The following is a 121,896-nucleotide window of genomic DNA, read 5'->3' as shown; positions in this document are numbered from 1 at the left end:
AGAACAAAGAAAAAGAGGAATATCTCTGCAATGTCTTTTGGTTAATAATACTGTATTTCAAGACCTCTATGTGGAAGTATCAAAGCAAGATGGACTGCTGGGCTTTGGGATTTTAGTGGCGATTATATGTTAAGGACTCACAATACAGCCTTTTTCAGACAGCAAGGGAGAATTGTTTAAATCCAATTTCACAAGAACTGCTTTCCAACATTGCAACATCTAAACAATTTCTGTTTGGAATCAAAAGCAATCTCAATGGATCCACAAAGATAAAGATGGAGAGAATATTTAGTGTCTATCTGAATAAGGGCAAAGGCTCTGCTTTCCATCTTCTCAAAATTTAAGTAATGGGAAAGATTTCCAGATGTTTCTAATTTTAAAATTTTGGTACTAGCTTGACTAAACACTCTATATTTGAGACAGTCCATGAATTTGGACTACCTTTGTTATCCTTACTGAACAAATCAGCCAGCGGGTTTCTTGAGCTTTGATTGTGAATCAAGTTATTCACAAAGAAATGTAATAGCAGATGTAAGGGGGCGAAGGTTTGGAGTCTAAGACAAGGATATTCCCCTGCCTACAAAGGAACAATAAATGATACTCCCATTTAGTCTAGGCCAAGTAGCCAAAGTTCTGGTATTTTGATACAAGAAAAAAAATTCACAAGCACCTTTCTTTATCTAATAAAAATAAAGGTAAAGGTTAACCCGCACATGCGTGCTAGTTGTTTCCAACTCTAGGGGGCGGTGCTCATCTCAGTTTCAAAGCTGAAGAGCCAGCGCTTGTCCGAGGACGTCTCCGTGGTCATGTTGCCGGCATGACTAGACGCCAAAGGTGCACGGAACGCTGTTACCTTCCCACCGTAGTGGTCCCTATTTTTCTACTTGCATTTTTGACATGCTTTCGAACTGCTAGGTTGGCAGAAGCTGGGACAAGTAACAGGTGCTCACTCTGCTACGCAGCACTTGGGATTCGACCCGCCAAATTGCCGACCATCTGATCGACAACCTCAGCGTCCTAACCCACTGAGCATAATGTGAATAATCACTTCACCATTTTGCCACTTAATGATAGGATTTGGATTTATTAAAAAAGGGGGGAACATCACTTTCAAAGAAGTGACATACTGTTAGCATTTTTTATTTCCTTATTTATTTTAAATAGGATTTTTTTAAAAAAAAAAATATGGGTTTCAAAATCAAACAGCCTCAAATGTCTCTGACATCCTGAAATTTGGCTTGATGGCATACATTTTACATTTTCTTTCCTTACCAAAAAATAACCTCTGAGTGGATGATATCTGAAGTGGCCTTAATATAGTCATAAGTATGCCATAGTTAAAATAGGGATTAAAAAGGTAAAGGTAAAGGTTTCCCTGCACATGCGTGCTAGTCGTTTCCAACTCTAAGGGCCGGTGCTCATCTCCATTTCAAAGCCGAAGAGCCAGCGCTTGTCCGAGGATGTCTCCGTGGTCATGTGGCCGGCATGACTAGACGCCAAAGGCGCACGGAACGCTGTTACCTTCCCACCGTAGTGGTCCCTATTTTTCTACTTGCATTTTTACGTGCTTTCGAACTGCTAGGTTGGCAGAAGCTGGGACGAGTAACAGGCGCTCACTCTGCTATGCGGCACTCGGGATTCGACCCGCCAAACTGCCGACCTTCTGATCGACAAGCTCAGCGTCCTAACCCACTGAGCCACCGTGTCCCAATTCCCCCTGCCCAATTCCAACACTTTCAAAGACATCCTCAAAGTGTGTAAAATCCATTCAACTTTGTCATCTTTGCCTTGGAGGGAATTCAGGTGACAAAGGCAAGAGAAGCAGAGAAGGGATCAACAAAGGGGACAACAAACCTTTGGGAAGAAGGGCTGATAAACAGAACCAGGAACAAGGATAGAAGCCACTGATAATCTAGCTGAATAGCAAAACTGAGAAGGTAACAGAATAATAGAGTTGGACGAGACTTTGGAGGTCTTCTAGTTCAAGCCCCTGCTCAAGCAGGAGACCCTATACCAGGGGTCTTCAAACTTGGCCCTTTGATGACTTGTGGACTTCGACTCCCAGAATTCATCAGCCAGGCACACTGGCTGAGGAATTCTGGGAGTCGAAGTCCACAAGTCATAAAAGGGTCAAGTTTGAAGACCCCTGTCCTATACCATTTCAGGCAAATAGCTATCCAATCTCTTCTTAAAACTCTCTAATGATGAAGCACTCACAACTTCTGAAGATGTATTGTTTAGTGGCAATCATTACTACATATGTGTCCTGTATTGCTCTCAAAATTACCTCTGTAGAAAAGCAGCAGATGCAAATTTTGAATCCATGTCCTTTTGGTGTTTTTTTTTAACGTATCAACCCAGCAGTTGCAAATTTTGGTAGAGATGTCTGTCACCTTTTGTCCTTCCTCTTTTGGGTGACCTAGATCCTATTTTTATTTTTCAGTGCAGGAGTCAAACTGCACTTTTCTTTTCAAGTGGCACCTAGGAGGGAAAGAGGGATATCCATTCTGCAATTTGCCATTCAACAAGCAGCAGCAACTACCCCTCCTGACGGATCTACTACACCCTACAAATAACTAAGAGGAAACTGCCCCTGATCCCCACCCCGTCTCCCACCCACTCCGTCCCACTTTTCTACAATCACGAACATTTTTTAAAAAAAAAATCTCTTGTGATCATAGAAGGATATCCATACTGCATTCAAAAATATCCCCCTTTTGATAAGGGTCTGGAAAGCTCTCCAGCTGCTCTTCCACAGGCGGACATTTGCTCGGCATTGTATTTAATACGCTGCTGTTATTGCCTCGCCGTTGAATAAGAGACTCTTATATTCCCTCCCACTCCTCCATCTTTCTCGGTCCCACCCCCCCGCCCGCTTTCTGCGTTTCCTTGCTGGGCTGGAAAAGCAGGAGAAAAAAAGCGGCAGAGTCCGTTCGCCACGAAACAACAGGAAAGGTCGCGCCGTGACCCTCTTACTAATTTTATTATTTTTTTTTGAGCTCCAACCCGACGCCACTTGAGACCCGCGATCTCCGCGCAATAGCTGAGATGATATTTTGCTCGGTTACGAATTTATCTTTGGGAAACCGGGAAAGCAGCAAAAAAAAAAGAAGAGGAGAAATAATAAATAATAAAGGCACACCGTAGGAAACAAATGTCGAAGAATGCAAACGGAGAGAGACGCGGGTTGGGGGGGGGGGAAGTATCTGAAGGAGAGACAGTCGGATCCTGTCTTTGATTGAGGTCGCTAACAAAACGCCCAGAAACGCGCAGAACGTACCCGTGTGCGTGAAAGTGATGCTTATTAAAACGACACTGCGGGGCACCTCGTTATATTGTGCGCTGCTTGCAGAGGGATGGGACTATTTTGAGAGCGTCTCCTTTTTTTTTCCCCCGGTGTAGCGTGAACAATTTAAATGCCTTCATTCGGCGTCTGCATCTTTACCTGGGAACCCTAGTAGCCATCGGGATGAAGACATTCTAACGCTGAAAAAATCATCCTTCTCTAAAGAACAGGCCGGTTGTGAGCGCTTGTAAATGGGCTTTTAAGCTCACATTTTCCAGCACTTTTTCCTCCTGTGAATTTCTTTAAAAGCTTTGAAATACCCTCTCTGCTTTCCTATCCGAGGCTCTTTCTTTCTTTCTTTCTTTCTTTCTTTCTTTCTTTCTTTCTTTCTTTCTTTTCCTTCCTTTTTTCATTCTTTCTCCTTCCTTCCTTCTTTCCTTCCTTCTTTCCTTCCTTCCTCTCAACTCTCCCTTTCCTCTTCTTTCTCTTTCTTTCTTTCTTTTCCTTCCTTTTTTCATTCTTTCTCCTTCCTTCCTCCCTTTCTTCCTTCCTTCCTCTCACCTCTCCCTTTCCTCTTCTTTTTTTCTTTCTTTCTTTCTTTCTTTCTTTCTTTCTTTCTTTCTTTCTTTTCCTTCCTTTTTTCATTCTTTCTCCTTCCTTCCTTCTTTCCTTCCTTCTTTCCTTCCTTCCTCTCAACTCTCCCTTTCCTCTTCTTTCTCTTTCTTTCTTTCTTTTCCTTCCTTTTTTCATTCTTTCTCCTTCCTTCCTCCCTTTCTTCCTTCCTTCCTCTCACCTCTCCCTTTCCTCTTCTTTTTTTTCTTTCTTTCTTTCTTTCTTTCTTTCTTTCTTTCTTTCTTTCTTTCTTTTTCTTTCTCTTGCTTTTCCTTCCTTTTTGCATTCTTTCTCCTTCCTTCCTTCCTTCCTTCCTTCCTTCCTTCCTTCCTTCCTTCCTTCCTTCCTTCCTTCCTTCCTTTCTTCCGAGTCACATTCATATCACAGACGTGGCATTATGCTGTATTGTACTGATCGGGCATGATCTGACGCGGTCGCACCTCTGCTCTTCATTGGACCAGGGAAAGCTTCTCTTCACGAGAGTTTGGGACTGGCTCGCCAGGACTGTCTTAATAGCGGCGAGGGAGCCTTTGATTCGTGCCTTAATCGCGGGTCGCGCGAGTATCCCTGCGGATCGAGGAGGCAGAGGGCACCGGTTGATCACACAACCGCGCCTTCCCCTGTGTACGCGTAGGAGTGTGCGTGTGTGTGTGTGCGCGCGCGCGCGCGTTTGTATGGTGTGTGGGTGTGTGGGTGTGTTGGGGCCGTGGGAGGTGCCGGCAAAGATTGGCTAAGCAAGTAACAATAGGGGGGGGGAGGCAGGGAGAGACGAGGGGGAGTGCATGTGGTACTTCCTGTGGTATATTTATGGCCAGGGCTTCGATTTCCGGTAGCTGATACGGGCTCTCTCCCCGGTGTCTTACCCAGCCTTTAATAATATCGCCGAGAAAGGAGGCGGGGATCTGTTGGCGAACACGCACACAAACACACGCGGGAGGGAGGGAGGGAGGGGGAGGAAGGCGGAGGAGCTGCCGGTGAGCGGGGCTGAAATCCGCGCTCGTCCGGCTACAAAGGCTCTTTTCCTCCCAGCCTAAACAAACTCCGATTTAGAAGAAGCTGGCCATTCAATATCGCCAATAGAGCACGGTCTCCTCTTTCCTCCTCCTCCTCCTCCTCCCCCCCTCCCCCGTCCCCGTCCCTCCCTCAAATATCACGCGGGGACCCGTGCACCACATTCCCATGGACGGGCACGTGCAGGTAGGTGGATCTCAGCCCTGCGGGGAGCGGCGAGGTGGCCAAGGTCTCGGGGAGCCCTGGCGGAAGAGGGGGGAGCAGCTTCTGGGGAACTTAGGGCACCTGACTGGGGATAAGAAAGAAAGTCTGGCTCTCTGGGTGGGAAGGCAGCTCTTGCAAGACGGGGTGAATCGCTCGCGAGTGGAGGCAACGGCTTGTCCTCTCCTTTGGGGGGCGGTGAAAGGAAGAGAAATGGGGCTGTTGTAGAATAGGTGGAGGGGATATAGGTAAGAGGCTTTCCCCCCTTTTTTTCCGATAAAAGAAACCCCAACTCTTTCACCTAGAGAAGGGCCAATGGAAGAAGCTGGCAGAGCTGCACCCCGCACTTACTGAATACTTTTTTAAAATAATAATAATAATCAGAGTTTGTTTTGCTTGCGTGTGTCTCCTCTGTGTGCGCTGGCATATGTAAGTTTATTAGAGCATGAAAGGAATGAACTGCAGCCCTTTTTTTTCTCCTCCTTTTCTTCCTTCTCTGGCTGGATTGAAGACAGCTGATTGAAGAAAGGGAGGCATCTTTTGTGGTGGTGATTTTGTGGAGTCTGGAGAAGGGTAGGGCTGGATTTGGACCTGCCTGTCCGCTTGTGGTGGGGTGGGCGAGGAAATGGGAGGAAGGATGCTTTGGATGATGAAAAAAGTAGGTCTTTGGTACAAAAATGACGATTTGGTGGAATGGAGAGGTTGGTGTATGTCCAAGAAGGAAGCGTAGGGTAGTTGCTTCATGCGGGAAGTGAGAAAAAGACTGAGGCTATCTAGGGACAGGTGTACCTGTAACAAGGTAAGTATACACCTAATATAGCCAACGGTGTGTGTTTGTAGCCAAGGCACAGGCATACTGCATATGCACATAATGGAGCTGGTAAATGTGGCAGGGCAGGCATTTTAACACTAGTTCCAAAGAGCCTGATCCCACCTACGGTTGCCCAACAGAAAATCCCATTGGGTTTATTGAAATTCTCAGCCAGGTAAACGATCTTAGGGTTAAATTTTCTGGATGCATTTGTTTGGTTAAGGCCAGGTGATATGATAGGGGAAAGTTTTATATTGTATACTGGGACAGCAAGCTGGAAGATACTTGGATAGAGATTCCCTTCTTTCTTTCTATGACAATTTTTGCAATGAAACACAAGACCCCGGTGTCTGATTCTACTCCGCAGAAAGTTTTTCTTTAGTTTGACTTTAAAAGGAAAGACGGTGAGAGGAAGAAAAAGAAATGGGAGAGGGTGGATAAAAGAGTTACAAGGAAAAGCTTTCTGCTTTGTTAAGTGAAGGATCTAGGTCATCAGAGTTTAAAAGGAGGGCGAATTTCTCTAGTCTAGCTGCTGTAAATTCTGACACACAAATTCAACAATTATTGTTTTTAATAGTAGAAAAAAAGGAGAAGGTGGAAGTATTTGTTGTTTGGTAATCTTGTGCACAGGAACTGATGTCTGGTGGCATATTCATTCATTACAGCCCTCCAAATTATTTAAACTGATATTCTATTCATGCTTATTTCAACCCAGTTGATCACACTGAATTCAGTACCCTTATTTCTGGATATTCATATATAGACAGAGATCCAGAAACTTGAAAAGAAGTTTATTTTTTTGTCCTTGCCTGCTTTTCTGGCAACAAAAATGAAAAGTGCACAGTATGTGTATTCATCCCTCAAGAATGCAGAAATGCCAATTGTTTTTTCAGAATGAATTAAAGGTGAGATTCAAGTCATGGTAAGCATGGAAACCTTTGTTACACAGAGGTGACTCCAAAATAGGATTCTTTATCCCAACATTTTTGTTCTTTTTTCCTCCCTACTGTTAATAAAAATTTTTTTTAAAATCAGAACAGTAGTTTGTATAATGGCAATTGCTAACGATGCATGGTTTTCAGTATGATAGTTTAGATTCTCTTACGGTTTATTAAGAGAGCCTATGAGCAGAATTTTCATATTTCATATTCAGGACCTGCGTATTCCAGTCACATTCATTAACTCTGAAGTCATCCTTTTTCTCCCACACTGCATTCAGCACCTATCATCCATCCTATTAAGTGAACCTATTATTGTGTTGATGAATTAATTATAATGTGTGTGAATTAATGTTTCATGTTTTTATTGATATTTGTATAAATTATACTGTCTGAGTTAAATATTGCTGTCAATATAGTACCTTATCAGAAAGAGAGAAAAAAAGATTCTTATTTACTTCTTGGTAGTTCTATTGAGTCTATTGGATTAAAATCCTAGGTGCTATTTAATGCTTGTTCATAGGTTTCCCATAAACCTATATTAATATAAGATTCATGCTGAATCAAACCAATACTTATGTACAACAATGGTCTGTTCTTAGCAATCATCCACATACCTATAGAAAGCCCAAAAGCTGGACAAGAGTTTAGTTACAACTTCCAGCCCATACAGGTAGTCCTTGACTTGCAACCACAATTGAGCCCAAAATTTATCTTGCTAAGTGAGGCAGTTGTTAAGTGAATCACTTTCAGTTCTTAAGGTAGTAACAAGAGCCTTGGTGGAGCAGTGGGCTAATGCCTCCTTAAGTAACACCAGCTGCACCAGGCTCAAGGTTGACTCAGCCTTCCATCCTTCCGAGGTAGGTAAAATGAGGACCCAGATTGTTGGGGGCAATAAGCTGACATTAATAAGTCAGGCATATACATAGAATGAAGGCTATTGCTAAGCATATTGATTTGTGCTTTAGATTGTAAGCCGCCCTGAGTCTTCAGAGAAGGGCAGGATATAAATGGGATTAAAAAAAACAGTTGTTAAGTGAATCTGGCTTCCCCATTGGCTTTGCTTGTCAGAAGGTTGCAAAGGGGATCACATGATTCCAAGACACTTGAAATGTCATAAATATGAACCAGTTGCCAAGGATCCAAATCTTAATCACATGACCATGGAGATGTTGCAACGGTCATAAGTGTGGAAAAATAGTGATAAGTCAATTTTTTCAGTGACATTGTAACTTGGAAAGGTCACTCAATGAACTGTTGTAAATTGAAGTCTACTTGTATTGCTCAACAACTGATACGGAGAGGCACCAAGAGGCATACTAAATGTAGCTATTGTGAATAGCGGTCTTTAATAGCCCATAAATCAGTCTATTTTCCAGTCTATTTATGGACATTAGCAAATATTTTGATCTGAATTTCACATTCAGCTTTACCATGTGACGCCAGATGTTCCTATTATAGAAATAGTCTATTTACTTTCTTCCATACCATGTTTAATTTTAAACATCTTTCCCCTTCCTATTTATTATATTTTGTGTTAAACCACTCAACAAATATTTCATTTTTTCTTACAGAACATTGAACTATCATTGTATTTTAGGGTTATCAGTTTTCTATGCGCTTTTTCTCAGGTCTTCACTTGTATACAGTATTTTGTGTGTGCCCATACCTAGTTTACACTCTATCTGTTCATAGGGTGCTTGCATTACATTCTCATGCCATTTTAGTGGTTCTTTCCCAATATAGGAAAGTTAAATTAAAGCTCTTGTTATAGTTTTTATTTCATCCACTCTAAAAAATTTGATATCATCAGCATACTTGGTTCTGATGCCAACTTTGATGAATGGCAGAAGGGTATTAATAAATTTATCTGGGCGGGGAAGAAACCAAGAGTTAAATTTAAGATTCTGCAAGATGCTAGGGAAAGAGGGGGACTCAAGGTGCCTAACTTGAAATTGTATTATGATGCGGTGGTCATGACATGGGTTAGCGATTGGCTTAATTTAACTAATAAAAGAATACTCCACCTTGAGGGTTGGGATTTGGTATATGGATGGCATGCATATTTGCTTTATGATAAAAAGGTAGACAGGGCTTTTAAATCTCATATTCTTAGAAGTGCTTTGCTGCGTGTCTGGAAAAAGTATTATTATAAGTTAAATTATAAAATACCGATTTGGGGAATTCCTGGACACGCGATAAGAAGGTGTATCTATGGGAGTGAGTTTGGATATGTTTTCCTATAAGGAATTACTTAGATTGGAAGGGAATAATTGGCAACTTAAATCATTAGATGAGTTAAAACAAGAAAACATAAATTACTCTTGGTTCCAATATGTTTTGTAAAAAATTTTTTTGTAAAACTCTTTAATAAAAAAAAACATGCTTGGTTCTGTCAGTGTTTACCTCTTACTTCAGATCATTTGAGAAGACTTTTCCTGATACAGGTCCTTGGGAGACCCCATTGTTTATGCCCTTTCATTGTAACAGTTTATCATTTATTTTTAAAATGAATCCCTGCTTCCTGTTCTAAAACTCACCAGTAACGAGATTACTTCTCTTACCCAAAGATTGCTAACTTTGCTGAAAAAAGGGTGTTTCTCAAAATCTTCTAAAAGTTGGCATGTCAACCAGCTTTGTCTTATTCACTTGTTTGTTGACACTGAAATACTTACTTACTTGGATTATTTACATCTTGCTTTTCATTGACTGACAAAATAAAATACCCCAAACATTACAAAAAGTTAGAAACATATATTAACATAATATATTATTAATTAATTATTAATTATTGTTGTTGTTGTTAGTTGCAAAGTCATGTCCGACCCATCGCGACCCTATGGACAACATTCCTCCAGGCCTTCCTGTCCTCTACCATCTTCTGGAGTCCATTTAAGCTCATGCCTATAGTGACTCCATCCAGCCACCTCATTCTCTGTTGTCCCTTTCTTCTCTTGCCCTCAACCTTTCCCAGCATTAGGCTCTTCTCCAGTGAGTCCTTCCTTCTCATTAGGTGGCCAAAGTATTTGAGTTTCAGCTTCAGGATCTGGCCTTCTAAAGAGCAGTCAGGGTTGATCTCCTCTAGGACTGACCGGTTTGATTGCCTTGCAGTCCAAGGGACTCGCAGGAGTCTTCTCCAGCACCATAGTTCAAAGGCCTCAATTCTCAATAATTAAAATGAATTAGCTAATCAACTGACCAATTCAGTTGCCAACTAAATTTAGCCTATATGCAGATTTTACAAATATTAGGAAAGTGGAGGCTAAAGGAGGTCCAAAAGGACCGTTGCATAGTCTGGAAGCAACATGCAAGATAAGACTTTTCCACAGGCCAGAAAGACAAGGTTTTGAAAGCAGTAGGCACCATGAAAAGGGTCTTGCTTACAAATATTAAGAGGTTCATTCAGGAAAGACAATATTTTTGATAGCTAAATCCTACGTTGTTTGAGATTTTAAAAGTTTTCGTACCAACAGCTTGAATTATGGCTGGTTGTCAGTTAGCAACCCAGTGAAGATCTGAAGACTGGGTTCAGAAATTTCAGTAAATGATTTGTTTTCACTTGTGATACTATTTTGATGTAGAAACTTTTAGAAATTTTTCACAGAAACAATTCTTAGCATAATTCAGATCTTACTGTGGCAATAGTAAGACTGCTGGCATCAACATCATTGTTCAGACTGTCTTTACTATTTTATGAGAAGCTAATGTTTCTCAGCATGGATAACAGAAGGATAAAATTGCATGAATTATGGCCTGGGGTTGAAACAAAGCCAAGAAGATGAAGACAAGGAGTAAATTATCAGGCCTTTCTAGTGATGCTTAAAAACCCCAAAACCTGAATAAGCCTCAAGGTAAAAGAAGAGTTGGCCTTAATGAATCTGTTGGCTCTTTTTTAATAAGATCTGCCCTTCTATATGTTTAATGATGTTAACTTTTATATTGCTTTATAGTGATTTACCCGGAAAAGATGCTATAGTAACTAGTCTGTTAAGTTCCTGAATATCTCTGCATCTTTATTGGCCAGTTTCCAAGTCTTTAATATAGGGGTTTGTCTTAATAAAATCTGCAAAACTATTCCTCATTTGAATGTTAGATTACAACAAAAAGGTCTATGTTCCAATTTTCATAAAATTAATTGGATGACCTTTGACAGTTACTATTTCTCAGACTTACCAACCTTAGACAATTTTTTGTATTAAACATGGCCTTCTATTGACCCATGATGATTACAATGCAATATTGCAGGCTAACTCTGCCCACAGCCAGGAGTTTGATCCTGACTGGCTCAAGATTGACTCAGCCTTCTACCATTCGGAGGTCGGTAAAAGGAGCACCCAGATTTTGGGGGGCAATATGCTGACTCTGTAAACCCCTCAGAGAATGCTGTGAAACACTGCTCACATGAGTCAAAATGCACAGGTTGCAAATAGTTGGCTGCAGCCCACAGGTTGGGGACCCCTGGTTTATAGGACTTTCACTTTATAAATTATAGTTAAGATTTAAAAATAAGTAGAACATGCATTAATTCTCACTTAATTGGGGTGGCTGTCTTACATCCTTTAAATTACAATTTGGGTTTTTGTTGTAAGTGCATATTTGCTAGTAAAAGCAGTTTGGGTCATTTTAACATCATTATGTATACAATATTGCTTTTAAATATATTGTCATGTGTTATTGAAAGGATTATTTGGCTTTGCTCCCATTTGTGGTGACTATCAAACGTACTTTGTTAAGGTTTGCTATAAAATTCCTCTTGATGTTACTTTAATTGGATTCTTCAAAGGAGTAATGCAATGAATCTTAATTAAGTGATAGAAATCTGATGCCTTAGCATATCTTTTCTAACCATAGTAGTTTAAGACAGGATACAGTTTTTGACAGTTGTTTTATTCATCATACAGCAATAAAACTGAATTTATTACATGAAGGCTCTCTTATTATTGGGCTAAATCTGTCCTACTTTCCTCCCTAAAGTATTCCTGTAGTATCTATGTTTGCAAATTTGCATCAATATATTCACATTTGGTTTTATTTGTTCAGTTTACTGCAAAAATAGTGAGCATAATGGTACCAGTAATACGATTATGAAGGTAGTACAGTGATTAGAATGCAGTATTGCAGGCTAACTCTGCCCACTGCCAGAAGTTCGATCCTAACCAGCTCAAGGTTGACTTAGCTTTCCGTCCTTCCAAGGTCGGTAAAAGGAGGACCTAGATTGTTGGGGGCAATATGCTGATTCTGTAAACCCTTTTAAAGATGGCTGTTAAGCACTATGAAGCAGTATATACATCTAAGTGCTATTGCTATTGCTAAATAGAATAGCATTTCTGCTACAAATATTTTTACTTTAATGCTTGCAATAGTTTAATTGCTGCAGATAATTGGGCCCCATCTACAATGTTGCCTGTGTTCCTTGTGTACATGTTGAAAGGTTGCCTAGCTAATCTCCACTGATATTAGCCTTATTACTGTTAGCACTACCACTGTTTGTCTAAATCCCTTTCCTTTAAAAACATTACCTATTATTCCAACAAATGAGTCGCAGGGACAGCTTAAAGGAACAAGTAATATCACCAACTTTACTAGATTTCAGATTCTATGCTTAAAAAGGTAAAAGGTAAAGGTTCCCCCGCACATGCGTGCTAGTCGTTTCCGACTCTAGGGGCCGGTGCTCATCTCCGTTTCATAGCCGAAGAGCCAGCGTTTGTCTGAGGACGTCTCCGTGGTCATGTGGCCGGCATGACTAGACGCCAAAGGCGCACGGAACGCTGTTACCTTCCCACCGGAGTGGTCCCTATTTTTCTACTTGCATTTTTTACGTGCTTTCGAACTGCTAGGTGGGCAGAAGCTGGGACGAGTAACAGGCGTATTTTACTCTTTTATTCTTTTAAAATCTTTTTTTTCATTTTCAAATTAGTTAATAACTTTAAAGTCACAGCCGAATAATTATTAAGCAAAATGTTTCACTTTGAGGGCTGCAGTTCAGTTATTCCCAAGATCTGTGCTAACCTTTGGACCATTTTGCTCATTCTCTTTTGTTTTTTGAAATATATTTTTGAAACATATTCTCTAATGTCTATAGTTCATTATATTCATTTTGGTCTTCTGGGGAAGGCACCAGGCGAGAAGGTGGGAGACCATGAGTTCAATTCCCACCTTACCCATGAAAGCCTTATGAATGACTTTGGGCCAGCCACTCTCTCTCAGCCCAACTCACTTCACGGAGTTGTTGTTGTGGGGAAAATTGTAGGAGGAAGGTGTGTTGGGTACATTTGCCTCCTTGCGTTATTTGTAAAAACAATAAAGGCAGGATACAAATAAATAAAATAAAAATACCGTATATACTTGAGTATAAGCCAAATTTTTCAGCCCACTTTTCGGGCTGAAAAAATCCACTTCGGCTTATACTCCAGTGAACAAAAAAAAAAGAACTGTCCCTTCGTTCGGAGGGCTGCTGAGAGAAGGGAGCGGCAGAGCCTTGCAGAGCTGGCGGCAGTCCAGCGTTGTTTCTCCCCCTCGTGCGTGCGTGTGTGTGTCAGACCCACGGGAATGGCTGGTAGGGAAGCGGCATTCCGGCATTCCCCCCCTTCCTGTGTGTCGAGCCCATGGGGAGAAACGCAAATGCCGGACTGCCGCCACCTTTACTAGCCATTCCTGCGGGTCTGACACACACACACACACACACACACACACACACACGAGGGGGAGAAACAACGCTGGACTGCCGCCACCTCTGCCAGCCCTGCAAGCCTCTGCCGCCCCGGCGTTGGTGGTTGAGCTCTTCAGAGCCGGCAGAGAATCTCCCGCAGGAGGAGGTCGCGGCTTTCTCTCTTGCTTCGGACTGCAAGGATTTAAACTCCAGGAACAAATCCCGATGGAAGTTTTTTTTAAAAAAAATACTCCTCCGGGTCGGACAGGGGACCCAGGCTGAGGTCTAGGGGTAGTGGGGGGGGGGCTCGCGGACATAGATGGGCTCAAGTGGAAGCCAAGCAGCCCTCCCGAATCTGGGCTTCTGGACGGAGCAGCCGGTGGTGCGTTTCAAAAAGCAGAAAAGTTGGATTTTGAACATTTCAGCAGCGCATCTGCACCTGCTGCTTTTAGAAAGTACGAGGACCGGCAACTCCACTTCTCGGCTGATGCAGCGGGAGGCCGTGGGTCAAGCAGGCTATGCTTCCCTGGGCGCTGCAACGGCACCCGTTTTCCCCGGTGAGTTTTCACTACCTGGCCCCTGCAGAATCGTGGCGGTGCCCCCGGAGAAGCCTACCCCGAGGCTGCACGAGGAGGGAAACAATGCTTGACTGCCGCCTCCCTAGCAGACCTTCCCTGCGGGATGTGCTGCCAGGAAGCCTGGCAGCCTGATGAGCGGACCCTGCGAACCACAGCCGAGCCAGCTCCGGGATGCTGCCAGAGTCAACGAGCGGCTCGTCGTGGCACAGAATATAGATATGTTGCTAAGAAGGGGCCAAGCTTATACTTATACTCGGCTTATACTCGAGTCAATAACTTTTTCCAGTTTTTGGGGGTGAAATTAGGGGGTCTCGGCTTATACTCGAGTCGGCTTATACTCAAGTATATACGGTAAATAAAAATTGCCTTTGAAGTGTATTGCCTATTTTCAGAGAAAATCTGAACATTTTTATACTTTTAGTTAGGCCTAATAAAGATATTGCCTACTGTATATCTGGTTACTGAAATTAGTGGGACTTAAAAGGAGCTTAATTTTATTGAACTGGGTCTATTGATTTTACATTAAATGGAAAGCTCTACAAAATTGACGATGGTAGCTATCCAATTTGTTGTATGATTTCCTTGTCTGGGAATTGTAGTCCTAACACATCTGTAAGATATCACGTTGGTAAAGCTGCTAATTAGGTAGACTACCCTCAGTTGTTTCTTTAAAATACTTTTTTAGTGTCAAATGTTTTAAATTACTTCGGAGCAACAACTGCTTATAACTGCCTTGACCTTTTTTAAAAAAATATATATGCATCTGTGTATGTAGGAGGCTAGTATAAGAAAATCAGCATTACTTAATAAACTCATTTGTATGTCAACAATCATACTGTATTTGTTACCTTGGTAACAAATATACTACGCAGATTCCTTAACAAGATTCTTAATCTGCTAGCAACTTTGTATATTGTCTTGCTTAATAATTATATCTTGAACGGCATATTAGGCCTGCTTGTATGATCGTTCATCCGTATGCTATTAAAGGTAAATCAAAGATAAATTGTCTTTGAAAGATGGGAACGTTTGACTGATGAGAATACTTTGATACTGAGGGGCACATTGAATGAGAGTATCATATGGAATACTTTCCACTGAAAGGCCGCTGCCCCACATCCTTCTACATTTCCAGAAGGACACTAAGAGCTGACTGTTCCCCCAAACATTGGCTAAAGTGAGACTGGAACCTGGTCAATGTAAATGTTCAGGTGCAGGGAAGTCTTCTTTTGAATCGCTAAGAACTCTTTTTTAATGTTATGCTTTATTGTCCCTTGCAAGCCCCCCGGGCTTATTGTATATTATTAGATAGGTGACCGTACAACTCTTTTGAAATGAAAAAAATAAACACTGAAGTAAAGTTATAATAAAATGTGTCATCTCCTTTAGTATCGGTAGGTGAGTGGGCTGAGCTGCACAAGGTGAAGTGTGTCATCAGTTTGGAATCATTGTGCAGCCAGAAGACACCCAACTCTGATGAATTTCATTGACCCAAGCTTTGACCGATAGTTGACCAAATTCTTGGGAAGAGATTACTGTCGCAAGTATCTAGCGATAGTAAACTCTTCTCTGCTTTGAACTCAACAAATGCTTCTGGTGATTTGCACCTGACAATATTTCATATAAAGGTATGAACGTATCTACTACATTTTGTCCATTCGTGTACGATAATCCTATGCTACTAGAACTAAACACCATCGAGCCTTATACTGCTGCTGCATGTGGCACCACAGTTTGTCATAGAGATTAGGAACCTGATTATAACCTGAACAATTCTTCTGGAAAGTAAGACATAAAATGGAAATAATGAAATAATATTTATAATGCAATCACCTAGCTCAGGGGTAGGCAACCTTGGCTCTTTTATGACTCATGGACTTCAACTCCCAGAATTCTTGAGCCAGCCATGCTGAGGGGAAAGGGAGAGTTTCCAAGCTGAGCTATGCTGGCTCAGGAATTCTGGGAGTTGAAGTCCATGAGTCATAAAAGAGCCAAGGTTGCCTACCCCTGACCTAGCCTTACAGGATAAAGGCATTTGAATGATGGTTCCTCTTCTCTTCCTTTTGGAAGAGAAATCAATCTCATAAGCAGTAAATAAAATCAAATTGTAATAAACAGAAATACATGGAATAGTTTTTTTAGACCATATGATGGTGGAGATCTGCTGTAAATGAACGTATTAATTTCTTGATATTAAAACAAATGAATTATTGTGGACAAGCCCATATCATCTACCTAAGTAACCGGTCCTTTTACAAATGATTGACAGCCAAATTAATAAAATCTCGGAGCTGTCCAATAAACATGAAAATATATTTTGTAAAATCACTTATTTTAAAATAATGAGAATATTGATCAACCTTAACCATTGATTTATTAGTGTAAGATGTGATAGCTGTAATTTGATTGAAGAAAACCTAAATGATTGTCCTTACTATAAATATTTCCTTAATTACTTATCAGTAAATAATGGGCAATTTCAGAGTCAGGAGTAAAACTCTTCTAATTAAAAACCAGTAAAGTGGGAAAACTCTGGATTGACTAAAAAAAAAAAAAGCAAATGGGGAAAGCTGCCAACTTCAGAAAGAATCCAAAAGATACATTCTTGCTGGGCTTCAGTCCGGCAACCCTTTTCTCTGCTAAGCAAATACATTTTTTGTTAACTTATTGCTGTTTATTCATTTATAAAAATAATTTAATAAATAAGTAAATTATTGTTCTCTGGGGAGATAAAGTCATTCTTTTAAAAAGCTGCATATAAACCCCTGGTCCATAAAGCGGCACTGGGCTGCAGCATGCCGGAAACCAAGCTGCTCAAACAATCGAAGCCCCATCCATGGGATACAGGCAGCATGCAAAACCACGTCTCCTCTGCTCTGCGGAAAAACCTCTCTCTGCGGAACTAGTCCCTGGTGCCCAAAAGGTTGGGGAATCTGAACTACTAACAGTGAAGAGAAATTAACAGGAGATAAGAGTAGAAGGAATTCAAGGTGGGCTGGACTTAGATCTTTTGTGGGCCTGCAGGGACTCATGACTGATGATGCGTTTGACTCTCGGGCTTAGCCTGGTCATCTCCTACATCTATATGTGTATATATGTATGTATGTGTGCATGTGCATACATATCTGTGTATATAGGTCCAGAAAGACTCGTCCATAGGGAGAAAAGTGATTGGTGGTACAGAAAGATAGAGGGCACAATAGCAGAGAAATCGTCCAACAGGAAGTCATGGTAGCTTGTACTTTGGACTGAATAAACAGTTTAAAATACTTACTTAAATGGAATCCACCTAGGCGTTTCTCTCAATCTATTGTCTCTCTTGCAATATTCATTTTTACCACATTGATGTCTCCCCACAAATTAGATTGTCTTGGTAAAGTAATATAAAGGAAGTGTTCTCATTGAATAGTCAGGATATTTTCCTCAGGATAATAATTACTAGGAATTAATAAGTTTTGAACAATAAAAAATTCTTATTTATTTCATTTGGATCCTTCTTACTAAAAGGTATAATATTAGAGTTATTCCAACATATTGTTTACCAAGAATGTTTCCTATATAACACTATAATTTCTACAAATTTGACTAGAGATCTTGGATAGTAACTGAAGAATCCAAATGTGTTGCGTTTGTACAGCAGCAACTTATATTCAAATTTGTCTGCATACAACGAAATGGTAACACTAACCATTCATTCCCTAAAGACTCTCCTTAACCCAGGGGTAGGCAACCTTGGCTCTTTCGTGACTCATGGACTTCAACTCCCAGAATTCCTGAGCCAGCATGGCTCAGCTTGGAAACCTCTCCCTTTTCCCTCAGCATGGCTGGCTCAGGAATTCTGGGAATTGAAGTCCAAGAGTCATAAAAGAGCCAAGGTTGCCTTCCCCTGCCTTAACCCCTCTGTATTTAACAATTTTGGAAAGCCAAAAATGAGGGTGCTGATTTTCCACAAATAGGGGGTGCAACAGAGAAACATTGCTTGTGATGCTCCACAGACCCGTAGTTTTCTGTATCTTCCTTATTCCCCTTTTTGAAGATAGGGATGATGACATATGCTCTCCTCTAGTCTATTAGGACTTTAGTCCTCTAGGAGTTGTGGGGGGTCCTTAGTGCCCTCTGAGCTTGGTTGTTTTACAGGTGTTTCATTACTAAACTACGGTAGGCAACATCAGCAGTGCAGCATAATAATCACCAGTTAGGGCTTATTTTCCTTCAGAGAGACAACCTAGCAAAATAGAAGTTTGGAAATTCTGCTTCATTACTTTCTCCTTATACTGCACCCTACTCTGGCTTGCCTTTTATTTCTAATGTACCTAAAGAACAGTTTTTCATTGCTTTTGGTATCTCACATACTTTAATTCAGCCTCTTTATCACAGTTCTTTCAATTTCCGAAGACTATCCCCAGTTTTTCTTTCATTATGTTCTCTTTCTTTTATTTTCTGTGCATATCTTTTCTCTTCAGTACTCTAGACTTCTCACATTTTCAATTCTGCTAGAATGTATTGAGATATTGGAGGCAAAATATCTCATTTCGTTGGATTTCTCCTCCTTCTCAAATATTTTTCTCCCTTGGATCTGATCTGTCTTTCCCTCCCTCAAAATTAGCTCCTCTGATATCCAGTATGCAGGACTAATTCTCTGGTGTTGCTCCTCCTTTGTATATTATGGATTCAATCATAACATCATCAGTTACTTTCAATTCTGCAACTGATTATTCTCTCTGGTGAGGTTAGCACCAAAATAACAAGCCCCCTCGGGGTTTTCCCCCCCACACACACCTTCTGTCAGATGAAGTTGTCAGCCACAGAGAGAAGGATTTGTTGGACCTGTGACTCTTGGCAGAGTTAGATTCCCAGCAGATGTCAGAATAATTGAAATCTCCTATTGTTGGCTCAGTGGGTTAGGACGCTGAGCTTGTCGATCAGAAGGTCGGCAGTTTGTTGGGTCGAATCCCGAGTGCCGGGTAACAGAGTAAGCACCTGTTACTCGTCCCAGCTTCTGCCAACCTAGCAGTTCGAAAGCACGTAAAAATGCAAGTAGAAAAATAGGGATCACTCCGGTGGGAAGGTAACAGTGTTCCGTGCGCCTTTGGCGTCTAGTCATGCCGGCCACATGACCACGGAGACGTCCTCGGACAAGCGCTGGCTCTTTGGCTTTGAAACGGAGATGAGCACTGGCCCTTAGAGTCAGAAACAACTAGCACACATGTGCGGGGGAATCTTTACCTTTTACCTATTATCACTAGGATAATGCAGAAAGTCCCATCTGTATTGTTGGCTCTCCAAGTGATGTACAATAAACTCCAACAACTGTATCCCTTCTGTCCCCATTTGTTCTTAAACACATATTTTCAACAGGATTTCCATGTTTCTTCAGTCTCCTGAGCTTACATTGTTCCTTTGAAATCTGTAATTACTCAATATTCGGTTGATTTTGATGTTTCATTTTTGTTTGTGTGTGTTTTTGCCTTAGGAACTCTTCTTTAGCCAATAGCAGCTTCTCAACCTGGTTTCTTTCTTTCTGTATCAAGTTTTTTTTCTCTTCAAAACTCAGATTGGGTGAACCAGTCGCCAGCAGTACTTTAAGGCAGGACTTCTTTTCTTTTTTGTTTTTTATAGCAACAGTTGTTGACTTCCAGATTCCCCTTGTTCTGTTTGGAGGGCAGAAGTTACTTCAGCATTAGGGTAAATTGCTAACAACCATAAAATTAAAGCACTCCCAGTATGGTAGAGTGAGCAATTTAATGTTACCATGTAATTAAATGATATGTTACTAACGATTCAGTAGAGATGGATAGTAATCAGAGCTGAAGTGGTCGAGAGTGCTTCATATTCAGTATGATCACCCTCCCGCTATATGTCCATTGCTCCTTCCAGGAGCTAAATTCTTCCAGGTCTTACATAGTAGCTGAGCAGGGTCAGGAAGAGGTATGTTTGAGTTAAGGAGGCATTGTGGAGATCTGCCAAATGTGGTTTGCTTGAAGCTTAGTGTATTTTGCAAACCTAGATCAACCAAATACATCTTACTTTGGTTTATTATTATTATTATTATCATTATTATTATTATTATTAATAATAATAATAATAATAATAATAATAATAATAATAATAATAATAATAATAATAATAATAATAATTTAATTTTTATACCGAAGGACTCAGGGCGGTGTACAGGGCAATACAATAAAATACAATATATAAAAATTAAAAGAAATATTAAATACAATAGCCCATTTAAATAGATCAGGGGTGTCAAACACAATTTCATTGAGGGCCGCATCAGCATTGCGGTTGCCCTCAAGGGGCCGGGTGGGTATGGCCTGGGTGGGCGTGGCCTACTGGGTGGACGTGGCTAGAGTGCATATGGCCTACTGGGTGGGCATGGCCAGCTCTATATCATTCGCATCAAGGGTGCCTATGGAGGCCTGGGCAGGAGTGGGACAGATCTGAGGGTCTCTGGCAGAAGGAGGGTCTCTGGGCCAGGGCCAAGGCAGTGGGGGCCATTCCCTCACTGTTTCCAGGATGGCTTCACGGGCCGCATGAAACCACTTCGCGGGCCGGATCCGGCCCCCGGGCCTTGTGTTTGACATGTCTGAAATAGATTAATACAAAATGTTAAAATACCCCTAAACCCATCAGACCAGGCCGGCTTGTTCAAATAAATATGTTTTTAGGTCACGTCGGAAGGAGCGAAGGTCGGGAGCCGTCTGGAGCTCCACCGGTAAACGGTTCCAAAGGTCTGGCTTATATAATGTATATAAACCATAGCATAATATGATGCTTCAGCAGGTACAGTAACAGAAGTAGCAAAATCTCTGGAATGTTTCTGGTTCCAAATACTTTCTACAAACATTTACTATTGATTATATTCTGAAACGCTTGGCAAGGGTGATAGTATTGTTGCAGATCTATGTACTGTCACATTTTGTACAGTGTAGTTTAGACTGACTTGATTCTGAATTGGACATGGAATGGAATTAGGTTAACCAAACGCCTTCCAATCTCCAGGCAGGATTCATACATGCTAGATCTATAGCTTGTCCTGAATCAAACTGAGTAACAAATATCTTGTTTGGCAAGAGTTAACTCTATATAGCTCTTAGCAAATGAAGCTGGTGGAAACCCTATTTGTTCACGTACCCATATCGATTCAGAAAAAAGTGTGGCTTCTGAACAGCAATACACTTGGTACCCTCTTCGAACCAGAAACACAGTTTGTTGTATCTTGTGCATGAAATGTGCTCCTGTTTCTAATTTTAAACTGATTAAAAGCTATCCATGAGTCATGTTGCATTTCCTTCCTGTCAAAAATCTGTAAGCAATTTCCATCTCATCCAAATATTTTTCAACCGAGTATCTTATTAAGTAAGCAATTGAAGCATCCTCATATGCTAATCTGCTGAAAATTAAGATTGGCCACCTTCTGGATATAATCAGAAAGAACTGTCTGGCATAGAAGTATATGAAAATGAAATTCCACTGGCATGAAAAATAATCCACCATGCCAAATGTGAGGTTTTTGAATTACTTATGTATGGAAGAAGTAGAGTGTTAACTGTGTACAGAAATAGATAATTTGTAGACAAGGTTGTTATTAAACATAACCTTAATTTACATAAAATGTGTTACTCTTTAATTGGTCCTTTTAAGCAAGATGCACCTGCTTTAATAAGTGCATCATGTTGTATGCATATATTGTATGTAGTTTTTTTAAAAGAATGTTTAAAATCTGTTTCCTTGGTTTCTGATTAAAATAAACAAAAGCTTTATATAATCATATAAAGATTGTGTGTGATTATCCTTTATTAAGCAGGTGGGATACAGTGACATCCCTTCTAGCCCTGTGATTCCATAATTCTGTATTCCTAGCTAGCCAGCAGCCACTCACTGAAAATGTTTACTGGGTTACTAACTCATTTTGGATGGAGGACTTTGGTGAAAACTTTCTCCATTGGCTGTAATTTATTGTACAATAATAGGTTCTGTTTGCTGGAGTTTGGAATTAGCTTTTAAAAACAGTATTGATTATGGCATTCTTGAATTTGTTGCTAACAGTTTCAAGTCAGCCTTTCCCAGTTTAAAGTGATACAGGGCTACAATTTCTAGCCGGCATGGCTATTGCCAAAAGCATTTAATTTGGGAAGACTAGTTCGTGTGTTTGTGGGTGTTTGTGGGTGCTGCTTTCTGTCATTTTATATTCTTCCTTATGGCTAAAATGAGACTTTCAGAAATTTTAATGTTCACGTAATTTGGGGCAAAATATCTCCTTTGGAACCCACAATTAAAATTTGAGTATCTGAGTTTTTAGATTGCAGGTATTAGTTTCCACATTTCTACTACAGGTGGTCTTTGATTTTGACCATTTATTTAACAAATAGATCATAGTTACAGTGATGGTGAAAACTGGCAAACTGACTCTCGCTTATGACGATTGCAGCATCTTGCAGTCAATTGATCATAATTTGCGACTTTCCCAGCTGGCTTTAAACAAGGAAAGTCAAAGAGGAAAGCCAAATTTGCTTAGGTGCCATGCGATCCACTTAATGATCGTGGGAAAAATGGTTGTAAAATGGGATCTGGTCACAGGACAACTCATTTCGCAACTGCACTGCTTAGCAACTGAAGTTCCGATCCCAACTGTGGTTGTAAATGGAAGACTATCAGTATATATTTTGGGCTTTCACCATACCTTATTATAAGGCTTCAACTTGATCTTTCTGTCAATTTGTACTCTAAAATGGGAATCCCTTTTTGGAAGAGGGCTACCAAACAGAAAATATGGGCGTTTAAAACTAACTCTGCAGCATCTTCTCCTCCACCATCACATGTTTCACCTTTATGTGCATATCTGTGGGTATCCTGGAAGCTTCTTCTATTTTAGAGCACTTAATTTGGGAAAAGATGATGCTAGTAAGACTCTTCTGATGTACAATGGCTTTACTTCACAAGGAGAGAGGCACTCCAAATAATTACAATGATGTACAGTTTGGCCTTCAGTTTAGCAAAAAAGATGAATGGCAGAAGGGAATAAAAGGCACGTATGTGTTATATGTGTGATGGAAGAAACATAAATAAAAAAGCTTTTGTTACCTCTGCTTTAATACTGGAACTGAGATCATATAATGAAGGTAAATGTTGGGAGATTAAGGATAGAAAAAATGCATTATGCATAACTCAGCTATGGAATTCCCTGCCAGAAGATATAATAGCTTCTAATTTATAAGGCTTTAAAAGGAAATTAGATGAACTTTGGAAATATATGCTATCCCCAGAATTCAAAGCAGCGTTGTCTTTGAATACTAATTGCTGGAAACAGCAGAGGAGAGTTGCTGCCATTATGTCTTATTTGTGAGACTCTCTTTGGCTTCTGTTGAAATAATCTCAGAGAAGAAAAGAGTTGTAATCCAACATATCTCAGCAAGCTCTTCTTATGTCCATAAGATTGTAAGATTTATATGCTAGGCCGGGCAATAGGCTTTATGCTTGGATAATTGACCTTACATTTTCAAACTGTACTGAATTATCATTAACACAATACTCAACTTGTTCCAGAAATAGGATGTCTGTTACCTCGTCGTGAGGCATTTATTCAAGGGTGGCTCTACTCTGTCCTTAATTACGCATTCAAGCCGTGAAAATGTACAGTAAATTCTGAAAGCAATTGCAACAATATCATTTCCTCCACACTCATAATTGCACTGCACGGAGTTTCATATGGTGTCAAAGCAGCATAAATCCCGTTATGATATATACAGTATTAATAGAGAAATAGGCTTTGGATAGGATTTTCAGGAGATTTGAAAAGATAAACACTGGGCTAATTTCCACATACAGTTTGTCTGAGCCAACCCCCTTTGTTTACTGGAAGATATTTGAATAGATGGCATATTCTATTGTTTTTACATTGTCCAGACATTTAGGGGAAAGGAAACTAAAAAGGCTGTACCAGATAAACAGTCATCACATTTAATTGCATTAGTCCTGATAAATTTAATTTACTCTTCAGTTATGTTTGGGTAAATCAGTTGCATGCAGCTTGAGGTACAGTGTTGCATGTGGTTTAATCTCAGGTAAACAGCTATAGAAATGGCTATTTTCATAGATCGATTATTATTTATTGTTGTACATAATGATGTCTTGAAACACTATGATCTGCATGCAACCAGATGCTCTGTATCTGTCTCAGTAGCAGAAAAGATGTTACAGGTAGTCCTCACAACCTTAATTGAGAGCAGCAAGCACTAAGAGACATGACTGTGAAACATCACATGACTGTGCTGGACTTACGACATAATTCTGCAGCAGTCATTAAGCAAATCAAGTGCAATACTGTGCGATCATGGCTTTCCAACTGATGTTGCTTGTTGGATGTTGTGATGGAGATCACATGTCTGTGGGATTCTGTGGCCATCACAAATGTACACCGGTTTTGAAGCACCCAAATCATGATTCCATGACTGTGGAGATGCTGCGATGGCCACAGGTTCGAGGACTGACCATAAGCCTATTTTTTCTCAGCACTGTTGCAACTTTGAATGCTTGCTGAGCAAGGCAAGTGGGTAAGTGAGGACTGTTTTCTAAATTGTATGCCAGGCCTGCACAACATGTTGAGGAGAAAGGCCCATATTGATAATATTTTTTTTGTGGGCCCCAAATATGAGAAGTGTCAATCACTTGTTCTTTAAATACTGTAGGGGTGGAAGCAGTGGCACTGCTGACTCTTAAATTTACTACTTTTTTTAAAAATGGTGGGCTATACAAGGCTGCCTGGCTGTCCACATGTTGTGAAGATCTGTACAAAGGCAGAATTTAAGTTCCTATTGCTTTATTCTATTTCTTAAACCTGAATTGATTATTATGGATACAATTAAACTTTTCAGTCAATGTATCAAAATGTATTAAGTGCTGCTTAGGGAATTCTGGGAATTGTAGTCTACAAGTCTTAACTTGCCAAGGTTGGACACCTCTTTCTTTTGACCCAAAAAAAGTGGGGGGGGGGGGCAGTAATTCAACAACTGTAAAAGGAAATCTAAAAAAATATGAGAATATCTAACTCATTTAATAACTAACAATAATATCAGCAAGGGACCAGACAGCTTTTAATAGCTATAATTATTAATAAAAAAACGTTGTAACCTTCTCTAGAGGTTTCTGAAGAGGTGTTATCCAGGAGAAGAGTAATAGCCTCGTGATCACAGTGACAATTCAGAATGATTAGCAACTGGAAGTATTTTATTTGATCACCACTGGGTGCTCAGTGGACATTAATAGTATATGTGAGACAGATCTCTAAGTCTGAAAAAATATTTAAGTAGTATGTTATAATTGGGGGGGGGGGGAAAAAACCAAAGTAAAATGAGCTTTTTTGTCCAGGATAGAAATATAAACACAGCATTTGGTGATAAATATATAATGGAAGCTTACACATATATGCTCAGAAATAAGTTCCCCTAGCTTTGTTTCCACAGTGCACTTGCTTGTATAAAATGGAAGGTCAGTGTGTTGTAGGAACACACAAAAACAAATTACTGTAGTTAACAGTAAGATTAATTTTAGCTCAAAGCTGAAAGGTTTGGAAGATTAAGTTTAGCTCATGGCAGACGAGTCACACACTGGACTACTGTAAAGCAAACTCATTCAGCCATTTTTTGGCGGGAACACTTGTTACTAAGCTCTTCCCATGAAACAAAAGAGTGGGAACCTTTGACTCAGTTAACCATATGTGTTGCTAGAAACATTTCTAAAGAGATCTTACTCAGTTCCTGGCTGATAGGGACAGATGTTCCTGAAACAGGGCCTTAATTTTCTTGTAGCCTGTTTTAAAGGAGGAAGTGTTCATATTATATTGTTGTTGTTAGCTGCGAAGTCGTGTCCGACCCATCACGACCCTATGGACAACATTCCTCCAGGCCTTCCTGTCCTCTACCATCTTCTGGAGTCCATTTAAGCCAGGCATGTCCAAAGTCCGGCCCGCGGGCCATTTGCGGCCCGCGGGGCGGTTTAATACGGCCCGCAACAGCCCTCCCTGCTGTATGTAAATGCGGCCCTCCCACGGCCCTCCCTTCTGATTGAGGGCCGCCCCTTCGGGAGCTGCTCCCACCTCCCCCGCCGAGGGGCCGCCCCAGGAAGCGCAGGCCGGCCCAGCTGCCGCCCCCACCCCGCCAGCCAGGCTCCGGGGCTCCACGCGGCTTCCTCCGCCTCCTCCTCCTCCTCCACCAGGCCTGCTCGGGGCCCAGGGTGGCTCCAGTGCGCAGGGGAAGCGCGCGGAGAGCGGATCGCGCCCTCATCCCGGCCGGAGCGCAGCCCAGAGGAGGAGCCGCTGGGCCGGGCATGCCCTGAGCGGCCGGGGGTCTCTGGTCGGGCCATGTGGCACTGTGGGTGAGGCGGGGGTGGCCAGCGGGGGTCTCGGCCTGCCCGCCCATCCCGCTGAGCACCTTCCCTGCACGCCGCAGCTGCCCATGGCGGCGGCTCCGGCCCCGGCGGCGCTGGGGCTCCCGGGCGCGGGGGCTCCGGCGGTGCTGGGCTGGCCGCTCTGGTACCACAAGGACCTGAGCCGGGCGGCGGCCGAGGAGCTGCTGGCGTGGGCCGGGCGGGCCGGCAGCTTCCTGGTGCGCGACAGCGAGAGCGTGGCCGGCGCCTTCGCCCTCTGCATGCTGTGAGTCCGGGGACCCGCGGGCGCCGCCTTGGGGACGGGCCGCAGGAGGGAGGGAGGGGAGGGGAGGGGGCCAGGGCACGCCTGCAGAAGACTCCCCCCCGAGGCTGGGCATTCCGTGGTGGCGGCCCCGGAGCCTGGAGCGGGGTCTGTCCAAGCCTCCGATTTCTTTCTTTCTTTTCTCTTTCTTTCTTTCTTTCTTTCTTTCTTTCTTTCTTTCTTTCTTTCTTTCTTTTTCTCTCTCTCTCTCTCTCTTTTCTTCTTCCTCTCTCCTGCCTCCATTCTCTCTTCTTCCTTCCTTCCTTCCTTCCTTCACTCTTTCTCCTTCCCTCCCTTTCTCCCCCCCTCCCTCTCTCAGCCCTGCCTGGCGCTGGACTCCCGGGGGTGACCTTCCGCCATGGAATCCGAGACGACTTTTTCAGCTGCAGAAATGTCAGCCTCCCGGGACGGGCTGGGCGACCCCCCGGCGGGGAGAGGTGACTCCCCTCCCCCTTCTAGTGGCTTTCCCGACTCCGGCCGCGCCGATCTGCCGCTCCTCCGGTGGGTTGAAGGGCAGGCTGCCTGGCCAAACCGCCATGATCCTTCCCCTCGCCCCGGGCTTGGCGCGGCGTCTGTGCCGGTGCAGCGAGGCTGACGGTGCGGACCTGGCCTGGCTGAGCGCGTGGCGGTTCGGCCAGGCAGGAAAAGGTGCAGGAAGTGGCCACCGCCTGGTAACGGCGCCCCGGCTCACAACGTGGAGGCGGTGAGCAAGCGCGCGCTCAGGGCGAGGCGGCCGCGGTCCAGTGAGGGAAGAGCGCCGAGGGAATGGCCGGCCGGGATGCGCTGCTGCCGAGCGAAGCTCGGCCGGGGCGCACGCTTTGCTCTGCCTGGTGCCAGCTCAGAGACTCCGCCCGCCAGGCCCTTCTCCCGCTCAGCCAGGCCAGGCGCGCACCGTCAGCCTCACTACACCGCCTCCACGTTGTGAGCCCGGGCGCCATTACCAGGCAGCGGTCGCTTCCCGCACCTTTTTCTGCCTGGCTGAACCGCTGCGCTCCTCCCCCCCCGCCCCAGCCTTGGCGCAGCGTCTGTGCCGGTGCAGCGAGGCTGACGGTGCGCGCCTGGCCTGGTTGAGCGGGAGAAGGGCCTGGCGGGTGGAGTCTCTGAGTTGGCGCCAGGCAGAGCAGAGTGGGCACCCCGGCCGAGCTTCGCTCGGCAGCAGCGCAGCCCGGCCAGCCACTCCCTCGGCGGTCTTCCCTCACCGGACCGCGGCTGCCTCGCCCTGAGTGCGTGCTTGCTCGCCGCCTCCACGTTGTGAGCCCGGGCGCCATTACCAGGCGGCGGCCGCTTCCCGCACCTTTTCCTGTCTGGCCGAACCGCCACGCTCCTCCCCCCGCCGCGGGCTTGGCACGGCGTCTGTGCCGGTGCAGCGAGGGCGCGCCTTCTCTGCCACCGGAGCTGCCCCGGCTTCGAAGCCCTCTGGCTCCCCTGGGCCTTGGTGACATCCAGGGAAGGGCGGGTGTGTGTGTGTGTGTGTGCACGTGCGCGCATTCTGTGTTTCACAGCCATTTTATGGGCTGGGATGTGGGGAGCTGGACAGGGGTAGGTAGGGCCCTGGCCTAGCAGAATTTGTGAAGTGGTGGAAGTGTGTGAGCTGTTACCAGACAGTCAAAGTAAGTTTGACAAGGTCAGACTCTCTGGTAACAGCTCACACAGTAAGTTTTTTTTTAAATTTATTTAAAATACATTGTGAAAAATCAGCTGTCAGTTGATCTTATGTTATAAAATGAAAAGTATGCCATTTGCAATTAACTTGGCATAAAATAATTCATTTGCATTTAATTGTAATTGTTCAAAGAATGTTCGGAAAAATGTTCGGCCCTCCAGCATGTTCACTTCATCCAATCTGGCCCTCTTTGAAAAAAGTTTGGACACCCCTGATTTAAGCTCACGCCTACTGCTTCAGTGACTCCATCCAGCCACCTCATTCTCTGTCGTCCCCTTCTTCTATTGCCCTCAATCTTTCCCAGCATTAGGTTCTTCTCCAGTGAGTCCTTCCTTCTCATTAGGTGGCCAAAGTATTTGAGTTTTAGCTTCAGGATCTGGCCTTCTAAAGAGCAGTCAGGGTTGATCTCCTCTAGGACTGACCGGTTTGATCGCCTTGCAGTCCAAGGAACTCGCAGGAGTCTTCTCCAGCACCACAGTTCAAAGGCTTCAATTCTTTGGCGCTCAGCCTTTCTTATGGTCCAACTTTCACTGCCATACATTGCAACTGGGAAAACCATAGCCTTGACTATACGCACTTTTGTTGACAGGGTGATGTCTCTGCTTTTTAGTGTGCTGTCTAGATTTGCCATGGCTTTCCTCCCCAGGAGCAAGCGTCTTTTAATTTCTTGGCTACAGTCCCCATCAGCAGTGATCTTGGAGCCCAGGAAAATAAAATCTGTCACTACCTCCATTTCTTCCCCATCTATTTGCCAGGAATTGAGAGGGTCATATTACATACACTCACCTTATAGCTACACTCAAGGTAGCCTCTGTAGATAACTGTATAATTATTGGAAACTTGTAAAACCTGTGCGATGGAAAGAAAACTGAAGTGAGAGAAGTGAATGCAGTTTCTTTGAAACCAAATAATTTCAGATTGCCAATCTTAGATTGCTTTCATGTATTTAATTTAGCTAGACCTAAATAAAACTCTTACTTTGGTCAACTTTTTTTTTGCATTCCCTTAACATCGTATATGCATCCTCACTACATATGGTTGCAGATGCAATCTGTGGGACTACATTACCATTCTGTTCAGCTTCTACAACTACACAAATTCCCAAGTAAGGTTTTTTTCCCTACCGTACACTATTTATTACCAGTGAGCATGATGGCATCTCTTGTCAGTATGTTTTCTTCTATTTTTGACTTTTTGTTCTGTTTCATATGAATTAAAAGCACCTACTTGAACTTTAGTTTTAGTTTTGTCCCCAACCACTGAAGTACAGAGAGACATCACCTTGCTAACAAGGGTCTGCATAGTCAACAGCTGTAGTTTTCCCAGTAGTAATGTATGGCTGTGAGACAGTGGCACAGTGGCCTAGAGGTGAAGACTCTCGCCTCCTACATGGAAGGTTGAGAGTTCAATCCTAGGCAGCAGCAGATGTTTTTCTTATCAGGGTGCAAAGAGAAAATACCTGTTGCAAACTCTACATAGGTAACAGGAAGGTAAACAGTAAACGCTCAGCTCCATTCAGTCACCACACTCTACCCCGAATAAAGGCATTAAAGGGTGTAAAAAAAAAGTATGGTTCTGAGAGTTGGACCATAAGGAATGCTGAGATCCTTTCAAATTGTGGTGTTGGAGAAGACTCTTAAGAGTTTATTGGCCACCAAATGAGAAGACTCGTTGGAAAAGACCTTGGTATTGGAAAAGGTAGAATGGGATGGCAAAGGATGATATGCCATGAACATGAATTAGGGCAAACTCTGTGAGATGGTTTTGGATAGGGAGGCCTGGCATACTGTGGTCCATGGGGGTCGTGAAGTCAAACACAACTTAGTGACTGAACAACAACTGAAGTATGGTCTGTAGCTTGCCTCGTTAAGGCCAACTGTCCCTTAGCCTGAAAAATCTGTGCACTCCAGTCTTGGTATGCTAAGAAATATGAACGAAAAAAAAATATAAGTGAAGACAGTACAGATATTCTCGGCTTCATCAGTATGAATTGAGTGTTTTGCCGCTTCTAGGTTGCAAAGATTCAGATTTCTAATCTGATTTAATACTAGTGACCTCTGTTGTCTTTTATCAGGTTCAACTAATGTATTAGTTAGCTTGTTCATTTGGATGGAGTCACCTGGCTGAAATTACCGACACCCTGATAACATATTGGGATTATTATAATCATATGTTTGCAGAATATCTAATATCAGTTTGCTATTGATTCAGACTATGGCCAACAGATTACAAACGTTGGCTCCCTGGGTGTAACTGAGCCCAGCTTAAAATGTTGGTTTTTTTAATCTTAAAAGTTCTAAATAGCTTGGCACAAGTTTATCTGTAAAGTTTTCTTATTTGTATATTTTATTTATTTATTGCTTTTACTGCCTGATCCAATAAAAAGGTTTCCTGGAAGTTTTAGCATAAAAATAGTAAAATACATGAAAAGCAATAAACAAAGAACCGGAGCATAATAGTGCCCATTCATATTTATCTATCTGAACATTATAGGCCTTTTTCCAGAGGTCCCACCTCATGATTACTGTCAGAATCCATTTATATCACATTTCATAATTGTATAGGTAGAACAACGTGCTATTACTGGGGATTCTGCCATCTCTCCGAGGGGGGGGGGAGAGGATGGTTACTAAAGCGATTTTCAAACAACAGGGGATGTTTTAACGGGGGAAGGGAGGGGGACAGACAGATCTGGTTTGTATCTTCATTTACAACTGAAAAGGGAAGCAATAACCATAAAACCAAGGAGAGTTCCCTTTCCCATGGAAGGACCTGACACCTAGCAACTGACGACAGCCTGACCAAATGGATGAGGGGAGGGACTGGAATGGGAATGGTTTATATAGGATTGAAATGTAACTTTTCTCAGATTCCGTCTTGTATTCCCACAATCGATTCCTTCCTAGTAAACATTTTCCTTTTGGACTAAACTTGCATCCAAGAGTTCTTATTTCCTAAGATGTGGATTGAGGTGGGTCCTGACAATTACTATCCAATGAAATTACATAAGGGAGAGGGCCTTTTTCATTAATTGCACCTTGTCATGGAACAGCCAACTCAGCAAGATATCTCAAATGAGATCACTGGGCAGCTGGAAATGTTCACCCAGACTTTTTAAATAAAGTACCTAATTCACTTGAGATCTCTCAGTTTTCAAGTTATTCTGCGGTTGCTGTGAGTTTTTATTTTTGTTGCATTAATCTTGTTTGTGATTCCGTACAGCCTTTTAAATTAAATTGGTTTTATGTTTACCTATTGTAATCTTTTCACAAAGCTTCATCTTACATGGTGCTATACAAATGTCATAAATATTTAAAATAAAGAACGTTTGGACAATCTTTTCTTCCTTTCCCTTTTGTAAATATTTTTTTTGAAATTGAAAATGCTAGTGATAAGCATGGTAACTTTCAGAATTAGTAATTGCGCCTTGAACTTTGAGTGTAAAACCTTCCAACAGGGATTAGATTAGCAATGAAAATCTTTTGAGCTAAAGAAAGGAATGAAAAATATGTTAAATAAATAAATGCTGCATGGGTTAATACATTGTCCCAGTGCATTTTTAAACTGTTACTGAATAAACCATTGCATTGGTTCATACAATACACTGTCATAAATCATGGCTTACAAATTACATTGGCTATGTTTGTACAATGTCCTAAGATAAAATAAAACCACATTGTGATTAATATGATGTATGATCTCAGCAGTAGCTGTGTTTGCACAATACATTTAGTTAAATACTATCAAGTAGAACTTGTCTCCTGATGACTACATCATGGGTAAATGCTTGACAGCTTGACCTATCTCAAGTAACAACCTGTAGCTCTTCTTTGAATTCACCATCCATCTCATCCATTGTCACCCCCTTAATTTCTTTCCTCAGCTTTGCCAAACATCATTCTTTTCTTCCAGTCTCTCAACTTGTCATATCACATGACCAAAGGATTGTGCTTGACTGGTCATCACCTCAAGGAAAGAGTCAGTACCTTTAATCCAGGACTGATTAATTGGGTTTTTGAAGTCCATGACCTTTTAGTGACTGTCTCCAAATCTGAAATTTGAAGGAGCCTATCTTGTTCCTCTTGTTCTTTTTAAATGTCTGGGTTTTAGAGCCAGGCATTATCACATCATTGCTTTCAACGCTGTTATAGAAATATCTCCTTTTTAAAATGAAGTTTAAATTTGTCATTCGGTCCAGTCCCTAGTAGCTCCTATAGTATTTTTTTTTCCTGTTTAGCTATTCTTAACTTCAAGGGGGGAAACTACCTCTTCAGTTCTTTCAATTGTAAATTCACTATACATATTACTTAACTCTGCCTTTGTTTTTATTCTAATGTGTTTCATTTCTACCTCATCTAACAACCAACCTGCAACACCATATTTATGCAAAGCATTCCATAATTCAATTCTATTTACTTTGTTGTGTACTAGGTAATAACTTTTCTTTGTCACATTCATTTACTTCTTAATGACCTAAAATGGGAGAAGGGGGGAAATGGCCTACAACCGCGCTTACCCCATTGCCGGCAATGGGGAAAAAGTTTTGATACATCGCACGACGTCACGAGATGTCGTGAGTCTGACATGTCTGGCCCACACGCCCAACATAAATTCACAACATCTCCAAATTTGGCTAGTTGTTATTGTTATTATTGTTGTTATTGTTACAAAGAGTGTGAAGGCGCAGTGGTTAGAATGCAGTACTGCAAGTACTACCAGCTACCAGCAGTTTAGCTGTTCAAGTCTCACTGGCTCAGGATTGATTCAGCCTTCCATCCTTCTGAGGTCGGTAAAATGAGGACCCAGATTATTGGGGGCAAAATGCTGACTCTGTAAACTGCTCAGAGAAGGCTGTAAAGCATTGTGAAGTGGTATATAAGTCTAAGTGCTATTGCTTACTATGCTTGTAACTACCTTTTTTCTCTATAAGCACTGCAGAATGTCTTTTGGGTTTTAGTGTATTTCACTGGTCGTGATAAAAATGTAGCTAAACAAAAATAGTAGCAAAATAAAAAAACAATACATGGATTAAAACAGTGTGGATAGACTTATAGACATTTTATTAAAATCAAAGGGGGTTAGAGTTTGTTATAAACAAACAATGATCTGAGAGAATTCTAAACATCTGAGGCCATAAATGTCCTCAGTTTCCTGATTGTGCAAGGAAGAATTGCTGTAATGATGATTGAATTAGCATCTCTAAAAAAACTAGTGATCCAGTGATTAAGGCACCAGTTAGAAACCAGGAGACTGTGAGTTCTAGGCTTCCCTTAGACACAAAAGCTGGCTGGGAGAGAGTGTGGGCCAGTCACACACTCTCAGCCCAACCCACCTCACTGGGTTGTTGTTGTGGGGAAAATAGAAGTAATAATGAGTATTAGGTGTATTTGCCACCTTGACCTATTTATAAAAAATAATAAAGGCAGAGTAAAAAAAAGTTCTGATTGTGCAGTACAAGTAGAAGAAATGCAGCAAGTAATATCTTTTGGCCAGTGTGTTCATCTTTTGTTTTTTCTTGTGAAAATACAGAAACCCGTTTATGGTATGAAAAGTAGATTTTTCACAAATAGAGAACAAAATGTATGGGGGATGAATAATCTTATAACATTTATTTTATTTCTTTTTTTTTCTTCAGATAGATAAATGGCTGGCCTTGTGGGTAAAACTGTTGTTTACAGCTGAAGACATCCAAGTTCAGACCCACAATCAACTTTAACTTTTCGGCTTATATTTTGGTAAGCCTTTTCCTTATGCTCATTTGTAACTTCACAGTACAACTTTTAAAATAATGTTTACCTTTAAAAACATAACATTTCATTCTCTTTCCTGGTACTACATTTGACTGTCTAGGTACACAATTCAAAATAGAAAAACCATTATAGTGATTAGTGTGGGAGTAGTAACATCAAAGGAGTGGGAAAGCAATAGGTAGTTCATACTTACTTCCCTTTCTCCTTATGTTTAGTGATGCATAGCTTTAGCTGTGAGAAGTTTCAGTTACTTTATACATACCACTATCTACTATTGTCACATAGTTCTGCAACTGAAATCTTAGGAGTTATTTATTTATTTATTTGGGAAATAGATTCCATGCCATGTGAATCCAGAGTAAATTGATAGAATTATGATAATGTTTTGAGGTCATACAGAAGATAATGTGAAATGTTCCTTTTTATATTTTAATATAAGGAACAATTTGGCCAAAGACCTGAATATAGCCATGGATAACTTGCACACAGATCCAGTATCTTGGTAGAGCTTGAGGTATATGTTTTGAACTCCAGTGGAGCTGTTCTGAGGATAAGGTAGTCAGAAGACAGGGCTTTTATCATTTTTGATCAATTCAGTAGCTTCATATTTTTACCAGTTTATCTAAGAGATGTTGGTATGTACTAAAGTTCTTCACTTGAAGGGAATTTTAAGGTTTGAACATATACATTCTCCATTGTTAAATCATGAGAATAAAAATACAAAGGCTAGGATAGAATTACTTGGAGAAATTTCTAAAACAGAATAAATCATTCAGATGTCTTTATGAAGATTAAGATAAAAATGGAAGAATTCATAAATGAAATGTAGTTGTGTTTCTGCACAATTATGTGCCACAGATTTTTATGGTTTGTCTGCTTTGCTAAAGAATATAAATAGTAGCAGTCATTCCATCTGAAACAAACTTTTGGTCCCTGCATTTCATTTCTCATGAAAAGTGTATACTACTATTTTTTAATCACATTAGATACAACTTATATATAATTTTAATGTACTGATATTATGAGATCATGGTGCTGTCATTGCTTTATTTAAGTATCTAAGTATATTCTTCCTGACTTAATGGCCAATGTATATGAAACCAGAATGAAGTTACTCCAGAAAGGTTCAACAATAATTAACCTTTGCAGTTTAAAATTACAAGTTTTTTCTATGCTTACATTGTTTCTAATTGGATATAAATGTTAAAGTTATAGATAGTCCTTGATTTATGACTGGTTGCTTAGTGACCATTTGAAGTTACCACAGAACCTCCCTTGGGGTTACTTGCAACATGGTTCTGAAGTTACAAAAGTCACTCCCCCACATGCTCACATAACCACGTATTGAGCACTTGGCAACCGGCTTGCATTTGTGTCTCACAGTCATGTGACTACATTTTCATTATAGTGTTGCAGAAAAACCAGCATTTATTTTCAGTTGTCAGTAAAACTGTCCCATAGTGAACCATCGGTTCAGTCAACAACCGTGATATTTGCCTAATGACTGTTGCAAAAAAGATAAAATTGGGTCAGTCATGTGACCTGATTTACTATCATCATGACTTATGACTGTGTTGGGCTGGTTCCATTACAGTTTTAAGTCAAAGTCTACCGTGCCAACTACTCACTATAAGTATTCTGGGCTTAAAAATATATCTGCCTATTAGTTCTAGCGTAACCCAATTCTGTATCTGTATAAATAGCTTCTTTTATTTGTTAGTTGGTAAAAGAATCTCAGAAACATGTGGCCTATCATTTTCTCACCTAGAGACAAATGTGTCTGCAACACAGATGGTTGTGATATAGGGGATTTTATGATATGCTGTTGACTTGTCCTTTTGAGGCACTACAACAGGTGAAGAGACCTCTTGCTACTACAAGCAATTGCCTTTGTGCTTGATTCAAGAAATCCTAGGAGATCAAACAATGGAATTCGTTTTTTTTTTAAAATTCAGCCACTAGCTAACACATTTATTTTATCATGAAATTGTTAATGTGCACCAACAGCTAATCTGTCTGAGTACGTGGGAGGTGGAAGATGATCCTAACAGAATTGTAAAGCAGCTGTAGTTGTATCTGTCCATGGTCCAGCACTGAACTAATACACTTTCAGGGAATACCTGTTTTGTGTTGCCCCAGATAGCGGAAGATGTTTAATCAGCCAATCTGTTTGCAGTCTGTTCAGCACCTGTTCAATAGGCAATCGCAATTGAAATTATGCCATTTCATACTTGGCAAAGCAGCTTTCTTCTACTGAACATTTGCCAGCTGTAGCAGAACGATAGTAGAGGAAATAAAATGTGGCACCATGCTAAGGATTAAGCAAATGAAAACTCTGGTCCTTAATTAAAAATAATAGTCAAGAAAGGAAACATTGTATACTATTTATTAGATTAACTGCTGGAGAACCTATGTTTCTAAAGACTTTCTTGGTAAGTTTCTTTCTGAGAATGCATTTGCATTTTAATGCAACTTTGAAAAAGGCATTGTTTTTTAAAACACTGATCTGCAATGAGACGGGTTGTACAGGTAGTCCCTGACTTACAACAGTTCCTTTAAGGACAGTTCATAGTTACAGCAGCACTGTAAAAAGTGACTTATGGCTGTTTTTCACACTTAGGACTGTTTCAGCATCCCCGTGGGTCACGTGATCAAAATTGAGATGCTGGCCACCTGACTCATGTTTATGACGGTTGCAGTGTCCTCAGGTCAGGTGATCGCTTTTTGTGACCTTCCGACAAGCAAAGTCCAGGGCGGAACCATGTTAGTTAGTAACCGTGTTACTAACTTAAAAACTGCAGTGATTCACTTAACATCTGTGGCAAGAAAGGTTGGAAAATAAGGCAAAATTCAGTTAACCAGTGTGTCTCTTAGCAATAGAAATTTTGGGCTCAATTTTGGTCGAAAGTCGAGGACGACCTGTATAAATACAAATAAAGCAGATACAGGTAAAGCAAATAGTTCTTACTCTGTGTGCAACAGTAAGTATAGATGAGCTGGAAGAGGAATGAATTTTCACAGGAGCAGAGTATATTAAATAAGATGCAGCCAGGAGGCTGGCAAATGGTAAAAGGGGAGTTTTAAAAGAGATTATTTCAGCAAGCTAATAATGATAAATGTCTGAAGCTGCATTATAATAAATCTGATTATTAATCCATCTAGCTCCAGTATATGAATAATGACCAGTAGAAATAGCTCTTAGGAGTTTTTCATTAGGGGAGAGAGAAGAAATTGATCCCACAGACTTCTAGACACTGTTGTGCTAATGGACTATGACATTCCTACAAACCAAAGTGATTATCTTTTTTTTAATGAGCTTATCTTATTATGATGGGTGTATGTGAAAAAAAGGAGATTTGTGTATAGTTAAGATTCCTGTGGAGGTCACAAAGTTCACTCTACAGCCATCTGGAAAATTTCTTTCAGTTGAGGTTGGATCATTTAGTCTTTGAGACATGTTTTATGTGTCTATATTTGCTAACAATAGTTAAAACAATCTAAAACATACTCTAATGCAAATAATATTTTTAAAAAGGATTATATATATATATATATATATATATATATATATATATATGTGTGTGTGTGTGTGTGTGTGTGTGTACACACACAGTAGTTTGGCATATATTAGGGTGCTCTTTCTACATTCTCCCTCCATATAAGGGATTATTATTTTGATTCTTCATTCATTCTGTTCTTTTCAGTCATGCATAAACAAAAAGAAGCTAAGTTCCTAAACATACAATAGTTCCCCCCAAAAAAGAACTAATTATAGCATTCTTATGTGACAAAAATTAAGAAAGTTATACATTTGTTACTTCAAAATGTTTACACTCTAAAACTGATCTTTTATAACCTCTGCGAACTAGGTTGAAATGATTGGTCATTTATTTATCATTTTGCCTTTGCTTATGGTATGCAGGGATTGTAGGGAAATATCTTCAATTGAAAGGGACGCGGTGGCTCAGTGGGTTAGGACGCTGAGCTTGTCGATCAGAAGATCGGCAGTTTGGCGGGTCGAATCCCGAATGCTGCGTAGCAGAGTGAGCGCCTGTTACTCGTCCCAGCTTCTGCCAACCTAGCAGTTTGAAAGCACGTAAAAATGCAAGTAGAAAAATAGGGACCACTACGGTGGGAAGGTAACAGCGTTCCGTGCGCCTTTGGCTTCTAGTCATGCCAGCCACATGACCACGGAGACGTCCTCGGACAAGCGCTGGCTCTTCAGCTTTGAAACGGAGATGAGCACCAGCCCCTAGAGTTGGAAACAACTAGCACATAAAGGGGGAACCTTTACCTTTACCTATCTTCCATTGATTAAATTATTCATACAGGTAGTCCTTGACTTAACAACCACAACTGAGCTCAAAATTTCTGTTGCGAAGTGAAACATTTGTTGAGGGAGTGTTGCCCCATTTTATGACCTTTCTTGCCACAGTTGTTAACTGAATCACTAGAGCTGTTAATTTAGTAACATTGTCAAGTGAATCTGGCTTCTCCATTGACTCTACTTGTCAGAAGGTTACAAAAGGTGATCACATGACCCCGGGACGCTGCAATGAGTCAGTCCCCAAGCATCTGGATTTTGATCACGTGACCACGGGGATGCTGCAATGATTGTAAGTGTGAAAAATGGTCACAAATCGCTTTTCCGTTCCATTGTAACTTTGAATGGACTGTTGTAAGTCAAGAACTGTCTGTTTTTTGTGGAATATGTATTCTAGTTCAAGTGCCAACTTTGGTTCTAACACACTTCTTTTTCTTTTCTTTCAAGGGACAAAGTTATTGAGTGATGCATCATGGAAGACTGCCTCCATACATCTTCTGAAAACCTTTCCAAGCTGGTCAGTTGGGCCCACAGTCACGGTACCATTTGCAGCCTCATTCCAAATTTGAAACACCTACTTTCAGAGGGTTCCCATGGCAACCTGACAGCTATGTGGGGCTGTAGTGCAGGCCATGCCTATCACTGGCCATTGACAGCTACTTGTAGGGCTGGCTCACAGGAAAGGGTTTGTTTCCAGGATAACCGAAGTTTCAACTCGGATAGTCCCAGCATAATAGGCGTGCCTTCAGACCCCCAAGCCAGCCCAGTGGAACGCTATCCAGGGAGGTCAGGAAAAGCAAAGTTGGACTGTAACAGAACCAGAGATTCCTGCAATTTCTCCTACTGCAGTGAGCCTTCTGAATTAGACGACACAGTGGAGGAATACGAAGATGAGTCTAATCTTTTTGACATGGTCTGTGAGTCCTCGGTGACCGATGAAGATAGCGATTTTGAATCTCATGGTCAAAGATCTCAGATAAATTCCCTTAAGAGGCCTGGCCCATCTTCTTCACTACATTTGGACTCTCAGTCTCAGGTCATTGATGGAAGCAGCCGTGATGTTTTAGCCAAAAAAATAAAGCAAGAACTCCCTGAGGATTACTATATCGTGGCTAATGCAGAAATCACCGGTGGCGTTGATGGCCCTGCGTTGTCCTTGACACACATGTCAAAACCTAAAGGTGGGGCCTCCTATCCTGTGGCCTCTAAGCTAATGTCTCATGCATCTCCTTCCCTCAGTGCTGACTTTGATTTACAGAATGTTTCAGCCTCTTCACAAGTTACATCAAGGCCAATGACCCAGAAACCTCCCAAACTCAATCTGCCTTCCTCAAGCAGAAGGTCCGGTAACGTCCCAACAGTAAATCCTCAGGTGGCCCTCCAGGTGCCTGCCAGCACTTCTAATTCTGGGAAACCTATCAGCATTCCTTTATCAGCCTTGCAGCTCCCTGGCCAAGACGAACTGTCAGCCTCAGAAGATCTCCTCCAGCCTGGCCCAAACCAAGTTTCCAACGATGTAGCATTGTCTCCTTCTGTTAGCACAGAGCCGGAGGTTAGCTCTAGCCAGCAGCAGCCAAGCAGTGCTCCTTGCACAGTCACTGAGCCGGTGGCACAGACAATACCAGGTATCAACATTTGGAACGTTTCTAATGATGATTTGCTTGATGCATTTTTTTAAAAAAAAATCGTAGTATTTTTTTTATTTTAATTCCATTTATATCCCGCCCTTCTCCGAAGACTCAGGGCGGCTTACAAGCTTAGCAGTAGCCTTCATTCTATGTATATGCCTGCTTATTAGGTGTTATGATTCAGGGTCAGCTTGTGGGTTCGGCAGTTGGGTCGGACGACTCAGAGGAGGAGGAGGGGGGTGTTGAAGACCTTGCTGAGTGGGTTGAAGATCTTGCTGATGAGAGCCCTCAGCCAGGCCCCTCCCACTTGGTCACCACGGAGACCCAGCTGTGTGAGCCTGACAGCGTGGATGAAGATGACCCACAGCTGGCCCTGTTCAAGGACGCCCGACGCAGGAGGCAGTCAATTAGGAGTAAACAGAGGAAGGCAATGGGGCTCCTCGGAAGGAGGCAGAGAGAAGCCACGCCCTGAACTCTATATAAGGGGAATGTTTGGGAGGGCTGGTTTGCTGAAGGCAACCGCTTGGATAGTTCCTGTTTCTTAAAGCTCCTGTTTCTTGGTTTGTCTTGTTCCGTTTGTTTTTGTAGTAATAAATTTGGCAGGCATAATTCCAGCCTCTTGCCTTCTTGTAAAAGGGGTTGTCCCTGCCTTTTCTGCAGGGCCGGTAGCAGGCTGGTACAGAACATTAGGGCTTTCATACACCCCCCAAGCGGCATTATTACAAAGTCAGCTTAATTGCCCCCAACAATCTGGGTCCTCATTTTACCTACCTCGGAAGGATGGAAGGCTGAGTCAACCTTGAGCCTGATGCGAACCTGCACTAATTGCAGGCAGCTGGTGTTACTTAAGGAGGCATTAGCCCACTGCTCCACCAAGGCTCTTTTTATTCTTTTCCCCCAGAAGTTATTTTTTTTAATTCAACGTGTACTAAGTGCTAATTGATTAGTCGTGGTGATGGTGGTAATAGGAATACAGCAGCAATAACTTACCAAGAATCAGTGTGATTTGGAGGCAAGATAAATAGGACATAGCAATAGCGCTTAGACGTATATACTGCTGCATAGCGCTTTACAACCGTCTCTAAGTGGTTTGCAAAGTCAGCAGATTGCCCCCCTCCCCCAAAAATTTGGGTCCTCATTTTACTCACCTCGGAAGTTTGGAAGGCTAAGTCAACTTTGAGCCGGTCAGAATCGAACTCCTGGCAGTGGGCAGAATTAGCCTGCAATTCTGCATTCTTACCACTGTGCCACCCTGGCTGCTGATAGCAGGATAATAAAGTAGCTAATAACTGACTTATTGGCCAGGACAGTAACCTACCACATCCTAACCACAGTTTCTAACACTGTTATAGAAAAGGAATTATATCTAACACAGTATACACATTATATTGGATCTTTATGCACATCATTAGTTTTCTGAAGGCAGAGGAATGTACTCATGGTTCCTAGAAGGTAAGAACTTCAGGTGGAATAGATATCAGGCTTGCGCTCTCTCTGAAATTAGTGGGCAAAAGCACAGCATGGCTTATCAGAAAGAATTTCATTGGATTTCCCAAGGAAAGGATAAAAGTTGAATATCTGTACCTACTTTGTGAAGAAAATTCCTTTTTGTATTGCCAGAACTTATGTCAGCTTCAGTCTGTTTCTCTTACTAGCATTCCTGACACTCTGGTTAGACTCATACAATTTCAGTTCAAGCAAGGAAAATGTGAAATATGAGCATCGGGGTTGCAAGTCCCGTTAAGCAAAGGGGTTTTTGTTTCGTTTTTTTGAAGCTATTCCACTTTATCCTTTAAAATACAGAATAAAATGCAGAATAAAAGACAAAAGCAGGGGAAATGGGAGGATTACAAGAAAATACTTTTTTGTATTTGTCTGTGCTACTCTGTCAGCGAACCAGAGTAGCATGCAATCAATCTCACCTAGTAGCATAACTCGCTTGTCCTTGCTTAGTGGACTTTCTTGGAAGTTAAAGCAGAGAAGAACCCCAGCAGAGAAGGGCAAGCAGATCAATTATACTACTTAATCTACCCTGTCTCCCACAGGGCAGTCTTCTACCTGAAGAGGTCCTGTATTTCAAATTCTGGGTAGTTCATGTTTGATTCGTTGATAAGAACCACACAAAAGGAGAAGAGCAAGAGCCATGCAGTCGTTGATCACCAGTCACGAGATGAAAAACGAGCAAGGAAAATATTCAGTGGATCGTTGTCTTTCTCACTATGACACAGTGGCGTTTCTGTTCAAGATGCAGCAGCCATTTCTGCATTTGCATCATCCAAAATATGCAAGTTATCCAAGTTAAAGTATCAATTTGGAGGAAGGGTGGTTTGTTTTTGTTTTTGTTTTTTGGCTGATTTAGATGTGACTAGCCTGCTCCCTTACTTTTTAAACCTTGCATTGCCTGTTTTAGAGCAGCCTGGCCCAAGCAAAATCCCTTGCACAGATTTAAGTTATTTTGAAATTTAAAAGTAGATAACAAATCCCTACTCTAATAACTAATTTAAGAGTCTTTAAGTTAGAAAAAAAATATCCCATGAACATTTTATTTATGTTTATCCCATCATCATCATCATCATCATTATTATTATTAATTCAAGGCAGCAAGCATAGTCCTTTCTCTTCTATTTTCCCCACAACCTAACCCTGTGACATGGGGTTGGGCTGAGAGAGAGTAACGCCCAAAGTCAAGCCAGCTGGCTTTCATGGCTAAGGCTGTACTTGAACTCACCGTCTCCTCCTTTCTTACCTGGTGCTTTAATCATTAGACTAAAGTTCCAGGGGTAGGCAACCTTGGCTCTTTTATGACTAGTGGACTTCAACTCCCAGAATTCCTGAGCCAGCATGGCTCAGTATGGAAACCTCTCCCTTTCCCCTCAGCATGGCTGGCTCAGGAATTCTGGGAATTGAAGTCCATGAGTCATAAAAGAGCCAAGGTTGCCTACGCCGGGCTAAATTGACTCTCACTATTACAAGAGGTGGCAAGCCTCTTCTGACAGGAAGAAAAATAAATGGTGACTGAAAGCCAAACGAAAAGAGCATGAAATTGCGGCAGGGAACGGGGGAGGTGAGAAGGCTGAACGAGCAGATGAATACGTCTGCATGAATGGATAAAGTAACTATATACACGTGGAATCATTATGATTCTCCCTCTGTCTTTTGGGGGACGTTTACGAGGAAACGAAATGGGGAATATGAAGAAAAGGGCATTACTCAATGATTCTGCAGTTCTGTATAACAAACCTTTTGCTGAAAGCAAAACCTTTGGGGGTGAGGGGGAAAAAAAAGTGGGAAAAGAAGTTACAAGTGGAAAGCAACACTGAACTCTCTGGAAGATCCAGGCAAAAATGGCAATGCAATCCAGAAAGACTGCTGTAATTGCTTTGGATAAGGATGCTTCTCCAGGCGATAGCAACTATAGCTAAAAGAGGGGTTGTTTCTGAAAGAAGCAGTGTTCCACTCCTTCCTCAAGAAACCATATTGGATCCCGTAGATTAGCACAATTTTCATCCAGTCCCCGCCCCTATTGAGGAAGGTTATAGACAAGGTGATTGGCCTCCACATCCTGAAGGAAGCAGATTATCTGAACCTGTCCAGTTTCAGAGCAGAGTATAGTATTGAGACAGCTTTGGTCACATCCTGATGACCTCTAGTGAGGTTGGGATGGGGTGGTGGATCCACCCTAACATTCCTTCATCACCCTGTGGCCTTTAATACTTGTTGACTGTGATATTCTTCTGGTTTAGCCTGTCAAGAATTGGGGACTTGTTCACTGTTCTCCATTGTTCCAGTTGGTGTTGGGGGAGAGCAGGGGCAGGCAACCTCGGCTCTTTTATGACTCATGGACTTCAACTCCCAGAATTCCTGAGTCAGCTGACTCAGGAATTCTGGGAGTTGAAGTCCATGAGTCATAAAAGAGCTGAGGTTGCCTACCCCTGGGGGAGAGTGATCTGGTCTGAGACCTCTGCTTTGCAGGGTGCCTTAGGATTCCAGTCTCTTTCGTCGTCTTTTTCATATCTTCATGAAGCCATTGGGAGAAGTTATCTGTCAGCACTGGGTATAGTATCAATAGTAGGGTACTGTTAACTCTCGTGATAATCTATAATGAATCTCTTTTCCTAGATTCTTATTGTTTTGATTTTGTTCTGATGGGTCAGAGAGTAGAAATTGGTGGAGGTTTTTATTTTAGCATTGCAGCCTGATTCATTTGAATTTTTAAAAGTTTAATTTTTTTTAAAAAAAACTGATATATCTAAAAACTGCGAGCTGCATTGGCTGCCGGTTCTCCTCCGGGTGAGATTCAAGGTGTTGGTAATGACTTACAAAGCCCTACATGGCATGGGTCCGGAATACCTACGGCAACACCTGCGGCCGGCGTCAACTTCCCTCCGTCCAGTGCGCTCCCACAGAGAGGGCCTCCTCAGGGTGCCTCCGATCAAAGAATGCCGATTGGTGGCCCCCAGGGGGAGGGCGTTCTCTGTGGGCGCGCCAGACCTGTGGAACCGCTTGCCGGTTGAGCTCCGGATGGCCCCCGACCTTCGCTCCTTCCGGCGCGATCTAAAAACGTATTTATTTGAGCAATCTGACCTGGTTTGATGGGTTAGGGCAGGGGTTTTAATATGTTTTTAATTATTGTTTTAAATTTGGGCATTATATTTAATCGTTTTTTTAACTTTTGTATTCTGTTTTTATATTTATTGCCCTGTACACCGCCCTGAGTCCTTCGGGAGAAGGGCGGTATAAAAATATAATAAATAAATAAATAAAATAAATATGTGGGGCCCTTGTCAAATGGAATCTTCGCTTAAAGTGTTTGCTTTGGATACCTTCAAGTCCAACATTTAGAAACTGTTGAAGAAAATGTGATCCATTGAAAATATTGAATGTTTACCTTTTTTACAGCATTTGGGATCCTTCAGTGGCCTAAGAAAACTCGCCTAAAATGAAAGTTCAGGTAGTCAACATCCATTAGACACCTTTTCATGCTGGAAATAAAAAAAAATCACTATCAGTTTTATAATTTTGATTATCTCAGCAGACATACAAATGCACACAAAAGGGTGGGATATAAATGGAATTAAAATAAAAATAAAATAAAAATATATTTAAAATTTGTTCTTCATGTTTTTTATAAATGTCAAGGAAATAAATAGTCTTTGAGCTTTATGTTTTTATTAACCAGAGGCAATTATTGGACACTTTCAGTGAAAAGAACAAAAAACAGTAACTTTCAAAAGGCTTGTTTCTTAGATATGTTAAATTAATTTATGAAGAAAGCTATGTCTGTAAAAACAATTCATATACAATTTACTCTTTTTATATAGGTCTGCTTATTTTTTTTTTAAAATATCCCAAGTAATAAATGTAACTGGTGAATTAGCCAGAGACTTAGGTAATTCTAGGTTTTACTAATTCTTAGGTAACTTTAGACTCAACTGGAATTTAAATGGAAATTTGTATTACTTAAATGGGTTACTTTGAAGGAACTCTTTCAATGGTAAAATGCAATATTTCAAAACAACACCATGCTGTGTTCCTCTGAGTGCATCTTCTGCCATCAAATCTTATCCTGTTTGTATGTACTTGTTTTGTACAGTAGGTGCGATTGCCCAAGAATAAAAGTTACATCTACTGATGCTTTATTAATTTATACATTTATGCATTAATAAAGGTGCAAGAGCTTTGTTTTTGCATACAAATCATCTATTTGCATCAGGCAAAGTACAGGTGGTCCACATTTAGTACCCATAGTTGGGACTAGGAACTCAGTCATTAAGTGATAGGGTCACTAAGCGAAACCGTGACTGTGCTTAATAATCTTATTTCCAGTTTACGGATCTGTAACATTCATAAATATGAGAATGGCTGTAAAGTTACCTTTTCATCATGGTTGGAGTTGAACAATTGCTGTCTGAGATGGTTGAAAAATGAGGATTACTTGTATTTAGATTTATAATTCAGGTATTATTGAATTGGTCTTCCTGACATTTCTCACATTTGGTTGTCTGACTGGTACTGCTTAGAGTTGTAGTTTGGCTATATCTTGAGACCCACAGATTCCTCACACATATGCCATTAAAACAGATCCATTCATAAATCATATATATTATGAAGAGTTGCTTCATTCTTTTGGGAATCTGTAATTTATTTATTTGTTTGTTTAAAATATTGGTCTGGACCACTTGGGAACTGGCTAGGACTATAAATCTTAAATTAAGTAGCATATAAGCCTGCCGCAGCAGCACTCCCCCCCCTGCGCCTGCCAAGATGAGGGTTCCGGCGCCTTTTTTTTTAAAAGAAAAAAAGCACTGGCTATATATATGTATACACACACACACATATAACCATCTGGCCAGCCCCGAGGTTGGAGTTCCCCAAAATGACACAATGGGTCTTAGGGGAGCTCCTTCCTTATGGATCTTGGGGAGTCCATAAAATCTGGCAGTAGGCACATTTTTGGGGCGCATAGTTCTTAAAGCCTCCCCCCCTAATTTCCCTTGTCGCTTTAATCTCTCCAGTACCTTGAAAATTTGGTTCCTGAGGGTTGTCATAGGGTCGTTTTTGACAGTCCAGTAGGCGCTGGTGTCATTGAGCAGTGTAAGGGCTTTGTGGATATAATCAGGTCGGTCCATTATGATTGTTGCTCTGCCTTTGTCAGCTGGGAGGATGACGATGGATGTGTCATCCTGTAATTGCTTTAGGGCTTCTTTTTCAGTAACTGATAATGTTTGGCAGCGTCTATGAGTCATACGTAGGCTTGTCACGCGGTGCCTGATAGAGCCCCTGGTCTCTTCATTAATATTCACTTGTTGGATAGCTGATTCAAGGGCCACCACAAAGTCCACAGTGCGTGCATGCATTAGGTTGTAACCTGCGTCACGTTGTAACAATTCGAGTTTATGTAAGAAAGCGTCTTAGATGATAAATTATGCACCAAACCATTGTTAAAACCAGGGTTGCTTATTGCACGCAGGTGCTGCATTTTGCGATGCAGGACCTCAGTCCTGAGTTGCTTGGTCTTTTCCGTAGCTTCGCTAATATGGCAAGCGAGAAGCTGGTAATGTTGGCATGCAAGGATTTGTTGGCAACGTTCCTAGTATTCATGGGCTGCCGTCATCATAGTGTGGATCTTTCTATGATGGTCGTTAATCAAGGCACGTGTAGTACGGTGTTGGAATCGACAAACGGCAAGTCGGCACTCCATTGAATCCAGAAGCAGTTTCTTCCAGAGCGTCCTCGGAGGTAGATCGTTACGTAGGCAGTCATGTAGAAAGGCTAGTTTTGCGATAAACACTAGTAACCTTTCGTGTGAGTCTCTCCCATCTCCTGGCTGTGAGCAATACAGCTCTCAGGTATATATATATTGAAAGTGCTTTATAGTGTTACAAGTTGATCAAAATGTAAGAGTTATTTTACCTTATATAAGGATTGTCCTGAAACTCTTTCTTTAAAAAAATGAAAATCCTTAGTACTTTGCTAAGCCAGGTTTTGGAGGGATCCCCGATGTCACTTCAGAGAGATGCATTCAAATGAGCAATTAAACTGTTCTGAATGAATCATGTTTGCACTGAGTCTCTCTTGTGTATGTAATAACAAGTTTAAAGAACTGGCAGTGATTCAGCCTAGCTCTGCTGGAGAGCCAAATTTAATATGATTATACTATTTGGAATGGAGGGGAGAGACTGATTTTTTTTCTTTTCTTTTTTTCTTTTTGTAATAAAGAGAAAATTAGTGTTCAGGCAAATAACAAGAAATATGAGGAAAAAAATCAAATTAAACCTTTATTTGAAATGCACTCTAGGCTGACAGAAAAGATTAGGCTGCCTGTATAGTGTTACAAGTTGCAATATAATAAAATCTGAAATATATTATAGCCTGTTCTCTTTCTCTATGTTACAAAATATTTGGCAGCCAACAGCCCTATTTCTTGCAGGCTGCATCAGATTGAAAAGTATATTTCCAAGAAGCCAAACCATGGAGAGCAAATACATCATGTGGTATTGTTTTATATGCTCCAACAAAGTTCTTTCTCTCTCCTTGCTATCTCTTATTCTTCATTCAGTGCTTGCAGATTTCCTTCACCTTCCAAAGCTGTGTACTGAAGTCCTGTAGGAATAGCTAGAAATATATCCATTTTCCTAAAAATATGCTTGTTGACAGATCAATGCTAAAGCATAACTGTAGCTTTTCAAAAGGAAAAATTTGATCCCTGAGTCAGTTTGTGATAAAGGAACATCTGTATGACCTGCTGGGTGAGAGAGTACTCTGCAGAATATATATGAAATGTTGCATTATTCCTCCCCATCCAGAGCAATAAAATTTGTATCTATCAAATCACAACAGATTGCTATACACTTATTGGAAGAACCACTGGTCTTACTTAACTCTGAGATGTGAAGATCTTCTCGGAGATCAATAGACCTGTGTTTCAAATATGGGAATTTAATAAGTAGTTGTGTAAAACAGGTAGTGGGGGCTTAATGAGTATATCGACCTCTGTTGCAATGTGTCCTATTGCCCAGGAAATCAATATTTATTTATTTATTTAATTGATTTTATATACCGCCCTATTCCTGAAGGACTCAAGGCAGTTTACAGGGCGAGTTAAAACAATACAAATAAGTACACTTTAAAATAGAATTAAATAAGACTAGCCCACAATTAAACAAATTAAAATTAAATTAAAATTAAAATTAAATTAAAACCCCCTCAGTCCAGGTTAGCAAGATCAAACAACCAAGTTATAAGGTCCCGGCGAAACGAGCGAAGGTCTGGGGCAGATGGGAGAAAGAATGTGCCCCTAACAGATCTAGGTGATCAGTAGGACCTGGATACTTCAGTGTCCCTGACAGTATCATCCTTGGAAGGTCATTGAGATTTAGTAGAGTGTTTATACCATAAAACATGCATTAAAGAGAAGAGGCAAATTATAATTTAGAATTCTGAACACTTGCTTCAGGCTATCTCGGCAGTGAGTTGGGGATGAGATGAAGATGATGTCCATTAAAAAAAAAAGATTCACTAGACAAGAAGCAAATCTTGAAGATGAGCCTTGGATACAGTGGAAGATTCAAGTTCCTCATGCTTCTAAAGTGCACAGTATTGTCCCAATTATTCCATAAATTAGTTCTGAATGCTTTCTAAAAGTGAATTGTTAATATTTAGTTAACATCCCAAACAATCACGGTTATTGCTATGACATTACCTAATTTGACTCCTTCCCATGGAGTACAGATCAAGACTAATAACAATGATTTACTAAGTAGAGTCACAGTTAAAAATAATAAAGTCATTTGCAAGGTAGTAGTTAGAAGGACACTGAGTCTGTTTTGAGAAATTGTAATGACTGGCATTGAGGAACACACTTTAGATACTAAAGTAGTGCAATTTTTTTTGCAGAACAGATGGAAGAATTTTTTTTCAGTTGTGTTCCAGGTTTCATATTATTGGGGAGATTTTTTGCAGTAAATATATTTCTACAAACTCACATTCCCAATTTGAAAAATAATAAAAAGGTCCATGCATTCTTAGCTTTATGTTCTATCAGATATTGTCTCCTCTTTCTCCTCCATTCCCCACTGTGCACTTATTTATGTTGCTGCTAGTAAGCCTTGAGTAACAACCTAAGTGAAAGCATGTGCTTGAATTTCCATATTGGACATGGATGAATATATGTTCTGTATTCTTTTAAAGTTTTGTGAATTACCTCCAGTTCTTCACAAAGTAGAAACAGAGGCAGAGCATTTTATTGATACTGTTTATCAAATACGTAAATTAAATCCTTCCCTTTTGCCATAGTTTAGGATTTTGTGCAAGATATGTTTCTGTGCAAATGTCTATGGAGATTCTCAGTCATGGTTGTCCCAAAGACGCTTTTTCAAAAGGCAACTGGACTTTCTTGGTTTTTTTCCATGAAAATGTTTCACTTCTCATCTAAGAAGCTTCTTCAGTTGGATTTCTGGATTTCTTTCTATTTCTTTTTGCTCTTGTAATGCAGATAATCATCCTGTTTCCCAACCTTTTTTTTTTTTGCTCCGTGGAATTTGTCCTGTATAACCCATTTAATTTGATTGGAGCTTTGGGGAAATGTGTTAAAGAGTCCCAGTTTTGCTCTTTAACTAAAATATGAATGTGCATCACCTTGTATCAAAAGAAGGCAAATCATAGGCAAACCAGATTATTCATAAGGCTTTATCCATTTTCTTAAGTTCAAAGAAATACATGAAAAACATCAACAGGATTTTGTTGTTGTTGTTGTAGTCCTAGAACTAATAGCTTAGTACTTCAGCTAGAGAGCTCTTGAAATAGATGCTTTTCCTCTGCACAGGTTACACTCCATTCTGTTAAGAAAACACAGTAGCAACATTTGATTGAATAGTCAGAAATTAGCCCAATGCATGCATTTTATGATTGTGGTTGTGAGCTGCCTTGGGGTGTTTTATGTTTTGCAAGGCAAAACATAAAAAGATTTGCACAAATAAAGGAAAGAATATACTGGATTGATCTGCAACTAATGGAACTGAGATGGATTCTGAGATAAGTTTGAGAATCCTTCCAGATGAGGAAGGATTACATTTCATTCATGTTGCATTGATAAGTTTCTTAAATGTTGGATAGAACGTTGGATTATAGAAGACTGTAGACTAGTGCTTCTCAACTTTGGCAACTTTAAGACATGTGGACTTCAACTTCCAGAATTCTGTGAGTCAAAGTCCACATGTCTTCAAGTTGTTAGGGTTGAGAAACATTGATCGACTACACTCTTCTACGATCCAACGTTCTGTCCAACATTTGAGAAACTTATTAATGCAACACGAATGAAGTGTAATCTTTCCTCATCTGGAATGATTCTCAAACTTATCTCAGAATCCGTCTCAGTTCCAACAGTTTATTTTAGAGGACCAGGGACCGCATTCTTCAGCACAACACTCTTATGTTATGTTTTCCTGCTCTTATTTACACATTCTGAGCCTTAAATAATCTGATAATTGTGTTGAAGAGAAAGGCAACGCGTTGAAAAGCCAGTGATTTGATCTGATAAAATGGCCTAGATGAGAGAAAAAACAAATTTAATAATAGCAATGTTTTGTAGCTTTTATCTTCTCTAGGAGGTGAGAATTGAAGCTCCCTGGGAAGTTCATACAATATTCTTTGTACTGTGAGAAGCTGGCAGCAACAGCTCAGTGCACATTATACATTTATATTCTTGCGGATATAACAGATAAATTAGGAAAAGGGCATCTGTGATTTATTGCATTTGGCAATACGATTTTTTTTAAAGTATTTACAGTCTCAGGACTGTATATGTCTTTCTTAATAAGTAATATATCAGCTGAGTCCTGTCAAGTTCCATAGAAAACTCCAGAATGTGATTTACTGGGTTAATTACTGCCTTGCAGCTTCATATTGCTAAGCCTGAAATTACAGTTGCATTCTAAAGTTGATTTAAGAATATTCATCGGTTAGACTACAGCACAGCTTATTATGATTAATGCAATAAAATATTTATTGCATATTGTGTTTCATTCCTTTGTTTTTCCGTTTGCCTCCAATGATAATGTACAAAAGCCGAGATGTGGCAATTGGAACCAAACTAGATGTGATACTTGCAGCATGTCCATCTTTATACAAGAGGTCAAGGCTTCCATACATCTCTGTTTATAGTACAGGTAGTCTTCAACTTACAACAGTTTGTTTAATGATTGTTCAAAGTTACAACAGCACTGAAAAAAGAGACTTGTGACCATTTTTCACATTTATGACTGTTGCAGCATCGCCATGTTCATATGACCAAAATTCAGTCGCTTGGCAACTGACTCTCATATTTATGATGGTTGCAGAGTTCTGGGGTCTTCTGATCACCTTTTGTGACTTTCTTTTTCATAAAAGTTTTATTACTTTTTAAGAATTGCAGTCTTTAGTGCTTAGTAAACAACATGTTGTCTAGGTTCAGATATTTAATATTGACTTCTTCAATATAAATCTGTTCAATACTACACAATCCAGTATTTTTTCCCCTCATCCTCCTTTCTTTTCCATATTTTTTTTCCATTTTCCCCTCACTACACAGTTACAATTTTTGGTACTGTTAATGTATACAGAGTTAAATATAAGCACCTTCATCATATTTTACTTTGTTGTTGTTGTTAGCTGCGAAGTCGTGTCCGACCCATCGCGACCCTATGGACAACATTCCTCCAGGCCTTCCTGTCCTCTACCATCTTCTGGAGTCCATTTAAGCTCACGCCTACTGCTTCAGTGACTCCATCCAGCCACCTCATTCTCTGTCGTCCCCTTCTTCTATTGCCCTCGATCTTTCCCAGCACTAGGCTCTTCTCCAGTGAGTCCTTCCTTCTCATTAGGTGGCCAAAGTATTTGAGTTTTAGCTTCAGGATCTGGCCTTCTAAAGAGCAGTCAGGATTGATCTCCTCTAGGACTGACCGGTTTGATCGCCTTGCAGTCCAAGGGACTCGCAGGAGTCTTCTCCAGCACCATAGTTCAAAGGCCTCAATTCTTTGGCGCTCAGCCTTTCTTATGGTCCAACTTTCACTGCCATACATTGCAACTGGGAAGACCATAGCCTTGACTATACGCACTTTTGTTGACAGGGTGATGTCTCTGCTTTTTAGTGTGCTGTCTAGATTTGCCATGGCTTTCCTCCCCAGGAGCAAGCGTCTTTTAATTTCTTGGCTACAGTCCCCATCTGCAGTGATCTTGGAGCCCAGGAAAATAAAATCTGTCACTACCTCCATTTCTTCCCCATCTATTTGCCAAGAATTGAGAGGGCCAGATGCCATGATCTTGGTTTTCTTAATGTTAAGTTTCAACCCAAGTTTTGCACTCTCCTTCTTCACCCGCAACAAGAGGCTCTTTAGTTCTTCTTCACTTTCTGCCATTAGAGTGGTATCATCTGCGTATCTTAGGTTGTTGATATTTCTTCCGGCAATCTTAATTCCAACTTTTGATTCATCTAGCCCTGCCTTTCTCATGATGTGCTCTGCATATAAGTTAAATAGGCAGGGTGACAGTATACAGCCTTGCCGGACTCCTTTCCCAATTTTGAACCAATCAGTGGTTCCATGTCCAGTTCTCACTGTTGCTTCTTGACCTGCATATACGTTTCTCAAGAGACAAATAAGATGGTCTGGTACTCCCATCTCTTTAAGGACTTGCCACAGTTTGTTATGATCCACACAATCAAAGGCTTTAGCATAGTCAATGAAGCAGAAGTAGATGTTTTTCTGGAACTCTCTAGCTTTCTCCATGATCCAGCGTATGTTGGCAATTTGATCTCTAGTTCCTCTGCCTCTTCAAAATCCTGCCTGTACTTCTGGTAGTTCTCGATCCACATACTGCTGAAGTCTAGCTTGTAGGATTTTAAGCATGACTTTGCTAGCATGAGAAATGAGTGCAATGGTGCGATAGTTTGAACATTCTTTGGCACTGCCTTTCTTTCGAATTGGAATGTAAACTGATCTTTTCCAATCCTGTGGCCACTGTTGAGTTTTCCAAATTTGCTGGCAAATTGAGTGTAGCACTTTTACTGCATCGTCTTTTAAGATTTTGAATAGCTCAGCTGGAATACTGTCACCTCCACTAGCTTTGTTGTTGCTCAGCTTTTCTAAGGCCCACTTCACTTCACATACTAGGATGTCTGGCTCGAGGTCAGTGACCACCTCATTGTGATTATCTGGGACATTAAGCTCATTCTTGTATAGTTCTTCTGTGTAATTTTGCCACCTCTTCTTAATCTCTTCTGCCTCTGTTAGGTCCCTGCCATTTTGGTCCTTTATCATGCCCATTTTTGCATTAAACGTTCCCTTCATCTCTCCAATTTTCTTGAAAAGATCTCTGGTCCTCCCTATTCTATTGTTTTCTTCTATTTCTTTGCACTGTTCATTTAAGAAGGCATTCTTATCTCTTCTAGCTATTCTCTGGAATTCTGCATTCAATTGGGCGTATCTTTCTTTTTCTCCCTTGCCTTTCGCTTCCCTCCTTTCCTCAGCTATTTGCAAAGCTTCCTCAGACAGCCATTTTGCTTTCTTGCATTTCTTTTTCTTTGGGATGGTTTTGGTTGCTACCTGTTGTACAATGTCGCGAACCTCTGTCCATAGTTCTTCAGGCACTCTGTCTATCAGATCTAATTCCTTAAATCTATTTGTCACCTCTACTGTATATTCAACAGGGATATGATTTAATTCATACCTGAGTGGCCTAGTGCTTTTCCCTACTTTCTTCAGTTTAAGCCTAAACTTTGCAAGGAGAAGCTCATGGTCTGAGCCACAGTCAGCTCCTGGTCTTGTTTTTACTGACTGTATAGAGCTTCTCCATCTTTGGCTGCAGAGCATATAGTCAATCTGATTTCTGTGTTGACCGTCTGGTGATGTCCATGTGTAGAGCCGTCTCTTGGGTTGTTGGAAAAGAGTGTTTGCTATGACCATCGTATTCTCTTGACAAAATTCTATCAGCCTGTGCCCTGCTTCATTTTGTACTCCAAGGCCAAACTTGCCTGTTATTCCAGTTATCTTTTGGCTTCCTACTTTAGCATTCCAATCCCCCATGATGATAAGGACATCATTTTTTGGTGTTAGTTCTATAAGGTGCTGTAGGGCTTCATAGAACCGGTCAATTTCATCCTCTTCAGCACTGGTGGTTGGGGCATAGACTTGGACTACTGTGATATTGAATGGTTTGCCTTGGATTCGAACTGAGATCATTCTGTCATTTTGAGGATTGTATCCCAGTATTGCTTTTCCTACTCTTTTATTGACTATGAAGGCTACTCCATTTCTTCTGAGGGATTCTTGCCCGCAGTAGTATAACTGATGGTCATCTGAATTAAATTCACCCATTCCTGTCCATTTTAGTTCGCTGATGCCTAAGATGTTGATGTTCAGTCTTGTCATCTCTTGTTTGACCACGTCCAGCTTTCCTTGATTCATGGATCTTACATTCCAGGTTCCTATGGAGAAAAAATCTTTACAGCATCGGACTTTCCTTTCACCACCAGACCTATCCACAGCTGAGCGTCCTTTCGGCTTTGGCCCAGTCGCTTCATTCTTTCTGGCGCTACTAGTACTAGCCCTCTGCTCTTCCCCAGTAGCATATTGGACGCCTTCCGACCTGAGGGGCTCATCTTCCAGCGTCATATCGTTTTGCCTTTTGGTACTGTCCATAGGGTTTTCATGGCAAAGATACTGGAGTGGGTTGCCATTTCCTTCTCCAGTGGATCACGTTTTGTCAGAACTCTCGGCTATGACCTGTCCGTCTTGGGTGGCCCTGCACGGCATAGCTCATAGCTTCATTGAATTACGCAAGCCCCTTCGCCACGACAAGGCAGTAATCCATGAAGGGGCATATTTTACTAATGTCATCCAAATAATAATAATATCAATTCGTAAATCAATATTGTCAATTCATTAATCAATATCCTGTTTTTTGTGCTCTTGTTTTTAATTTCCCCTCTGTTGCGTTGGGTGGTTGATCAGGGTTCTGGCCTCAACTCTTAGAGCCCCGTAACAGGGGTGAGAATTTAGAGGGACCCTCGCAAGGGTGAACACCTTGAATATGGAAGGATCTTGCCCTTTGCCACCGACCCAGTGTGCCGGACGTTCCGACGGTCACACTTGGGAACTGCGATGATTTAAAGGCAGAGTCCTAGGACAAACTGAGGCACCAACACAAGTTTGCTCAAGGTGGGAAAGAGCACAGAGTGTCCGGGGTAGATGTTTTTGCCCCCCGAACAGCTCCGGACACCTTCCTTTTATTAGGCTGTTTCATTTGGGAGGGGGGAAAGTACACATGAGGAATTAACATAAAGGAAAACATAACTCATTGCATACATCTGCTAATGAACATATGTGAGGTCAAAGGAAAACATAACTCATTGCATACATCTGCTAATGAACATATGTGAGGTCAAAGGAAACAATAAAACATAGTTTATGCTAACAGAGAACTGATAATGAAGAGGGCAAAGGTCATTACAGGAAACAATAATGCATAGCTATCTTATACAAATGTTAACAAAGTTGACAAGGGTTGTAAAGCAAGGACAAATACAGGAGACAAGTCTTGTTATAAATGAAGCAGGGGGCAAAGGTTTATCACAGGAATGCAGACTTCATAATTATAATTGGGGAAAGGCAGAGGTATTATCTTGAAGCAAGGACAATTACAGGAGACAGGAAGCCATATCTTGAGGCATGAGCAATTACATGAAACAAGTCTTCTTAGTGTAAAGAGATTTATCACTACAACTCAAGAATGCAAAACTGTATAACTTTTAATATAGAAATTAAAAGGGTCTTTTGGAGTCTGGGATAATTACACCCCTCAGCATTTGAAATATCTTTATCATTTATGATTTTCTCAATATTAATACATTTATATAGCTAAAGATTTTATTCATATCAATCCTCTTATCTTCATAGTTCTCATATCAAAAGAAAAAGAAAAAATGTTATCTTAGTTCTAAATCATATCTTTCATTATAAAAGTCTGATTATTTGTAAGGGTCATCTGTTCTTTTAATCTTATTCAAACAAGTATTTAAACATATAATGCCCCCTTTAAAAGGTCAAATCTTCTGTTTTTTAAATCTGACTTTCTTTTTTTCTTTGCCAAGTAGCTTTTCAAGCCAGAGCAATTAGATCACCCAGGAATTTTCTTTCTATTTTTGTAAAAATTGCTTGGCGTGAGAAAGACAATTTAGGTAGGGTATTTTTTTTGGGGGGGGGGAATTCTGCCCATTTATATTCCTTCAACAACTCCCAGTTCCTTTCTCCCTCCATTTCTCTTTTCATTCCCTGTCTTCCAAGTTGTGACATTTCCCTTAACAGCTCTATATTCCATTTTTTAAAATCATCTTCCTTGCCATCAGATATATTTCGCAGACCTAAGAGATAAAAGATCTTTTGCATTTTCATTGTTATAGCTAAGTCTTGTGGTATTTTGTTTGTATATAGTCTTTTATATTTCCTTTCTTTTATCTCTTCCATCCCTAAATCCATTTCCTCTATTTCGTCTTCTAATTTCTGGTTTATTTGTTCCTACTTTGTAGTCGTTATCTGGAAACTTTCTAGTTGTAGATTTAATTTCTGAGATTTACTTGTTTATATTGTCTAAATTATTTTAGTCTCATTATGACTTCCTTTTATGTCCTCTTTGCATTCAACAATTGTTTGGTGAATTAGTTGTAGCATAGAATATATTTCTTTTTGAAAGGTGTTTTTATTTTTTCTTGAGGCATCATTCCTGGAGATCCTCTAGTTAGTATCACCAGTCTCAGTAAGAGTAGATAAAAGTTTCCTCTAGTTTTCTGATCTTTATATGTATCCTTTATAATCCAATAGATTCCAAAGTATAGGTTCAGTCCTGAAAGCAATATTTTATAGTGATCCTTTGTCTCAAGTATCCAAAAATTGTCAATCAGGCAAGGTTGTAATCCACAATGTTCAAAGTGTTCAAAATGTTCAACCATCTCTGAAAACAGCTCAGAAGTCTCTCCCATCCAGGCATAGTCCAAGGTCAAATTTTTATTTCTCTCCCACTAGCTCTTGAAGTTAAAAGTCCAAGCTCAGTAGGTATTTATAGTCCAAGAAGGTCAGAGTGATAAGTATGCCAAAATATTTTCCTTTATTGCCAGCTATTCTCCTGAGCTAGGAGTCACCAAGGAGCCAGGAAGCAAATGATAGTGCTATACACAAATCCACCCTAGATGTCATTCCAAGTCCATTTTCCACTCTTAAAACAAAGGACTGATTTCTTATATTTCGCCTCAATGTTTTTTTCCCAAAGAGAAAATCTTAACAGTTATCTCAGTTCTCAGATTTATCAAAACTATAGCTTTATGTTACTTCCACTTCAGTATTGTATGTTTCTATCCCCCATAAAATTAAAATGCTGCTTCCGTTTACATTCAGAGGTTTTTACCTTCTTGGGAGCCTTTCCCAGGAAATTCAGTTGTAACATACTAAAGAAAGGATCAATATTCTCACCCAGTTCCAAACATGCTGTTTACGATGTATTAATTGGTGCTTTTTTCTTCTTTGGTTGCCAGCAATTAATGGCCAGGCACAGGAATGTAGCTGGTCTTTCCCCTGCCGGTTTGGAGGGTTTTCCTTGGATCGAACGGCTAGACCGCTGTCTTTCCATGATCAACAAGGCACACCTCCCCTTCATCGCTTCTTCAGGGTGATTTTAGGCCCTTTTTAGGGCTCCCAGCATGGCAAAATCAGGCACGGAAGGCAGAGCCCTGCCTTTCTACGTCCCGTCCCATTGCAACGCAAACTGGAAGTCACCTTTTATGACTTTCTGATGAGCAAAGTCAATGGGGAAGCTAGATTCACTTAACAACCATGTTACTAACTGAACAACCGCAGCGATCCATTTCACAAGAAAGGTCATAAAATGGGGCAAAACTCACTTAGCAAATTTCTTGCTTAGCAATAGAAATTTTGAGCTCAATTGTGGTCGTAAACCGAGACTACCCCTAATTTGCGAAGGATTTATTCATGAGAGATTTATTATCCCTTTGGAATTTAACATAGAGTCATTAAATCATTGCCTAGGTCAGCTCTCATATTAGAAATGATCCATGGGTTTGGGCAAGGGGAAATTGTCATAAATCAGTGGAAAGTGAGGTGGTATTAATTTCCTTTTCCTTTGTTCTCCCCCAATTTCTTTACTTGTTTTGTTGGTTTGCATTCATAAAATAAAGGTTTGGAGACAAAACCTGCTGCTTTGTGGTAGGAAGGCTTTCCCAAGTTGTTTTTCCATAAAACGTCTCTTCTTCTACTTTTGATCTTGCAAGTGGAAAACCAAGTGGATCAGAGAAGTATTTCATTGAAAATAAAGGCAAGGGAAAATTGGTTAAAAAACTCCTTTCTTTAAACCAAATGAACTTCTTTTGTTGCATAAACAACTGCAAGAAAAACTCTCTACCAGTACATGGTTGGAGGAATTTGACATAATCCATTTTTCTGTTGTAGTCTTGCCTTAACCCTGCTTCTAATTATTAATTCATTTAGAAATCTTTATTTCTATTTTTTATTCTGTTCTATTTTCTTTTCTACTCTATTTTATTATCTTCTCATCTTTCACATTTTCTCGGCTTTCCTTCTCTTATTGGTATCTCTTATGATTTATCACTTGTTGTTTGTATCTTGTGATTTATGACTGTATCTTATGATTTATGATCGACGACTTCCCACTTTGTAGTTTGTACGTACACTGAGACCTTACCCTCCGGAGATAAATTACTTATGTGTCCAATCACACTTGGCCAATAAAGAATATTCCATTCCATTTATGTCAGGGTTCTTACAATAAATCAGAACTATTTAACCACATGGACTCACAATATTATAAAATAAAACAATTAAAATCCATTAAAATGAAACAAAAGGAGTCAGATGAAATATAATTGCTTTATGAAACAGCGGATATATATAAGAAAGGATCCGCTGAGATAAAATGGTATTTATTATGTGGTGAAATTCATCTAAATACAGTAGTTGTAATTAGTATAGTCACTGGGAAGGTCTGTCCTTGGTGGATATTGTACTATAGAAGAAGTAGACACAAGTTGAATCCTGACAAAAACGTCAAGAAATTTTTAATCTGACTTAAGCAATTATTCTTCCTACTTTTTTAATTAGCCGCTATCATGCTCCTTGAGAAAAATGCTTCACTCCCGTGACATTCACTCAAAGGAATGTCAGTTTTGCCGATCCCAGTAACTTTTTAAAATAAATTATTTGGATCAAAAAAAAGGAAGCCAGCCCCCTCACAAATTTATACATTTAATGGCTAAAATAATTACCCTTTCCAATGTCTCTGTGAAACTTCTAATATGAGTGTTGAATGGGATCTCAATATTCCACTCAATCAAGTTGCTCCTCAAGGGCCTTTTCATCAAGGCTTTCAGCTCCTAGGAGAGTAGCCACGGAATCCCAACTGTCCGTGATAATTCAGCATTATCATCTCAGTGTTGAAGACCAAGATAATGCTTCATTTACCTGATATATCACTTCCTTCTTGATGGTTATTTGGCCATTTCCAGCAGATAGGTCATTTGTATGTATGATGTACAGAGACTAACTAGAGCTGTAACTGTCCAAAAAATCCACAGATCGTTTCTTCAAACGTCTCCCTTGGTAGGTACTCCTACGTTTTGCAAGATTGCAAGAGCTTTGAAGTAGGAAACTGGAAGAAGAAAAATGGAGCATCTTAGAAGCTTCTTGACTAAAAATCTGTTTGAACTCTTCAAGGTTTTGAAATGAGTCTCTAGACAGGTGCATTACCTGAAGAACTGAAGTTCCAGATAAACAACCCGGTTGTTGTTGTTTTTTTGCCAGAAGATTCAATGGTTTCCTAGTTACACGAGATCTTTAATTCATAAAAGATATAATATCCTCACTGCAGATGCGTCATTCATCTTTACTAGACAAGAATAAGAAGCTATAACACATTTGATTTATGTTGTGACAAGCCCTTCCATAAAGATGTGATGACTGTTTAGCACATTTCACATTGATGTCTAAACAGCACCCTGTTTGGAATGGTACCTTGTCAGTCAAAATTCTGATGATGTGAAAAGCTACAAAATAATTGCTGGATGTGTATAAAATACTCTGCTGTACAGACATTCTGGAGGCATAGATGTCGAAGCACAAAATTATAGTCGCTAAAATATGGTGCAATTATATTTGCATTGACCAGACTTGGCTTCTCTGTGTGAGCAAATGTGTCCTTAAAATTAAAACATATTGATCCTGCACATGGTTACATACTATTGGACAATTTTGGCCATGCTATGGTATGCCCACATAACACTAGTTTTTGGTGGGCTTCCAGATACAATTTATGGTGATGGTTATCAGCTAGAAAGCTCTTCAGAGCAAGGACTGTTTCCTTATAGGACAGCCTCTCTGGATTGCTTTTCACAGAGTGGGCATGCTTTTTAAAATTCATTTATTTATTAAATTTATATGCCTCCCATCTCCTGTTGAAACAGCTCTGGGTAGCTTACAAAATGATAAAAGAATCAATATAAAAGCAAGTAAAATGAGTAAGAATTAAACAGAGACTAAAAACCAAGAGGGCGAACAATATGAGAGTAGACTCTTCTCTTAGGTTTCTTTTTTTGAGAAGCAGTGTTATTTAGTAGAACTCAAAAGTCAGCCAGCTCTGTTATGGTGCCTGCCATATGAGGAACATTCTACCTGTGATTTAGGTAAAGTTTTAAAGACCTGGCTGTTCATCCAGGGCTAAGGCCAGAATGTGTAGTAAGCTTGATTTGTATGATAGTTTGTATATTTTTGGACTTTTGAGTCAATCCTTGGTATAGTATTGAATTGGTATTTTTTTTTAATTTTATTTATTTGTGTGAATGTTCATGTTTAAAATTGTTATTAGATGGCTAGAATCCTGTGCTGAGATTGGTGGCTGTATAAGTAAAATAAATAAACAAATTCATGTTAGCATCAACCCATATGAGGTTTTTCAATATGTTTAAGTCATATTTGCTAATCAACAGGAGCAACCCTTTGTGCATGACAATAATGTTGCTATATAAATAGTTCTCCATCTCTTATGCAGGAAGTATGATAATATTACCAAAAGAAACATGTAATACTATGCACATACCTTAGTTCAATAGGACTTACAACATTATCTAAGTATATAGTATTGCAACATAATGGGCACCACTACAGTAGTTACCTATTATTTCTGAATGAAGTACAGGGATAGTTACTTGTTACTTTCTATACTAATTTTTTCTAATTCTATTGGCTATAGAAATATTTCTATGGATGCTTACTTAGTCCTTTATTAGTCCTTTCAGTGAACTTTAATCCCAAATATATATGTATAGGATTGTACCCACAGAGCATATCCCTTTGAAAGTTTTCTTGGAAATAGCAGGGGTAAAAATCTACACATACAAGACTACATTGCAGTTCTCATAATATATAATATGATGTACATACTGTATACTTCCTGTAATATAAGGACAGTGGGAAACCCATTAATAGCCATTGGAAAGGTATACAGTATTTCAACATATGCCAATACGTTGTTCTTATTCCAACATATAGTGCATATAGTCCTTAATTTGCAACCATTTGTTTAGCGACCGCTTGAAGTTATAGCAGCAATGAAAAAAGTGACTTACGACCACTTTTCACACTTAACGACCATTGCAACATCCCCATGGTCTCATGATCAGAATTCAGACACTTGGCAACTGGTTCATATTTGTGACGGTTGCAGTATCCCAAGGTCAGTTGATCACATTCTGCACATGCAAAGTCAACGGGGAAGCCAGAATCACTTTACAACCATGTTACTAACTTAACACCTGTCGTGATTCACTTAACAAGTGTAGCAAGAAGGATCACAAAATGGGGCAAAGCTCTGGCAGTAGAAATATTGGGCCCAGTAGCGGTCATAAGTCACAGACCACCTGTATTCAGAATATGAGTCCTTTGTAAGTAAATCTGCAGTCATTTTCTTTATGTCTGTGCCAAGCCCTGAAGCAAGTAGCTCTGTGTCCATCTCCATCATCCAAATTCAGAGGAAATGCATTCTCATGGAAGATACTATTTCAAACACGGAAGTGGCTTAAGAGAAGTCAGCGTGTGAAACCAGAGCCCATAACGATACAAAGTGCTTGCTTTAGAGTGAAAAATAGGACAAACTCCTAAAGCTATTTTAGTCATACCCCCCAGATAATAATGCATTTGCGTTGGCTGACTTTATTTGAGAAAAGATTTAATCCTTGTCAGAGCGATCAACATTACATCTGATGTCTAGTCAAAATAGCTGACGCGTAAATTGCACCCCTGTCGACATTTCACAAAGAGCAGGAAGTTAACTGCAGTGGAGCAAAGAAAAGGAACTGAGAGTTGTTGTTTTTTTCCTTTTGATTTATTTGTCTTGCATTGCACAACTTATGTGCACCCCTCATCTTCCTGCTGTCAGCGGTGAGAGAATCAGACTGCCAGAAGAAATCTTTTGGAAAGGCTCTGCCCAGCTTTAGAATTCAATAACTGGATTTGCATATACAGGAAGATTAATGTGTTTAGTTTAATTGTGGCCCATCTCAAGAAAGAAACCAATAATCTGTTTTGGTTGTAAATCACAGGTGAAAATGTAAAGCTTGCTTAGGAATCCTGGCTTGTTTTTAATCCTGGCTTGCGATCATCTGGATTTTCATGTGCTATCTATTCTATGTCATAATGTGATGTATTTGTTTTTGGGTTAGGAGTATGTGCAAGCAAGCTGTTGCCATGTATAAATCAGGCTTAGCATTATGCTAATTTAATGACCGAGGCTATTCAAAAGGCAAGATTAAAACCATGACTTGGCATGATGTACAAAGCAGCTCATAATGTTCTCACTCTTTGCTTTGAGACGGGTAGAAGCACTGGTGTAAACAAACCAGAAAAAAAATGTCAGAAAAAAAATCATAACTAATTTGGTAATCAGCAAGTCTTGACTAAAATTAAAAGGAATAAAGATGTCTTAAAAATGCTTCCATGGTTATTAGTGCTGTTGTTATTGTCAGAATAGTATATGTCGATTGATTTTTAATGAGGAAAAATTGATTGATTATTGAAAAACTAACTCATTATTCATTAGGCAGCAGCATTAGCTCCTGTCTAATGCTCATCGGGATTTTCCCAGCCCAGATATGGCAGCTCTAAGAAAAGAAATAAAAAAAGGAAAAGGAGAAGGAATTAGTTTAAGAAAAACAAAACTAGATGTAGGTTGTATATTTTCATAAGTAGCTTAAAAACAGGTTTTGAAACTATTTAATGAGCCAATTGAATGAATTGTTAATATATTAATTGTTCAGTAATTAATTGTTAATTAATGTTAATTAATTGTTAATAGAGCCAGTTTGGTCCAGTGGTTAAGGCACCAGGCTAGAAAGCAGGAGACCCTGAGTTCAAGTCCTGCCTTAGACATGAAAGCCAGCTGGGTGACCTTTGGCTAGTCACTCTTTCTCAGCCCAAAGGTTGTGACTGTTGGGCAGAAAATAGAAAGAGTAAGATGTGTTTCATATCTTCGCCGCCTTGAATTATTTGTAAAAAAAATAATAAAGGTGGGATACAAATAAATAAACAAAAATAAAATATAATATAAAAAACTATTAAGTATACTTTTACTTCTTCTCCATCCAGTTTATTATATCTAACGTTGTTTTAAGAGTTGAATAATTTGTTTAAGGGCAACCATTGGGGATTTATGCCACAGTGGGTAAGTCATAAGTCTATTCTTTTCCAAAAGGAAAAATTTTAATATTCCGGGTCCCAAAGATACTTTTCCCAAAAGGTAACTGTTTTTCCGTGAAGACATTTTGCTTCTGACCCAAGAAGCTTCTTCAGTTCTGACTGAACGGTAGAGGATGGAAGGATTTGTACTCTTTGCAGTCATCTGGTCGTTAGCACAACTTTCTGAGAGTCTTCGAGGCCACTTGGAGGTTTATCTGTGCCCTCGGGGTCACTGGAGTAGTGCAAATGGGTGTGGAACTTTCTTGGAACTGCTGAAAGGACTGTGTTCTAAACACAACAGTTCCTGTCAGCAGATAAACAGATAAATACAAAAAAACCTCCAAGTGGCCTCAACGACTGTCAGAAAGAGTGCTAACCAGATGACTGCAAGGAATATAAATCCTTATATCTTCAGTCAGAAGTGAAGAAGCTTCTTGGATAAGAAGAGAAATGTCTTCAAGGAAAAACAAAGAAAGTCGAGTTGCCTTTTGAAAAAGCACCTTTGGGACAACTGTGACCTGGATGACTGAGAATCTCCATAGACATTTAATACTCCCAAGTATTTCAAGTCAGGCCTATCCATCTTGGGAAATTTATTCCCCAAGCTGTTATTCAGGGAAAAAAATACTGGAAATGATAGTTCAGTTATCTGACGTTACCAGCCTTTTGAAAATTAAATGAAGAACAAATCAATAAATCTGAGTCCCAGCAAAAGCCCTTACTGTACAGTCCTAAGGTTATTGATCCAGTTTAGATTCAAATATACTTGTTTGTTTGAGATGTGAATACAAAGACATCACAACAGTACCTCAAAACTATCTTACTCCGGTCTAGCATTCTTTAGATGAATTGTTTTAACAGTGCCTGAAATTCCCCTCCATAAAATATTGGTTAAAATAGAGCATGGATAATCTGATTACATGGAAGAGAGGGGAAAAATGAGACTTTTATGACTGTTCCTCTTTTAAATTTTAAAAAGAACTGAATTGTCTGGCAGATGAAAGAAGCTGCCTTTAGTCCTACATTCTGAAATCAGCAATAACATTCACTGAGATTTCTGTCTATAAACTAATGGCTTGTCAGTATTTCAAGAGAATCAAGGTTAAAAAAAAACACTGAAGCAGCAGAGATTCAAGAATGCCCTTTTTTGTTGTAAAGTAGAACTTAATCTAGAAAGCCTGTCAGAATTTCTCTCTATCCCATCTTAAGGTAAAGGTAAAGGTTCCCCCGTACATGCGTGCTAATCGTTTCCGACTCTAGGGGCCGGTGCTCATCTCCGTTTCAAAGCCGAAGAGCCAGCGTTTGTCCGAGGGCGTCTCCGTGGTCATGTGGCCGGCATGACTAGACGCCAAAGGCGCACGGAACGCTATTACCTTCCCACCGTAGTGGTCCCTATTTTTCTACTTGCATTTTTACGTGCTTTCGAACTGCTAGGTTGGCAGAAGCTGGGATGAGTAACAGGCGCTCACTCTCTTATGCGGCACTCGGGATTCGACCTGCCAAACTGCCAACCATCTGATCAACAAGCTCAGAGTCCTAGCCCACTGAGCCACCGCGTCCCATCTTATAGTGAGCTAAATTAAGTTGGGATTATTTTGAGTTTGTTCCTTGTGCATTCCACTTTCTGAATCATCTTTTTTTTTCTCATTTAATGGTTCATTGCTCCCTTTCTCCTTTCCAAGGCTAGGTATGCTTTTTTTTTCACATGGTAGCTTTCAGGAAGAGGATTTTTTTTCATTGGAAAACAAATGGGAAGAAGAAGAATAGACTCATAGGGCTGGAAGGGACCTTGAAGGGACCTTGAAGGTCTTCCAGTCCAACCCCTGCCCAGTGCTGGGTCCTTATCCCATCAGCACCCACAACTCCAAGCTGTTCAGTCCTCATCCTCCTCTCTCGGTACATCTTGATCTCTGTCCATATCTGTGCGCATGGAACTTTTTAATTTTGTTTAATTGTATTCATATAATTAATGTATCTTGCAATAGGCACAGAAAATCTATGAATCTGTTGACTGATGAAGACATGCTTAACCAAACAGGAAAACTGAGGATTGCGTGTGTGTTTTTAACTATGAAAAATTGGTCTGCTTATTTGTTTTGATGTTGATATTAATTGATTGCTATTTTATCATAAATCAATGAGAAGCCGTGTGGCTGATAAGCCCCTACTTTCCATGAAAATTGATTTCTTAACTTGCTAATGGCAGCCATATGCGACAGTGTACTTAACTAATATTTGGAGAGTCCATGTTTCATTTAAAGATACTGAAAACAATAGATGAAAACATCTTTTCTCACAGAGATGAATATTACCCTGAACTAGTAAATGCTCTGGGATCCTTTTGCAGTAGAAAACGAACATGAATCTGATCTATGTGGGCAGCCTCTAGGACTCTGAAGAGAAAGATATCACATCCTTTTAAATTTCAGTCTTCAAAGTAACTTCTTACTTGTAAATTGTTAAGTGTAAATTGTTTGTTAACAGACAGAAAACATTTTTCACTAGATCATTAGTCAAGAGCACCCAACATGGTAACTCAGTCTCTGCGGAGAGGAATTGCTCACGGTCTTGTTCTTTGTAGCAAACTGTGCATTGTCCCAGTCTTGCTTAAAGAATGTGAGTTGTTTGTAAATTAACACATTACATTAATATGTTTTAATACCCAAACTATCAGCTTATTTAGCATGTTATAAAGTTCTTTGATTAAAAGTATATAATTAACACATGCAACCAGTACAGCCTCTGATTTCACAAATGAAATGGCTCAGTATTGTTTTCTTAATTGGACCTTTCTACCCAGCAGTGGAATCGGCGTAAAATATTTTCTATTTTCTAGATTCCCCCAAAATGCAGACCAGCCTAAATCTCAGATTTTTCTCCTTACAAATCTCTGTAAATTAAATGTGTGCCAGTGAGTTGAAGAATATATATTAAGCTTTTTTTCATATCCTTAGTAACATCATTTGTGAAACAGACGTTGGCTATCCATACTTGGCAGGTATGTAATGAATGATACCTTTGTGATCTTTGTGAACAGTAATTGATTTTCATTTTGTTTTAAGGAAAAAAAACATAATTTTGAGAAAAAAAGTGCATCCTTGTTCTCACATGTCCCTTCTTTTGCTTCTCCCAGACCAAGATGAGAGGGCTGCAGAATTTAATAGAGAGCAAAACGAGAAAACTATTCGCAGTACCCAGACAGCTCTCCGGAACTTCAGAGAGTTTCTCATCTCTAAGTATCCTTCAGAAACCAGGGAGATCTACATTATTCCTTGCAAAGAACTAGATGCTTATCTGGCATCCTTTTTTGTCGATGCTCGGCAGAAGGATGGTTCGGAGTATGAGCCCAACAGCTTGGCCAACTACCAGTGTGGGCTGGAGCGGTATCTCAAAGAGCACCGATATGGATACAGCATCACCCGGGACAAGGAATTCAAGAGGTCCCAAGAAGCCCTGAAGCAGAAGCAGATAGAACTGAGGTGCAAAGGTAAAGGCAACAAGCCACATAAATCAATGAAACTTACCTTTGCCGATGAGCTGATTCTCCGCAAAAGAGGCCTGCTAAGCCGATATAATCCGGAGGGGTTGTTGAACCTTGTCTGGCTCAACAACACAAAAGCCTTTGGCCATTGTACGGGCTTCCACGGGTCGACTCTCAAATGGGGGGACATTAGACTTCGAGTGACAGAGACTGGCTTGGAATACTTGGAATGGATGGGCCAAGATGGCAGTGACGGGAACGCCAAGATTAAGAGGACAGGCACAGATTCCAGAGTGTACGCAACTCAGCACGCTCCGCAGACTTGCCCTGTGCAAGATTACAAAGAATACGCCCAAAGGCGTCCCCCTGCCATGCGGTATGAGGATGCCCCTTTCTACTTGTCCATTAAACCTGTTGTTAATCTAGCTGCATTACACTGGTACAATTGTCAGGCCCTTGGTAAGAACAAACTAGCCAAGATGGTAAAGACTATGTGTGAGAAAGGGAATATTCCTGGGAGGAAGACTAATTTCAGTGTGTACCAAAGCTGCAGCACCCTTTCTGAGGCCCAGAGTAACCAGCTGGTGCTAATCTGCAACAACTTAAGCCAACAGGCTGCTCAGTCTGTAGCAAGTCATTCTAGCACTGGCAACTTTATAGTGTCTGCATCTTATGACTCTTCTTCAGATACAGCTTGAAAGGATGCTGAGCGTGACCATGTGGTGTTGGAAGCTTTGGTGTCTGGTAACATGCATTGTCTGTGATCCTACAGTTCCCTTCGGACTCACCTTTCTCCAGTGTCAAATCTCATTATCAAAACAAATATATATATATACATATACATATATAAATATATATTTTTCTTTTTATGAATATGTGAATAGAAATAGCTTAGCCTAATTTATATAGTATTTCTAATGCTGATTGGTGAAAAAAAAGCATATTTATGGGATGCTAATTTAATGGCTGATTATAAAACTGGAAAATAATTTTCAGGCCATCCCTAATTTTAGCATTACCCACATTTTAAACTTAAGTCAGTGTGAAATTTAATTAAGTGTTACTTCTTTCCCAAGCAAAATGCAAATTATAATGTAAGACAACATTGTCAATTCTTTATTAGAAACCCTAATAGTCACTCCATATGACCAAATAGATATGGAGACGATTTAAAGTTATGATGTTGATATGTTCTGCAAAGTTCTTTAATAAGAATGGGCAAATTCTTATTATTCTGATCACTGGGCAAATTTTTGGAATTGCTTTATGCCGTTCAGCTTTCATTGCCTTTGAAAAGTGTACCATGTTCATTTTTAAAAGAGTCGTCCTCAAATTCTCAAGCCCTTTAAAAGTGTGGCATGAATTTGGGATGTGAGAGAATGAAGGCAAGAATGTTTTTCTACTTTGTTTAGTTCTTTTTCTAGTTCAGCTAGATTTTTTTCTTTTTGAGTGTCTTGATGAGGCTATGGAGAAGGAAAAAAATAAAAAAAGGGTTGCTATTTATTGCAGTGTTTTCTGTTTAGGTCTCTAATGTCAATTATGCTAGCTAAGAAAAAAGAAATGCTAACAAAATAGTCGTTTAAAAATAAAAGTACTATTAATTAATATGCAAAAAAATATATATCATGGCAAATAGGAAGACTGTTAGTTTTGGAAGCCTTTTCAGTTTATCGAGCTGATCGCTTGTCCTTTAGCACTTTCTGTCTAGCCGCTTCATTTCTGTGGGTTTTAAAAATGGTTTTGACTACATTTTAATTTGCTGAATTGAATAACTACAATTCAGAATAGTCTGGCTGATTTAAGACTGTTTAACTCTACGGGATAGTGACTATTCCACAGTGGTGGAGCTCCACAATTGTGATAGCTCCACAATTAATTAGCAATAAACTGCAACATCCATACATCGTATAATTGTGGACCAGGTAGCTGTGCAGGAGAATAGGTACGAAATTGCAAATCAGCTGCAGCTGCTGGTTTAAACAAGTCTCAACATTCTCCAGCTCAAGAGAAGGAAAAACCTTGGAAGATCAATAGTTGCACTAACGGACCTGGACTTTAAAAATCCAGATGATTACTAGATGGCAACAACAACAACAACAACAACAACAAAATATTAGAATCAGTGAATCTTTGGTGCAAAAGAAAAGAAACAGCTTTCCTAGTCTTTGTCTTTTTTCAAAAAGAGGGCTATAGAAATATCCCCACATTTTCATGGTTCCACAATGGGTTGCTGAGAAATATTTCTTGATAAAGGCAAGAGAAAAATACCTACTGATTGTAAGAATATGTAGGTACTTGTAATATAATAGTATCACAGAGAATTGGGGCAATACTTTAAATCCAGAGAGCAGGTAAAGCTCTTGTAGATTCCCCCCCCCCCATCCATCTATTTCAGGCATTAAAATAGAAGAAGAGTTGTGGGTATTAAATACTTGATCAGTGGGTTGCTGGGAACTGGCATTTGCTGACCATTTTATGCAATAAAATATGTTAAACAGATCTTGAGGACAAGTGAATGTCATCTGTCCACTTTTCATAAGAGAATAATGTAGTTAAATTCAAAGTGTTATTTTCAGTTATACAAACTGGGAGGATGTATCTTGTTCTGTCTAGGAATCCTCTTTCATAGATTTGTGATAAACAAATCTTATTTCAAATTATGCATTCCTAATTTCTGCTAGCATTTATCTGACAAGAAATGAATCTTCCTGTAGCAGCTCCTTCCTTTCACACGAACCTTCCCTTTCCTCTCCTGTAAAGTAATTACTTAAAGGTAAAGGTAAAGGTTCCCCCGCACATGCGTGCTAGTCGTTTCCGACTCTAGGGGCCGGTGCTCATCTCCGTTTCAAAGCCGAAGAGCCAGCGCTTGTCCGAGGACGTCTCCGTGGTCATGTGGCCAGCATGACTAGACGCCAAAGGCGCACGGAACGCTGTTACCTTCCCACCGTAGTGGTCCCTGTTTTTGTACTTGCATTTTTACGTGCTTCTGAACTGCTAGGTTGGCAGAAGCTGGGACGAGTAACAGGCGCTCACTCTGTTACGCGGCACTCGGGATTCGACCCGCCAAACTGCCGACCTTCTGATCGACAAGCTCAGCGTCCTAACCCACTGAGCCACCGCGTCCCTTAAAGTAATTACTTATTCACAGCCATTTATACTTGTCTCCAGTCAGAGAGGCATCTAAAGTGACTTACATATTATTAATTTTTAAAAGGCACCATCCCCATCAGGTTACATACATCAGACAAATGTGATTGGAATAAAAGAAGCTAACTTAGCTAAGTATCTCTTGAAGTTAGCGGGAGAAGATGGAGCCATTTCAGCAGCTGTGCCACAAGTCTGATTCCATTTAAGTTTTTCTTCTCCCTGAATTGTTTTCATTCCTGTTGACCATTGTAGATTAATGGTCATGCTTGCTGGTGATTGAATAGTTATTCAATCACCAGCTGGGATGAGAAGTACATGAAGGAAAAAGAAGCTGATGGAGTTGGCCTGGAATAGTGCTAAAATAATGGCTCTTTAATTAATTTAGGAACCAATTGCTAAATGCCAGAATAACTTCATGAGGTCGGTAGTGCCATGGTTTGAAGATGTTCTTCTGCCTCAGTACCCGGATAAACTTGCCATCATTGAAGGAAGCATGCTTTCTGTCAATGAAGAATATAAGTCTATCTCTTCATCGTCTTCCAGTAAGATAATAACCCTAAACATACAGTATAAGTAAGTCTACAAGAGAATGGATGATGAAGAAGAAAAAACTCAGTATTTTGGAAATGGCCCCTGAGTGAGGCAGGTTTAAGCCATCTTTTGCTACATTGCAGTTAATCTTCCCCTCTTATTCCAACAAGGTCCAAGGAGAACTTAGCTGTATAAATTGGGCTGGGTTGCGGTTGTTTACTTTGGAAGGAAGTCAGGTGACTATAACTGGAAAAAAGATGCAACTGGACCTGCAAGTTTCATGTCGGTATAGTTTGGGGTTTTTTTACAAGAGGGCTGGGTAGTACTTCAACTCAGCTAATGGAGAAAGAACCTGTGATTGTACACGTTTGTTCAGCTGTTGTCATGGCTCCACCAGAGGCTGCCTCTGACGAGGACGACAAGCTGGAGCCAGAGCCTCAGAAAGACACAACGGGGCATCCAGAATCTGCGGAGAGTTTCATGTGTGAAAGGGACGCAGTCCTGGGAACATTGGATGGTGGGTATATGATCATCCGGAGAAGCAGCTGCTTGAGCTGGCAGAAGTGGGACAGGCCGGGGATGCACAGCAGCAGTGGGTGGATTTTGATGAGCAACAGCTGCCACCCCTGCCCAAGCTGTTCCTCATCAGAGGAGATCTGCTGCTTCTCAGGACCACTGCCTTTCAGCAGCCGATCCTCCCCTGTGTCTGCAGGTAGACAGCTTTCTGTCTGGTTGAGCACCTCCCCCAATGCTTGAGGGGCCCCTCAGCATCATTCTCAACCCCTGGCATGCCTTCCCTGTTGGATGGTCCCAGCTCCAAGTCTTCCTCCTCCTCCTCCAAACCAGCCTCTGAGGGGGCCATGACAGCTGTCCTTTAAAATGTGAATCCATATTTCTTAATGGCCCTCTATCCCTTAAGTCAGACCTTCTCCAAACTTTCCGGGCTCATGGCCCCGAGGGAAGGAGAGCAGCTTACAAATCGATGCGTGCACATGGACACAAACAGGGCTGTGCATTCCAGTGGAGCACTGACAGTCCCGTTTGTACATGTGCAAATGGGCCGCGCAAACCCAACCGTCAGTAGCGGCTCTATGCATGTGCAAAAGGGGCCGTGAGCGCTAGCATGAGTGGGAGGGAGTGCACGCGTGCACGCACCAGCCAACCATTTCCGCAGCCCGCTGGCCAAGAGGCCGCAGCACAGTAGTGGGCGCAACCAATGGGTTGGAACCCCTGCCTTTAGTAGCGGTTTCACAAAAACAAGTGGGAAGATTATGAATACAGGTAGTTCTCAATTAACAATGGTGATTGAACCAGGGAACTCCCATCACTAAGCAATGCAATTGTAAAGTGTGGTATTGCATGGGTGCACTGACCAATGACACAATTCTGGCACTTCTAGTTGCTGTCGCAGGGCAAATCCTATGCAGTCATTAAGTATAACGCCCCATGATAGCCGTTCATAACTTCCTGCTGGCTTCCCCATTGACTTTACTTGTCAGAAGCTGGTAATGAATCATGATCACATGACTGCAGGACATTGCGGCCAACATAATTGCAACCTGGTTGCCAAGCATCCCAAATTTTGTCTGGATGAAGGACACAGTGGATGGATGTAACTTCAAGGACTAGTTGTAAGTCTCTTCCTCCAGCACTGTCGTAAGTTCAAATGGTTGCTGAATGAATAGTTATGAACTGAGGACTACCCATACTAGTTAAAAATGTATGTTAAAATGTCTGTGAATAGTTGTATATCATCTGTGGGAAGTCAGCCCCCCAACCCCGAGAAAGAAATATTTTTGGGAATATTAAAAGGCAGAATATTGTATTTCCCCAAAGGCAGAAAAACCCCTCCCCCCAAGTCTCTGCCCAAAACAGAAACCATGTCTGCAGAAATGCAGATGTAATAATTTTGTCAGAAAAATTGGGAGTCAGGAAGCTGGGATTAGAAAGATAAAGATCCCTAGAATCAACAATCAAATCCAACACTCATCAGCCACAGCCCCAGGGAAGCAGGATATGACCTTTGGGACATAATATGATTAACCCACCACCATCAGAATAACAGAAAGGCACACTCAGACTCATGTCAAAGTTCATGGCACAGGAACAACTCCAAACAAAAGCCCAAGAAGATATAAAAACCCACCACTCCCTACTACACGTGGTCAGTTTTCCCAGAGCCGTCTTTCTGTCTGGCTCTCTTCTTCAATAAACTGCAACCTTCTTTCTAAAGCAGTCTCCATTTTGTTTATTCCCGGCTTGGACTAGACCCTGATGAAGATTTTTCTCTCAACACATCTTTTTAGTATTTCTGGCCTTTTTTTGGGGGGGGGGGGAAACATCAGGAGGCACAGAGATAGAATAAAAGAATTCTAAACTGTTTGCAATCTACCACAGACTTATAATAGGGACCCAGACAGTGAGAATTTACATTTCTTTAAAACTTGCTAGTCAATTACCAACTCCTGATCTGGTGAACAACCTCTTTCTTTTTCCTTTAATTGTCCCCATATGCCTTGCTGACAACCGTAATTGCTTAGCCTTGTTTGCTTGTGACACCACTTCAATTAACACTGAAGTTAATTGAAGGATGTTGGCAAGATGGACAAATGGCAGTGTTTCTACTGAACCTTGTAGATAAAAGCAAATGAACATAAGTGGTCAGTACCTGAAATAGCTTAGAAATTCACAAATGAAAAATCTAGATCTGCTTTTATGCATTCAAGTATTAAATTGCTGGCCTTAGGAAATCAGAAGAAGAGGTATTGCACAATGCAACAGTGAAGATAATTGTCTAGTAACATCTATACATCCAACTGCTAGGAAGGAGGCACAACTTTCAGTAGATGCTGAAAGGTCTGCAAACTTATTAACATTTTTTGTGGGAATTTCTAAGTGCTTTATTTAATATTATTTAGATGCAGCCTATGTAAATTGTGATGATGAAAACATCTAGCAATGGAAGAAAGGAAAGTGTAAAGGGTACAGTATCTTTTATGGGCTGCAGAGGTCCAGGAAACCACTAGATGGCAGGAAAAAGCTACTCAAAGCTTAGTGGATATCTAATGTCATCTAGTACAGGGCTTTTCAACCAGTGGTACAGGTACCACCTGTGGTACATTGGCACCTGGCAGGTGGTACGCGACCATTCTAGAAAAGTAGCAGGGGAGGGGAATGAGCTGAACCGGTGGCAGCACCACACAAGCCTGAGCGAGAGAGGCTGGAGCTGCAGGGCTGTCAGGGCTCAGCGGAAGCACCAGGATCAGCGCTTCTTCGGGGCTATCAGGGCTCAGCGGAAGTTCAGGATAAACGCCAGGCTCCAGCTGGAGCTTGGCGCTGATCCTGGCGCTTCTGCTGAGCCCAGAAGAAGTGCCGATCAGCTGGAATGTTGCAGGATATGCAGGGTCTTGTGATTTACATTCAGATGCTTGGCAACTGATTCATATTTATGATGGTCACACTGTCCCAGGGTCATGTGAAGTGACCAAAACCTGCAACCACCCAGCAGAGGGGGGGCAATAAAAACCAAACACCTCCCCACCCCACCCCCGCTGCCAATCCTCAACAGGAATACTCACAACAATGAAAATCTCGGACAGGAGGAAGAGTGCTGCCAGGCGGGCAGGCGTCTTGCTTGGCTGTGGCTTGGGGGGCACTTTTTTCAGTGCCATTGTAACTTTGAACAGTCACTAAATGAACTGTTGTAAGTCGAGGACTACCTGTACTTCATCACTTTTTTCCTTTTTTGGGGGGGGTGTCAAGTTTTTGACACCTTGCTAGGTGACTGGTGGTACTCGGATGTTGCCATATCCTAAAAGTGGCACAATGGGTGAAAAGGTTGAAAAGCCCTGATCTAGTGATCATGTAGATTTTTTTTTAATTGGCCTCCTTTATACAAATCTGTGGAACTTCTGTAGATGTTCATCTATGTGTTGGATCCTTCTGCTTTGTGCACAGCACAACTTTTAGGAAACAACCATAGTTTTTAATTACAGATTAATTTTGCATTAGACAATATAAATGCTGCCTTTAATAGATTAATTCTAAAACTGAGTTAATACTGTATATTGCATTGTTGTATTTTCTTATCCAAGGACAGACAGCTAGTTGGTTAGGGAACAAATCTACATTCTAAAGCCATTTATCTATTTGTGACCATACCAAAATTCAATCAAGGGTATTAGACTTTTTGTGTGTGTATATTTCTGTTGATGATAACAGAAAAATGTCTGATTATAAAAAGTATTCTGCACGGATGTTAATTTACTTTGGGTAATTAAAATATTCCAGCTCTGCCTAAATAAATTATTTCGAAGCAATTTATTATGGAGACAATGTAAGGGCATTTATAACCCTGTGGATCGCTAGAAAACATGTGAGCATTAAGAACATGGGGTTTAGTAATAATGTTCTTCCTAGCAGTTCCCTGCTCTAAAGATATCTTCAACATTTTTTTAAAAAAACAGTGACATTTTGAGAGGGGGATTATTTCATTTATTAAAAAAATATTTCTTGCCAAAAAAGAAAATATTAACAATAACAATTCTATGCATTGTGTAATCCAGTGACGTTCCTGTTAAATACGCATGCTTTATAGGTGCATTTGTGATATTTGTAGGATGGAGGATCATTAACCATTGCTGCTATACACATCTATTGTAGCTTTAGTGGAGAATGGTGGGTGGGAATAGTGTTGTTTACCGGGAGGTTGTGCAAGTCAACAGTTCCACAAGGGGTATTTCTTTCTTTAAAAACTATTATTTAATGCCCATATGAGTGCCTCTTTAAAAGGAAAATAACATGTCATATTAGACACATTGTGCCAAACCTTTAAGTTGCACTGCCCAACACCTGCAGTCAAAGAGCATGAAGTATGTATTATTACTATTCTGGGCACAAATGCTTATTTTTCCTACAAATAATTGAAGTAGCACTTTTGCAGTACAATCTTATGTATATTTACCGTGCCACTCTGACCTTCCTATAAAATGGAACAGAGATATTAAGAGGAATAGAAGAATTCTATGTGCTATTAGCAGAAGCTTAGGTTCATGAAGAGAAAGGTCTGCTAATGTAGATGTTCTATCAGTGATGTACTCTTGATATGTCAAGAAACCGCAGTGACATCCCTTTGGCTGCAGTAGGGTGGAGCTGGGTGCTCAGTGTGGAAAAGAATCTTTTAGAATTAATTTTTAGCATTAGAATTTCCCCTAATTTCTCTTGTGTACCCAAGTCTGGCTGTTCCACCCCATAATTAATGGTGGAGGAAAAAAGTAAGAGAGAAAAAGAGGTATCTCCACTTCCCACCCTTTATGCAGTAAAATAGCAGGTGGCTAATATGTTAGTGGTTTGAGTCAATCATGCAAAGTTAGCTTTACATTCATACCGTATTTTGTTTTACAGAACCCAGGAAACAAATGGTAAGAATTTAATTAGGAGGAAAGTGCTATAGAGCGATGTGAATTTTTATCTTTTCCCCAAAATACAATTTTAATAGAATCTTAAACAGGAGATACTCCCAGTGGTGTAGTTTGCAATAACAGTTCCTAACATTTTGCTAAACTAGTTTCTCAACATATTATGGTGTACCTTTATGCTAGGCATCTGTAACACTGTAGGCCAAGAATGCTGTTTTGTCAAACCAAATTGCTATGACCAGGCTCACTGTTTGGGACCCTGCAGAGATACTGTATTGTCATTTAGAACAAATTAAACTAAGTAGGATGGACGATAGCAGACTTGTTAGAACAGGGGTCCCCAACCCCCGGTCTGTGGACCAGTACCAGGCTGCAGCATGCCAGCAACCGGTCCACACAAACAAGCAAAGCCCCATCCGTGGGATGCAGGCAGCACACAAAACCACGCACTCTCTGGTCCGTGGAAAAACCTTTCTCCGTGGAACTAGTGCCCAAAGGGTTGGGGACCTCTGATTTAGAACTACTTATTGGTAGCAGCTTCAGAATTAGAACATTGCTAGTGAAGAATGGATGTTTCTGCCATTCGTGTTTGGTTCATCTTATGGAGAATGGAAGCAGTCTAAATTAAAACACACACACACACACACACACAGAGAGAGAGAGAGAGAGAGAGAGAGAGAGAGAGAGAGAGAGAGAGAGAAGAGAGAGAGAGAGAAAAGTCACCCAATACTGTATATGGTTAAAGCACCCAATATATGGTTAAAAGAATAGAACCTGTAATGTCATTCTTTGTTGATATAATAGCCATTTCTGTATTATGACAGGTACAGCACAGAGGGTTTGGGAAAACATCATATTTCTTGAGAATTACCAGGTGTTTACTGGCAATTACCAGATGTAAATGTTATAATTAATCACATTTTGGTCATTAGGACCTTTCTCAAGTTGGCGGGCTCCAGGTTTTTTTTTTTTGGGGGGGGGGGATTTCAACCTTCCCATCAGGAGAATATTAAGTTGGGAAGATTGCATTTTAACCTACTGTGGGAAGTTGTGATTTAATTGTAGCTCCCTGATGCGAATATAGCACATATGGTAAAAAAAATATGGATAGCGACTCAAGATTTTCTTTGTTAATTCCTACTGCTAAATGAATCAGGGTCATTAGATTGGGACTGAATGGCAATTTGCTAATCTTGCAAAAAAATAAAAAATAAAATAAAAGCCCAAGTACAGTACTGGAAACAGCAATAAAATGAGATCTTCACACACTAAAGAAAAGGTTTGCCATTCCATTTCCTTCCCTCCTGTACCTAAACCTCTTTAATACCCCAATAAAAATTGTGTGCAATTTATTAAAAAAAACACAGGGAATTGTATTCCATGAAATGATTTTAAAATGTGTTTCAATCTTTATGCAGACAATGATATGATTTTTGTAAGCAAAATGTAGCTTGTATGTTTGAATATTTTGTAAGACATTTTTATTTTGTATTGGCTAATGATGACTTTTTTTCAACTCCTTTTTTCTCCCATGGTTCTATTAAAAAATGATGGACATGATTTTTTTCCCCCCAAAGTGATTGATTTCTCTGGATGTACAATGTTGACAACTATTGTGTGTTACTGATTGTTTCAAGGTACTGTATGTAAGCAGTCTTAAAACATGTTAGATTTGCACCTTGAGTTCATTTGTATCTAAAGAGAATCCCCTCAAATGAATTCATCCAAATGTGACAAAAAACTGAAATACGTAGATCTGTTTAGAATATTAAATAACCATGTGTTGAACAAAGGGCATAAAAAAAGCTTCATTCGTTCATCAGGGTCCCTAAGAGTATTATACGGAATGTTGGATGCCATGTCTTTAAACCCAGAATTTTATACTCTAAATTCAGAGTTGTCTTATCAGAAGAAATAGGTCTGATAGTTTGGATACATACAGTAAGATTCCTAGCAACCTCTGCTGTCACCTCTTTAGCCAGCAGCCATTGATGCCTTCCTTTGCATTGTTGCCTTCCTTTGAAGGAGATAGCAGACACAAATGTATTGTTCCAGCGGCAACAAGAGGCTAAACCCTTTTATCAGAAGAGGTACAGCAAGAAACAGCAACCCAACATTTTTATTTCCTCCAGTGACTCATTTGCTAGAGAACAAACTAATGTTTGATTGGCTTGTCTCTGGTTTGTTCTTCAGCCTTCTTTAGAGGTGAAAGAAAAACTTTGTGCAGTATCAGCTCTTCTGAGAAGCTGATGATATAAAGCTTTTAGATTGGCTGTACCAATGCTAAAACCATGATTTTCTGCTCAAAGGTCTCTCCCATGTAACACAGATGATAGGGCACTAATTTTTATGGCTAATAAAAGCTATAGAAATTTGGGCTTGAGACAAGGGAATTAAATTTGCATTCCAGCATGGCATTAAGCAAGGACTGTATGTTTCCCTATCCAAGCTATTAGGGTTACAGTATTGTGAAACTGAAATAAGAGTTATACTTGGATATATGGTTATGCGCTCCATGGTAGAAGATGAAACTCAAATGGCAGAGTAGAATGTTGAATTGATAATAAACAATCCAGATACAACTCTCTCTAACTATGGATTAATTTCCAAGTAGCTCACATTGGTTAGTTCAGTCAAAATTATGGAAGAATAATGCAGTACAGTTAGTCTCTGATTTACAATCACAACAGGGACCACAATTTCAGGGTGGTAAGTGAGACATGCCTGATTTTATGACCTTTTTGCTGCCATTGTTAAGCAAATCACTGCAGTTAAGTGAACCACATGGCTATTAAGCTGATTCAGCTTAAGAACTGAATTGATTTTGCTTGTTGGAAGCTGGCAGGGAAGATCACAAATAGCAGTCATATGACTCTGGGAACTCTGCCACCATTATAAATACATGCCAGTTGCCAACCGCCCAAATTTTGACCACACAACCTTGGTTTTAAGTGTAATGGTTTTAAGTGCGAGAACCAATCATAAGTCCCCCTTTTTAGTGCCATTGTAACTTCAAACAGTTGCTTACCGAATGCTTGTATGTCGGGGACTCCTTGTAGCAGCTTTGATGAACTGTGAACTCTACATCCCAGGAAACATCCAGATCATATAGCAAATTCTTCAAAAAACTCTCTTGGCTTTGCACTTCTAACATGTTAATTTTTGTGAACTGTCATTCAGTATTCATCTAGAGTAGGGGTTCCCCAACCCTCAGTCTGTGGACCAGTACTGGGCCACAGCATACCAGCAACTGGTCATTACAAACAAGCAAAGCCCCATCCGCGAGATGCAGGCAGCACACAAAACCACACACCCTCCGGTCCATGGAAAAACCTCTCTCCACAGAACTGGTCCCTGGTGCCCAAAAGTTTGGGGACCTCTGATATAGAGGGTATTTAGGATCAGCTATGTTCAGAGCTTTGTTTTGAAATTAACTCATTGGGACAGTCAATAATAATGCTGCGACATGGAAGTTTTAACCACAGTATTCTGTCTGTGCCTAGGTAAGATGATGTATTTAATAACTTTTTTTTCTGCTACATGGCTGTTCCCCCCCCCCCCGCTGCCGCCAATCAAATAAGATTGGGGTGAATTGCAGGCATAACAGAAGAAGGAAAAGATGATATGCCGCTTGGGATTTCTGCCTTCTTGCTTGCTCTGTTATTTTCTCCAAAGTGAAACTTCCTCGTCACAGCACTGCAGCTCAAACTGAGAGGTAAACTTATTCAGGGTTTTCCAATCCGATCCACAGATCGAGTGAACAGAATCTGAACTTGGATTTTCCATTTATGAGGCCAGAGTCTCAGTTCTTGAGATTTTGAAAAGAAACAAGCCTACAAGTACAAAATTCAAGAATCTCATGGGTTGTTGTTATTGTAGAAAGCCTTGGGAATAAGGAGGAGGGATTTGGGACTTAATTGTTGTCATCATCCATTTATTTTTCAGGCTTGGAAACAAGGGAGCTTTCATGGGCTTATATAATCTGACTGCATTAGCGGAAGTCTTAATAGGTGTTTAGTTCATTCTTTCAGCTTAGCAGGTCTGACCGTCCCTGTCTTAGGCATGACTTGCAGCCATTGCAATGAAAGTATTGCAATTTGCCAGCTGTATTAACCACCATAATCAAGCATTCACTTTGGGCACCTTCTCAATTGGTTGGGCTCCCAAATATATCAAATGAAGCCCACTAGAGACTTTGTAAATCCCAGAGAATCAGAGGAATCAGGGAGAGGTCAAGAATATAGTAGGGGCCATAAGCAATGTTAGTAAGTTGCAACTAAAAAGATTGATTCTGCAAGTTTACAATGAAAATTAGGAGTCTGAATCACTATACTGTACCATATTATTTTCCAAAAGGGTAACTGAAAGCATTTACTTTCAGTTATATGACTTTATCACAGTTTCCTTCTGTTATTTAAGGAATATAATTTACTACATATTAATGCATGTGATTTGCAGGCTATGGATTAATAGTGATAAATCTAGACAAAATATTCTTTATTTTTAAGAATATTTAACTTTCACTTGGTAACTACTAGGATTACATCAATCATTTTTAGTAGACAGAAATGCTTGCAAGGGACAAACACCTCCTTGCATACAACAAGAATGTTTAATTGTTCACCTTTGAATAAAACATATTAACAATTGCTTATCCTGCCTGTAATTCCTTTAAAGTCATTTTGACATATGGATTGTTTTTTGTGGATTAATCCCATGACCCATCCCACTGAAATTGGGTTTGCAAAGGGGGTATGGTGAATTATGAACAGATCTGGGTGTGTAATTCTACTGCTAAAAAGTAAGGCTAAAAACACTGAAAAGAACATAGCATTTTATTTTATTTTTAGAAATATTGCAAAAAATGCCCCAAGAACGAAAGAATAATTTTTTTTGGCCACTAAAATCAATTTGACAAAATGTTCCAGGTGGTTGTTCCATGTCCAGAAGACCTCAAAGTAACAACTGTGCTGTTGCTGCTTTACAGTCTCAAGGTACAGATTTTACAAGGGAATTCTGGGAGTTGAAGTCCACAAATCTTAAAGTGGCCAAGTTTGGAGACTGCTGCATTACAGAGTCAGTTAAGAGGAGTCAGAAACACCAAGAGGGGATAGCAACTGTACAGTCAAAGATCCATCTCTTTTTTACATGTGCTTCACATATGACTGATGGGAAAATGGGGGAGGGATCTTTGATCTCTGCAGTTGCAGCTACCAGCTTGACTTTTTTTGACCTTTCCCAGGGATGGCCCTGCATGAAGTAATTAGTATTGGCCAGAAGTCAGGGGAAACTGGAGTCTAATCTCCTGTCAGATATAAAGCTTTTTAGATGAACTTGGATAAAGGAGGGAGATATTTACATACTGTTCAGACACCTTGGATAAAAGCGTGGGATAAAAACCTAATTCTTCTGAGTAGAAAATAGTTGATAAAAGATCATTAATCCATAGCGAAGTCACTAAGAGTTTACTTGATGTTTTAATACATAAGGAGGCCACTTCTATATTGCAAAAAAAGGAAGGAAGGAAGGAGGGAGGGAGGGAAGGAGGGAGAGGGTGGGAGGAAGGAAGGAAGGAAGGAAGGAAGGAAGGAAAGAAACAAAGAAACAAAGAAAAGAAGAAAGAAAGAAAGAAAGAAAGAGAGAGAGAGAGAGAGAGAGAGAGAGATGCATTACCAAAACATATCAGAAGGTTCAAGTGATTTGGAGTAATAGTCTCTGTATATTATAAAGAAGTGTCACAGAATAAACTAGAAACGATGGTCCTTTCAAAGCCATCAAAATGAACAAAAATGTTTGATGTCTTAGCACATGAAAATGCTAAATAAAATTAAAGATAGATAGAAGAAAACAAGCCATCTTTGCATCCTGAACTGATAAAATACATTAAAATTGGACTCACAAATGAAGATTGAGAAACCACAACTGCTACCATAGAATTCTCTTCCTCCTTTGAGTAAAGGTGGACTGCAGTACTGTATCAAAATGTTTTTACCATTCCTCCCACTGAAACGGTGGCCACTCCCAGCCTCCACCCACACTCCCACAATTCCAGTTTCTGCAAAGGAAATTAATGATGAAAATGTCACAAAGGAGTGTGCCATGGATTTTATACCTAGGCAAGGTCCACAGAGAGCATTTCCCATTTTTGAATATTTTTTATTGAAAAGTTTTAACATACAATTTTTCTTTAAAACCCACCCTCCCCCTCCCTTCACCCTCCCCCCTACCTCTCCCCCCTCCCCCCCTCCCCCCCCCGACTTCCCAGAGCTAAATACAAGGTATATATAAAAAAAACCGATCATAAACAATCATATACTAACAACTATAAACTCTAAAATCCATCACTCTCTAGCTTATATAGGATAAAACAAACCTTAGTAATATTAAATATATATATAAAAAAACTAAAAGAAAAAAAGAAGAAAAAAGAAAGAAGACTTATTCAAATGCTACATAAAACTTCTTAACCCTATACTTATTCTGGATAAACTCAATCCATTTTCTCCATTCCATAATATAGCGTTCTTGCGAGTGATCTTTCAAATAGGCCGAAATCTTCGCCATCTCTGCCAGGTCGGAAACCTTTAAAGTCCACTCTTCTATAGACGGCAATTCCTCTTTCTTCCAATACTGACCTATCAAGAGTCTTGCTGCCGTAATTAAATTCAACATCAACTTAGTGTCCACAACTGTAGCATCTGTAATTATTCCCAACAAAAAAAGTTGCGGACAAAACTTTATCCTCTGTTTAAAAATCTTCTGCATATTCCACCAAACTTTTATCCAAAAGGCCTTAACCTTTTTACATGTCCACCATATATAAAAATATGTTGCATCTTCATCACCGCACCTCCAACATTTAGGCTGATAATTCGGATACATACTTGCGAGCTTTTTAGGATCTAAATGCCATCTATAAAACATTTTGTAAAAATTCTCTCTTAGATTTTGAGCTTGTGTAAATTTTACGTTCCTCACCCAAATCTTTTCCCACGTGTCCATTGTAATAACTTCCTGGATGTTTTGGGCCCATTTTATCATACAATCCTTAACAAGTTCTGTTTCTGAATCAATCTCTATCAACGCAAGATATATCCGTTTAATATGTGCTGGTCCCTGGTTTCTAATTTGCTTTATCAAATTTTCATCAGTCATTGTAAAACCATTTTTCTGATCTTCTTTCCACCTGGCCCGTAACTGAGTATATTGAAACCAGTTTTGAACAACCTTCCCTTCTCGCAAGAGGCTATATGATTTCAAACACCAGACATTTCTTTCCAAACTTAGGATCTCCTTGTACGTAGTCACATCATGTTTGAAACCAGCATGTATATTTTCTATTGCGTGTTTTGGAATTGCCCACAGTGGTATCTTGCAATCTAACTTATGTCTGTACTTCTTCCAAACTCTCAGCAATGCCTGTCTTAAAATATGCACTCTAAACACATTATCTACCTTCTTGTCATACAACAAATATGCATGCCAGCCAAACAACAAATCATGGCCCTCAAGATTTAATAATCTCTCTTGTGTCAAATTAATCCAATCACTTATTCCTACTAATGCAGCAGCTTCATAATATAGTTTAAGATTGGGCATTTTAAGCCCACCTCTCTCACGAGTATCCTGCATAATCTTAAGTTTAACTCGTGGCTTTTTCCCTGCCCACACAAATTTATTGATACCTCGCTGCCATTCCTCCAAATTAGAATCTTTCTTAAGAATCGGTATCATTTGAAATAGAAATAAAAATTTAGGCAGGACATTCATTTTCACTGCTGCAATCCGTCCCAACAAAGACAATTGCAATTTTTCCCAATTCTCCAATTCCTTTTGAATTTTCCCCCATAGTTTTTCATAATTATTTTTATATAACTTTGTATTAGAGGGCGACAAAAACACCCCCAAATATTTAACCCTTTTAACAATCTCAAATCCAGTTAGTCCTTCTAAAAGAGCCTTTTGCAAAACTGTCATATTTCTGACCAAAATTTTGGTTTTCTGTGTATTAACTTTAAATCCAGAAACCTTCCCATATTGTGTTATTATCTCCATCAGGTCCACAACAGAGTTCTCTGGCTGGGTCACTGTAACAACCAGATCATCTGCGAATGCTCTCAATCTATAATCCTGATCTCTAATTTGTATCCCCTTAATTTTTTCCGAATTCCGTATTTTAACCAATAATATCTCTAATGTTAACACAAATAACAAGGGCGATAACGGACACCCTTGCCTTGTGCCCTTCTCAATATTACATGCTTCTGTCAAGCTATTATTAACTATAATTCGGGCAGTTTGTTTTTGATATAATGCCCTAATCGGTTGCAAAAAATTTTCCCCAAAATCCATTTTGTCTAAAACTTTCAACAAAAATTGCCAATTCAATTGATCAAAAGCTTTTTCAGCATCTAAGAAAATTAGCGCCGCAGAGATCTGGTTGTTCCTTTCCAAAAACTCTAACACATCAACTATATGCCTCACATTATTTTTCATTTGCCTACCACTAATAAACCCCGTTTGGTCCCCATGAATCACCTGTTGCAGAACCCTCATCAGTCTATTAGCCAAAACCTTAGCAAATATCTTGTAATCTGTATTTAAAAGCGATATCGGTCTGTAATTTTTAACTTGAGTAGCATCTTGGTCTTCCTTCGGAATCAAGGAAATAAAAGCTGTTCTCCAAGACGGTGGCACCTTTCCCCCCCTCTGGATTGTCTGGAACAGTTCCTTTAATGGTTTTATCATCTCTATTTGTAGATTTTTGTAATAGGCCGCAGTCAAACCATCCGTACCTGGTGCTTTATCCACCTTCAATTCCTTAATTGCTGTAAAAATTTCTTCTTCTGTAATCAATTGATTAATCCCTTCTTTTTGTACTTGCGTAAGAACCGGGATGCTAGCATTCTCCAAATATATATCAATGTCTTTTTCATTAATTTTCTCCTTAGCATATAATTTAGAATAAAAATCCACAAAAGCGTCCTTGATGAGGTCCTGTTGAAACACAACCCTTCCTTTATGCTCAATCTTGTCTATATTAGAAGCCCTTTGTTTTTTCCTCAATCTATAAGCTAACCATCTACCTGGTTTATTAGCGTTGCAAAAAGTATTATGCCTGGCAAACCGCAGATTGGTTGCCACTTGGTCAGCCATTAATTTTTCAAATTGTCCTCTTAACAATTTAATAGCCTCCTTAGTCTTCACATCCTCTGAGTTCAAAATCAAAGCCTTTTCTTTTTCCTTTATTTCATTCTCCAGTTCTTTCCTCCTAGCTTCCACAGCACGTCTATGTTTATTATTCATATATATCAACACCCCTCTCATGTAGGCCTTGCTAGCATCCCACACCATATCCATAGAGGTACCTTTGTTCATATTAGTTTCAAAAAAATCCTTCATCCGCTGTTTGCATTCTTCCACATTTCTCTGATTTCTAAACAAATTCTCATTTACGCGCCACGAGCGCCTGTCTCTTTTCTCCTTATCAATCTCTAACCAAACTGGACTATGATCAGAGATAGTTCTTGCACAAATCTTCACCTTTTTAATCCTCAAAAAAAAGTCATTAGTCACCAAAATAAAATCAATCCTCGAAAAAGATTGATGTCTATCAGAATAAAAAGTATAATCCTTTTCCTGCAAGTGTCTCTCACGCCAAATATCTCGCAGTTCCAAGTCATCCTTCATTTCAAAAAAATATTTAGGCAGTCTAGCATGACTTGGAATGCGCTTAAAAGCTCCAGCCTTATCCATCTGTACATCCAAAACACCATTCCAGTCCCCCATAAAAATAAAAGATTTATAATCCAACTGGGTAAGCTTTGTATGAAGTAAACTAAAAAAGTCAGCCTGTTGTTGTTGTTGATAAGGGGCATACAGTCCAACTAAAAGCGTCTTTTTGCCTTCTAGCAACAAGTCTATCAGTACGTATCTTCCATGCTTGTCTGCTTCAATTAAGTCCGCTGTTATGGCACTTTTAATATAAACAACCACTCCATTTTTCTTATTCATTGCAGAGGCAACAAAGTGCGTACCCAGTCTTGAGTTCAATAAAAGCTTTTGGTCCATAGCCCTAATATGCGTTTCTTGCAAACATATAACATCTATCTTGAATTGTTTTAAATATTGAAAAACTTTCTTTCTCTTCTGTGGTGAATTTAGTCCATTAACGTTCCAAGTCAAAAATTTAGTTGCCATGCATATCCTCCCAAAGCTCTTGAAGCACTGCTTTGATAGGACTATCTTCTTTAGGCCGTGCTCCTCCCACTGCTTGGCTATGAGTACGTTGTGAAGATTCCGAAGACTTTTGCTGGTCTTGTTCTTTTATTTTCTTTGCTCGTTTTAAAGCAGCACGCGTTACCCTTTGCTCTCTAGGACCATCCAAAGAAGTTATAGCTTGATCTCCTCCAGCACCGTTTTCCTCTACTTCAACCTCTTGATGTTCTCCTTCTCCAGATCCCTTTGCAGCTTCCAGAAGTGTTAATGGGGTTGCTTTTAAAACATTATAGAAATCACGCGCTTGCTTCACAGTAATCAGCCGGTACCTTTTGCCTTCATACATCACCATCAACCCATCTGGAATCTCCCATCTGAACCTTATATCTCGTTGCTTAAGCTCTTGCACAAGAAATGTGAAGTCTTTCCTTTTCCTTAAAATCTTTGGAGGAATTTCTTTTAAAACCAAGACTTCTTGATCAGCAATCACAACTTTAGCATCATAGGCAGCTTGTATAACTTCATCTCTAATTTCTCTTTTTGCAAAGTAGACCACCACATCTCTAGGTAGCTTTCTCTGTCTAGCAATCCATGAATTCACACGGAACACTTTATCCATAGCTTCTCTTATTTCAGATGCTGGCTGATTCAATACCACTTCAAGAGCCTCAGAAACCAGCTGCTTTAAATCTTCCTTAATATTCTCTTTTAAGCCTCTGATTCTAACAGCAAACTGCATCTGGTAATATTGAGCAAGACTTAATTCCCTTTCCATTTTGTCTCTTAAATCTTCATTCTCCCGTACTTTTGCTTCTAATATGGCATTCTTTTGAGTCAAGTCATCCACTTTTTCATCCAAATCATCCACACATTCCGCCACTTTATGCACTGAAGACAAAATGTCTACCTTCATCACGCTGAACTTCTGTTCCATCCTCTCTTCTATTCTCTCCTCCAGTTTCTCCAATTTCTGCTCCATCTGTGCAAATTTATCACCCATTGATTGATTGATTGATTCCAAAAGTATCTGGGCATGTTTATCCAGAGCATCTCGTAAGTCCTTCGGTGTCAATACATCAGGAGGGTGCAACGCCTGTAATGATGATTGTTGCACCGTAGAAGATCCACCACTCCGAAGAGTTTTAGGGGGAGGTTTAGCCGCCATCTTTCACTTTCAATTGTGACGCACTTTCACTTAAAGTTTAAAAAATCCATCAAGCTCGAGAGTAAAATAAAAGAATCCTCTTCACCTTTTCCTCTTGTACCGCTCTGCCTGCTCCTTTTAATCCATAGTCCTTTCCTCAGGCAGGGGTGGTCGCAGACGCCTGGCTCTGCTCCAAGAAATCCGGAGCAGAGACGCCGGCCAGCTGGGAGCAGAGACGCCGGCCAGCTGGGAGCAGAGACGCCGGCCAGCTGGGAGCAACCCAGGCTTCGGGGGAGTTCAATCCTTCAGCCGCCCAAGCTCCAAGCTCAGGCGGCCCCGGAGAACTCTACCCCTATCTGGGGCCTCACCCCCTCCTCTTCTCCCGAGGAGGGGGCTTCAAATTCGCCCGAACAGCTGATCGGCGCTGTTTCGGGCGAAAAAACACACAGCTGAGCCGCGGGCAGCCCGGGAAGGCTGTCTCCGGTGCCGCGCAGCCACCGGAAGTCCATTTTTGAATATTTAACACCAATAAACAATAATGGGGATGCTTAAAGAAACTTTCAAAATATTTTCTCCAAATACCCTTTATAAATCAATAATTATTGAGGAAGCATAGAATATTGATGCTAAGAAGAAGCAGCCTGAACCTGGTCTCGACAAACAAATTCCAAGTCTCATAATATACCACAGAGAGAATCTTTATATTGTGAAGTAAAAAAGGTAGCGGGAAATCAAGAACAAAACCCTTCAAAATAACCAGGCCTCTTCACAAATAGGGGTTATTGCAATACGGACAGGGCCATTATTCTTTCTCTGAGCCAAATCCTCAAGGATCAGTACTGACTTCTTGATCAACTTCTTGAAATAGAATAGAATTTTGTTGACATTCAAACATTCCAGAATTCCTGGAATGCTGCTCAAAAGGAACCATCCTTGGGTATTTTCCAGTGGTGGGATTCAAATAATTTAACAACTGGTTCTCTGCCCTAATGACCATTTTAAGCAGTGGTGGGATTCAGCTGGTTGGCACCAATTCAGTAGAACTTGTAGCTAATTTTTTGTTGACTTTGGTGAACCGGCTGAAGCCCTGGCCCTTTTTCGCAAGGCCCAGAACAGACCGCTGGAAGTGTTTGTTAGATATGATAAATACAATGGTAGCTCAGTACTCAACGTTAATTGGTCCCAGAAGGCGTGATGAGTACCAAAATTGATGAGTACCAAACAAATTTTTCCTAGAAGGAATTATATAGTGGGTCATAAGGCAGCCAACATCAACAAGTTTTAGCTTGTGCATTGAGTATCAAACAATACTCAACAGTACTAGGATGAAATTTTCACTTCGAAATGCATAAATATCAAAGCAGTTGAGTATCAAGGTACCACTGTACCTAATAAACATAATATTTATCAGCTATGGCACATATTTTCATAATATCCTTCACACTCCACATAGAAAGACATTTACATTCATGAATCAATTACTTGCCCTCAATGGTGATAATGGAAAATTACAACAGTATCTCTTAGCAGGACGTCTTTTGCATTTAAATACTGCATTGAACCTGTACGTGATTCATGCTATTAAACTGCCCTTTATCTTATATATGACATCTTAGGTTCATTGTGCCATTGTCAGCAAATTTTCAAATCAACCCCAACCAGCAATTATAGAACAGCTGTTGCAAAATTAATTTACAGAATATCTAGGAAAGTTGTGAAATGCGTAGCTGTTGCTATTAATAGTAGAAGCCTTTGTATATCCTATGTCAAGATTTCATTGTATACTCACCTTAATGAACTTTGCTGATTTTGTCTTATTTTTTCTTCTTCTATAATTTCTTTCATTGTAGTTTTCACTAGAAGATGCTGGGCCAATTCACTTATAGAAGGGGGTCTTCAAACATGGCCCTTTTATGACTTCTGGACTTCAACTCCCAGAAGTCCACAAGTCATCAAAGGGCCAAGTTTGAAGACCCTTGATTTATAGCTATGATTGCTTGCTATATAATTCATTTTTTTTAAGGAGACACAGATTTGCATAAAATGTGTATAGCTTGATTTATGTTTATAGATTCAAATACAGAAATAATTCTTCCTCATAATTTCACCAGAAATACACATATATCTCAGTATAGCAAGGCTGACTAATAACCGGTAAACTGCATGCATGATGAATTTGCCCACCTGGGCTCTAAGAATCACTTTCAAGAACTCCATTCTCTTTTAAAAATAATTTGCAACCTTTTTTTTACCTGGATATGCCATCAAAAGCCCTTTAAATAACCATGGTGGAAAAGACAGAAAAGTAGGATGAACTATAAATGGTCCTTAATTCTGTCCTCCACAAATTTAGAGTAGAAAGATCCTTGCAATGCTGCCTTTATCATTAAATCAGGGGTGTCAAACTCAATTTCATTGAGGGCCGCATCAGCATTGCGGTTGCCCTCAGGGGGCCAGGTGGGTGTGGCCAGGGTGGGCGTGGCCTACTGGGTGGGCATGGTTAAAGTGCATATGGCCTACTGGGTGGGCATGGCCAGCTCTACATCGTTCGCATCAAGGGTGCCTATGGGGGCCTGGGCAGGAGTGGGACAGATCTGAGGGTCTCTGGCAGAAGGAGGGTCTCTGGGCCAGGGCCAAGGCAGTGGGGGCCGTTCCCTCACTGTTTCCAGGATGGCTTTGCGGGCCACATGAAACCACTTCGCGGGCCGGATCCGGCCCCCGGGCCTTGTGTTTGACATGTCTGCATTAAATAGAAAGACTGACATCCTGGTTACTTCAATGCAAGCAGTACCCTCTTCCTTGCTCTCCCCCTACTAACCGGGAAAGCAATTTTTCTAGGAGTCCTTCCATAGTACCTCTATATCAAAGCACTGTAGAAATCCACATTGCATCACTTTAGCCTGGAATTTTTTTTTTTAAAAAAAGGTAGAATCTACGATGAATCCAGGTGTCCTGGCAGCTCAAGTCTAGGGGGAAAAAAAACTATTGACAAGCAATTTAACCACACGAATAGGCAGTAAGAATTCAGTTATTCTTGTGGATTTGTTATCCAAGTGCATAGCAGTGTGTGAGAGATGTTTCCAAAGACTTTCTCTGCTTCCAGTACTCACCCTGGGGAGACATAAAGCATGCTTAATGAACAATGCAACACAATAAGCTTCTTTCCATAAGTATTCCTGGCATATCTAGAGAAGTACCTTCTTAGCTAAAAGGTGACAGAACACAACAACATCAATACAATAGAATTAGTGTTTCAAGTAGAATACACATTAAGGCGCTTTGTTGTTTGAAACAGATATCCTTGCTTGATGCAATATTACTTTCCAGTCTTATCTGCAAATTGCAATATTATTTTCTTTTATTCTTTTTTATCTTTTTCCCCCCCCCATTGCGATTATGACCCAAAGATCAGGAACCTGTAGTTTGGGGATTTTAGCATACTTAAATGTCACCTTGCTTGTAGCTGAGATTTCAAACCTGGTTCATAACACACTAGAAACCAGTCCAGAAAATGTAAATTGTGAAGGAAGAATGACCCTTCCCTTTTTGTCCCCAATCCAGTCCAGTCCAGTGGGGTCCTTGGTCTTCTGTGGACTTCTGTGGTTTTCTTGCAGACATTTCTTTACCAAACCAGGTAAAATCATCAGTGCTGTACGGCTATACAGTGGAGTGCCTTAAAACCAGTATACTGTTTTCTACTCAGTACGTACATCAATGTACAGTATATTGACAAGCAGAGATGTATATTTAGAGGCATGCAGAATATATTCTTGTCAATACAATGTATATTGATGCACACGTAATGTACACTGATGTACATTATGAGGGCACAGCGATCCACCCAAGGGAAAGAGAATTTTGATGGAAAAGCAGAGTGCAGCTGCACGAATGCTTTTGGGGGTCTCCCGATACTCCCATATTACACCTCTGCTCCGTGAGCTGCACTGGCTTCCAGTTGCCTTCCGGGTGAAATTCAAGGTGCTAGTGATGACATACAAAGCACTACATGGCGTGGGTCTGGATTACCTACGGGAGCACCTACTGCCAGCGTCAACATCCCTCCGTCCTGTGCGCTCCCACAGAGAGGGCCTCCTCAGGGTGCCACCGGTCAGAGAATGTTGGCTGGTGACCCCCAGGGGGAGAGCATTCTCTGTGGGTGCGCCAATCCTTTGGAACCGCTTACCAGCTGAAATCCAGATGGCCCCCGACCTTCGCTCCTTCTGGCGTGATCTAAAAACTTATCTATTCCAACAAGCCGGCCTGGCCTGATGGATTTGGGTTTTACAATTTTCTCACTCTGTTGCTTTATTGTATTCTTACTTTATTGCTCTGTACACCGCCCTGAGTCCTCTGGGAGAAGGGCGGTATATAAAACAAATAAATAAATAAATAAATAAAATATTAATTATGTGCCTGGATTTGTTCAGTTGTTCACCATGTAGGGAACAAATATTTATCTGAAATAGGGGGGAAAATAGATATGTGCACCTGCATATAGTTGGCAGAGAATAATACCTGATACCGCTTTACAGACGTATATATATATAAATATATATTCATCTAGCATTTTAATAGAAAAAGATAAGGGGAATTTTTCACTCAAGCAACTGCTTGGACATGTTGATGCAGTTTTCTTGGCAATAAGAAAGTTTGTCCCATTGCTTTCTTCTTCTTTTAATATCCTGGTTTACCAAACACTCTAGGATTTCTTAGTGGTGTCTTATCCAAGTATTATCCAGGTTCTGTGCTATTTAGCTTTTTTTGAGATCAGCTAAGATTAGCTACATAGTACCTGCTGAGGAAAAGCAGGGAATCTTCAGCCAATTTTTTTAGGATACAATTTCCAGCCCTTTTCGCTTCTACAGGTTGAGGTAATTGGTAAAACAGTAAACTCTGAACTGCAGCTTGAGAGCTTCTCCTACCTCTTCCTCTGAGAATCCCTCCTAGCAGATCATTCATGTACAGAGATTTGTATATCTATTATTAATGCATAGCACAATCTTTGAGGAATGAGGTTTCTCCAGCACCTGGGCATCTGAGCAGAAGAGACCCTTGCTGTAATTTTGGGGTCAAGGACAACTTGCCATAGTCAACTCACCCTAGGTCCTAGGACAATTCATCGTGGCCAACTTCCCATAGGATAACTCGACATGGGAAAAGAGTTATGTTCAGTGATTCAAATATGTGAACAACCAGTTGTCTGTGTGGATGCTGCTTCCAGAAGTCCATTCTGGGCCTGGGCAATAAAAAATTAGCTACCAGTTCTGCCAAAGTGGTACAAACCAGCTGAATCCCACCACTGGTTACATTAATATAGGAGAAAATGGTGGTGTAAGGACCCACCTCAATCAGTTCTCCCAAGAAAGCAAATCTCTTGAAATGGCATCATTTCAAAAGGAACTTTTATTGGGAGGTGTTGACAGCAGGAATAGAAGGCAGAATATGAGGGTTCCCCAGGTGAATCAAGTAATTAAACCCAAACTGTCCATCTGGAAGGTTCAAACAGGCCAATCCGCAGGTGTGAAAACACCATGGGAACAGAGTGATAAGGCGCCACTTCCAGGGCTGTTAGGTGTCTGCGCTGTTTCTTCCACACTCGTAGCTAAAGCAGATGGCCAGAGGTACATTCCATTCTCATCCCGTTAGAAACACATCAAAGAGGAGAGAGCAAGAGACAGAGCAAAGCCAATACACATCAGCACCTCAAGCTTCCCCCCGCCCCTGAAGAATGGCAGAACCTAAAAAGAATAAGGAATCCCATGCACACAGAACATAGGGTTCTGACAGGTGGAATACAATCACTAAAGAAAAGATGCCAAAAGAGGGACCAAATGAAATGTGAATGATAAAAATTAAAATCAAGAGCCTTGGTGGAGTAGGGGGCTAATGCCTCCTTAAGTAACACCAGCTGCCTGCAATTAGTGCAGGTTCGAGTCCCACCAGGCTCAAGGTTGACTCAGCCTTCCATCCTTCCGAGGTAGGTAAAATGAAGACCCAGATTGTTGGGGGCAATTAAGCTGACTTTGTAATAAGGCCGCTGGGGGGGGGGCGAAAGCCCTAATAAGCAGGCATATACATAGAATGAAGGCTACTGCTAAGCTTGTAAGCCGCCCTGAGTCTTCAGAGAAGGGCGGGATATAAATGGAATTAAAATAAAATAAAATATTTTTTTAAAATTATTTTAAATAATGAAATTGAATTGTTGAATTGTCCCGCAGAGAGTTGTCCCATGGCGAGTTGACCTTAGCGAGTTGTCCCACAGTGAGTTGGCCATGGCAAGTTGGCTGTAACAAGTTGTCCCATTCTGGTAATTTTGGAGAGGTTCAGCAGCAGTGGTTGCCCAAATCACAATCCTGTAATACGTTGATAATTGATGATTATGTCCCACCAAGTAGTTAACTCCTAGGAACCAAATCGAGTTTCTCCATAGCCTGTCCCTAACCTGCTCTTTCAGCTCATCCAACAGTGCATTCATCACTATTGTAACTGGTTCCATCCACTTTGTTGCTGGCTCTTCTCTTTCCTTCTTCCTTTTCCAGCATTATATCCTTTCCAGGGAGGTGGGCCTTAGCATGTGTCCGAAGCAGGACGATTGAAGCCTAGTTATTTGTGACTTGAGTGAGAACGTCTGGGTTGATGCGTTTGATTATCCATTGATTTGTTTTCTTGGCTGTCCACAGTATTCTCAGGACTCCAACACCAAAATTCAAAGGCATCACTACTCTTCCTGTCATGCTTCTTCAAAGTGCAACATTTGCTTCCATAGAGCATCAGAGGGAACACTATGGCATGTACAATACTGTACAGTACATTGCCGTAGCAATGTTCTAGTAAGACAAATGCAAAATGTTAAAAATAAATAGCCAACATATTTTTAGTTTGGTTATATATAGGCTTCCTCCCCTGCCTCCAGGCTGAAATGCAATGAACTAGCATGTTATTTCACCTTTAAGGATGATCATGCCTGGAATTTTACATTTTGTCCCTGTCTCAGTCTCTATATGACCTACACTAATACATTAAATGTTTGTTTAATTGAGGGTGAGATTCCTGCTTTGGGAAATCTGCTGCTTTAAAATTAATAGGAGTTTTGTTTATTTGCTTGCTTGCTTGCTTGCTTATGATTGATTTCATCAGGGACTTGATTACTCCTAAATTTTAAGTATGTCTTTATTCTCACCAGAACAGGTGTAATTACGATAGACCGATAATTGAAGTAAGGAACATGAATTTTATGCTGCATTTTCTCTCGTTTTCCAGGCTATTCAACAAAGCCGAATAAGTGCCCCATCTTCAATTTTTATGATGACCTGAAGTACCTTTGTATCAATGCTGCAAGCCTAAATACAACTTAAGTGACTTTGTGTGCTCTGAATGTGTGGCGATATTAGTCCATGCCAAAAGGCCTGAAAGATTGCATGGATATTGCAAAGGTGAGGGCCATGATTAAGATTACCTGAATTTTAAGATTACCTTGAGGAAGTGGCTAGGTTACAGTCAGGTAGCAAAAATATTATTCCAGTGGAATACCAACTTTATTTCCACTGTATTTCTGAAACCAATTTAAAGTGCTGGTCTTAATAATCTAAACCAGAGGTGGGGAACTATGGCTCCTTTATGACATAGCTGGCTCAGGAATTTTGGGAGTTGAAGTCCACAAGTCATAAAAGGACCATAGTTTCATACCCATGATCTAACAATAGACTTAGACTACATTTTTTTTCTTTTTTTCTTTTTTAATACAAGTTTTATTGATTTTTTAGTTTTACATCCAGGTATTTATGAGGCAATACGGTGGTTGGGTAGTTAAAAGTAAACAATAGTAAATAACAAAGTCATTTGTAGATAGGTCAAGTTACATCAAAAAGAATTCCCTCTCCAATTCCCTTAGTTATGATAGCATAGTCAAATTAATCAAATTAATACATTTCTAATCATAACACAATCAATTAGAACAATTTTCATTATATTTTCACATATACATATCCATGTCCTGTTTTTACGTTTTACCTAATTGGAATAAGATAATCTGAACTAGCCTATAATATATAAAAGAAAACTTAGTTTTCGGGTAGCCCACATTTCCCCATTTTATTATATAGTAATTATCCTGTCTAAAATACATATATTGTTCATTTCAGTGCTTTCTTATGTTATACCTTTTTTTTCTATTTAAGGTCTTAAAAGTTCACTGAGAAAATATCTTTTATTGTATCCTTCCAAATTCTGTAATATAAGTCAATTCTAATAGCTAACTTTCCTTTCCTTTAAAGGTCTAAAAGTTAAGTGTAGAATCAATGTATATCTTTTAAAGATTCCCCTTAGTCCATTAAGAAAAATTTTAGCTCTATCATTACAACAAATATATTCAATTTAACATCTTAGTAGTTCATCCATTTTTTTAAATAATATCTTTTATTATATCATTGCAAATTCTATAATATAATTCAGTTATGTTCTGATAGCTAATCTATTTCATTATATAGTAATTATAATTATATGCTATTTGTCATCCTTACAATTCATCTATAGTTAAGAAAGTATGTTTTATTATTTGTAGCTAATTTTCATTCCCTTAAAGATATAGATCCTAAATATAGACTCAGTTTATATCTTACAACAATTGAGAGAAAAAAATTAAGCTTTATTATTGCAAGTCCTAACACTTACAACAGAAAAAAGAGAGAAGTTCATTTAAGTCTAATTCTAGCTTTCTTTTTGTGCCAGGCAAGCTTCCATATCATTGCCTTTAGCTTCTCAAATGTGTCTCCCTTTCTTCCTACGCACATTGTTTGAATCCAGGGAGACCATCCAGTTATCAATTTATCATAGAGAGTGACCCCTTTGTAGTCATTAAATTTTCGTTCCAGTAAATCCAATCTCCATGTTTGGCATAGTGGTTCACTCTGGTCTTCTTCTTTCCAATATATCTGGCTTACGTAAGAGGTTATATCTGGTGTTGTAATTATTGTTTGGTTGGTTGAAGTCTTGATGTACTGTATTTGAAGGCCTTTGGCATCCTTCACCTTAGTATTGCTTTCTTCAGCTTCTGTTGCTTGTTGGAATGTAGGTTTTATAGTTGAAATCAAAGTTTGGGCTTCAAGGCTCTCAGTAGATTGTACTTGTTGTGCTTTAAAGTCCCCTGTTTTGTTGTTAAATTCCTCATCCTCTGTTCATTTTTGGATTGTCAATTCATCAAATGAAGTAAGGGTCTCATTTGGTGAGATTGTGCTATCAAATTTGTTTTTAAGTTTGGCTTTTATTTCTGCAATCATTGCCAGAATAGTATCAAGTATGAGTTTATAGTCAAGTGGTGGGATATATTCTTCCATTTCTTTAATATTTTACAGATAGGCCTTTAGTGGAGGCTATTTTAATAAAAGTCAATAAATATCCACCTCCACTAAAAGGTTGTTTTCAGTGCCAGGTGTTCCCAATTTTTATCTTTAAAGATAGTGTCAAGGACAAATCTGTTAGAGCCAGGTCTCAAAGAAAAAAAAAAGGTTTACTTGCTATACCAGGTTTCGCCACAAGATGTCCTCAATAGCATGTACAATCCTTTTGCAGAGTAATATAAGTCTTTTATCCAATTAATTCATTTTTAGTAGTAAATAGGATAGTAGGTCCCCATAAAAATAGACAATAAAAACTTTTTAGTGGCCCAAAAATTTCAGAGGTACAGATAGAGTTGCTTAATTATTTAGCTTAGTCATTTAATTTCTTTTGAGGCTTTAAGGTTGTAAATCCCCAAGTAAGCAGTTGACAAATTTTCAAGAAGGGGGGAAAAAGATTTTCAAGAAAGTCCCAGAGGAAAGTAATTAGGGAAGTAAGAAGGGTAAGGTCTCACCCAAATCCTCCAGATTGCTTCGTTGTGCTTGATAGTGATTTTGGCTTTTGGCAGGGAACGGCTTAGTGATCTCTCCTTTTTCGGGCCAGAGGAGTAACTCAGGATCAAACAGAGGGCTACTGCCTGTCTGCAATCACAGAGAGATAGCCTCCTCATGGTGGTCGCCCCTCCAGGGCGACATTTAACCCTTTGCAGGGTCCTCCAATGAAGTAAGACTGGATGGCAATGGGAGAGCTTCTCCCGACATGTCTGCCAGTGCCGCGTGTGCAAACCGGAAGCCAGACTATATTTTTTTTCTCATTCTGCTGATTTCAGAATGTTGGACTTCGGCTTCTGTAACTCTGAGCTAGCATAATCCTTGGTCACGTTCAATGGAAATTCAGAGTATGTTTGGTGTGTCTGTGTGAGAGAGATATCTCCTGGTTAAAGAAGATTAATCCAGGTAAAGACTAGGAAATTTTAAAGATTACCTTCTAATTTGTTCATGTAGTCTGCTCAATATTTCACTATCTAAAGTATAGCAAATAGGAATATAAAATAAACTTTTTCAAATATGCAGCACAATCTCTAGCATTTTTTTCCTGAAAGATTGTCTGACACATGTCAAAATTATATTTTCTGTACTCGGCCAGTCATAGCTGCCATTGTAGGAGATAACAAATGAAGCTATTGTTTGACCCAGATCACTTCAACTTTATTAAGTCAAAGAAACAGAAAGGTGAAAATTCGAGATAGAGGCGAAGAGTAAAAGAGAAAGAAAGGATAGAGAAAAGCACAAGGAATTGGGTTGTTTTTTTTTTAAAAAAAATTGTGAAACTGAATAATCAGTCACAAATATGTTGAGACATACATATGAAAACTGTAGAGTCCTTGGTAGTTCCTGAGCTTGGTGTTTGCTTGCAGACATTTCAATACTCAACTAGGTAACATCATCAGTAAAAGTGAGCATGGAGTTTGCTCATTGTTTATATGCAATAGCTTGTCCTGCTAGTGTTGGTGGTGGAATGGTTTGATTAGGGTATTATTTCCTGTTTGATTGTTTATCTGGTATTATACCTAGCTTATCTAGCTGTTGGCTGCTGAAGAGCACCAAGGACTCCTGACCTTTATGCATTCTCCTATATTATAAAATATAATCTGTATACAAATACAGATTTTATGAATAATATAATAATATAATGTAATATCATTGCATACCGTGTTTCCCCAAAAATAAGCCCTATCCCGAAAATAAGCCCTAGCTTTATTTTTACGCATGCACCTAATATAAGCCCTACCCTCAAAATAAGCCCTACGTAAGAGCCTGTGCAGTCAGCTGCCTGTCCATTCCATCACACTGTCTGGTTGCTTGACATAAGCTGAGGTGAGGCGGGTGGGAGAGCTGCCCCACCACCCTGCACCTGCTTACCTCAGGGCCCCGACAGGCCTGGCTCCATGGGCCCTGAGGTAAGCGGGTGGAGGAGCACTTGGGCAGCTCCACCCCCTCCCCCACCTGCCTCACCTTGTGGCAGTGGCACAGCGCGGTGTGCCACACAGCATCCTGCCACAAGCGACTGTGAGTAGCTGCAGAAGGAGTGGGATGGCAGCGGCCACACAGCCTCCTGCTGGACAGGGCTGTCAGTGCCACCATATATATATATGTAGTATGGCTTCTAGGTTTTATAATGTATAGGTTTTTTGTCCCTTCAGGAGAGTTTTGAGTTTGGGACATTTGGAAACTGTTTGGACAGATGGAGAGTTAACACTTTTCTGTGCAGCCACGGAAGTGAGTGTGCAGTTATCGCACTTTTCAATAAAGCAACCTATTTATTTATCCAATTTATATGGCTGCCTATCTCGTGGGAAATGACTCTGAGCAGCATATAGCAATCCATTAGACCTATTTATAATACAGCAGCAGTAGCAGCCTCTTCTACACTTGCATGGATGATGCTTTAAGCTCTGTGCATTTCTCTTGTAATTATGAAGAGGTATGTGATGATACATGCGTCAGAAATAAATCACTAAACGTCCTCTAAATTTGCAACCAAATATGGTAAAAATCAACACAGATCTATTTCAGAAATGTAAAGGATTGATTAAAACCTTGCCTCAGAACATGTGTGCATTCTGCAAAACGCATGTTTTGTTCCAATCATCAAATAATGTTACCAAGGTTTTTAACATTTCAAACTACTGCTTTTCAGATCTGGCTGACTCCCCTTCGCTTCTTTTGTCACAATATGTCTGGCTCTGAGCCTGTGTCTCCTTGCAGCTTAATAAAGTCTGATGTGCCGATGTGAAAAAAGATAGCTGAAATTAATCTAGCGATGAGGGGTCACGAAGAAAAGGTACCTAGCAACTTTATCAAAGGCAATGTCATTTAAGCTTTCCTTCTGGTTTTGCCAGTGCTTCATTAAAACCCATTTAGAGTTTTCTTTTGAATTATGAGTTTTATAGTGGCTGTAAGATGATCTGAATAGAAAGGCTGGAAGATTGGTTTCCACAATGGATGTGCAACACGCAACCTGTGGTACGTGTGTGTTTGTGTGTGTGTTTTCCAAACCAATTCACATAATATATGATATTAAGTGCACTTGCAAGTTTACAGCTGACATGTAAGTCTGTGAAAACACAAATAACATCAGCTGCAGGGTTACATAATATTTATGCAATAAGCTAATAATTATAAGGTTACAGCAGGTGTCAAGAGGGTGCATAATCCTTTCCTGACTCTGACAGAAAATAAAATTCCTCCTTGAATATGATATTTAAACAGGCATAGAGGGGAACTTTCCTTAAAGACCGTTGCAAGCTTTAGAATTTTTCTGAGATCCAGAAAAAACAGAATTAAATTCCTCATCTGTCCTGTTGTATATCCACAGATGGAAACCGGGTCCTCTTTCTACCTTACTGCTCGGAAGGACTCCATGGCTGTGAGCCCCATTTGGTATGAAGAGGAGAGGATGGAGCAGTGCTCTCTGAGGGATGGTCCCCAAACTAGCGAAAAAGATCAAACTTGGTCAGTGTGAAAACTTCAGTTTTGTCTCCTTCACTCAGGCTTCCCGCAAGCTTGGTTCGCTTAACTCCTACCAAGAATGTTTAAGCTAAATATGGGTTTCATGACAATAATGCATAGCATTCCCACATGCTGGGTGGTAATGATTTTAATCCTTTGAGTATTTCAGTGGGGAGGTAAACTGAACCTTTTCCTCATCTTGATCCAAATAAACATCAACCTGAAGCCACCATAGGAAGTTCTCCAGAAGGTACACAAGAGACTTTCCTCTTGACTTTCCTCTTATTTCCTCTTGTAATCTTGGATCAAGATTACAACAGAAATAAGGGTTGACAGGTGGTCCTTGACTTACGACCATAATGGAGCCTGTCCATCAGGATCATAAGTTGCGATGGTCATAAAATGGGTCACCTATTTGACTGAGCTGACTTCACAACCTTTTTTCTAGTGGTTGTTAAGCAACCGCTGTTGTAGTTAATTGAACCAATGGTTTGCTATGGGCCATTTTTGCTGAAAACCAGAAATATATGCAATAAAAAAATGACATAAAACATGGTCACGTGACCATGGGATGCTACAAACAACTATAAATGTGGCCAGTTCCCAAGTGCCTGAAATGTGATCACATGATTGAGGGGAGGGAGTGGCCATAGGAATTTCGGAACTGGGTTGTAGGTACTCCTGGGGAGATCTATTGTAACTTCAAATAGTCACTGAGTAACCCGTCATAAGTACAGTGCTACCTGCATACACTTTCCTTATTCCCTTCATGCAGTTCGACTCCTGCCCATAGCTGTGATTTACCCTAAGAAAAATATGTCCATGTTAATTGCATCTACTTAAGTAGCATCACTTCAGGCTTGATCCAAAGCCTACTATTCTTTCTGTCTGAATCTCTTCAAGTTCTATAACACTAGTTGTACAGGGGGAAAAAGAGTGAGTTTATTTCCAGTTACACACTGAAATCAGGCAATTAGAATTCAACTGGCAATTAGAAATAGTATGGTTGCTGATTTTTCCTTTAATACATTTATTGAAGAGACTGTTGTTTAACACCAATAGAGAAATCTTCCCTTAACTATATTGTCAGAGCATGCACAGTCTTAGTGTGCTGAGGTAACCCAGGAGTAAATATAGTAAACAGTGGTTTGTATTAACTGGTGGTTTATATTACAATATCTACAAATATACAGTAGGAACAAAATACATACACGTGGTGAAACATTAAACTCCAATATATAGCAATTACAGCAGGAAACAGATGAGAAAGATTCCAGCAAGGCCTTCCCTTTTATACTCAAGCTTTTAAAGAGATACAGACTCCTGCTGAGTCATTCCTAACATTGCATCATTCGTCTCACATTATACAAGCTGGTTAGCTTCTAAATCATTATCTTGACATACATTATTTACAAGTAAATCACTATACTGGGATATATAGTAAAAACACTCCAAAAGTAAGATCAACAGTACCTTTTGGAAGTTCTGTTAGCCACCAAGTCGTCAAGTCGTTAGCCACTCAAGAGCTGTAACTGCTACTAGAGATAATTACTTGAATTATCAAAATAAGCAAGAATTGATCAGCTATTTTTAGTTCACTAAATTTCAAGAAATTAGAAGAGATTTTTTTTAAAAAAAGTAACACTTGAAATGTCAATTCTTCAAATTTAGCATGTGGCACAAAAGTCTTGAAAATGAATTTGCTATACATTGCAGTTGAGTTAATCTGGGCTAATCAGTTTTTGCTTGTATGAAACTAGAGCAATGACATCTCAACTTTCTCCTTCAGGGACCCTGTTTCCATATTCAAAATATTTTCCTGCTGTGGATCGTTGCAATATATGTACTCCTCAACTTATGACCATTTGTTTAATGACTGTTCAAAGTTACAATGGTGGTAGAAAAAGTGACTTGCAACTGGTTCTTGCACTTATCACTGTTGCAGCATCCTTGCAGTCACATGATCAGAACTGAGGTGCTTGGCAACCGACATGCATTTATGAAGGTTGCTGCGACTCCAGGGTCATGTGATCACCATTTACAACCTTCCCAAGAGACTTCTCACAAGCAGTCAATGGGGAAATGACTTTTGTCACAATTGTAGCAATGGTCACAACAATTGTAAAAACAATTGTAAACTCAAGCACAACTCACTTAACTGCATCAATTAGCAACAAAACTTCCAGTACCAATTGTGGACATGTTTTTTTTAAAGCTGTACTTGTCAGTCACTTTTGTATTCAATCTGCATTGATTAAACATTCATTTTCTCTTTACCTGATGTCTTCTGTTTTACTATAGTTCTTGAGTGCCCCATGCCTGTTGCATTCAGTTTACTTTTTATGTTTCTCCTGACATACCAATACATAGGAGTGCAGGGGCTCACATGTTTAGGATGCTGCGTTCGAGACCCGCATGCTGCTGCTGCAGGGTTAGCTCTTGTCATTTGCTCCAGCTCCTTGATGGAGATATGGAAGGAGCCCTTATGGGCATCCCCTGAGCAATGGTGATGACACCCGTTAATTCTTTCAACCTGGATGTACCTTAAATGGTGCCTTGGACACAAAGTGAGCAGGGGATATTCTTTTTTCCCAAATTTTGCAAGGTGTCCTCAATCATATCCATTCTGGTCTTTTTTCTATTCATTCATTCATTCATTCATTCATTCATTCATTCATTCATTCATTCATTTATTCATATGACTTAAGAATTTCTCCCCTGGATAGCTGTGGTACTTCCATTATCAATATTGATTGGAGTGCAACATGCAACAATAATGACATTAATTCCCAATGTCATATATATTTATAAAGTAAAAAATAATTTCATAACTGTGCTTTCATAACCAAAGGCAAGGGACCCAGAGCTGCTGATTCTCAGTTATTCCTCGAACCTAAGAGGCGGGAGAGAAGAATCTGGCCTGGGCAGTGAAGCCTGGCCAATATAGCTGGATGTCAGCTGGGCTGCTGCAACCACAAATGCCCCGGTCCAGGGGTAGGCAACCTTGGCTCTTTTATGACTCGTGGACTTCAACTCCCAGAATTCCTGAGCCAGCATACAGTCTGACGGCGGCACGCTCCTCCAAAGCCGACCTTGCCCGTCCCGTTGCCACTTGCAGCAGGTGGCGCTGCTTCTAGTTGTCTCCTTCATGCCTCGACCCAGTTCGAAGAAGGTGGCACGAGCATGCGCAGTTGCTGACTTGGGAAGGACCCGAATGGAGCCTGCATAAGGGAACAAAGGATCTTTGAGAAGCAGAGTGGTGGGGAGGTCCCCCTACTTGGAGTAACGCTTTCCTAAGGCTGAATATGCTGCAGTCCCTTTAAACCTTGACACCAGTCCTTCTTCAGAACTGTTCACGACCAGCGTGTTTTTGAAATGGATAAGGATTTATAACTGGCGCGGAGTGGAATTCAGGTGTTCTAAATTAGAAAAAAAAAGTTTTAAAAAATAATTCCACTGAGCAAATACACTCCTCTTCTGGCAGACAACAACTTTTGGAACCAAGTCCTGAAGTTGTTTTAAGTTTGGACAGGTTTATTACTCTTTAGACATAGCATTATTACTTCCGAGTAATGATTGTGTATCTTGCGGACTGATAAAAAAGATCACACACTGCACACCTCTTGTGACTCTCCTCTCTCATTCTCAGACACACGACTGAAATGATGCATGCATAGACCCAGTAGAATTAATTTAGTTTTCAATATAATGAAAAAGATTCTCAAGCGATTTTTAAAAAGAGAAATTTTAAAAAAAGAAATTCTCCCCAAAAGTCTCTTCGTTGCTTGTATGTTTACTGAGAGGTTATGCACCGGGACAAATTTCTTGTGTGTCCAATCACACTTGGCCAATAATATTGTCCTGTCCTGTCTCTTATGCCACAGTTCAGACTGTGTGAATACATGCATCTACACGTGCCACAGTTCTGAACTCTGTCCAGACAACTGATCCAGCCCTGTAGTACAACAAATTTCCTATCCTGCCTGCATAGAAAGTTGGAGAAACCATATTTTTGAAGAGAAAGGGGAAGTGAAAATCCGACTTTACAACTACAAGCATGCGTGCAAAAGTTTAGTCTGTAGGCTGCAATTTATAAGATAATGTGTGGATTTTTATTTTGGCTCTCGGGAGTTATTGTATCATGTACAATTAGATTTGTTGAAAATGCATTATTGCTAGTGGGAAACATATGGATTCAATTGTATGCCAGATTTTTTTCAGCTGGAATTCAATATCTTTTTGCCCTTCTCAGATTTTGGAGGCAGGATAATTCTTCTGACCTATGTCATATTTTCCAAAGGACATTAATCCAGTCTGGCTATAAATTATTCCATATTTGAAAATGCCAGAGACTATGACACATAAAAAACTGCTGTGTTTAAAGTTTTTTTTTAAAACCTGTGAAATGGTTCCCCAATGTAATTTCCCCCCCTGTCCTTTAAAATAAGTCACTAACCATCTGACTGATCTGAAACTAACAGGGCCTTATTTGAGCTCTTTAGGTAAAAATATGCAAAAACCATTCTTAAGATCTTTTCCCTCCCTTCTTTCCTTCCTCCCTCCCTCCTCAAAAAGCAGTTTGGGGCAGCTTTCAACTAACTAGAAGCAAACAAAAAAAATATTAAAAAGAAAGCACAATGAACACTTAGAATCAGAACTGGAATAATTAAAGGATAACTCTAAGCCAAACTCCATAATCCAGTTAAAAAATATTCATTCTGAACAGGTTCATTTGATGTTCTAGCCCAGTGCCAGGAAGATGAATCAGATTTTCAGGTAGGCCAGTAGGATCTGGCCACTGAAACTTCAGGGAACTATGTTCCATAGGACAGGGGGTGTAACACAGAACATGTGCCTTCTAGGCTCCAGCAGGTGACATTATTGGGAGAAAAGGCCTATAGTATGGAGACTCTATCAGATTTGTACCGAGGGGTACATGACATGGATTTGAGCCGTGATGGCACAGAATGCAGCATTGCAGGCTAATTCTTCCGACTGCCAGCAGTTCGATTGTCACTGGCTCAAGGTTGACTCATTCTTCCATCCAGTAAAACGAGGACCCACATTGTTGGGGGGCAATATGCTGACTCTGTAAACTGGTTAGAGAGGGCTGTACAGCACTGTGAAGCACTATATAAGTCTAAGCACTATTACTATTGCTGTTTTAGAATATTGTTAATTAGCATACTTACTTTGCATTTTAATTTGACTTATTTTTCCCTGTTTTAAAATAGTGATAAGGATTTATCAAACCATCATAGACTGGTATGTAGGAAAACCTTTTATCCTGTTGCTGTATGCATTGATTGATAGCTTGTCTGGGCAATGTCTCCTGATAAGAGAGAGAGAGCTTGCTAGCACTAATTGGCATTGCTTTATCTTGTGAACTGCAGACAACCTTTTTGCTTATTAACATCCTAAAATTTACGCCCCTTCTGTCATCACATTTCATTTTAATGAACATGTGAAGTATTATGAGATGCCAATATGTAACATGTTTGACTACATGTAAGTTGCAACTGATTGCCTATGCAAAGGGGAAGTTACTTTTGTCCTGTCCAATCACCTCTTGCATTTTCTTTGTTGTCTTAACGACAGAAGGAAACGTAAGATGGGTCTTGATATTCTCCCTTTTTATAGGGAAACCCCACTTTATCAGAGTACTCTAGTCTAATAAATTACTTTTAAATGATCTTCTGACTCAGGTGCTTATTGGAAAAGGTAAATCAAGGCAGAACCTAAGGCAGGGGTGTCAAACTGCCGGCCCACAGGCCGGATGCATCATACAGAAGCCACGCGAACCCCATTGCCGTCAATGGCAAAACCGTCCCGATATGCTATGTGACGTCATGCGATGTCGCGAGTTTGACATGTCTGACCTAAGGCCAGATTTGGCTGTCAGTACTAAGGTGTGCCATAATGCCATGCACTGTTGCATTCTGGACCAATTGCAGCATTTGGTGGTTTTTTTTAACCTGTCCCATTCATCTCTTGCATTTCTCTCTCTCGCCAGCCACATGGAAGTTTTTAAGAAGATACTGGCCAGCCATTTGTCTGAAATGCTATAGGGTTTCCTGCCTGAGCAGGGGGTTGGACTAGATGACCTCCAAGGTCCCTTCCAACTTCTTCTTCTTCTTCTTCTTCTTCTTCTTCTTCTTCTTCTTATTATTATTATTATTATTATTATTATTATTATTATTATTATTATTATTATTATTATTATTATTATTAGACAAGTTCTTTCATTGCATCAATAGAGCAATACCAGCCTTTCACCATGCATTTGGTGTGCAGGGCTTTTTCCAAGAACAATCTTTCCTGCAACAGGCCTATGTTTTTCATAAAAAAAAGAAAAAAAAAGTAAATTCTGTTCCTGGGGGCTTGCGGTCAATCATTTCCCTGTTCTCAAAAAAGTTACTTCATCTAATTTCCATCTGCCTGAATGAAAAGCGTTCTAATAGATTCCAAAGGCAACTTTAGCAGCACTGTTGATCTTCCAGTTTTGTTTCAAGTCAGCTTCACAACCCCAAGCTTCTTTCTCCCAGTAAGAGTTATGTTTCACTCTATCTTCTAACTTCTTAGCACAAAGGAAATACTACAGCCCTATACACAAACATTTATACATAGAGGAAGGTGCCTTGGTGGAGCAGTGGGCTAATGCCTCAAGTAACACCAGCTGCCTGCAATTAGTGCAGGTTCGCGTCCCACCAGGCTCAAGGTTGACTCAGCCTTCCATCCTTCCGAGGTAGGTAAAATGAGGACCCAGATTGTTGGGGGCAATTAAGCTGACTTTGTAATAATGCCGCTTGGGGTGTGTGTGAAAGCCCTAACAAGCAGGCATATACATAGAATGAAGGCTACTGCTAAGTTTGTAAGCCGCCCTGAGTCTTCGGAGAAGGGCGGGATATAAATGGAATAAAAATAAAATAAAATAAAATAAAATAAATAAAAAAACATGTAAGTTTTGCACCAGTTGCAACAAACACTTGGATGCGACAAGTTTCATAGTTTCCAAAAGAATGCTATAAATATATAGGAAATACGGTGTTTTGATGGCCTGATTACTTTATCCTCAGGATAATTAAATGGCCAGATCCAAAACACTGGAAGGGAGCAAATACTTTTATTCTTCTATTGTGGAAGTAAGAGGAACAGTTGTAACAGGGAACTGACAGAGACAGCTTTTATATACTGAGAGGTCCCTGGTGGTCTTTGAGCTTGGTTGTTTTCTTGCAGAGGTTTCTTTACTGAACTAAATAACATAATCAGTATGTCTGGAAGAAAGCAACCAAGCTCAGAGAGCACCAAGGACCTCACAGTTCAACTCTGAGCTATAAATATGCTTGTTGTGTATTTACTTATTGTTATGTATTCACACATTGAGTTAAATAGAAGATTAACAGGGCTGAGGTAAAACCGCGGCAGCTTTTGACAGCTGTCAAAAGCTGCCGGGCAGAACTGCGCAAGCGCCAGCGACTGACAGCTCAACACGCGCTACCGATGACAGCTCTGAGCTGTCAAATCCGGACGGCCCCGATTGGCGGAGACAAACGGCACGGGAACGGACTCACCCCTGATTGGTCAAACTGCCGGCAGCTGTCAGTATAAATAGATGTCTTGTTCTCTTGTTGTTCGCCTGGTTCAGAATAAAGAGTTGAATGGTTAACTCGCTGTCTCGCCTGCTTATTAACTAAAGTACTGGCGACGAGGATGGGATGCCTGCTTGCCTAAGCTGAAGTCACTACCTAAGGGGAGAAGAGATTTTTCCCCTTAGCCGAGCTGGTCACTTGCTGAAGTCACTCGGAAGCCGAACTTCCATTCAACGCAAGCAGCGGCACCCAAAATTACAGACAGCATGACGAACCATGGCCACATTCGGGAATTCAATACCCGCCACCCAGAAGGCTGGGAGTCTCATCTGGGCCAGGTAGAAGGATACCTGGTGGTCAAGAAGATCACAGACGACCGGGCCAAGGCAGCCGCCCTCCTTTGGCTCAGCGGGCCCGCCATATATGATGCCGCTGTGGGAATCTTCACCCCGGAGCCGATCGCCACTATCTCATACGCCGACCTTACTGAGGGGCTGAGCAAATACTTCATGCCCATCAAGTCAGAACTCTTTTGGAGAGTGAACTTCGCCCGGAAACTACAGCTTCCTGACGAGCCAGCAAATGACTTCATAACCCGGGTCAGACACGCCGCACGTCGGTGCCAGTTCCCGGACTTAGAAGACCGAATCCGGGACCAGATCGTCATAGGGCTCAAAGACGAACGGCTGAGGAAGAAGCTGATCGCCAAGCCAGAAATGACAATGACCGACGTGGCGAGAGAAGTCATCGCATACGAGGACTGCCATGGAGACAACCGACGTGCACCTGACAGCGGGCCCAGCGGGTCCGTGCACCAGGAGGACGGTGGGTTCAGCGGTTCCGAAGATGATGACGGCCCCACAGACATAGATGCGGTACAGCGGCGGTTCGAAAAGCTCAGGCTGCAATGCAACTACGGGGGGGGCCTGCCAACAATCAGAGGGGCGCTAACTTCCAGCCAAACAGGGCAAAGTGTGCCAGCTGCGGCGGAAGCCACCCGAGAGCGATGTGCCGGTTCCGCAGTGCCAAATGCCACGGGTGCGGGAAGACAGGTCACCTCAAAGCCGTGTGCCGCAGCCGGATCCGGGAAAACCTGCATGAACTGGAGGTGACAGCCGAAGGTATGACCCCACACACACCCAGAGCCAGGCACAGTCCCAGAACCCTAGTGCTTAACGTAAGGGGGAGGGCGGGAAGATATACAGTCCACAGCACTCTTAAGCCCAAAGTCAAAGTGGACGTTCTGATTCAGGGAATTCCCTGTGAGATGGAAGTGGACTCTGGGTCCTCCGTCTCACTCATTTCATGGCGAACCTACAGGGACATTTGTAATCAAAGTAGAAAACGGCCCGCCCTTCGACCCACCAAACTCCGCCTAGCTGACTTCCAGAAAACGCCCATTAAACTCCGGGGAAAAGCATCCGTCCCCGTAGAGTTCAAGCAATTTAAAGGATCCCTCCCTATTCTTGTGACCAAAGAAAACAGAATCAGCCTGCTAGGATTAGACTGGTGTGAGGCACTAGGGATAGCGTTGACAGGTGTCAACGCCATTCAGCTGTCAAACTTAGAATCCGTCTGCCTTCAATTCGCGGACGTCTTTGACAGCTCGCTAGGGAAGTACACTGGACCACCCGTATCTCTTAAACTAAACCCGAATGTAATGCCTGTCAGAATCAAGGCTAGAAGAGTTCCCTTCGCCTTGAGGGAAAAAATAGAAGCTGAGCTAGACCGATTAACGAACTTAGGGGTCCTAGAACCGGTAGAAGGGGCAGAGTGGGAGACACCCATAGTGACCCCAGTTAAGCCAAATGGCCAAATAAGATTATGTGCCGATTATAAAGCGACACTCAACCTCGCATTAAATGCACATGCCTACCCGGTCCCGGCTGTCAAAGACATCCTCGTGGCCATTAAGTCAGGCGCCATATTTGCCAAGTTAGACTTGGCGCAGGCGTATTTACAGCTGCCTGTCACCCCTGACACCGCCTTGGCTCAAACAATCGTCACCCACAAGGGAGCATTCAAAATTAACCGCCTGCAATTCGGCATCTCTGCAGCCCCGGGGATCTTCCAGGAAATCATGGAAAAGACACTTAAAGGGATCCCCGGGGTCTGCCCATATTTTGACGATGTCCTAATTGCAGGGGAATCAGAAAAAGACCTAGCTGACAAATTAACTAAGGTGCTCCTAAGGTTCAGGGAGGCTGGTCTCAAATTAAAAAGAGACAAGTGCTCCATCGGGGTGCCCTCAACAGAGTTCTTAGGTTTTAAAATAGACGCTAAGGGAATTCACCCCAATGCTACCAATCTTTTATACTTTCTATACATTCTCTGGGAATGATCAGACTTGTTTGTCAACATAGCTGCAGAGCAAAAGATTGAGAAAGTTACCTTGGGGATTATGTTTAACTTCTGATCTTTTTACTTTCCCATCTTTTCTTTTTCAAAGACAAAACTGTGATACTCTCAAGTCAATCTCAATTCCTGGTGGTTGCCTCCATGCACATATCTCCATGCTATTACAGATGTGGCTTCCCTCTGTCTTTTTCCAGGGTATTTTTTTCACTTCCACAATTTAACCTACAACTCTAGTACTCCCTGCCTGCACCCCATCTGATTACTAACTAGGGCTGACCCTGCTTAGCTTCTGAGATTAACTAAACTAGTGAAATGCTGCTGCTACCTGTTGAGAGGATAGATTTCAAAGGGAAATTACATTTCTGCATCAAAACAGTTCTTGGGTAGTTCAAAAAACACAGTGTTAGCTAGTAAATAATGAATTATATCCCAGCAAGGTGAAAGCTGGCAGTGAATCAAAATACAGGCTTCGTTCTGTGTAAAAGCTTTTTCCCTGTTTTGAAAGCTGACATATTTATGATAGGGCAGCATGATGCAGTTTGTAATTCACTGTTAATAATTATTTAGAGGAGCTGTCATTTGGGGGTTTCTGAAAGCAGGTGAACTGTCAAATAGGAAGATCACACAATTTACACTAAGCAGCGTGTATTATGCAAAGCCAGGAGTATATTAACTTTGACTGCCTGAAACCAATCTGACAGCAAATAGATCAGAGGAAGGAAAACAGCATCAGTAAAAAGGAAGAAGGAAATCAAAACACCACCATTCAAAAACAATTTTAAAATGAATAAATTAATGCTTGCTGGACCATTAACATTTCTGTGGTTTTGAAGAAACTATACTTTATATGTCAGTGAATTTTGTACCCAAATAGTTTAATTCTATAATATTTCTACAATGCTTCTGCAAGATGTCTAGATTTGCTTCAGCAACGGATGTATGACACAGAGGCAATACACTTCTCTTACATGAGGCAACCAGGCGTGGGATTTATGCTCATGAAGCTTCACAACTTTGACCTTCAGTTGCAGTATTGCAAAAGAGCTTCTGCACAATTGCTGCTCATACACAGAAGCATCTTCTGGCTACCGAAATTGCCAGCAGTGGCATGGTGGAAGTGGACAGCTGCATTTCTTCATAAAACAGCTTTAAAGAACTGCTCCCTAGGAAAATTGCTCAAATTCAGCGATCTATCAAAGCCTGACAGAATAACAGCCATGAGAAATCTCTAGACACTGTTAGAGACTCATTTTTTAAAAAATAAAAGTGAAAACTCAAATGCTTAGCAAAAACCGATGTCACACCTGCTTGATGATTCTGTGTCATCTGCTACAAACTCTGGGGAGGGTGGATGGGAGGGGGAATGCTTGAGGGAAAGCAAAAGTAACTACTGTATCTCCCCAAGACACTGCTTCAAGGTCATCCAGCCAGGAGAAGAAGGTAGTTGCATACCAACCTACTCTTGAAGTGACTGTTCTGAAAACATCTTGCTTGAACGTGATGGTCATGGGAGGCAGTTAAGTGAGGGAAAGGTTGAACTTAAGGATTTCGGTGCGCGATTCTCAGTTCTGGCAATGCATTACGCTTAACTTCTAATAAAACTATACCTTTCTCAGCAAATGGTGCCAAGAATCATTTCTGTTTAGAGGTTTAAGTGCTGGCAGATCTGACATTGTAACTGCATTTGCTTATTATATGCCTGGGCTTGCATAGCAGGATCCGATTTGAAAAATAAAAGAGAAAAAAGCTTTGGATTCCTATAAATTAATAGTCATATATGTTTTGTCATGAAAGTGATCGTATTAGAAAGGATCTCTGCCAGCTGGATTCTTTCCTGCTAAAACAGACCTGCTTGCTATTAACCATGTGTTGATTTCTTTTTGTGCTAGTACTAAGCATTCTGCATGGGCAGCCTTTGAACTGCTTTGGATCCAATAAATGACTACTAAATCACTAAGTGAAACTACTGGTTGGGCTCCATTACAAGTACTCCTTAACGTACTGTATGACCGTTCAACATTATGACCTACCTAAAAAAAGGTGACTTATGACCTGGATAGCAAGTTCTGATGGTTGCCCCCCTCCCCTCACAGTTATGTGACTACACTTCAGATACCGGTACTTAGCAATCGGGCTGCATTTATAGCTGTTTGCAGTGTCCTGTGTCCTATTACTGTATTTTATATGCTTTTAGCACTTCTAATTTCAGGCAAAAACCACATACCCATACTGAACAATGGGATCACTTAACAACCCCGGTGCTTGCTTAATGACTGCCACAAAAAAAGAAAAGTAAAATCAGGTTGATCATGTGACCATTCCATTTTATGACCATTACAACTTACTCCCATAACGGGCAAGCTGAATTACATCGTAAGCCGAGGAATACCTGTATGGTTCTGAGGCTGATGAGCCCATTTCAAAAGCTGGCATTGATCTCTAAAACTTTAAATGAGTTGGGAACAGTGAAAGCCCACCTCCTCCCATACGTGCTTACCTGCCTTTTGCATGTTGTGCCTGTTGAATGAAACGGAATGAAGTAGCTAATGCCTGAATAACCTTCCATATAGCCACAGCCCACTAATGGCACAATTTTGCCAGAGAACGTGGCATCAGGGGATAATTGCTCTCCTGACCAGCGCTTTAAATGTTTGCTTTTACGTTCTACATATTCATCTGATGCTGCTGTATGCTCTGTTTTTGCTATGCATTACACTGTTTGCCTTAAGCAAATTCTATGCCGTAAATTAAAATGTAATGCTTTTGGGGGGGGCGGGTAAGCAATGTTGACACCTAATGTGGCATGAATAAATTCAAATAAAATGAAGGGAGTAAACAGTCTGAAAAATGAACCCAGTAAGATTAACTGTAACTTTTATCACCACAGCAGGCGAGGAAACACGCCCGTTCCTCCGCGCAGACCTGCCGACGTTTGGGGAGGTTTGGGCGCCTCCCAAACCAAACGGCAGGTCTCCGTTTTGTTCTGGGACTAGTTCCCTAGCCTTTTGGAGCTTTTGGTGTTCGCCCATCAGCTGTCTACGGGGAGGCAACAAAGCTGCCTCTCTAGGCTTTGAGAAAAGGCCCCTTGCACAAAAGGCAGCTTCAGGACGAGCTTCCAAAAACCCTTTCCTTCCTTAACGCCCTCCCCACCTTCCCCCAGAAAGCCATATTTCTTTTTTTTTAATTGAAATTTTTTATTGAAGTTACAATATTATCCCCTCCCCAACCCACCCCAGAACCCCTCCCCCTCCCCCATATTTCTTCAATAACAAAAACATAAAAAGCTGGTTGGGATGTACTCGCTGATTTCCCCCCCCCCTTTTTTTAGATGCTAAAACTAAACTCTCCCTCTGCCTTCCAACCAATATCCCTTTTTAAAATCTTACCTTGGCTCCAGATGGAAGAGTAGAGGAACTAAGCTAGTAAGGAGAGAATTTTTTTCTGCAACTTTTTACTCCTGAAGTAGTAGTAGTAGTAATAGTAGTAGTAGGAATAATAATAATAAATCCCTAAAAGTTGTGCCAGAAAATGGAGGACGCTGGGTCTTTGCAAGTTTTAGCTGTCTGTCAGACTGCCTGAAAAGGGCGGCCTTCAGGCAGCCAGGCGGACAGCTAAAGCTTGCAAAGACCCAGCGTCCTCCATTTTCTGGCATAACCTTCGGAGATTACTTTAAAAAAAAACAAAAAAAAACTTCAGAGGAAAAACAGCTGCAGAAACATTTTGTCTCCTTGCTGGCTTGGTTCATCTACTCTTCAGCCAGGAGGGAGTCCAAGGCCTAGAGAAGGAGAGCTTTGCAGCATCCCTATGGACAGCTGATGGGCAGACAGCTGATTAGCGGAGAAGGCTCTGAAAGTAGCCGCCATTTTAGCAAGGAATTGTTCGCAGCTGCTTCCAGGAGTCCTGGGGAGCAGGCCTAAGTGCTGCAGGGGAAGACGGGCAGGGGAGGACAGCGCAACATCCCCAGGGTCTGTGGTAAGTGTGAATGACCACTGGAGTGCTGCATTTGTCATAAATTTGAAAGAGGTTATTTGTAGTTTTGGGGTGTTGGTGCGCGCGCACCTCCCCAAACCTCCCCAAACTTCGGCAGGTCTCGGACGGCGGTGGCTTGGGAGAGGTGCGCGCGATCCCGGAAGCACCAAAGCCTCGGCCGCGCACAAGTCCTCGGTAAGTTTTTTTGTTGACTGGAGTATAAGCCGAAGTGGAATTTTTCAGCCCAAAAAGTGGGCTGAAAAATTCGGCTTATACTCAAGTATATACCGTAATTTAATCTTACTTTTAACTTTTGTATGTAATGCTTTTATTGCCCTGTACACCGCCCTGAGTCCTTCGGGAGAAGGGCGGTATAGAAATTCAAATAGATAGATAGATAGATAGATAGATAGATAGATAGATAGATAGATAGATAGATAGATAAATCTTACGCACAGAGTCTCTGTGAGGGAGAAATCTCAGCAAACCACTTGCACAATTCACCGCAGTACAGCTGTTGGATCTTTAGAATGGAGTTCGATGAACTCTTTCAGTGCTTTTGCAGATGCACACCAGGTTGCCATCACGAAAAGCCTAGATGACCTGAGAGAAACTTTAGTGACAGCTTGTAAAACAGCAAAACTACTAATAAATTTAGCTTTATTAATTATCCAGATTCCAGAACAAAACCTACCGTACTTTGAAAAACAACCTGAAACATACTATATTTTACTCATAGACATATTGCTTGTGTTGGTCTAAGACTGTAATGAGCTGACCTACTGGCTACAACACCTTGATGTTGTTATTTGTAAGAGTACCTGAGTTATATAGAGGAACTGAGGTTAGCTAGCACTTGCCTAAATACGGTGTTAACTTCATTTATTCATTTTTTAAAATAAATCTTTTTTTCAAAAAATCAGGTAGGTCCTCCAATTTAGCAGGGCCCAATAGAGGTGTTTGCAGCACATTGAACTAGAAAATGTGTCCCCCCCACCAAAGGATTGTACATATCACTCATCTATTCTCAACGTATAACGAAGCTGTTCAGTATATTGACATGTCATTAAATGTTTTTTCTGCTGAGCACCCCCTAAGATTTCCCAGAGGAAATGTGTATTTTCAATTTACTATTGTATGCGGTGGAAATAATGGGAGCTTTTGTTGTTGTCATTGATCAAAATTACTGCTGTGGATTGATTATTTGTATTTCACAAGCACAGAAAGCAGAGTAAAAAGAGAAAGATAAGGTCAAAATATGGGGGGAAGGAGTGGGAGATGGAAAGGGAATTAAGAGATTCTAATTTGTTCTTATCCAATTGTTGAAAATTATGAGAAGATAAGCACGTTACATTTTGCTACCTTTGGTGTCTACGGGTTCCAAACTGTTAAGGATCTGTGGCTTCAAAGCAAGAAGCTCTCCTTCTCCTTCTTCCTCTTCTTCTTCTTCTTCTTCTTCTTCTTCTTCTTCTTCTTCTTCTTCTTCTTCTTCTTCTTCTTCTTCTTCTTCTTCTTCCTCCTCCTCCTCCTCTTCCTCCTCCTCCTCCTCCTTCCTCCTTCCTTCTCCTTCTCCTTCCCCTCCCCCTTCCCCTTCCTTCTTCCTTCCTTCCTCCTCCTCCTCCTCCTCCTCCTTCTTCTGAGGCATCTCCTTTCACCTTGTACTGGGTGCCCAGCAAACGGAAGGATGCTCCCGCCCCAAAAGAACAAAAGCAGAAAGGTTGTGATACATACTTAAAAAGCCTTTTCTCCATTTATTTTATTGTAAACTTGCAAGACAACTATCAAAAGATTAAAAGATATTAAAAGATTAATATAAAATGGAAAAGAGGAGCAGAGCAAATTAAAAGCAGAGTTAAAGGTTTAACATTTATCATTTAAAAACAGCTCACAGATTCCTGCCTGGGGAATAAAACAAAATAGTTGAAGAGAATATTCAATAGGGGGGTTACAGTCACCAAAAGAGCACCTCCAGAATCACCCAATCTTAGATGAAGAAGGAAACTTTTTTTCCTTGAAAAGATGTTTCAACAAAAAAAAGAGCATTTAAATTTGTTTACAGGTAGTCCTCGACTTAAGTTACAGCGGCACTGCAAAAAGTGAATTATGACTGTTTTTCACACAACCGTTGCAGCATCCCCATGGTCATGTGATCAAAATCCTAATGGAATGGTGGTGAACCTATGGCATGCATGCCAAAGACAGCACTCGGAGCCCTCTCTGTGGGCACATGTGCCGTCGCCCCAGCCCCGCCTCTCCCTGCGGCCCCCTCTTCACCAGCAGCCACCCTAGAGGAGAGTCGCCCCCAGGCGTGGCCCACATGGACCAGCACAGCCAAGCACATGGCAGCCGGGCAGCAGGGACAAGACTCCGCCCTCATGCCCCATCACGTGCAGTTGATGCTGGGGGGCATGGGTGGAGGGTGTGGCCGCCATGGCACTTTTGGGCCCCTGGGCGATCTGTTGCGGTGGACCATGGAGGTGGTGGGTGGCCCTGCGGGCCAGTGGGAAGGACAGAGTAGGGGTGGAGTGGGGGGTGGGGGTGGGCCAGGGGGGCAGAGCAGGGGCGGACCAGGGGGTGGTGTGGTTTTGGGGCACTCGGTCTCTAAAAGGTTCGCCATCACTGTCCTAATGCTTGGCAACTGACTCATGTTAATGACGGTTGCAGTGTCCTGGGGTCATGTGATTATCTTTTGTGACAAGCAAAGTCAATGACGAAGCCAGACTCATTTAACAACCATGTTACTAACTTAACAACTGTCATGATTCATTAATAACTGTGGCAAGGAATGTCATAAAATGGGGCAAAACTCAGTTAATTGTCTCATTTAGTAACAGAAAGTTTGGGCTCAGTTGTGGTTGTTAAGTCAAGGACTATTTGCATTTAATTATATTTCACACTTCTTAACTACCTATCTCAGTTGGATAAATTATTTCTACTGCCATCTTTGCCAAAGTCACATTCCAGAAGAGCTTCCAGCTAACCAAGAACTTCTCTTCACCCAAAGTGGGTTTTTTTTGCCTTTAACAGCTTGATACACATCAGTGTTTTTCACAGTACATATTCAGCCCTCTAGTAATTTTGCATTTCAAGGCACATTCATTGAACTGCAGATTTTCCCATCAATTTCCTACTTAAAACTCTCCGCCTGGATATGCATTATTACTGCAGTTATATTAAAGTTCATGAACTAAAGATTCAGTAATATTCATAATATTTGTAAGAATGATCTTCTAGTCAGTCTTTATCATAGGCCAATACATACAGTTTGATACAGGAAGTTTACACACCTCTGTTAAAATGCCAGGTTTTTGAGATGTAAAAAAATAATCAGACAACTCTCTTCAGAACTTTTTCTGCCTTTAAAATAACATAGAAGCTTACTGTTCAAGTGAAAAACAAATTGCAATCTTTTCGGGGGGGGGGGAAATAACAATAAGAACCTAGAATAACGTGGCTGCATAAGCGTGCATACCCTTAAACTCATGCTGTCAACGCTGCTAACATCGGATGTTCTTGCTTTGACAAAAGATGAAGAAGCAGCTATTTTATATTTCTACTTGTGTATCACTTTTAGAGTTAAAGTTAGATGAAGATGGGAGGGAGAAGGAAGAATATGCATGGGGGATTAGTTAGACATAATAACATAGCAGCAGAACATTTTCAAGGTTGTATGTAATAAGAGGCGATAAGAACTGGCGGGTTAAGCTAAGGAGGGAAAAACGTAGCTTTCAAACTAATTGGAGAATGTGATTTATGACGGCAACTAAAGGAGGGAACTATGCTTTAATATTATTGTGCTCAGGGGAGGGGAATCCAGATTTCAGCTTTAACCAAGTATTGCTGATGTTATATTGCTCTAATAAAGACTTTTAAGGTAAACAATGCCTCAGAGTTCTTTGAAGAGTTCATCTGTTGGAAGCTTGACACATACTTTGTTGAAACAACTTTTGGTTTTGTGACAGCATTCAGTCTTTTGGTGTGGGAGCCTCTCTTACCTTGGGAATCTTAGCCCAGTCTTCCTTGGAAAAGCTCTCCAAATCTTTCAGATTGTGAGAGCATCTCCTGTTCACAGCCCTCTTTGGGTCACCCCACAGAATTTTCACTTGGATTCAGGTCCAGGCTCTGGCTGGGTCATTCCAAAACCTTTGATCTTCTTCTGGTGAAGCAATTCTTCTGCTGATTTGGTTGAAATGCTTTGGGTTGTTGTCATGCTGTAAGGAGAAATTTCTTTTCCATCTTCAGCATTTTAGCAAAGGCCCCGGAAGGATTTTGTGCCAAAATTTATTGATGTTTGAAAACTGTTCATAATTCCTTCCACCTTGACTAAAGCCCCAGTTTCAGCTGAAAAGCACCCCCAAATCATAATCCTGACACCATCATGCTTTGCTGTGGGCGTACTTTGGATGAGTTGCAGCAGTTTTTGCATCAAGCATACTTTTTGGAAGAATTGCCACCCCACCCCACAGCCCAGACATATGAAGAATGTGGGAGATTGTTGCCACATGTAGTCAGTGGTGGGATTCAGCTGGTTCGCACTAGTTCGGCAGAACTGATAGCTCATTTTTTGTTGCCCAGGCCCAGAACGGACTTTCAGAAGCAGCATCCAGAGAACTGGATGTTCACATATCTGAATCCCATCACTGCATGTAGTACACAACCAGTACTTGCCAGAATTTCTTGTAGCTCCTCTAATGTTGCTGTAGGCCTCTTGGCAGACTCTCAGAACAATTTTCTTCTTGTTTTTTCATCAATTTTGGAGGGACATCCAGTTCTTTGTCACTGTTATTCCATGTTTTTCCAACTTGTTGATGACTGTCTTCATCGTGTTCCATGGTATATCCAATGCCTTGGATTTATTTTTTTTTGGTACCCTTCTGATACCTTCATAAGCTTTTTGCAGACTGTGGCTTTTGCTGTAAGAGACCACTGAGTAAATATCAGAAAAATCCTACTAGAACAGCTCAGTGTTGTATGAGCTTGATAAGAGTCACTTTAATTGATGGCAGGTATGTAGTGGCTACTATTTACCATCAGTTTGAATACGATTGGTTAATTTTGAACACAGCCACATCCCTACTTAGAAGAGGGTGTGTACACTTACTGTATACAACCACATTATTCTAGTTTTTTTGTTATTTTCCTCCCTAAAATATTTCAGTTTGTTTTTCAATTGAATTGTACAAATTATATTAAAGGTGGAAAAAATTCTGATGCAATTTACCTTGGTCTGATTTTTTTACATCTCATTTTAACAAGGATGTGTAGAATTTCTATATCCGCTTTATGCATTGGCCTGCAATAAACACTGACTAGATCACTTTTACAAATATTATGATTATTGTTGAAACCTGGCATTTTAACAGGAGTGCTTGGCTTTTTATATCCACTGTAATACTGTGTAGTCATTCATTGACTTGTGTGCTGCCTCAGTCAGAATGATTCGGGTGGGTACATCTAAGCACTCTTTAGTCAGTTTTCTCCAAGCATCTCCACTAACAAGAAGCATCAAGAAGAACCATTTGGGGAAGGAAACTTCACAAATTATAACTGGGGCCGTCTTTACTCAAGAGTACTGGAATATTTGGTAGTATAAATGCTCTCGATAAATTGCATTGGGATTTCTTAGGAAGTGACTTTTATCAAAATTCCCCATATCAAAGAATAACATTCTGTCAAATTCATATTCCGGCTGGCTTATTCCGTGAAACTGGTGAGGCTTCCAAGATATTATTAACTACTCAGCTTGTACATCAGGGTTTCCCAAACTGTAAATTGTACCTTTCTTGGAGAGATGCAGAGTCTAAGGTAGGTGTGAAGAACCTTTTAGTTACGGTACATTGTTAGAGTAAAATCGCCTTTCCAATTTTTTTCATTGTTGATTTGGGTGTTGGGGAGGTATATATATATATATATTAAGATTACACTAAGGGGAGGTGTGATGGCAAAACATTTAGGAATCCTCAGCGTACAAATTTATGCTACAAGCCTAAGAACGGCCGCACATTCACTTGAGCATAGCTGTTAATCAACGCGTTTGGTAATAGTGGTTTCCACTTATAGCTGAGGAAACAGAAGATGCTTCATTAGCACATCTGTGTCCCATGACTCCCATCTATCTACTTCTCATCGCTGTTGTCCACTGCTGGCACATCTAGAAGAGAAGATGCTGGAAAGCCAAGAAGCTGGATAAGATAAATGTAGCCTTAACTTTGTGTAGAACAAACATGATAACAAGCATGATAAAATAGATGTGAGACAACCACACCGGAATGACACCATTTTTCTCCTCTGTCTGCTTTGGTGGTGTTTTTTTTTCTTCCTTAAGAGCTACATGATAAGCAAGGATTCAACAGGTAGCATTTTCTCCCAACTGCTAAGACCATCTCTCCGTTTGGAACTCACTCTCTCTCTCTCGTTTGCACCTAAAGTTTTCCTCAGTGGAAGAAAAAGAAAGGAGACAAATGCCAGATTCTGGCTATGAGACTTGCGCAAATGAGACACTGCCAACCACCAGGTATATACAATTAGATGAACATTGGCTTGAAATGTGTACTTTCTTTTGGAAAGCCCCTGGTGATGATCACACTATCTAGAACAGGGGTCGGCAACCGGAAAAAGGAAAAGAGCCACTCAGAACCGGTTCCATCACACAAACAAAAAAGTGGGAGCCGCAAAAAGTCTCCGGACGGCGGCAGCTTGGGAGAGGTGCGCGCGCACTCTACAAACCGCTGCCATCCCGTTTGCACAGCTGCCGCGTTCATCAATGTTTGACGA

General features: G+C 40.5%; 1 protein-coding gene across 1 annotated transcript; it reads left to right on the top strand.

Annotated features, from left to right (window-relative positions):
• Positions 1-4,853: 4,853 nt before the first annotated feature.
• KIAA1958 lies at positions 4,854-68,785 on the top strand. The gene is made up of 4 exons (XM_083354022.1): positions 4,854-5,095; positions 34,076-34,175; positions 38,962-40,139; positions 67,557-68,785. Exons 3-4 carry the CDS (start codon positions 38,987-38,989, stop codon positions 68,600-68,602), a joined length of 2,199 nt encoding a protein of 732 aa, XP_083210148.1. The 5' UTR covers positions 4,854-5,095; positions 34,076-34,175; positions 38,962-38,986; the 3' UTR covers positions 68,603-68,785.
• The last annotated feature ends 53,111 nt before the right edge of the window (positions 68,786-121,896 follow it).

Source organism: Vipera ursinii (assembly GCF_947247035.1).
Source record: "Vipera ursinii genome assembly, chromosome: 2".
NCBI classification, from domain to species: Eukaryota; Metazoa; Chordata; class Lepidosauria; order Squamata; family Viperidae; genus Vipera; species Vipera ursinii.
Note: the sequence above shows the minus strand (reverse complement) of the source record. Positions and strands in the feature narration are given on the sequence as shown.

Excerpts from the sequence above, each read along its gene's own strand:
- KIAA1958 (XM_083354022.1), top strand. The coding sequence starts at position 38,987 with ATGGAAGACTGCCTCCATACATCTTCTGAAAACCTTTCCAAGCTGGTC. Across the intron at positions 40,140-67,556 it reads GGTGGCACAGACAATACCAG|ACCAAGATGAGAGGGCTGCA; the intron begins GTATCAACATTT and ends TGCTTCTCCCAG.